At 40.8% G+C, this 131,698-nt stretch overlaps 2 protein-coding genes and 2 long non-coding RNA genes across 7 annotated transcripts; 1 reads left to right on the top strand and 3 right to left on the bottom strand.

Annotated features, from left to right (window-relative positions):
- The first annotated feature begins 1,151 nt into the window (after positions 1-1,151).
- Positions 1,152-10,874, top strand: naga (N-acetylgalactosaminidase, alpha). Its single transcript, XM_034162450.1, has 9 exons — positions 1,152-1,261; positions 2,428-2,584; positions 4,748-4,888; positions 7,251-7,462; positions 7,535-7,629; positions 7,721-7,882; positions 8,489-8,686; positions 8,768-8,908; positions 10,412-10,874. Exons 2-9 carry the CDS (start codon positions 2,430-2,432, stop codon positions 10,601-10,603), a joined length of 1,296 nt encoding a protein of 431 aa, XP_034018341.1. The 5' UTR covers positions 1,152-1,261; positions 2,428-2,429; the 3' UTR covers positions 10,604-10,874.
- Positions 10,875-37,407: 26,533 nt separating this feature from the next.
- LOC117502679 lies at positions 37,408-58,088 on the bottom strand. Its single transcript, XR_004558382.1, has 3 exons — positions 58,006-58,088; positions 50,990-50,995; positions 37,408-37,417 (listed from the first exon to the last, which is right to left on the bottom strand). It is a non-coding gene; the product is annotated as an uncharacterized LOC117502679 (long non-coding RNA).
- Positions 58,089-65,767: 7,679 nt separating this feature from the next.
- Positions 65,768-67,145, bottom strand: LOC117502678. Its single transcript, XR_004558381.1, has 2 exons — positions 66,731-67,145; positions 65,768-66,579 (listed from the first exon to the last, which is right to left on the bottom strand). It is a non-coding gene; the product is annotated as an uncharacterized LOC117502678 (long non-coding RNA).
- Positions 67,146-67,857: 712 nt separating this feature from the next.
- vegfab (vascular endothelial growth factor Ab) lies at positions 67,858-110,193 on the bottom strand. Of its 4 annotated transcripts, none has more exons than XM_034161750.1 (8): positions 109,580-110,193; positions 105,884-105,926; positions 105,166-105,362; positions 96,137-96,213; positions 90,025-90,057; positions 78,793-78,861; positions 72,486-72,629; positions 67,858-68,574 (listed from the first exon to the last, which is right to left on the bottom strand). In XM_034161750.1, exons 1-8 carry the CDS (start codon positions 109,631-109,633, stop codon positions 68,472-68,474), a joined length of 720 nt encoding a protein of 239 aa, XP_034017641.1. In that variant the 5' UTR covers positions 109,634-110,193; the 3' UTR covers positions 67,858-68,471. The 4 variants fall into 4 exon arrangements, with proteins under 4 accessions (XP_034017641.1, XP_034017644.1, XP_034017643.1 ...); XM_034161753.1 differs by having other exon boundaries at positions 67,858-68,563; positions 109,580-110,187; XM_034161752.1 differs by lacking the exon at positions 78,793-78,861 and having other exon boundaries at positions 109,580-110,189.
- Between the last annotated feature and the right edge of the window lie 21,505 nt (positions 110,194-131,698).

Here is a 131,698-nt window from a genome sequence, read left to right as displayed (position 1 = left end):
GGACATGATCCGGCCTTCCTGTTTCTCCTTTTCGCTTTCTGGGAGGTCGACTTTTGTGACTTTTTTTTATAATCAGCAATCAACATCATATTCTTGTCCCTTCTTTTGATGGACACCTCAGACTAAATCCAGCATCTCGGTGAGATGTTGGACCACTACGAGTCCTCCACTCACCTCCAGAGTGTCCATGTTCCTCAACACACATTTTAAAAGTGTACCCCACCTCTCGCCCAGTGAGTGTTGGATAAGATCCAGCCCCCTGACCCTTAAATGGAATCAGGTGGTTCAGATAATAGATCAATGGATGAGCATTAGAATGACTTTTTTCATCTTTTTCATTTGTTTTTGCAAAATATGTGTATTTAATACAAGAAATTAATAATATATCTGGAAATAAATAATTCTGTGTGGACACTTTGTGTGACTCATACAACATAGTCAGAATATGCAATTACAGAAATGTTGCAGTAATTCAATATAATCAAATCCATAATTTAAAATACAACTGAATTAATTTGTTTGAAAACAAATCAACAAAATCAGACAATGTAGCGTAAATATTTTAATGCTGTAAAATCATTAATAAGTCATAACACTAGACTACAGTAATATACTATCGAATTAAATATCCGTGTAACTAATATTATTCAAATTAATAAATTATTTATTTAAAGCAACAACAACAACAACAGCAAAAACAAAAATCAACTAAGAATTATATAGCAAAATGTATGAGTAATATGAGAAATAAATTATTGATTGGTTCATTCATTGAGTGAGCGTTCAAAACACTGAAGCTAATATAATGTTTCATTATTACAGTAAATGTTTCAAGTGATTCCAGGGACCATGTATGAAGTGAATCAGTTTTTTATACAATAAATATGGGAAGTTGCTATGTCTTACAGTAACAATAACACTAATAATAATAATATGTATTGATATAATAATGATAATTTGTATTGTTAGTGCTACTATTGCTACTACAAATTAATCAAACGTGAAAATATCATTGCTGTAATAACACAAGTATTCACAAGAAGATTGGAATAGACGAAAGAATAGAACGTAGGAAGGAACAAAAGCTTGTGAAAGCATAATGGTACGCGGCCTTTCTCTGATCAGCTGATCAGGTGACGTAGCCGCTCAATCACGTGACTGTTGCTAACCATGAAAGGAGGAAACCAGTTCAGCGTGATTTTATCGATCTGAAGGATCTTTGAACAGCACTTTTTCCTTCATCTCTACAAAACCGGCTTCAGTGAGTTTTTAAGAATGAAAATAGATTAATTATCAATGATTCATTACAAGCGCCATTTATATTTTCTGTAACTGCGCTGTTGTTATTGCAACAACACCAGATTTACAAGTTACAGTGTAATAAAAACAGTAATTACAGATATTAAATGGATGGATTATAGTTCATGCCTGAAAATTTATACAGATTTTAGTATTCGTGTTGAAATCACATTGAGGTATTTTGTATTTCATATTTAATTACAATATAATTTAGTTGTATCCGGGAGCCTGTAGCTACACACAGTCACGTGACTCCCGCCTGGATATTCTGGATAAACCTGTATGGCACATGATCTGTCTGGAGAAGGAAGTTTTCCAAAACTGAGTGATTGTGCAAGAAGGAGACGAGTGAGGGAAGCCACCAGGACACTTACTACAAGTTTGTAGGAGTTATATCTTTCTATGGTTTCTGTGACTGTAGGAACCACATGGTGCAATTTTTGTCTGTTGCACTTCTTCATCAGTGGAGAAGGATTTTCTTACAAAGAACATGTGAAATTTCAGCTGCAGTTTGCCAGAGGTTAATCAAGCATAATTTTGATCTTTCCACTTCATCATGATGAAGCTGTGGTGGGTAATGCAACAGAAAAGAAAGTTGCACAAACCAGTATCACAATTTCTAACCACAGAATCTAAAAATATCTTCAGATCTGTCATGGGTGTCTTGGTGGCTTCCCTCACTAGTCTCTGTGCATGGTTTGGTCACTGGTTTTTGGACAACTGCCTACTCCAAACAGATTTTGTTGGCTTACCTCACTAAAGTAGTTTTTATTTTAGAGAAATACAATGAATATTTACACTGATTAATTTTTACTCTATGCAGTGTGAATAATTATAAATAGTTTCCAAGGTCTCTCAGAGTTGAAGGTGACATCGTAAAACAGCTTGTTGTATGTGAACAACAGCCCCAAACCCCAAATTATTCAATTTGTAATGATACTGAACTGGCAAAGTAACAAACTGTCATTACTGAGGTAGATTGCATGATAAATTAAATAGATGTTGATTACTTCATCAACAGTCAGGAACAAATACTTTTACAGGAACAAATACCAGAAAACCTTATCTTGTAATGTTCTGACTGACTGACTGAACTTTTTTATTAACTTCTTTTTTCTTCATCTGAAGGAATGTTTTTTGCCGGGCTTTTGCTGATGTCAGCGCTCTCTAGCACCACCTTTGCCCATGATAATGGGCTGATGAGGACTCCGCCCATGGGCTGGTTGGCATGGGAGCGATATCGCTGCAACACAGACTGTGAAAATGACCCCAAGAACTGCATCAGGCAAGTAAAAAAAGTACCAAATGGTTTTTAAGCCTCACAGATGGCTCACGATTTTGTGCAAAGTACTGACCTGCACACTAGGAGAAATTTTGGGCTTCAGTGTCTTGTGGAAGGAAACTGGATACAAGCCAGCGTAAACACAAAATTAAACAATTGTGTCAGAAACTGATTCACCTTTTTGAAACATCTAAAACAAATGAACCACTTTAGAAAGTGAATCAGTGTTTCAAAAATTCTCAAAATACTAATTGAACCAATTATGTGGAAAACTATTCACTGATTTGAAATGCTCAACACATTAAGTGAGCCAGTTATTCAGGAAAATTATTCACTGTTTCAAAATGGTGAAACACTGAATGAAACAGTTGCTTTCAAAAGTGATTCAGTTTTGCAAAATGTTCACAACAATAAATTAAATGATTTCCTCAGAAAAAGATTCACTGTTTTGAAACATTTGAAACAACTGAAACAGTTTGTAAATTGATTCAGTGTTCCTAATTCTCAAAACACTAACTGGAACAGCATGTCAAAAAATTATTCACTGTTTTGAAACGCTCAAAAATGAACCAATTCTTTAAGAAATTATTCACTGTTTCAGAATAGTTGCATCACTGAGTGAAACAATTGATTCGTGTCTTGAAATGCTCAAACACAGATACAGTGTTTTGAAACGCTCAAAACACTAACCACCACTGCCACTGTGTTGAGAAAGTGGTTTGCCATTTAGATACACTAAAAAAAAACAATAAACAAACAACCCAAACAAATCAATTAATTAATTGCTTCATAACATTATATACAGATCCAAAATACTTAAATGAAATGCTCATGACACTAAGTGAGCCACTTATTCAGGAAATTATTCACTGTTTCAAAATGGTGAAACACTGAATGAAACAGTTGCTTTCAAAAGTGATTCAGTGTTGCAAAATGTTCACAACAATAAATTAAAGGATTGATTCAGTGTTGCAAATACTCAAAACATGAAATGGAACAACACGTCAAAATTTTTTTTCACTGTTTTGAAATGCACGATACATGGAATGAGCCAGTTCTTAAAAAAAATAAAATTCACTGTTTTGAAATGCTCAAAACACGAAATTAACAAATTCTTCAAATTTCTTTAATTTCTGAAATTTAAAATAGTAAATTAGTCAATCTGTCAGAAAAGTATTCACTCTTGAAATGCTCAAAACACAAAGTGAACCAGTTCTTTAAGAAATTACTCACTGTTTCAGAATGGTTGTATCACTGAATGAAACAATTGATTCAGTGTTTTGAAATGCTCAAAACACTAACCACCACTGCCACTGACAATCAAAAACAACATAAAATAAATGAAGCAGTTGCTTCACATCATTATATATGGTTCCAAGATACTTAAATGAAATGCTCAACACACTAAGTGAGCCAGTTATTCAGGAAATTATTCACTGTTTCAAAATGGTGAAATACCGAATGAAACAGTTGCTTTCAAAAGTGATTCAGTGTTGCAAAATGTTCACAACAATAAATTAAAGGATTTCTTAAGAAAAAGATTCACTGTTTTGAAGCATTTGAAACAATTGAACCAGTTTGGAAATTGATTCAGTGTTCCAAATACTCAAAAATGCACAAAACATGAAATGAGCCAGTTCTTTAAAAAAAAATATATTCACTGTTTTGAAATGCTCAAAACACAAAATGAACAAATTCTTCAGATTTCTTAAATTTCTTAAATCTAAAATAGTAAATTAATCAATCCTTCAGAAAATTATTCACTCTTTTGAAATGCTCAAAACACAAAGTGAACCAATTCTTGAAACAACTGATTCAGTGTTTTGAAATGCTCAAAACATGGATCCAGTATTTTGACATGCTCAAAACACTAACCACCACTGCCACTGACAATCAAAAACAACATAAAACAAATGAAGCAATTGCTTCACATCATTATATATGGTTCCAAAATACTTAAATAAAATACAAGAACAAGTTCTGAATGTCTGAAACAGTGTGATGGTAACTTTTAGTCTACACTGGGCTGTGCACCTCAACTACAACCAAAGAAATACGGTACTTTGAGCTGCCAAAATCTAACACCAATCTTGTCTGGACTGTGTTTGATTGCCGCTGTGACACTGATTGACAAACAGATCGAATCTTTGCTCTGTTTTCTCCCAGTGAGAAACTGTTCATGGACATGGCAGACAGACTATCAGAGGACGGCTGGAGAGAACTCGGCTATGTCTACATCAACATCGACGACTGCTGGTCCTCCATGGAAAGAGACAGTCAGGGACGGCTGCAGCCCGACCCAAAGAGGTGTAGTAGCTACTGTATTCTAACTTTAAATTCCTGAAGCTTAAAAGTCAATAAACCTGCTGAGTCAGGTGACAACAGTGTGACAGGATTCACTGCATGTGATGTGTCTGGGCGCTGCATCAGCATGGTGGAAAGCCACACAGTAAAAATGAAAATCATGTGCTTGCTTTTAAGTTTGAGAGTAGGTGTTTTCAACCTGAGGGTTGGGACCCCAGTCAGGGGCCATGAGATGAATCTAAAGAGTTGTGAGTTAATCACTTGCAGCAGTGGCATCACCTTGCTTCATAAAGTTGTATTTGTTTTGTTTTTTAAGGCCCCTCTTAAAAGGAGGGTGCTCCGTGGGTGGCCCCAGCACCCTGTAAAAAGGCCTTTCAGACAAAACCCAATTTGCGTTACACTGGTGGCTAGGTAGGCGGAGTTTTAAAACCTTTAGCGTGACTATCTACTGACAACAGTCAGCTCTTAAAACATACCAGACATGCCGACTTGAGTTCAAATCTCTGTCCAACAAACTGCTTGCCTCCTGATGTCGTCATATGAAAGCGAATTTGTATTATATATTTCAGGGATTTTGGAAATTTTGCCTTTGTTATGAATGTACCAAATATCTGATATTATAAATACTAGGTAATAGTATCTGTGGGCATGAAGACAGTCAGGGCTACACCAATCTGACATTTGACCCCACTATCCTTGAGCTTCATCCACCAATTATACCAATTATATTAGTTGAACCTATAGGGCAATTCAGGAAACCACCTAAATGTGTGCCAGATTTGGTCTAAATTGGGTTGAAAATCAAATTCCTTTGCCAAAATTAATTCTTTAAGAGTCATTTTGTCTACAGACATGCATCATGTCTGTAGCATGGCCCAAGCAGAGGGTCACCCCTTTGAATCTGGTCTGCTTGAGGTTTCTTCCTCAGAGGGTTTTTTCCTTACCACTGTTGCTGTGTGGGTTAGTAAGGTTAGACCTTACTTGTGTGACATGCCTTGAGGCAACTCTGTTGTGATTTGGCACATGGATGCATGGCCCAGAAAGTGGGTGGACATAAAATGCAGACTCTCAGACAAGGCATTGGAGTAAAAAAGGACTTTATCTTTAGAGTAGGCTGAGGTTCGGTACACAGGAAGACAGTCAACGAGGCAGAGGTAACGGGCAGGTGCAAGGCAAAGGCGTGGTCAAAAACAAGCAGGGTTCAGAAGCACAGAGAGACAATGTTACAAGGGCTGAGATCAGAAAAAACAAAGCAAGGGCAACATGACTTGTCAAAACAGGACTACAACAAAAGGTTGGAATGAAGAAACACGGTTCAACGAACTGGCAGTGGAAGATAACACACACAAGGCTAAAATACATGGTAGCTAATCAAGGAGTAATGTGACACAGGTGCGAGAAAGCATTCAGGAAAGGGGCTTTGGCAGATGAGAGAAAGATGAGAAACAACTGGTGAGAGACAAGAGAGTGCAGTGAGGAATGGGGCGTGACCATGACATACCTAAAACCTACAATGAACAAACTAACATACCTAAACATAGACAACAAAAGCAAAAGTCAAATAAAACATTCACACAAAAAGAACAAAGGAACAAAAAAAATAAAAAATACAATACAACAACAAAGGCTGAACAAAAACTAGAACAGCACTCAACACATGGCTAAAGAATGATAAACAGAAAATAAAATCAGTGACTAAAGTAACACGAACTGATGATCAAAAAATGGGCCAAAAGGGATCAATGAAAGGAAGACGGACACAGGCAGGGGACAAAGGAACAAAACAGGCCCAAACAGGGGCAAACCATGACAGTGATGTTGTACAAAGTGTTAGAACAGTTTTGGCAGACGCCCAGTCATGAAGGTGAAGGGATACATGGAACTCGAATCCTGCCGTTGGAAGAAGGCAGGGCTAGAGCCTACCCCTGGCATCAGAAAGGGGCAGTGGGTTGGGGAAGGTAGCGTTTCAGGTGAACGAATGCAGGCAGCAGGCAAGTTAGTTAAAACTAACATTTGTAAACCTATTGGTTTGTGAGTTGTTGACAAATTGGGGACCAGCTGCTTCCTATTAGAGAGAGAGAGAGAGAGAGAGAGAGAGAGAGAGAGAGAGAGAGAGAGAGAGAGAGAGAGAGAGAGAGAGAGAGAGAGCTGTTACTGATTATGTGACTCTGAATGAAAGCTTTGAAATCTGAGTCATCCTTGGCAGAATTGACATGATACTACATTTCCAGAACCCAATTCCATAAGTGTGTCAATGTTTGGACAAATCAGAGTAAAATAATTACATTTTCAACAGTGTGTTTCTTTGTACGACTGAATGTACTTGAACAAAATGTGCAACTCTCCTTTATTTATTTTACATCAGATTCCCAGGAGGCATCCCAAAGCTGGCACGATACGTGCACGCCAGGGGCCTCAAGATTGGGATCTACGCTGACATGGGCACGCACACCTGTGCGGGCTACCCCGGAACCCTGCCCAACATGACCGAAATAGACGCTCAGACGTTTGCAGAATGGGAGGTGGACATGTTAAAATTGGATAGCTGTTATTCTAATCCCGTTGAGCAAGCCGAAGGTAAGAAAATGATTATTGGTTTTCTGCATTTATTGATTTACTCGTGTTTAATTTAGTTGTCTTTTTTGTAAGGTTACCCTCGCATGTCCAAGGCTTTAAATGCAACAGGTCGGCCCATCGCTTACTCCTGCAGTTGGCCTGCCTACCAAGGTGGACTTCCACCGATGGTCAGTCGACTTAAAACTGATACATTGCAGGTTTTCGTCTATTATAATCCATAGTTTTCTATAATTTTTGATTGTGAAATTTATTTTTTAGGTAAATTACACCCAGTTGGACCAAATCTGTAACCTGTGGCGTAACTATGGTGACATCCAGGACTCTTGGGACAGTGTTTTGAGAATTGTGGATTGGTTCTTCAACAACCAGGATGTTTTGGTACCTGCAGCAGGACCTGGAAGATGGAATGACCCTGATATGGTTTGTGTGTCCCATCTCGGTGTTTTAATTCATGTATTTGCCGTATATGTTACACATTGCTGGCAGCTTCATGTGTTTAACTGTAGTTGGCACAATACACCGTTGTTGACTATGTTTGGAATGGAACTCACATGCTCACCAATTTACATATAATGCAATGTAGTACTACCCCTGACCATGAAGGGCTACAGCAATCTGACCTCAGTGACCTTGACCCTGACCTAAATGTTTGACCTCTCGCTGACCTTGCCTAACCATTTCTTTGACTTTTGCCAAAATTAATCATGTAAGGGCAATTTCGGGGTCAATGTTCATTGACATACCAACTGTAGTAGAATTCAGCAAAATGACCTGGGAGGAGTAGGCCAACAAACAATCAGATAAACTAAAAGTTTGATCTTTGAGCTCACTGACCTTGACGTTTGACAAAAACAAACCCTTTAAGGGAAATTCCAGGTGTCCTTCATCCACATACCAAGTTTAGTTTTAATCCACCAAAGTACCTCAGACAAATAGGAGAACAACCTGCTGTAGAACATACTAAATCTTTGCAGTGTTGTAGATGTGATATTTTAGGACTTCGCTGTGTGATCTCGCTCTTCACAGTTGATTATCGGGGACTTTGGTCTGAGCATGGAGCAGTCCCGTTCTCAGATGGCGCTTTGGACAATCATGGCTGCACCTCTCTTTATGTCCAATGACCTACGGACTATCAGCAGTGGGGCACGCGCTATCCTGCAGAACCCGATGGTCATCAGCATCAACCAGGACCCCTTGGGCTTTCAGGGACGACGGCTTTTACATGTGAGGTCTATTTCGTTAAACCCTAACCTGATGTTTTTCTTGTCAGTCTTCCTGGTTTACATTTTTGTATCCATTTTGCAGGAGAAGAGTAACATTGAGGTGTTTTGGCGCTTCCTGTCAAAAAACTGCAGTGCACTGGTGTTCTTCAGTCGTCGCACGGACATGCCATATCGCTATCAGACATCCCTCAGCAAGCTCAACTACACCACCGGCATCTACAAGGTTCGTTTGCGGCAACGCTACAACCAACAGCTTTTTACACCCTCCACCTGGCCCATCTTGTTGTAGAGTCAAGGTCATTACACATTTGTCAGTGTTTCAAAATCTGAATGATCTTGTGATGGATAGATGCCAAAATGTTAAAAATGGCCTAAGGGTAGAATATCATATAAAAATTGTAGAAGCAGGATCCATCTGATCTTGGAAGTGTACTTAGCAGTGGTGACAAAAGGCTTTTGGTGCAATCCAGTGGTGGGTCCAGTTCCATTAATCTGCTAACCACTAATTAGTGGAGCTGACTTTTTTGTTAGCTGATTAGCTTTTCAGCTAACTTTGAAAACCATCAGCGGACCAATTTACTTCCGCTAAATTTAGTTCCAATAACTTTTAGACCGCTGATATCTTTTTGCAGGCATAGTGAATAAAGCTTAACAGTTAAAAGCATTTGTAAAGCCTGAAATCATACATTTTAGTTCCTGCCTGTTATGTGTTTTGTAGCAGATAGACAGCTATGAGAGGTAGAGCTCAATCCTCCACCAGCAGAGGAGGACTGAAAGAAAGGAAGAGAAGAAAAAAAGACCATTTATTTTCACAGCCATATGGGCTTGCAGACGTGTCAGAGGAGTCATGCACAGCAAGGCCATTTTGACTTATGGTTAAAATTTTAAACAAATTCCGGACATCGTTATCGAAATTAATGTCACCTCTGCCGTTTTTACAAAGTGAAAATATCAGCTATGTGTTTTAGTTTTAAAGTAATGCGCTAATTTTGAAGGTTTGAGCGTTTCACATGCCAAAAGGCATTATGGGAAAATGGAGCTTCCTGTCATCAGTGGTTGGTCAGTTTATAAAAACCAACACATAAGTTACTGTAATGTCTGTGTTGGTTTTTACAAATAAATCTGTATTTAAATAAATAAATATGTAATTTGTTTTTTCACTTGTAAAAAAGGCAATTTGAAAACTGAAAATTTTGTTTAAGTGTGATTCAGCACGTATAGCAAATGTGTGGCAGTTGGTATTCACACTCCACATCCAGTAGATGACAGTGTTCATGGCAGCTGTGAAATAAATGATCTTTTTTTCTCTCTCTCTCTCTCCTTCCATCCTTCCTTTCTTTCTGGTCACCAGGTCTCTTTTGCTGAGAGAAGGCTGATCTTAGACAGAAGCGCTGGCTCGTTGTTGTTTGTGATTGCCTTTTAATGTACTCAGTTTAGCTAGTTTAGCTTTTAGCTGTAGCTTCCGCTAACTTTTTTAGGGGCTTATCGGTTTAGCATACTAAAAGTTAACTTTTCAGTTAGCGGATGAACAGTTATCAGAGCTAACTTTTTGGTTAGCTGTGTCCATCACTGGCACAATCCTTCTTGAGTCAGGCAAAGGGAACACAGACACAACAAATTGCTGACTTTACCTTTTCTTCAACCTGTGTTTGGATGAGCGTTAAAATGCTAAATGAGAGAATTGCTAACATTTGCTTTGTTTTTGTTCACCTTTAATCTTCTTCAGATCATTGATGTCTTCACTGGGAAGACCATGACACTGAAGGACTCCACTGATTTTGTCGTGTCAGTCAATCCCTCCGGCGTGGTCATGTGGTACATCTCGGCACCTGGTAAACTGGGTTTTAGACAATTCTACAGCAGAGGCAAATCCGCCTACAATCACAACGACAGCAACATCCCTGCTGCGTTCCTTTAACAGCTCAGGAACTTAGAATTGACCAAATGATCACAGATCAGCTTAGCTATTGAAAAATTCACATCTTAATTTCACTGAAGATCAATTCTCTTACTGATCTTTGCATTGTTAAATTTTTTTTGTTAAGATTCAAATGTTTAATCCTGCTTTAGAGAAGTGTTTTAAATGTGTAGTTTAAATATTTATATGACAAATTTCTTACTTTTAGATCTTTATAAGAAATTTCAATGTGAATTTTAAAAAAATGAATTAAACATGGCTTTATTCGGTATGTACTGTGTGATCAAAGTTTTATTTTTTTTTAAATAATAAAGCTTATTTGTGGAGCAAACCTTCATACCAGAAATGCAGACTAAAGTGTTTTACTTGATAGTAGTTAATTTGTGACAAGAATGAACACAAACAAATAATGAAATATTAAAAAATTTAGAAAGGAATAAAAATAAAAATAAATACTATTGTACTACTTAGATTGACCATTTTGGACTAAAAGCAGTGGTGGGATAAAGTCACCATCAAGTCACTCTCAAGTCATGAATCAGCAAGTCCCAAGTCATAAAGACCACCAATTGTTTGCAAACTGACTTGAGACTCGACTTGACTTCCCACAAGCCAATGGGAACCATGATGAAAATTCAAGAAGATCAGCTACAACCAGATATTGAGATGCCATTGAGATGCCAGCTCAATAGTAGGAATAAGATCTGAGCCATCAATATATACACCCTACCAGTCATCAGATACCCAGCTGGGATACTAAGTTGGCCACAGGAGGATATGGATGCCACTGATGTCAAGGCATGACAACTGCACAGAAGCTTCCACTCAAAGTCCAGCACCCTGAGGCTGTATGAGGGAGGACGAGGATTAGAGTGTGTCAGAGCCACGACTGAGGATGAGACGAGGAGCAGCCATGAATACATCAGAAATATGGCTCCCCCAAGATCAGCTCCTACAAGAATGCCTCAGACAGCTGAAGACGTGGTGATAAGGAGCAGGAAGAGATGGAAGACCAAGCCCTCATGGGATGTACCACTGACAGATAGAGGACGTGACTGACATCACAAAGACCTACCAAACCCTAAGCACCAGATCCATAGAGGTGGGAGTCTACCACAGCCGGGGAGAGAGGGAGATTTCTATATATAAACACAGGTGCACCTCCCCATTGAGCCAGTAGAGGTCAGTGTTGCTCTTCAGGCTTGATAGGCTTCCAGTCCAAGCTGTTGCCAAAAACTGCACCTGCTAAGATCTTGAGGACAGACAGTCCGTTTGACCCGACCCGTTATCTCTCTGTTATCAGTTTATTTCCTTTGCCATCACTCCCTCACATTTTCACACACGCACAACGCTGCATAACTTAAAAAAAAACAAAAAAACAATAAAAATATAATAATACTGTGCATCGACTCGCCTTCCGTCAGTCATGTTGTTCACAGACAGACAGTCTGACCTTCATCCTGCTTCCATTTCACTTCCCCCTCCTCACCTCTGACCTTGGCCTTAAAAAAAAAAAAACCCCACTGTGTTTGTATGTTTTCTTAAGATAATGGACTAGTCATATGAGCGTGTGCACTTACAGGCAGGTTGCTGCGCGTGCACACACACACACATATAACCAGGGGTAAACTTATATATCCGCTGTAGGTCATTCCAGGCCGCTGTGCGGATGTCTGTGTGGGAAAGAGGATCTTTGTCTTCTTTTGCTTTTTCTTTCAGCTGTCTCAGATATCCGTTTGGCTGGCTGGAGTGAGACTCATCTCTCTCTTTCAAGGTCCCTGCAGTTTGGAACATGTAGTGGGAGAGAAATGAGGGAGTTTTCGAGAGAGCGGGAATAAGAGGAGAGCTGTTTCAAAGCCTGTCAGAAGGTGCAAAAGAGAAGGGCAATGTGAGAGACGAGAGGGCGAGGGAGGGGCTGCGTTCCTGCCGATGCTCACGTAGGCCCTCAGCTGCAGAGGCGCAGATGCCACTGGTCTTTGTAACCCCCCCCCCCCCCCCAGCATCAACTCCAACCCCCACCTTCTGTAGATTCAACCTCCCCCCTGCCTCAGCAAACACACCCAGTATTGTCACGCGGTTGGTCACACTTTCTGCTTCACACGGCGAAGCTCCTCACTAAAATCCGGCACAGACAGGTCGGAGGAAGTTCATCATCTGACTGTGCAAGGATGCAGACAGGTACGGTGGCACTGAAGGGCAAAACAACACAGGAGGAAATGGTGTAAATGGTAAATGGACTGCATTTATATAGCGCTTTTCCATCTACATCAGAAGCTCAAAGCACTTTACAATAACGCCTCACATTCACCCATTCACACTCTCACAATGATGTCAGGGTGCTGCCATGCACGGCGCTCACTACACACCAGGAGCAACTAGGGGATTAAGGACCTTGCCCAAAGGCCCTTAGTGATTTTCCAGTCTGACTGGGTTTTGAACCAAGGATCCTCTGGTTTGAAGCCCAACGCTCAACCACTAGACCATCAGGTGTATTATCAGAATGCCATTGATCCATATTTTGATATGACAGATACCACATCATATTTCTCCATTTACATGAATCCACCAAGCTGTTGCCTGAGATCTAACTCCAGACAGACGGAATAACAGACATAATCACAAATCTGGATTGGAAAGCTGTTCCAGAGTGTCCTGGAGTGTCTTCAAAGGAGCATCTGGTTCACCTGACAGGGGATGATCTTCATGTGATGTCTACCACTGAGTGTGAGAAGGGTGGAGGTCATGTTCCAAAGCAAGAAATGCTACTCACAGAACTGTGGTTACATGAGTAACCTAACATTTACTCATGTAAACCCCCAAAGTGGGTTTGCATGAGTAACATAAAGTTTTGCCAGTGGGTTTACTAAAAAGTCTTTTACATAAGTCTTTTGTATTTTTGGAAATGTACATGTATCCATCCCCTTTTCTGAAGAAAACTGGCAATAAAACAAATTATTTACAGGTATTATACCAAAGGAGCCCATAACCTATGCAACCCATCATCTTGGCTTTTGTATTTTTAATTAATTTATATCAAGTTGTAGCGATTTGCTTTGAGTTTGGGTTTAAGGAAAATTATTTTAGAAATTTTTATATAGAGAAACCTGATTTACTTTTTGTATTTGACATGGCATAAACAAATTAAAATGCGTGAAATACCAAGGAGTCTAATATTTTTGCAAACAACTGTAAATGTCCGAATGCATGCAGTGGTGATGTGCAACACACTTTTACAAACCCGTAATATGCTTGTACAGAACAACAACACAAAAAAGATAACAAAGCTGTGCCTGTTTTATGTTGGCCAGGTTCAGTTTAGATTGGTCTTTATGTTTTGCAGGTTTGCGCAGTTTTTTTTTCTGATCTTTCATGCAAACTTACGAGAGTCTGCAGGGGATGACAGCATGTTAGTGTCACAATTTCTTAACACCCACATGCACAGACACACAAACACAGTAACTACAGACTGCACTACAGTCACTGGAACTGTCAATATTGGTTGCCCAAAATAAACAGACTTCAACCACACACAGTTGCTTTGCCTCTGAGGCTGGTGCCAGGGCAGTCGGGAAAATGCAAAATCACCGGTCTGGAACGAAAAAAAACCCTCTCCAAGTCCCATCTTGATTATCATTTTTTTGTTTCTTCCCCCAGCATCAGAAACTTGCTGCTTTGGCAAGAAACAACAGTAGCGTTGTGGTTTTTGGGAAGAGGCGCCATCATTGTTGTTTGTGTGAACTGCTTCCAGACAACCATCAGCAGGGACTCACAGGATTTTGCTCTCAAATTGGGGCAAGAATCTTTCACTGTAGAGAAACCGAGAATAATCCCAAAAGTTGCAATGGAAATGAAACACATCGGATAAATGATATAAGCTTGGGATCTCTCTCACGTTATTGGTCAGCTCTAGGAGCGTGATTCATTCCAGTGGTACCCAAAGAGACCTAATACCAAAGATATCCAGTCATTGCCTGAATTCACTTGTTTGCATCCAAGTTTCACAACCAGCCACTAAGACAGGAAGCACCAGGAACCTAAAGACTTGGACCTTCGTTCTCTTGCAAAGGCATTGCCATCGCCACACCCCTCTGTCCAGGGACCTCATGACTCCATCTGGACAATGATGACATCATTTCACGTGATGTTAAAGTGCATCTAGTGAGGGTGGAGGCAGCAGGAGTTCTGACGGTGGTCTGGGGCATGTGGTGAACCAAGAATGCTGGTCAATGTATGGGACCACCAGACCAGTTAATCCACGAAGACTCTTCCTAGAGCTGGCTGCCCCTCTAAACTGAGTGATTGGGGGAAAAGGGCCTTAGCCAAGGAGATGACCAAGAACCTGCTGGTCACTCTGTGAGAGCTCCATCAAATCCGTTGCCCTCCTGTGCACCACTTGAGACTGGGTTTGGAAGTCTAGAGAGGCTGTCAGTGGGGAACTATGCCATGTGTCTTATCCTTCGTGCAAGACATGTTGAGGGAAGACTTTTTTTGAAAGCGATGTGGACGACATAGTCGATTAAAAACAGGCCTTGCGGTGTGTAAACATGGTTACCAAAGATGGGCTCAAGAACACAGTCAACATCGAAAACGATGGACTGCCGACGTAAGTACTGTCTCTCTAGCACACACACACACACACAGACACACGGGTGATTACAATACCCTGCCCTACCATTGGTGTGCAGGGTAAAACGTTTTAAAGAAATCTGACAGAGGTGAACATGAACAACTTTTGAATGCACATTTTTGCACGCCGCAGCAATCAAAGGAACAATATTCTTCACCAGATTGTCGCCATCTGCAAGCCTTTGCAGTAAAACATCATCACATGACTATCCTTCATCACCACTAATGTAAAAGGAAATGTTGGATGACCGATATTGACTAGCATTGCAACTGCGCGCCTGTAAATCCAGCTTCTCTCCTACCTCTGTCAGTACAGTTTGGATGTCTTCCCTTCTTCTTTTAGCCAACTAACCATCAGCCACAGACCAGGCACTCCTCCTTTTGAAGATAGCGGTTAAGCCTTCGTGGCTTTACTGCTCTCTTTGACACACTCCTCTTTCACTTCGTGTCCCAGAAAGCAGAAGACAGTGTGCTTCAGACAGACTGCTCTATTCTTTGCTTTAATCCAAGTGTGATGGGACACGACAAAGACTGAAGACACTTACTTTTGCTGGAGTGAGAACATCTGACAATACCTGCTGTTACCAATGCACGTACGGAGTTTGGAAATAATTTGAGATGTCTGCATCTGTGACATCTGGTTTAAGGTGACAAAGCTGATGGTTTAAAGTTTTGCATTGGAGAAAGTTCTCCGTCTTCATTAATCCATCCCCCTTTTTGCAGTGCATTAGCAAACCAGACCTGGATTATGGTGCTACCATCATCGTGCTTAACAGTTGGTTCAGTGTTTGTAGGGTGGCCAAACACCTCGGTCTTTGCCTGACTAGACCTTCCATCAGAAGGTTTGTGACATGCATAGGACTAATGCAAGTTAAAGAGTCTGGAAAGTACTGCTGAACCTCCTAGTTTGGTCCATGTTAGCATCTTCTAACATCCAAAATAACGTAAAGACAGACAGGTCTACCAAGTTGCTTGTGAAGCTCTGGTGCTAATCACAGGGTTCTGTTGACCACTGGAGGGCACTGTTGGTTGTTCCTTTGTCCATGTGTTCAGCGGCCAACTTCAACTGACCTTGATCATATTGATTTCCCCTGTGATTATCAGGGAAAGCATCAAATTAATGGAGTCAGTGAAGGGGTGGGTCCACAATATTTCCAGCAGTAACTCCATAAAAACGTCAACATATTCAGCTGTGAAATTTTGGGTTCTGATAGATACAGATGAGGACTTATGAACCTCCTATTTCGGGCCAAGTTTGCATCTTTTAACATGCATAACAACCATAAATAAATAAATACATGCCTATCATGTTGTTTGTGTACCCTTGCTAATTGCAGGGTCTTGGTGGCCAGTGTGGCTTGTCAGAACAGGTGCTTCTTTCTTGGACAGCAGCCTCTTGGTCCAGGGCAATGTAAAATTTGGTTGAACTGAGACAGTCACACTGGTGTTCCAGTATAAGGCAGGCCCGTACCTCGCTGGATCATGAGTTGTTCTTGACCATGTGAACCAATTTCCTTTCAAGTTACGATGGCAGTTTAAGTCTTCTTTCAGATTTGGGTAAAGAAGCTACACCTCCTAGTAACTTGTACATGCATACAGTTGTTTGAACTGATGATCTTGGACTCTGTGGTTGCTCAGAAAGAGACATTCCTGACTTGTATTTCTCAGATTTCCACTGTGCTTTTTGGAATTTCCCACTGTAGTGTGTGTTGGTTAATCCAGTGAGTGCTGTCAAACAAACAAACAAACCCATTTTTATGGTGGCTCAAAGAAGACCACTGGTAGTCAGTCATGAATACAAACAGTAAGTAAAGGCCCCTTGCAAATTAAGATATTTTGGAACTTCCAGCACCACTGGCTTGGAAAACTAAAGGTGCATATACAGTCCATCCAGAAAGTATTCACAGCACTTCACTTTTTACACATTTTGTTGTGTTACAGCCTTGTTCCAAAATGGATGAAATTCATTTTTCCTCAGAATACTACACACAATACCCCATAATGACAATGTGAATTTTTTTTTTTTAGATTTTTGCAAATTTCTAAAAAACAAACAAACAAACAAACAAACAAAAACACCTAAGAAATCACATGCACATAAGTATTCACAGCCTTTGCCATGAAGTCCATCTGGGGTAAATTCAGTTGAATGGACATGATTTGGAAAGGCACAAACCTGTCTACATATAAAGTCTCATAGATGACAGTGAGCACAAACCAAGCATGAAGTCAAAAGAATTGTCTGTAGAGCTCCGAGACAGGATCATCTCGAGGCACAAATCTGAGGAAGGGTACAGAAACATTTCTGCTGCTTTGAAGGTCCCAATAAGTACAGTGGCCTCCATCATCTGAAAATGGAAGATGTTCAGCTCCACCACGACTCTTCCTAGAGCTGGCTGCCCCTCTAAACTGAGTGATTGGAGGAGAAGGGCCTTAGTCAAGGAGGTGGCCAAGAACCTGATGGTCACTCTGTCAGATCTCCAGCATTCCTCTGTAACGAGAGGAGAACCATCTCTGCAGCAATCCCCAATTAGACCTCTATAGTAGAGTGGCCAGATGGAAGCCACTCCTTCGTAAAAGGCACATGGCAAGCCCGCCAGGGAAAGATGAATGCAGCAATGTACAGAGACATCCTGGATGAAAACCTGCTCCAGAGCGCTCTGACCTCAGACTGGGGTGACGGTTCATCTTTCAGAAGGACAATGACCCTGAGCACACAGCCAAGATATCAAAGGAGTGTCTTCAGGACAAACTCTGTGAATGTCCTTGAGTGGCCCAGCCAAAGCCCAGACCTGAATCCGACTGAACATCTCTGTAGAGAGCTGAAAATGTCTGTGCACTGACGCCTATCCAACCTGATGGAGCTTGAGAGGTTCTGCAAAGAGGAATGGACAAAACTCCCCAAAGATAGGTGTACCAAGCTTGTGGTATCATATTCAAGAAGACTTGAGGCTGTAATTGCTGCCAAAGGTGCATCAACAAACTATTGAGCAAAGGCTGTGAATACTTACATACGCATGATCTGAACAAAACGCTATTAGCTCATATGCGCCAGAATGCCTTGGAATATGCACAAAGTCTGGCACTGAAAGCGTGTTTTGCTTATGATCATAATCCTGTAGGTCTGTCTGCCACCTGATGGACATGTCGGAAGAGCTGCAGGAGTATTCTTAGAATCAGATACATGATGGAAATTAGGAGCAAGTGTAGTTGCATGTAGCTTGACATGAGTTTATTTTTCAGTTTCGTTCCTTTCCAAAACTTTGATCAACCAAAAAGGCCACAGCTGCTTTTTAGGAATATCCTGCCTCGGAAAAAAGAACAGATTAGGAGATTTATTGATCATCCATCCCTTCCATACATATGTTGCCACTCACACCTGTCTTTCCACTTTAACAAAGTAACACGTACAGGAGAATATACAGTATATACGTGATATTGTGACAATGAATTATGGCTCGCGCGTCGGCTGACTCGGCTGACTCATGCGTGAGTCATCGCTGAATAAAACCTCCGTCTTGCCTCAGGAAAAGATTTTTTCAAATGTCGGTTTACGCTTGCACGTGTTGCACGTCAGCGTAGAGCGATGTGCATTTCTAGCAAATTTCATATGCTTGTGCGGTCAGATCCTGCAGTAATCTTTATGAATGAATGTGTGCATTTGTGCACGGAGCAGCTGCTATTGACTGAGTAAAACAGACGTGCCTGGTAACAGTTTCCACGACGCTGCATTGTCTGCACTGTGTACGAGGAGAGTTGCACGTTGCCGAGGCGTTGGGTTCACATGGCGACTGGCCAGGCTGTCAGCTGCCTGCTTACTGGCAGCCTGTGTGGGTCAAAGTCAGACGCTACAGCTAAGACTGCTCTCTGTTTCGACTGCTCTCACACTGTTGTGACCTCATTCTCTCTTTTTATCTCGGCTTCTTGTCTTTGCACTCGGATTCACACGTGAACTCAGGCTCATTTTCTTGCTCTCCTTTGTAAAAAAAAAAAAAAAAAAAAAAATGTTCTCTGCAGATAAATCCCAGTAGGGCAGGGCGGTCACATTTGAGAAAAGCGTATTACTCAACTCAGCACTCAGCTTTTTGGATAAAGAACTCATGCCTTCTCTTGCGTTATATCTGGCAAAATCAGAAAGTAAAACACAATGCAGCTGTGCATGGTACAATACTTCATGCTCTTGTTGCAAAGACACTAAAGTTTAAAAAACAAAATGTTATGATGCTGTAAACTTGTCTTTAGGCCAGCTTGAGGTTTCGGCATCAAATCCCACAGCTGTTCTGGGAAACGAAACAAAATCTTCTTTTTCATTAGCTGAAGCAGAACACGGCTACACAGCAGCAGCAGGAGCCGGCCTGGATCGACTTTGAGGAGAATGTCTGGAAACAAGGGTGAAATCCTTGGGTGTGTGTGTGTGTGTGTGTGGAGCATTTTGTGGTGCATAATAGGAAATGTAGCGGCAGCTGAATACCAAACTTTGACATTCAATCATAACCGAATAGTTGCTGTTCAAATCGAAATAGTGTCTATTCAAGGCAAATGTTTTACTTTGAAAATTGCAATTTTGTTTTGACACAGATGTGTCTGTCGTGGTTAGTGGGATGGTTAGTGAATGCTTGATTCTTGATGGAAATTAGGAGCAGGTGTGGCTGTTAATGAGAGATACAGACTGTTTCTGCACAAAAAATGTATTAAAACAGAAAAGTAAATTGTTGCTTTCTGATTGTTTCACTTTGGTTACATTCAAAAACTCACATAAGCACAGTCAAAACTCCACACAACCCTGCAGAAAGGATTTTTTTTAGGAATTTAGCTGAGAGAGATAGAGAAAGAGAGACAGAATTTCTGAACAGAAAAGTACTAGATCAGAGAATTAAATCATACAGACATTAAATTTTAAACTGAAATAACATGGTCACATGTCCACACAACCCAGCGGGAAGGATTTTGTAGGAATTTAACTCTGAAAGAAAAAGAGTGAAAAAGATGATCGAGTGATGAACACACAGTGAATTGGGTCATCAACGAAAAAGTAGGTTTTTTTTCCACAGAAATTCCGTAAATTAGAGGAATATTACTAAATTTAAATATGGTTACAAGTCCACACAACCCTGCAGGAAAGATTTTTTTTTCGGAGTGGCTATACGCCCAGTCGTTGGTTCAATAAAGTAAATACGCAAGCATATACTCCCAACCACAACCGACCAATGAGCGCACTTGTAAGCTCACTTCCGGTTTCAACGCGGGAGGGAAAAAAGGCGGATATTTTTTCGTAGGCTGCAGGAGGGTTCGCAGCCCGCGGAGGAGCTGTGATGTAAAGCGGTCCTGTTTGGCTCATCACACCCAGGGAACTGTGTCAAACTAACACCATCTTACAGCCAACAAGCAGCATTTTGTTTAAAAACTGTTTCGTCATTGTTAACAGGCTTCCATTCAAAATGCTTATGAAGTTTGTCTGTTTTGATCCATTACGGTGTTTTTGCAGTAGCTAAAGACGGCGCCGTTAAATGTGTCAAACATACGCCACAATAGAGTCTTAAAACGTGGTGTAAAAAACGTAGTTTAGATGCACAAAATGCGTTAAATACATGATCACGGTTCGGCGAATAAGGTAAGACATTATATTTATCTGCCCAACGGTTGGGCGTGTAATGTTCAATGTATGACTTATCTGCCCAACGGTTGGGCGAATAAGGTAAGACATTATATTTATCTGCCCAACGGTTGGGCGTGTAATGTTCAATGTATGACTTATCTGCCCAACCGTTGGGCGAATAAGGTAAGACATTATATTTATCTGCCCAACGGTTGGGCGTGTAATGTTCAATGTATGACTTATCTGCCCAACCGTTGGGCGAATAAGGTAAGACATTATATTTATCTGCCCAACGGTTGGGCGTGTAATGTTCAATGTATGACTTATCTGCCCAACCGTTGGGCGAATAAGGTAAGACATTATATTTATCTGCCCAACGGTTGGGCGTGTAATGTTCAATGTATGACTTATCTGCCCAACCGTTGGGCGAATAAGGTAAGACATTATATTTATCTGCCCAACGGTTGGGCGTGTAATGTTCAATGTATGACTTATCTGCCAATGGTTGGGCGAATAAGGTAAGACATTATATTTATCTGCCCAACGGTTGGGCGTGTAATGTTCAATGTATGACTTATCTGCCCAACCGTTGGGCGAATAAGGTAAGACATTATATTTATCTGCCCAACGGTTGGGCGTGTAATGTTCAATGTATGACTTATCTGCCAATGGTTGGGCGAATAAGGTAAGACATTATATTTATCTGCCCAACGGTTGGGCGTGTAATGTTCAATGTATGACTTATCTGCCCAACGGTTGGGCGAATAAGGTAAGACATTATATTTATCTGCCCAACGGTTGGGCGTGTAATGTTCAATGTATGACTTATATGCCCAACGGTTGGGCGAATAAGGTAAGACATTATATTTATCTGCCCAACGGTTGGGCGTGTAATGTTCAATGTATGACTTATATGCCCAACGGTTGGGCGAATAAGGTAAGACATTATATTTATCTGCCCAACGGTTGGGCGTGTAATGTTCAATGTATGACTTATCTGCCCAACGGTTGGGCGAATAGCCTTTGCCTTTTTTATTTAGCTGAAGCAGACACTTCTTCTTTCTATCTCTGTCTCTTCCAAGATATGTGTGATTTTAAAGTTACAACGTAAAATGAGCTTGGAGGTCAGTTTCTTTCATTTCCACAACCCAGGCTTGGTGAACATCAAGACCTCAACTATAGGTTATAGGGGTTATAAAGAACAGCTAGTTAAAATGTTACATTAGTGGTTACAAATGCACCTACTGCTCCTCTTAAACATTAAAAAGAAGTCCCATCACCTTTCTTTTGGTCACATCGTCTTAACCCTTGGGTGACTTTGAAAAGTCAACTTCAAGTTAATAGCCATTTGGAGCCATTATGGATTGGACATGGTGGAAGAGTTGTGTATCTGTCAAGGATAATGTCATTCAGTTTTGGGTGGAATTAATCAAATGCCAACGTCAAACAGAGCCACATATCATGGCATCACTGAAAATTATAAGGTGCAGGCGTTACACTCCAGGAGTGCCCCTACTTGTTTCCACTATGATACAATACTAGGAATGTTTAGTACTAATAAGTCAATACTGCCTCCACCCAAACAAGTGGAATTATAGACAGAATGGGCAATGATACGGTGCAGTTTCTTGAACTTGAAGTTGTACTGAGTCAGCAGAGTGACATACAGTACTTCCCTCTTTGACATTACACGTGGGTGGGCGGAGATGTGTCCCCAGGTACCCCATGATAATTATGCGCATAGTTGGAAAGGACTGACGGTAGGACGTGAAGTTCTTTGGCCAGTCTCTCTGTGTGTATTCATGCATGTGCAGATATCCAATCGGCATTCACACCACAACCATTTGGTAGCTAACCTGATGCTATTTGAACTGCGGCTCTACAATGCATCTATTTTTGGCCAGATGCTGTAGAAAGTGCACTGACAAGATCAGTTTGCTGAAAGGAGGTCATATGCATGACCGGCCAATAAAAATAGAGATGTGATCGGTCAACAATGCCTCTTGTAGCCTTTGGTTTGGTCTTGGGACAGTTATTTCTATTCGTGCCCAACAGAGGTTGTCTTTGTTTTTCTATACGATTATGATGATTGGCCACCATGTCAGTCATCTTGTCAATCTGTCTGTCATCCCTACGACTGGCTCCCGTCTGTCTGTCAAGATGTCATCTGTCCCTGCAAACACAGGTGTCCTGTTATGGTGTGCTCCTGATGAATTCATTCTTGGCTTGATTGCATCCAGCTACCGGCGAGCAAACCATGAAAACTTGGGTCTAGTCCCAGACCTGGATAAATAGAGAGATTTAGTGTCCAGCTTTTCCAAAACCTTCACTGATGCGTTTATAAAAATATTCATGGCTTTGTTACCACCTTGGATGGTGCAAGTCCACCACAGAAGGTTATTGTAGAAGCCCTGCTTGTTTATTCATGAAACACATGCATGTGATAATTCAGATCATGAAATAAATATATTTCATCTTTCACCTTGACTTTCATAAACTGATTAACTTACATCCATAACTTGGGGTTTAATCAAGTGCCAGAGTAAAAGATGAAACTTTGGAAGGTGACCTACTCTCTTCAAAAGTAAAAGATCAACGCCATCAGCCGCCATGACATCTGAAATGCCACTGTCATGGAATCAAAAGCACATGGCTGACTGAGCCTCTGGCACCAAAAAACAAAACAAAACCCAGAGAGTTTACCTGTGACCTTGATGTAGACTCGCAAAAAATGGCTGAAACCCGGGATCTAATTGATGTGCCTTCAAAAAAAAAAAAGAAAAAAAAAAAAGGTGTGTTCCAAATTCATGGACTACAAATTACTGGCAGTTTCAGGCGGCTCTCCTTCCTGGCCAGGGGCCAAACTCTCGTAACCTCAGCCAACTGACAGAGGAGGGAGAAGGGGGTCTGTCTCCAATTAAGACATCTCAAATGGTGATGGATGGGTTTCGACTTCATTTTGACGAGAAGTGATGTGTAAATCATTGAATCGTCTGGAGTTAACCTGATCCCCTCAAACTTTGGCCCGTTAGCTTTTGTCTTTAACATTATGACTGAAGGTTCCCTTTATTCTCATTTGACATTCTTGCCTCATGATCCAGATCATAAAGCCTTTGGATCTAATGGAGCACAAAGAATATTAACTGTGTTCTATCAGAAAGTGAAAGGAATACTGACTGATCAGTGATTAGTGCCCCAGGAAATGTATGCTAGATGTTTTTTTTTTTTGAGAGCAACATACACAATGTAAATGTAAGTATTTGTTGGATCAACAGCAGAAACGCAGTGGTTCTGGTGGTGCGGGAGGGTTTAGATGGTTGCAACCCTGTCTTGAGCTGCTGACTGAAGGTATTATATTTATGTAGCGGGATGAAGGTCCCAGGTCCTGATTGAAAAGATGTTCCTGTTAGCTTGGCTAACGGGGAATTCCCATTTGGCTGACCTGGTAGAGTTCTGGTCTTTAGTGCGAGCCATCCGGGTTCGATCCCACTGCCGTCCCGGCCACAAAGGTCCTACAGTCACATTTAAATATGGGACAAGTCTTGCACAAGCAAAGTCTGATTGATGAACCCTGCTGGATGCAGAATTGGAAGGTTTCCAGTATTTAAAATAAAATTAGTGTGTTAAAAGTGACAACTAGAGAGTCAGTATTTAGCTTCCCAGTTTGCCTTAGAATGCAGGAAAAAGGCTATAGATTTTAACATATTCAGGTGTAGGGGTGGGACCATACCCTCAGACCCCCACCTAGTAGGAGCTAATATGGGCTAAACACAGTGGAAGGGTTGTGCGTTTGTCATGGGTAAATTGGTTTAGGTTTAGGTTTAGACAGAATAGAATAGACCAAATGTCAGTGCCACACAGAACCATTACGAATGAGTGGCCCTTCTAATTTCCCCCGTGGTACAACAGAGTAACATGAATTAAACCAGTCATCTGTCAATTGTGGCTGACTTTAAGCGTGTGCATTTCAACCTGGCACCTTGCTATTTAGATGGCGGACGTAGTAGGTTACAGATGTAAGAGGTTGCCTGGTGAGGCGTTGCAGCAATCATCCACCAAGGTTCCCTGAGGTGAAGCAGGCATGGTGGTGAAAATGTCCTTGTGTTCTGGAGTGACCAAAATGGCAGCGCAAGGCCAAAAGTGGAACATAAGTGTCAGGAAAGGAGGAAACAAAAGCTTGCTGGCACAAGGGCAAGGACCATCTGTTCCTTGAATTCCAGCAGGTCAGATTCCACGGGCTGAAGAGGAAACTGGGTGGTTTCAGACCACCAGGATATCCGAGGGCCCAGTTTGCTGGAGCAGTTGAGCACCCTGTTCCTGCAATGCCTTTTCAGACCACCTGATCTCCTGAATATCCTGTCAAGGGCAAACATATCCCATGTTGCTGGTGGATCTTCCTCTTTCCACAGCCAGCCCTGTCTTGGTTCTCCTGACCTTCAAATAGATTTATTGATTTTATTTCATTTAAAACTTTAATGCTTGTACAAGCAGCATGCACATACATCATGAATCCACCTGTTTGAATAGTGCAACATAAAAATAGCAGGAAAACTGGGTAGGAAAGTGACAACTGAGTTGGCTGTAAGCTACCAATGACACTTGTGCCACTTTTGCCACATGTAAAATAGCGATTTGTTTTATATTTTAGCCCTTGTGGCAGTTATGTAGTTTGACTGCCCATCTAGTTCAGACTTGAATTTTGTGTTTTTTTTTCCCATTGATTATCAGTTGGCTGTCATTACTGGGTGCAGTGAGAAAGGGGAGCGTCTCTAAGGACTCTTCTGGCATTGGCGCTCATGTTTCACAGCCAGCAAAGGCCGTATTTCATACTTATGTGGGTTAGACTTTGGGGGTTTGGGCAGAGAATCAACACCTGACAAGTCCTTGGAGAGTATCTGGTGAAACATGTTGCACAGTGAGGAACAATCGAGAACAGATTGTATTATAATCCTCCTTTGCAGAGTAGAAAGTTAATGTACCTTCTGACTAAAGTTCATATTATTCCACAGCCAGGTCATTGTTTAATTCCATTTCAGTGAATTTGTTAAACACTATACGGCCTCGCTGCTTTCTTTATTTGCTTCGGATGACTTGTTTTCCTACTTTTTAGACGGGAGTTTCTCTATTTCAACCTCTATCTCTCATCGACCTACTTTTTGCCGAGGGGATCGTGTCTCTTTGCGTAAGAACGCTGACTTTGTGTCAGGGTGTAGGTCAGTCAGACCATGTGAAAAGGGCACCTACACCCCCTCCGTGCTTGAATCCATGTCATTTGGTTCGCTTGCTGGCTGGAAAAGATCAAACAGCACATGTAGGCCTGACCTTCAGCCTGTGTGTGTATCTCAGCAGACTTAGTGCGTCTAAACATTAACTCCAGGATGGTGCACAGTTTGCCTAATGGAACTACTCTGCAAGTGTGCATGCAGCCAGTGTGTGGTCTCAGCTGTCTGTTGTGTTACGAAGAGAAATAACTTTAAATTGCAATAATTTGTACCAGCAGGAGAACAGAAGTATACAAAGCATATGTGTCAAATAAAACAAATGAGGCAGAAGCCCCCCTTTGCCCCGAGATATACAATCTGTGCCATAATCCCCTTTCTGGACCTTCCGAGAGAAGAAACACATTTCAGATGTCACCATCTCATCCGCTGTGTTTATTTTGGACATTTTCTCTCTGCTACTCTTCAACTCCTCAGTTTACTCCTTATTGGATTCTCGTAATTTCATTCTGTTTTTGATCTCATTAGCCAGTTTTGCCCCAGGAGATTTTGTTATAGATGTTACAAGCCTTTTGTAAAAATATACACGTTTAAATGACACATTACATCTTCCCACATTTAGCCATAATTACAGCAAAAAATTAATCTTAAAGGGTTTAGATCAGTTTTTATTATATTTAAGTTGAAAACTAGCCAGTATTTACGCTTACAATATTTACGACTTCAGTTTCAAAATATTGTTGTCCACTGTTTATATTGTATCTACATATTAGATTAGATATTTAGATAAATATTTCACTAAATATGTAGCACGTAGATAAATATTAAATTTATGCAAATTATTTCAGTAAATACTAAATAGATGTTTAACTAAATACTTAGATACACACACAACTAATGTACAACTACATATTCAGTCAAATGTTTCGATAATTATTAAATATTTAGATAAATGTTTAGCAAAAATATTTAGCTAAACATTTCATTTAGCTAAATATTTCATTTAGCTAAATATTTAGCTAAACATTTCGTAATTCTTTTGAGTAGTGAACAAAGTTTCTTATAATAAAAGCACAAAAAATTACATTTTTCAACATAAATGCAATGAAAAAGTGAGACAGAATCATATGACCTATTTAGCAAATTATGTGTTAAATCTTAACATACACCAATCTAAAGATTTATCTGCAGGTTTATACTAGTCTCTAATTACAGTTACTCAAATTTGACAATATTATTGAATATTTCAGTAAATGTGTTACTAAAGATTTTCAGTTATTTTGAGTAGTAAACAATACGTGTTCTTATAATAAATATTTTAGCATTAAAGATGATAGTTTTCAGCCTAAATTTAATGAAAAAGTGAGTTGAACTCATATGAGCTAAATATGTATATATTTAGTGAAATACTTAGCTAAATATTCAGATGCAACCTAAAATTTCTATAAATGTGAAACTACATATTTAGTTAAATATTTAGACAAGTACGAGTTAGTACGAGTTATTTCGTATTAAATATTTACGGAGATGTTTAATGAGTTAAGCAATTTTTTAAAATGCAAGTCGTAAATGTTAACTTTCCTCAATGACAAAGTGATCTTAAAACACATAAGCTGGATATTGTGCTATAATTATGGCCAAATGTGGAAATTTATGGTGGAAATCTGAACATGTGTGACTTTTATGCAATAAAGTTTTTGTTTGTTTCAAAAACCATCACTGATCATACAGAAAAGCATATTGCTTTGCTAATTGCGTGGTTGCTTGTTAGCTTAATGTGTCAGAATTTATAATGTCCACAATCGGCTAACAATGTTATCCCATGCTTTTGTATATTCCCTACACTGTAACCAGTGCAAGGTTTTTATAGTAAAAACATAGATGATTAAGCTAGCAATCGCGGGTAGGAAGATGACGCCCACTATGTTGTCAAATATCGGACGTATATACATACATGCACACAACAGAACTGGAGAGTAAAACCAGTATTAAATGATGGGTAGAACATATCAATGGGGATGATAACAAAACTTTTCAACTCGCAATACTATTGTGAACCTTAAATTTGGAACCTTTGGAACACAGTGTACTATGCTGCCAGCTGCTAAAGAGTTGGGTGGTTTAGGAATGTGACACCTGCAACAATACAACACAAACTTGGCTTAACTACCACTACTATAAAACTGTACTGCACTGCAATGACATTACAACACCAATGCTAATGTTAGCATGTGACTACACCCATGTTTGCATCTGAGAATGATTGCCATCAAGTTCCTGTTTGCCTTACTCAGTGCCTAAGAAGTAGAAGGATTAAAATAATAAATGCCAAGATAACAGTAATAAAAAAATAAACACCAGCATTACATTTTTAAGCAGTAGCATGGGTTTTGCTAATGCTTGGAACTAGCTCTGTCGCTAGATTCCTCTTTGCCAAATGGATTCTTTGACAACTCTTTCAAAGGATGCTGTGTATATGAAGTTTTCAGAAACAGTTTCTGTTTTTGTGTCCACATAAAAATACATTAATTTAACCATAATGATTTATTTTTACACTGCCAAATCATAACAGAAGTCACCTCGAGGTGCTACACAAGAGTAAGGTCTAGACATTCCCACCCCATGACCAAGCACGTTGAGGACAGTGGTGAAGAAGGTTTCCCGCAGTATTTTATGATTATAGGAAGAAACCTCAAGCAGACCAGAGTCAGTGACTCAGTCGCTCAATTATATGACTTCACTGGACTGCCCTTTAGATTGATGCAACCCAAATTTCCATAAAGCCAACGTTTCTAACATTTCGGCACCACAAAACCCAATGTATTCAACATGGCACTCAACTAAAGTTAACTTTGAAACCATTCATTTCCCAATCTTCTTGCTTCATAGAGTTTGGATTTCTGTAACAACTGTTTCATGGGCATTTTCAGCCAGATGATTGGCTTTAAAATTTTCCAATGCATCCTCTAAGGACTTGAAATAGAGGCTACGTAGCAAGGCGGAAAATATTTTTCCACCTAGCGTAAAGGGTAACATGTAGCATACATCTGTTAGCAATTCGCATGCTTATATTTTGTTTACATGTTCACATTAACATGCTGCAGCTGTATCTAAAGTTGATAATTAAAAAGTTGATGTTGGAACAGTTCATGGCTGTAAAATGTTAGCGTTTTAAATATTCAGTTTAAAGCATACTTTCAAAGTTCCTCCATCGCCTTTCCTTGACAGCTGTTCTGCTGAACTTAAAGTTGAGATCATGCGCTGGTGTGACTATCTACCACCTCACAAACAACCACCCAGGTAGATGTGGTCCATCCTTATCTCCTGAAAGTAATAATCTACAATATCTGCCATTGCTAGATGTTACCCCTTGGAAACATTTTACTGATACCCAAGGACACTATAGTCAGGTCGGGTCTGGTACTTCCCAACTTCCCAAAAGTAGCTATATATCCATCATAGGCAGGTGATATGTGGGTGTCTTCATGGCGTTTTTCAGATATTGGGGTCCTCAACATTGAGGCACCTGCATCTGGATGAATTAGTTTTTTTTAAAATTTATTTATTTATTTAGATTTTTGCAAATTTATATAAAAATACAAAGAAATCACATGTATGTAAGTATTCACAGCCTTTGTTATGAAGCTCAACATTGAGTTCAGGTACATCCTGTTTCCACTGATCATCTTTAGATGTTTCTACACCTTAATTGGAGTTCACCTGGGGTAAATTCAGTTAATTGAACATGATTTGGAAAGACACACACCTGTCTACATATAAGGTCAGCGCACAAACCAACTGTAGACCTCAAAGACAGGTTTGCCTCAAGGCACAAATCTGGGGAAGGGTATAGAAACATTTCTGCTGCTTTGAAGGTCCCAATGAGCACAGTGGCCTCCATCATCCATAAATTGAAGAAGTTTGATCACTGAGTGATCGGTGGAGTATAGGGCCTTAGTCAGAGAGGTGCCAATGACCCAGTGGTCTTTCTGTCAGAGCTCCATCATTCCTCTGTGGAGAAAGAAGAAACTTCCAGAAGGACAACCACCTCTGCAGCAATCCACCAATCAGGCCTGTATGGTAGAGTTTCCAGATAGAAGCCACTCTTTAGTAAAAGGTACATGGTAGCCTGCCTGGAGTTTGCCAAAAGGCACCTGAATGACTCTCAGACCATGAGAAACAAAATTCTCTGGTCTGATGAGACAAAGATTGAACTCTTTGATGTGAATAGAAAGCATCATGTTTGGAGGAAACCAGACACCATCCCTACAGTGAAGCATGGTGGTGGCAGCATCATGCTGTGGGGATGTTTTTCAGGGGCAGGAACTGGGAGACTCGTCAGGATTGAGGGAAAGATTAATGTAGCAATGTACAGAGAAATCCTGGATGAAAACCTGCTCTAGAGCACTCTTGACCTCAGACTGGGGCAATGGTTCATCTTTCAGAAGGACAATGACCCTAAGCACACAGCCAAGATATCAAAGGAGTGGATACAGGACAATACTGTGAATGTCCTTGAGTTGTTGTGTGGGCCGCTGAAGAGGAGGTACTGCTGGCCCACCACCACCAGAGGGCGCCCTGCCTGGAGTGCGGGCTCCAGGCACCAGAGGGCGCTGCCGCATCATGGGAGTAGCCTGGGTGACAGCTGTCACCCATCACCAGACACAGCTGTTCCACTCAGCACAGAGGTATATCAGGAGGACGGCGTCTCCACCTCAGTGCCGAGATATCGCCTAAGACTAAGGTAGTATTCTCTGCATTTATATATCGCATAACCAGCTAAACCCGTTAAACCTTTTCAGGACTGGTGACTACAGATAGCTTCATTGTTTGGATAAGTACTCACCTCCTGCTGTTCTTTGACAAGAGGTGGAGGCGGCTTCTCCCCTCTCCGTTACTGGGTGCGGTCATCCACGCCTGTGTGTTGTTGCTCTCTCCTGCCAGCAGTACCGGATCCGACGAGCGGAGGCAGTGGCCACCTGGGAATTCGGGACTTGGCGGTTCCAGTATTTCCAGGGTTCGGTGGCAGAGGAGATCTGGGTGGTTCCGGTTCGACTGAGACGGACGTCTCCTACCATTCGAGCCTGCCCACACGACACCAGCGGATTCGACCCCAAATTGTGTTTGTTATATTAATTGTGCTTGTTTCACAGAAGTAAATCTTGTTATTTACCTTCTCCATTGTCCGTTCATTGCGCCCCCTGTTGTGGGTCCGTGTTCCTACACTTTCACAACATGAGTGGCCCAACCAGAGCCAAGACCTAAATCTGATTTAACATCTCAAAGAGGAATGGGCAAACTGCCCAAAGATAGGTGCGCCAAGCTTGTGGCATCATATTCAAGAAGACTTGAGGCTGTAATTGTCGCCAACAGTGCAGCAACAAAATATTGAGAAAAGGCTGTGAATATTTATGTACATGTGATTTCATCTTTATTTTTAATAAATTTGCAAAAATAAAAACGTTCTCATGTTGTCATTATGGGGTGTTGTGAGTATAATTTTAAGGGAAAATGAATTTGCTCTATTTTGGAACAAGGCTGTAACAAAAAAACAGTGGAAAAGCTGAAGTGTTGTGAATACTTTCTGGATGCACTGTACATCTCAAAGCTGTACCTGGATCTTCATACACCATCTTGGTCCTTCATGCCCAACCCTACTCTATAAGCTGTTTCCAGATATTGGTGGACCTCTCAGGCTGCCGTCCTGCAGATATAAACATCACTAAGCAAAGTAACTGAATCTCATCATCAATATTTCTACTACATTTACATGAATTAACACTCTGGCTCTGGAGGAACCTGCTATACTGGTGTAGCCTGTCGTGGGTCTGGCGCTACTGGAACACCAATGTGCACCTGCACCAGGGAGCCCACCTGCAGCACAGGAACCTTTTTCAGCAAGGAGGATGTCTCACAGTCATGGAGCTGACATGTGAGCAGCTGTTCTTTCAGTCTGAAGTGAGCACAGTTGGCGCTTTGTGTCCGGTGAAGAAAAGAGCTACTTGTCAAAGTGTGTGACGGAAATATCTCCTCTGAGGCACAGCATTGCAGTAAATGTAATTAGGCGTGAAAGTTGTCACGTACACTGAACTGTAAGTGAAATTAAAAGTGACACAAAGTCAGATTCTGCTTTATCTGGTTCCCGTGCGTCACTTGATTGCTGTGCGCTCGACTGATAAATTATTTGCCAGGTTGTAACATGTTCTCAAGGGAGTTGTACTGTGGTACACTGTTTTCACGTTCATTAATTTCCTCACACGCTCTGATCAAGATTACAGTATGAATACCCATAAGTGGAAGTTTCAATTCAATCATCTTGAGGGTATAAAAGTTGCCATCATATGACAACCAAGGCCATTTGCCCCATGACCACCTGGGGGCAGTAGGATATAGCCTGACCCAGGCTGATAGGAGATCTGATCCCACATAACTCATGTGGTTTCCCTGGAGCCCACAGAGCTGTCCCATGCCTTCCTGCATAATTGGCCGAACCGCTTCAGGAAACACAAATCGTTAAAGTTTACAACACCAAGACTTTTGTTAAGACTGTTTGGTGTTTTTTTTCCTTCTTCTCCATGTATGCGATTACAAGCTTTGGTGATCAAAAGGGTATGATGGCACATAAAATGATTCCTGGACAGTTAGATTTGCAGGTCTGATGCTATACTAGGTCTAACACACACTGGGAAGAAAGCAAGAGTGGGCAGAAAATGGACACCAAAATAAGAGACTGGGAGAACCATATTCATTTGTTGACCCTCTGACCTTGCTGTCATACGGTGCCACCTCCACTTCCTGTGGTTACTGTTCCGCCAGAAAAGGTCTTGCCTCCCCCCTCAAAACACCTCTGATAAAACCTAATCTCTCTCTTTTGGTATTTGTCCAACAAATAGCACATTCCCACCCTGCCCTCTGATCTCCTGAAAAGCATCAATTGTTGGATTGGGTTGGGTTGGGGGGGGGGGGGGGGGGGGGGAGTTCAAGGGGAGGTGTGGCTTGGGGGGGGGGGGGGGCAGGAGAAAGTCGGGTGATTGGCCACTTACATGAATATGGAAATTTAGGAGATGGGAATTTGAGTGTGTTGCACTTTGATGAATATGATTTGCTGCCGTATGAATAGAAATATTGTTGTGCTCATGCAGTTGTCCTGATAGCGAGCGTGAACCGACAAAAATGCACATATCAGCGTGCAGTCGTCATGTGGCCAGACAGACAGAAAGCTCGGTGATAAACACCTATGGAAAATATGACCAGCATAAAGTCGCGACCTTTTCAATTAGGCGGCGTCAAATATTTGACGGAGTCATTGCGGCCACCTGTCGCTTCCAGACTCTTGCGCACACAGTGGTGCCTCATGAATTTCAACATTCCCTCGGCTTTTCCTTTGAACTGATGCCTCGCTGTGTTTGATGTGTTTGCCTTCCTCCTGGGAGCGGTCAGTTTGGATTTCCCTCGTTGGTTTGTTGGCTCTCTCTGGTGGGTTTGTTTAGGTGTCTTTGGCATGGCAAAGTCTTGGTTGGTCATTTTGGATTCAACATTGCCAGTTTCTCAGACACAGGCGTGACCCTTTGAAGCAACCATGGAAAAATGTGGTTGGAACTGCTGGTCCTAGATGCTATGCAGTGTTAAGCAGTAGGAGAACACTGAGCATCACCATTGTAGTGTTTGAGGAATTGTGAAACACTGTTATTTGTCAAAGCTATTGATTCATTTAGTGTTTCAACTTTCTGAAACAAGTGTTTTATGACACTAAATGAAACACCTGCATATCTAACCAACTTAGATTAGATTAGATAGAACTTTGATCCTTTGGGAAGACCCCCTCAGGGAAATTGAGGTTCCAGCAGGATTGTATAGCAGCATACAATTTAAGAAGCACACAGAATATGAAAAGTGAAAGCCAAAAATGGCATATCTTTGTGGCTCCCAGTGGAATTCAATCCCCAGATTCCTTGCTCATGAGGTCAATGTGCCAACAACACCAATCTGTAACCAAGTGGCAAGTGGGATTCAATTTAATTTATTTTTATAGCACCAAATCACAACATAAATCACCCCAATGAGCACATTGACAATTGTGGTAAGGAAAACCTCCCTCAGGTGTTTTTTTTTTCCATTATAGGACGAAACCTCAAGCAGACCAGACTCAGAAGGGTGACCATCTGCTTTGGCCATACTACCGGTAACAAATAAAACAAAGCACAACAAAGACTTGGCAAATATGCAAAGATACAGAATGTACATTTTCCCAGGAATATGAATATAAACTCAAGTAAATGTTGAAGGATGTGAGCAGACCTATTCTTCAACCATTGCTTGCCAACCCAGCTTGCAATCCAGCTAGGTTATTATTAAACTCATTTCTTTTGTCACCTTTTAGTGTCATGTCATGTATATTCAGATGTTGATCTACTTCATTTGTAGACATAGTCAATGTTATGCTGTTTGCTTTGCCTTAAAAAAAATTGGAACAGGATAACACAAAGGTACCTTGTAAGAATAACATCTAGGTGAACAAAATCCTTGTGAGGCGACATGATGATGTTACATGATGATGACCGCTGATCTTTACTGGCCGAGCGCACTCCTGGTGTGTATTTTAGCCGGCAGCTCTCACCGCTGTAGAATGTAGATAAACACATACCATTTAGGTTCCCTGTCATAATCCCACAGTCAGCAAACCTAGCCTGGCAACACTGCCCCACCAGTTTACAATTCTAAGGCACAATTACAGCAACCCAAATTGCCAGGTTACCTCTGTATGTGTACACGTGTTCATGTGCAAGGCTTTGCGCCTGGCCGTGCCAGCGTCTCCAGGAGAAAGCGGGTGGACACATGGGTGGGCATAGATGCTGTTCCTCCAATGGTTCCTAGTTGAGCCATAAAAAGCACTTTACATACAGTGTCATAATGCATAATATACACTGCTCCATAATAGGCAGCCATTAGCATTCATACCTCACTACATCTCACAACACCTTGTTTAGTTAGATCTACCTTCAAATTAAAGGTAGCTAGTACACAAGACCCAAACATCTTACAACTGTACATAAACAAGGTTCATAATTTCATAATCAAGCTGAGACATACAAAGAACAAATAGGAAAAACGAGAACTTGAGATGGAAACATGTTCGCAGAGTTTGAAAAATCAATGGAAGGCAATAATTTGACACAAGCGAAAGAGGGGGTAGACTAGTCATTTTAAAAATGGTCGGTAGTGTAAACACACTTTCTAAGAATGGGCTTTCTTGTATGCTTTCCTTTACCAAGTCAAAGTTATATTTGGCCTTTGCTTACTGGAACAGGCTCTTTTCCTTGTTTATTGTCTCAGATGGAGACAGAAAAAGTGCACTGCACCCTGATAGAGAAGGAATTATTAATTAGGTTTGTGAGTCTATGTGCATAAATAATCATGATAATTAAAAAAGTTACATTTAATGTTGAACTGTGTGCCTTTGAGGATGTTTAACACAAAATTACAACCATATTTTACTGTAAACTTTGGGTACAAGCCAATTAGCCAAAAACTGAGCACTGGGAATTGCATCTAGCAAGTAACTGCTAACATTAGCAAGCTGTTTAAAAGCTAGCTTTATGCTAGCCGCGGTGTCATTATGGTCAGGCCACTCCACTAAGATTATCCAAATTCTACTTCTACATTTTAAGAGGTCGTGCTGTACACAGTTTCACAGATATACTATAGAACTGTGTGTCTTTAAAGATGTTTAATGTAAAACAACAGCCATATTTAACTGTAAAAAGTAGGTAAAAGCCTACAGGGCAGCGCAGTCTTGTTTGGGGGCTAAAGGAGTAAAATATGACGCATATGACGGAATTTCTCTACTTTTGGGGTACAAATCACGGCATTTTCAATGGAGTTTTTGGCAAATTACTTGCAAACAAAGTGAAAATGCAAAGAAAAAGTGACGATGCAGCGACATGTGTTGTGATTTGTTTATGATCCGGAGCACAAGTATGTCGAGGTGGTTTTGTAGGCGAGAGAACGCAGCTACTCTGGTTAGCTGTGTAGGCTAACACTTATGACACGATGTCTCCCACCTCCTCGCCTTTTCTTTTCCACCGGGAACCGAAAAAAAAAAGTTTTCGTGACTGCTTCAGTGATTGCAGCCAAAAACAAAACCATACACCATTTATCTGTGTGAAGTGTGTATATACTGTGTATATATTAAATGTAGGTTCCTGGAAGTGGTCAAATCCCACGATATCATGGAGGGTTCAAACAAGACTACGGTCTCCTATTAGCCAAAAATTGAGGACTGGGAATTGTATCTAGCAAGCAGCTGCTAACATTAGCAAACTATTTAAAAGCCATGCTAAGCCATGCTATGCTACCCGTGGTGTCAATATGATCAGACCACTCCACTAAATTCCACAATTTAAAGGGTTGTACTAGACACAGTTTAACAAACATACTATACGTAGAAATGTGTGCCTTTAGACGCGTTTAACACAAAACTCCAACCATATTTAACTGTAAAAGGTAGATAAAAGCCAATTAGCCAAAAAACTGAGGACTGGGAATTGTACTGTAGCTAGCAAACAACAAGCTAACATTAACAACTTGATGGGGAGCAACACAAATAATAATGAATTTTGAGAAAGGTGACAGGGTTGGTGTGTTTTAAACAAATACTATACTGGATTGCAGAATTGCCCCGACAAAGTCAGCCAGAGTTCAGTCATTTGGAGTCACTGGGGTGAAATATCAGATTTCCACAACCCTTATGGGTTACTGTGTTCACGTTATATTACCAAGTTGTTGCAAATCTCAAACTCATTCAAATGCGTAAGCAAGGATTACATTAATGAAAAAATTTAGCAAGGACAGAAAAAGCGTGAGCGTGATGGAGAAATTCATTCGGTCAGCAGGGAAACAACACTTTATGATTCATGAAAGTATGAAAGCAGAAGTGAATACTTGAGAAAACAACAGTCAAAACAAAACATTATATTCACAAATGCGAATGAGGTCAAAATGTGGAATGGCAAAAGAATGGCTTTTCCAAAGCCCCGGAATAAAATAAAATTTAATTGAACAGTTAGCTAATATTCGTTTAACTAATTTTTGTTCTCCCATTTTTCATGCATTGGAACATCTTAAGTCTTGTGAGAAGGAATGGCAACGTGATGAAGTGGCAAATGCTTTCAAATGTCCCAGTTTTTTTTTTTAACATATTATGGGCCATACATGCAGGAATAGATGCATATTACAGGTATTATTATTATTATTATTATTATTATTATTATTATTATTATTATTATTATTATTATTATTATTATTATTAACAAATGGAATGAAGCTGACCACAAAAGACAAAAAATATCTTTATGCCCACTATGTCACCAAATACTGGGCAAAATATATGCCAGAACAGGACATCCAGACAGAATTAAAGAACAGATAGAATGCGTGACTGGGAATGATAACACATCATTTTGTCAGGAATGCAAATTACTCATGGCAAACGTGAAACACTATTCCGTAACCTTTTGAAGACTTTGAAACACCTGTGCTTCAGGCATTGTTCCAAAGTTGGCATAAAAAACAACGCATCACATGAACACTGGCATCCACTGAATGTTTTAGGAATGCACATCTATATCAGATTGGTGCAAAACAGAACACCTCTGCAGGTCATTTATTGCAGCTGCAGTCACACTGTATAATACCTCAAAATGTTTTTAGCACCATAACCACCTGCTGATTTTCCGCTATTAACTACATTTACCACCACCTTTTGTGCTTTATTATCTGTGTAATTTATCCTGTACAATAAATTTACCATATCTATCCATACTTATACTCACTTATATTCTATTTTCACGTAATCTGTTCACATCAGTATTTATCCACCCAGCAGCCGTATACTTTAGTCACCTTTCTTTAATGTAAATATATTTTTTTATTTACTACTGTACGACTCTTGCTGTTGCAACAAGTGATTTTTCTTGGTGTGGGATCAATAAGTTTATCTTATCTTAAGAAATTTATATTTAAACAATACCATCAGCGCAGGATCTGTGCATGCACTTTGTTAAGCAGCATTCTAAAAATCAAATAACAATCAGAATTGCAATCAACCCCATGAGAATAGTAGAGAAGCTTGACTCTTCGACTGGACTGGGTTGATTCAAGATTCAAGATTCAAGATTCAAGATTCTCTACTCCGGAAATCACCTGGACAACTGAGAGCCTTCACAGAAACCCGATGAGAAGGATATATGAATGTAACCAAAGCAGACATTATTTCTTCAATTCAAGCTGTATGAAGTTAGATGCTGCTTGAAATGAGCTTGTTTAAGTGACCTTCTGCTGTAAGACTACATGCAGCCAAAACAATATGTTATCCATGCATCCTGACCTTTTCAAGCCTTTTGTGCCCATTAAAATATATCTTTAAAAAAAAAAAAAAAAAAAAAAAATATATATATATATATATATATATATATATATATATATATATATATATATATTAAAATATATCTTCAAGGAAAAATGCTAGTGAAAATGTGTGCATTGCAAAATAATCACCTGTGCCCACCTGTTTCACATTCAGTACATCTATGTGCCGGTTCTGTGCAGCCAACACATCCTTATGTTACATTTGGTTCCAGGATATGAGCTGTACGATCTTCTTAGCTCGGATGCAAATATTGATTAGAGCCCACAATTCAACAGGCTGGCCAGTGTCTATCAGGTTTTACAAGTGTCAAATCACAGGTCATTCAGTACAAAGCGGGAATGCCGCACCTGCTGCGTCACAGAGCAGTGGGTCCAATACCTCAGCGACCGCTGCACCGCCGCACAAAATACTTTCAATTCACCAAGTCAAGCCTCTCAAGTCAATAAGGTTAACACCAAGAAATTACATCTACAATTCATTCTAGACATAACACATAAAGTACTCACTAGGCTTTTTTTCCTCCTTTTTTTCCTTCCTACTTTTATGCCCTTTTTAAAAAATATAAAACACATGTTCAACATAGTCGTGCTGGAAAAGATTATTGGGCCTCACGCAAATTTGTGCAAAAGTGGCTCATATGAATGATTTAAGAGCACCTCCCACATTCACCAATTCATTTCAGATTGAGTTTTTTTTTTTTTTTTTTTAATATGTATGAACATTATTTACCTATAGTCAGAGTCATGTGCAGTTCATCTGGTGCCATTATTACTTTTATATTTCAGTACTTTGAAGCAGTTTTTGGTTTGAAAATCCTACGTGTTGTCATAATTACAGTGATGTTACCATTTGAAGGTACACTTTTAAAATGTAGCATTATTCTAAATGTGTTCATGTAGACGAGATGAGACAAAATATGAGATTCCAGTATGCAAGAATCCCAAAGCTCACATTAACTCTGCTCAACCTTGATATGTAAATGAACATTAACCCAAGAATTACCCTTAAAGGGTTTGTTTTGGCAAAGGCCAAAATCATTGGGGCCAGTGGTTCAAATTTTAGTTTTTCACTCAGATATCGATCAAACAAGGCACACATATGTAGGCAGGTTCTGGAATTGGCCAGATGTGGTTACGTTTACCAAAAGTCAATCATTAGGGTCAAGGTCATTGGGGTTTTTCCATTCCAATTTACACCAAACGTTGCACATGTATGAAAATTGGCCCTGGAATTTCCCCACAAAGTTGCCAAAGTTCAATCATCAAGGTCAAGGTCAAGTCTGCCCGTATGTTTGTTAGCCTATCCTCCCTGGTCCTTTTTGCTGATTTCTACCAAATGTGGTATATCAATGAAGGTTGACACCAACATTACACTAACAGAATTCATGGGATTTCCATTCAGAATTGGACCAAATATGGCTTCCGGAATTTCCCTGGCAAGGCCAGTCAGATATTATACAACCCCTGGCAAAAATTATGGAATCACCGGCCTTGGAGGATGTTCATTCAGTTGTTTAATTTTGTAGAAAAAAAGCAGATCACAGACATGACACAAAACTAAAGTCATTTCAAATGGCAACTTTCTGGCTTTAAGCAACACTATAAGAAATCAAGAAAAAAAGATTGTGGCAGTCAGTAACAGTTACTTTTTTAGACAAAGCAGAGGAAAAAAATATGGAATCACTCAATTCTGAGGAAAAAATTATGGAATCACCCTGTAAATTTTCATCCCCCAAATTAACACCTGCATCAAATCAGATCTGCTCATTGACATTGACCCTATGCCATGACATTGACCCTATGTGTCTTTTTGCAAGGAATGTTTTTGCAGTTTTTGCTCTATGGCAAGATGCATTATCTTCTTGAAAAATGATTTCCTCATCCTCAAACATCAGAAAAGTGTCCAAAATATCAACGTAAACTTGTGCATTTATTGATGATGTAATGACAGCCATCTCCCCAGTGCCTTTACCTGACATGCAGCCCCATATCATCAATGACTGTGGAAATTTACATGTTCTCTTCAGGCAGTCATCTTTATAAATCTCATTGGAAAGGCACCAAACAAAAGTTCCAGCATCATCACCTTGCCCAATGCAGATTCGAGATTCATCACTGAATATGACTTTCATCCAGTCATCCACAGTCCACAATTGCTTTTCCTTAGCCCATTGTAACCTTGTTTGTTTCTCTTTAGGTGTTAATGATGCCTTTTGTTTAGCTTTTCTGTATGTAAATCCCATTTCCTTTAGGCGGTTTCTTACAGTTCGGTCACAGACGTTGACTCCAGTTTCCTCCCATTCGTTCCTCATTTGTTTTGTTGTACATTTTTCGATTTTTGAGACATATTGCTTTAAGTTTTCTGTCTTGACGCTTTGATGTCTTCCTTGGTCTACCAGTATGTTTGCCTTTAACAACCTTCCCATGTTGTTTGTATTTGGTCCAGAGTTTAGACACAGCTGACTGTGAACAACCAACATCTTTTGCAACATTGCATGATGATTTACTCTCTTTTAAGAGTTTGATAATCCTCTCCTTTGTTTCAATTGACATCTCTCGTGTTGGAGCCATGATTCATGTCAGTCCACTTGGTGCAACAGCTCTCCAAGGTGTGTTCACTCCTTTTTAGATGCAGACTAACGAGCAGATCTGATATGATGCAGGTGTTAGTTTTGGGGATGAAAATTTATAGGGTGATTCCATAATTTTTTCCTCAGAATTGAGTGATTCCATATTTTTTTCCTCTGCTTGGTCTAAAAAAGTAACCGTTACTGACTGCCACAATCTTTTTTTCTTGATTTCTTATAGTGTTTCTTAAAGCCAGAAAGTTGCCATTTGAAATGACTTTAGTTTTGTGTCATGTCTGTGATCTGCTTTTTTTCTACAAAATTAAACAACTGAATGAACATCCTCTGAGGCCGGTGATTCCATAATTTTTGCCAGGGGTTGTACATTTGGGTGAAGGTCAAATGTCATATTGCTGTAATCATTATAGTCGACATAGACATGGGTTGTATTTGCCTGCTAATAATAAAATTATATCTATAAAGCTTAACGCACAACCTTGACATTGAATGGCATCCTAATTTTTTGTAATTTTGTTTTTAAAAGATAGGGCAGTAGTGCTGATGAGAAGGTGGATGTCACAAGCTGCAGCAATAAAAAAATGTATGGGCACTTTAACAGTTTAAAATTTTGCTTATAAGAAGCTTGTGCCAAATGTAGACACAAAGTAGTAAAATGCAAATGTGTATTGTATCGCCCATAATCTCAATAGAATATAAACGTTAGATAATCTAGTCTAGATATTTAAGGTGGGATACTTTTATGTCAACCTTAAAGTCATTTATGAGTCAGTATGTATATTTCTGAGTTGTAACCTGTTACTTGGATGACCCCAGACATTTTTTAATAAAACTGCACACTGACTGGCTTTACCTTTGGCACCTCTACGAGTGACCACTGTAACCTGTGGCTCAGCTCACCTTGGCCTTCAGAAAGTCCCTGGTTAGTCGGGTGGTCAGCTTCTGTCGAGCCGCCAGTTGGGAACACATGCCATTCCCTAGAATTCTGCCGGACTGGTGAGGAGGATCTGGTGACAGCGGCTCTTGGCTTACAGATACTTGATGCTAAAATGAGATACACTTAGAGCAGGCAAGTGGAGGAGGGGGAGAGAAGTGTGGAGAAACAGGAGCCCCAGTGCGAGTGGTCAAAGGAAACAGTAATGGAATACATGGCTGTAACATGTCACGTGTCAGTAAGGGCATGCATAGCAAAGAGAGACCTCTTACTTCACTGACAGAGAGGAGTGAACACATTTTAAAGGGGTCATGTCATCTACATTATCAGCAAACTGATATGGGCCATCAAGTGTCTTATACTGAGCAGTGCCTAGACTTTGCATGGAGCCGGTCTGCAATGGAGCAGTGAGGTGCCTCCACTAACCTTGGGTGCGCACCTTGGGCAAGTGCTAGTGCGCCCCTAACCTCCCTTGCTAGGGTTATGGTGTTTCCATGCTGCCTTGCAGGTTAGCTCCAGGAGGGGTAAAGGCTACAGGAGTAAACCCTGTCAGAAAATGTACATGCTGTTGGACCTGATGGACATCCTCGTTTCCTTGCCTCCTCAGAATTTCTGCAGGACTAAAGAAGGGTGTTCATCCTAGGGTGTTCATCCTAGGGCAAGCGTGTGCCCTTTTATTTCTGCCCAGCTCAAGAGCTGAAGGTATGGTTGTGACGGTCATTGTCATTCCGAAATCTGGTGTCAAGGGATACTTCGGCAGCTGACTATATGACCACGCAGCCCAAAGCGTCTTAAAGATAAATATTAAAGTTTGTTGCAAAAAGTCAGTTTTTCCACAGGAACAACTCCAGAAATGCCTCAAAAACCTGGATCTTATTCTTGATCCATGACTATCACCATCAGGGCGTCTATTAAGTCCACAACAACCACAGCATCATCCACAAAGTCATGTTCAGTAAGTCTTTCCTCACCTGCTCCATCAATGCACAGAACAGTGAAGGAGTGAGAATACATCCCTGAGGTATGTCAATTTTAAGTGGGGAAAAACCTAGAAAGTTACAGTTCAACAAGCAGTTTTTTATCTCCACTTGATAACACAGTATTTAATGAGTCTTGTGTGCAGAGGGTGTCGGAAGTGAAGTTCCATTAGATCTTGCTTGATTGTTGCTGCTTGTTACACTCAGAGTCCTGACAGGCGTTTTCAACAGAAGGTTGTTATCACAAAAAAGCCTCGCGGAGGTCATAGAACACAGGTTTAGATTGTAATTTAGTTAGATTTTAAGAGTTCCACAGGGTAAACCGATTCAATATAAATACCACATGTACCAACAACACAATTTAACTTCTCAACAACAGCTTATGAACTTGATACATTTTTAATTTTGTCTAGGTTCTGCCAACGTCTGTGTCTGCGTGCATGTTGTATGAATGCTCAGAGAGTGTGTGTTTGTATCCCACCTTATCTGTTTGTCCTTGAACTTGCGCCTGCCAGACAAACTTAGTTCAGTCTGCAAATAGTGCAGTGAAAATGTTTGTGCTTTTGGAAAGTTGGAGAGATTTCTGGATATGTATTTACCTGTGGAAGAGTAATATGTATCCAGACACTGGTTTTGCTAGGCTCAGAGGGTCACGTGATGAACATAAGGTAGGTGTCCTCAGTTGCTAGTATGGGATCAGAGGTTATGCTATGCATGTCTGTACCCCCACTGAGCCCATGATCAGAGTATCCAGCATGACCACCCTCAGTATCCTATGCAATGGGGTATAGGGTGATTAGTAGGGGCTCGGTCAGTAGTTGCAGGTTGAAGGGTTCTACTCCTATGCATGTCCAAGGGGGAATAGGTGCCAGAAAGCTGACTACAGACCTTTGGGCATACATCTGTAGGTCTCTGCCCTTAGCCCTTGGGTACCCCCTGGTGGTGCTGAGCAGTGACTCATGGTGTGACCTCCCACAAGAGTGTCATTAGGTGGTCCTGCTGTTGGCCTGGGGTTGGCTGTGGGGGGTGGTGAGCTAGGGGCTGTATGGTGCAACAGGGGTCATATTCTGGGCAGTTAGAGTTTGTGCAGTTGGCTTCAGTGTGGAGTCCTCACCCTCGGGGGGTGTTGCAATGTTTGTTGGACTTGCTTCAGTGGGTGGTCTCATATTGGGGACTGGCCCACTCTCTCAGTGGGGTTTTGCAACCTGTCTATTATTAAGACAGGAGGTCCTGTCGCTTGCTCGCGAGGCTGGTTTGCTCCCGTGTGCAGGATGATTGGATGCACCTAAAATACAAGTGAATGAATGCCAACAGTGAGCGCAGGGTGTGTTCATGCACCATTGCATACATACGCACTGAACCAAAAAACAATACCCCCTCTTGCACAAAGGCAGCACACAGGTGTTACTTTTCTGTCAAGTAACTTTGTGACAAGTGACAACGGATGGGTGAATGCACATGCATGCACTTGCACACGCTTATAGGAGATAGCTCCTGCACTGCATTTCAAAGTAATAATACATGCACATGAGAGAAGAGTGAATTATGGCTTACTGTTTATCACCTGTGCTTTATTATTTCCACTTGGCAGAAGATGAAGAAAATGCAAGAAAATGGCAATATAGCAAACATCGACTTACAACTGAAATACTTTTATTTTGGTAATATCTTAGTAAACCTAATTTTTCATATTTCATAATGCAACTGTTTGTTATATAAAGAAGCAGTTCATGACACAATGCAGCAGGGGGCCTTCTGATGCGGCGTTCAGCTTTTAGGGCTATTGTGCGAGAAGGATTATGCTGCTCCTATCGATCCATCTACGTGAAAATTTTTAAATGTGGCACAGTAACAATATTACACACAATCCACTTACGCTTTAACGTGATCACCTCAGAGTATTCGCGATCACACCGTTAGACATAATGCAGTTGTCCAACACTGACCTGGCGATTGCACAGAGACACAAAGAGGCATCAAATATCCCAGGGTCGTGTTAAAAATAGAGTTGTAGATGGTATTTAAAATCATACAACATTGTCATCAAGTGAAAACAATTTAACACACAAAACAGCTTTTAGCAGCCGCTTTACACTGCTAATCTCTACATTACCAACATGTAATCAGGCGCTCGTCACATAAAACAGTCAGGCATTGCTGCCTTGTCGCGGTAAAGCACATTACGATGTCTCTCTTTGTTTTAAAGCGCATGCGTAACACAAAATTTAGTTTCGTCTTCCATTGATAGACGGTTTTAGACTCATATGCCATATGTCACGGAAGTCCATATGTAGAATCCACCAATGAATAGGTGTTCTCTCCTGGAAGATAGGGGGCATGGCCAACAGCCAATCCTTTGCATTTAAGTAACATGCACCGATATTGTCCGTTTGATAGACAAATGTGTGTGTGCGTGTTCAAAAACATGTTTGTTTTTTTTTTAAAGGATGGGTCACCTCAGTGTTTGTGACATTAAATTAGATAGAAATTTGTTGATCCCTTGGGAAGACTCCCTCAGGGAAACTGAGGTTCCAGCAGCATTGTATAGCAGCACACAGGGTAAGAAGCACACCGGGTATCAACCTAATTTCAAGCAACATGCAATTTCAACTACACCTACTCCTAATTTTCATCATGCATGTGATGACATGATTATTCCCTTCAACAAGCTAAAAACATGTCCGTGTAGCAGACAGATATAGGTATGCACATAGTAAATTACTACCACTCCAAACAACATCATAAAAACAGTCAGCACAAAAAAAAGAATGCTCCACTGGAACAATAACAAAACAAAAATGGCACAAAAGATGCAAAATATGGGAAATATGTGAACAAAGAATAACTGTACTTGACCATTTTGGCTTATTCTAAAATGGATGGAATTCATTTTTTCTCAAAATCCTACACACAATACCCCATAATGACAATGTGAAACAGTTTTTTTTATTTTTCCAAATTTATTAAAATAATAATAAAAAAAAACCTAAGAAAAAACTAAGAAATCACCTGTACATAAGTATTCACAGCCTTTGCCATGAAGCTCACAATTAAGCTCAGGTGCATCCTGTTTTCACTGATCATCCTTGAGATGTTTCTATAGCTTAAATGAAGCCCACCTGGGGTAAATTCAGTTAATTGGACATGATATGAAAAGGCACACACCTGTCTACATATAAGGTCCAACAGTTGACAGTGCATGTCAGAACTGGGGAAGGGTACGGAAACATTTCTGCTGCTTTAAAGGTCCCAATGAGCACAGTGGCTGCCATCATCCATGAATGGAAGAACTTTGGATCCACTAGGACTCTTCCTAGAACTGACCGCCAGTCTAAACTGAGCGATCGGGGAGAAAGGTCTTAGTCAGGGAGGTGACCAAGAACCCGGTGGTCACTCTGTCAGAGCTCCAGCATTCCTCTGTGGAAAGATGAGAACCTTCCAGAAGGACAACCATCTCTGCAGCAATCCACCAGTCAGGCCTGTATGGTGGATTGGCCAGATGGAAGCCACTCCTTAGTAAAAGGTACATGGCAGCCCACCTGGAGTTTGCCAAAAGACACCTGAATGACTCTCAGACCATGAGAAACAAAATTCTCTGGTCTGATGCTGTAGTGGGGATGTTTTTCAGCAGCAGGAACTGGGAGACTAGTCAGGATTGAAGGTAAAAAGAAAAATGCAGCAATGTACAGACACATCCTGGATGAAAACCTGCTCCAGAGCGCTCTTGACCTCAGACTGAGGCAACAGTTCATCTTTCAGCAGGACAATGACCCTGAGCACACAGCCAAGATATCAAAGGAGTGCCTTCAGGACAACTCTGTGAATGTCCTTGAGTGGCCTTGAGTCCAGACCTAAATCTGATTGAACATCTCTAGAATGATCTGAAAATGTCTGCACCAACACTCTCTATCCAACCTGATGGCTAAATGGACCTGTTGAACTCCTACACACATACACACACATGTACGTACGCAGGCACACAGAACTATTATTTTTTGTGCAATATCACAGTGTTACTCATCACTTGATTACCAAATCACTTCATCATTATTCAGCGGAGTCAAGTTCAAATTTCTTTTTTATTGTGCAATCCCAGCAACTGCTGTGGAAACAACATGCTTTTTTTTTTAAATGATCAAAACTTGTCCACAGGTGTTATTTATTATTTCCCCACTTACACAGAGAAATGCTGTTTTTTTCTGCTGTACACTTCTGGCTGTAGAGTCTGAGTGACAATAAAGTTCACTTTGACTTTGTCTTTATTATCATTTGTTTATGGCATAATTTGGTTTGTGTAGCACAAAAGCACAACCCTGTTGTTTTTAAAGTGAGACATTGGGTATGATTCTAAAATTATTAGGTTTTCCAAGGAAACACTGCTCGGAAACCCTTGCAAAATACTGAATTTTGAGACCCTGGCAAATTGATGCTCTCAAATGAGTGCAATTATAGTTTAACATGTTCTCACGAACATATAAATGGTAAATGAACTGCATTTATATAGAGCTTTTCCATCTGCATCAGACGCTCAAAGTGCTTTACAATAATGCCTCACATTCACCCTGATGTGAGGGTGCTGCCATACAAGGTACTCACTACACACCAGGAGCAACTAGACGATTAAGGACCTTGCCCAAGGGCCTATAGTGATTTTCCAGTCAGGCTGGGAATTGAACAGAGGATCATCTGGTCTCAAGCCCAACGCTTAACCACTAGACCATCACCTCTCCTAAATATCCTCCCCTAAATATCGCATTTAACATATGAAAAGTTAAATGCGAAACTTTGCCTATATTCCTACAAATTTCCACACTCTTGCACAACACGCATTTCACATTTCGCATTCAAAACATGCATTGGGGTTTGGCTTAGAATAACAGAAATATGACAAATTTTTAAAATTCACATTTTATTTCCAGTGATGTCATCACAGCATTCCAGCTGACGAAGAAAGATTCCATAGCACTGTTCCATGTACAATACAATATAAATAATGGAGTAATGCCGTGGAGTAATGCAATACAAATAATGGAGTAGTGCCGTGGAGTAATGCAATACAAATAATGGAGTAGTGCCGTGGAGTAATACAATACAAATAATGGAGTAGTGCTGTGGAGTAATGCAATACAAATAATGGAGTAGTGCCGTGGAGTAATGCAATACAAATAATGGAGTAGTGCCGTGGAGTAATGCAATACAAATAATGGAGTAGTGCCGTGGAGTAATGCAATGCAAATAATGGAGTAGTGCCGTGGGGTAATGCAATACAAATAATGGAGTAGTGCCGTGGAGTAATACAATACAAATAATGGAGTAGTGCCGTGGAGTAATACAATACAAATAATGGAGTAGTGCCGTGGAGTAATACAATACAAATAATGGAGTAATGCCGTGGAGTAATACAATACAAATAATGGAGTAGTGCCGTGGAGTAATACAATACAAATAATGGGGTAGTGCCGTGGAGTAATACAATACAAATAATGGAGTAGTGCCGTGGAGTAATACAATACAAATAATGGTGTAGTGCCGTGGAGTAATACAATACAAATAATGGAGTAGTGCCGTGGGGTAATGCAATACAAATAATGGAGTAGTGCCGTGGAGTAATACAATACAAATAATGGAGTAGTGCCGTGGAGTAATACAATACAAATAATGGAGTAGTGCCGTGGAGTAATACAATACAAATAATGGAGTAGTGCCGTGGAGTAATGCAATACAAATAATGGAGTAGTGCCGTGGAGTAATGCAATACAAATAATGGAGTAGTGCCGTGGAGTAATACAATACAAATAATGGAGTAGTGCTGTGGAGTAATGCAATACAAATAATGGAGTAGTGCCGTGGAGTAATGCAATACAAATAATGGAGTAGTGCCGTGGAGTAATGCAATACAAATAATGGAGTAGTGCCGTGGAGTAATGCAATGCAAATAATGGAGTAGTGCCGTGGGGTAATGCAATACAAATAATGGAGTAGTGCCGTGGAGTAATACAATACAAATAATGGAGTAGTGCCGTGGAGTAATACAATACAAATAATGGAGTAGTGCCGTGGAGTAATACAATACAAATAATGGAGTAATGCCGTGGAGTAATACAATACAAATAATGGAGTAGTGCCGTGGAGTAATACAATACAAATAATGGGGTAGTGCCGTGGAGTAATACAATACAAATAATGGAGTAGTGCCGTGGAGTAATACAATACAAATAATGGTGTAGTGCCGTGGAGTAATACAATACAAATAATGGAGTAGTGCCGTGGGGTAATGCAATACAAATAATGGAGTAGTGCCGTGGAGTAATACAATACAAATAATGGAGTAGTGCCGTGGAGTAATACAATACAAATAATGGAGTAGTGCCGTGGAGTAATACAATACAAATAATGGAGTAGTGCCGTGGAGTAATACAATACAAATAATGGAGTAGTGCCGTGGAGTAATACAATACAAATAATGGAGTAGTGCCGTGGAGTAATACAATACAAATAATGGAGTAATGCCGTGGAGTAATACAATACAAATAATGGAGTAGTGCCGTGGAGTAATACAATACAAATAATGGGGTAGTGCCGTGGAGTAATACAATACAAATAATGGAGTAGTGCCGTGGAGTAATACAATACAAATAATGGAGTAGTGCCGTGGAGTAATACAATACAAATAATGGAGTAGTGCCGTGGAGTAATACAATACAAATAATGGAGTAATGCCGTGGAGTAATACAATACAAATAATGGAGTAGTGCCGTGGAGTAATACAATACAAATAATGGAGTAGTGCCGTGGAGTAATACAATACAAATAATGGAGTAGTGCCGTGGAGTAATACAATACAAATAATGGAGTAGTGCCGTGGAGTAATACAATACAAATAATGGAGTAGTGCCGTGGAGTAATACAATACAAATAATGGAGTAATGCCGTGGAGTAATACAATACAAATAATGGAGTAGTGCCGTGGAGTAATACAATACAAATAATGGAGTAGTGCCGTGGAGTAATACAATACAAATAATGGAGTAGTGCCGTGGAGTAATACAATACAAATAATGGAGCAGTGCCGTGGAGTAATACAATACAAATAATGGAGTAGTGCCGTGGAGTAATACAATACAAATAATGGAGTAGTGCCGTGGAGTAATACAATACAAATAATGGAGTAGTGCCGTGGAGTAATACAATACAAATAATGGAGTAACACAGTGTCCTCTGATACAATGCCAATCCAATACTTTTTCCTGTGTCTTAAAAATAACAAATCTTTTTTATAAATACCTTTTCCTAACCAACAAAACATCAACTGAAACTATGAAACAAATATGAATATATTTTTTTATTTTTAAAATTTCCAGGATCTGATTCAATAATTTGTCAATATCAGATCAATACCATTGCAAAATACCAGATTGACACATCCCTAGTTCACACCAACAAAATTCATGCTGTTTAAACATTTCTTCCTGTGTGTGCGCATCATATGAGCCACATCGAAAGCATTTTTTAAGTGCAAATCCAGATGAACTCTGGCAGTTCTTTATTTCATTAAAAGACACTTTACACAATGTTTCCCAGAAAATATTTTAACTATTTGAGTAGAAACAGGCAAAAACAGAAACACCATGGTGGAGGAGCATGATGTACAGGTGAAGTGTCAAAATGGTACAAGAGGGACACAAGTTTGGTTCATACTGGGGAATGTCAAAGAGGCACAGCTTGTTTATTGTCACGGACAGCTGATGCCAGTAAAAAAAAGTCTGGTCAAAGGTTTGGTCATTGAAAAGACGAAAAGCAATAAAGTCATCCCTGCTGTCTTTCCTGGAGGAGTGAGATCAGAGAGGACAGAGCGAAAACAAGAAGTGGACTGAAATAAATATGAAAGGAGGCAAAGGTTGCAAAAAACAAGACCTCAACTTTGCCCAAATGACTTTGGCAAAACTCTCGGCACAGAGTGCTTCTATAACATGGCAACACCGCCGTCTATTAAACGCTCAAACGCATCAGGAAATGTGGAAACGATGACCTCTTTTTGAGATATCGCTTTAAAGGGGTCTTGCTGTGTATGTATAAGATGCCCAGTGTTAGTAATCAGGTGTCTCAGAAACTGCGACATACGAGGTCTGTCAATAAAGTTACGGTCCTTTTTATTTTTTTCAAAAACTATATGGATTTCATTCATATGTTTTTACGTCAGACATGCTTGAACCCTTGTGCGCATGCGTGAGTTTTTCCACGCCTGTCGGTGACGTCATTCGCCTGTGAGCACTCCTTGTGGGAGGAGTCGTCCAGCCCCTCGTCGGAATTCCTTTGTCTGAGAAGTTGCTGAGAGACTGGCGCGTTGTTTGATCAAAATTTTTTCTAAACCTGTGAGACACATCGAAGTGGACACGGTTCGAAAAATTAAGCTGGTTTTCAGTGAAAATTTTAACGGCTGATGAGAGATTTTGAGGTGATACTGTCGCTTTAAGGACTTCCCACGGTGCGAGACGTCGCGCAGTGCTCTCAGCCGCCGTCGTCAGCCTGTTTCAAGCTGAAAACCTCCACATTTCAGGCTCTATTGATCCAGGACGTCGTGAGAGAACAGAGACGTTTCAGAAGAAGTCGGTTTCAGCATTTTATTCGGATATTCCACTGTTAAAGGAGATTTTTTTAATGAAAGACGTGCGGACGGGTCCGCGCGTCGCTCCCCCACAGGAAAAACACCTCTGTTGGAAGCCTTAAGGACAAGTTGGAACATGTCCTGCTGTTAAACAATTTCTCATATACTCACTCCACTGAAAGCCATCAAAAGCCGCCTGGATTTTACAAATGGTTATCAACACGGAGGTGTTTTTCCTGTGCCGCCGCACCGCGTCGGCTGCGTCCCGACGCGCGGACCCGTCCGCACGTCTTTCATTAAAAAAATCTCCTTTAACAGTGGAATATCCGGATAAAATGCTGAAACCGACTTCTTCTGAAACTTCTCTGTTCTCTCACGACGTCCTGGATCAATAGAGCCTGAAATGTGGAGGTTTTCAGCTTGAACAGGCTGACGACGGCGGCTGAGAGCGCTGAGCGACGTCTCGCACCGTGGGAAGTCCTTAAAGCGACAGAATCACCTCAAAATCTCTCATCAGCCGTTAAAATTTTCACCGAAAACCAGCTTAATTTTTCGAACTGTGTCCACTTTGATGTGTCTCACAGGTTTAGAAAAAATTTTGATCAAACAACGCGCCAGTCTCTCAGCAACTTCTCAGACAAAGGAATTCCGATGAGGGGCTGGACGACTCCTCCCACAAGGAGTGCTCACAGGCGAATGACGTCACCGACAGGCATGGAAAAACTCACGCATGCGCACAAGGGTTCAAGCATGTCTGACGTAAAAACATATGAATGAAATCCATATAGTTTTTGAAAAAAATAAAAAGGACCGTTGCTTTATTGACAGACCTCGTATGTCACAGTTGTGTAAAATGAGCCATTTCATACTAAAATTGGAGTAGGGGAGTTTCAAAATGCACAAGCATTGAATTGTCTTTAACTATGGGATGTTTAAAATGAAACCCCAGTTATATTTAAAAAAGTAAGCAGATAAATCCTCTCTGCAGCTTCTCTCCCCCTGCCATCCCCTCATTACCCCATCCCCGTAGAGGCGGTGCCTGCTCCCAGACCACCAATAACCAGCAAAAATCTATGTAAGCATAAAATTCAAAAAGAAAAAATAATATAGCGCCTTCAACTGCACCACAGACTAAAACAGTTAAATGTGGTCTATTAAACATTAGGTCTCTCTCTTCTAAGTCCCTGTTAGTAAATGATATAATAATTGATCAACATATTGATTTATTCTGCCTTACAGAAACCTGGTTACAGCAGGATGAATATGTTAGTTTAAATGAGTCAACACCCCGAGTCACACTAACTGCCAGAATGCTCGTAGCACGGGCCGAGGCGGAGGATTAGCAGCAATCTTCCATTCCAGCTTATTAATTAATCAAAAACCCAGACAGAGCTTTAATTCATTTGAAAGCTTGACTCTTAGTCTTGTCCATCCAAATTGGAAGTCCCAAAAACCAGTTTTATTTGTTATTATCTATCGTCCTCCTGGTCGTTACTGTGAGTTTCTCTGTGAATTTTCAGACCTTTTGTCTGACTTAGTGCTTAGCTCAGATAAGATAATTATAGTGGGCGATTTTAACATCCACACAGATGCTGAGAATGACAGCCTCAACACTGCATTTAATCTATTATTAGACTCAATTGGCTTTGCTCAAAATGTAAATGAGTCCACCCACCACTTTAATCATACCTTAGATCTTGTTCTGACTTATGGTATGGAAATTGAAGACTTAACAGTATTCCCTGAAAACTCCCTTCTGTCTGATCATTTCTTAATAACATTTACATTTACTCTGATGGACTACCCAGCAGTGGGGAATAAGTTTCATTACACTAGAAGTCTTTCAGAAAGCGCTGTAACTAGGTTTAAGGATATGATTCCTTCTTTATGTTCTCTAATGCCATATACCAACACAGTGCAGAGTAGCTACCTAAACTCTGTAAGTGAGATAGAGTATCTCGTCAATAGTTTTACATCCTCATTGAAGACAACTTTGGATGCTGTAGCTCCTCTGAAAAAGAGAGCTTTAAATCAGAAGTGCCTGACTCCATGGTATAACTCACAAACTCGCAGTTTAAAGCAGATAACCCGTAAGTTGGAGAGGAAATGGTGTCTCACTAATTTAGAAGATCTTCACTTAGCCTGGAAAAAGAGTCTGTTGCTCTATAAAAAAGCCCTCCGTAAAGCTAGGACATCTTACTACTCATCACTAATTGAAGAAAATAAGAACAACCCCAGGTTTTTTTTCAGCACTGTAGCCAGGCTGACAAAGAGTCAGAGCTCTATTGAGCCGAGTATTCCTTTAACTTTAACTAGTAATGACTTCATGACTTTCTTTGCTAATAAAATTTTAACTATTAGAGAAAAAATTACTCATAACCATCCCAAAGACATATCGTTATCTTTGGCTGCTTTCAGTGATGCCGGTATTTGGTTAGACTCTTTCTCTCAGATTGTTCTGTCTGAGTTATTTTCATTAGTTACTTCATCCAAACCATCAACATGTCTATTAGACCCCATTCCTACAAGGCTGCTCAAGGAAGCCCTACCATTATTTAATGCTTCGATCTTAAATATGATCAATCTATCTTTATTAGTTGGCTATGTACCACAGGCTTTTAAGGTGGCAGTAATTAAACCATTACTTAAAAAGCCATCACTTGACCCAGCTATCTTAGCTAATTATAGGCCAATCTCCAACCTTCGTTTTCTCTCAAAAATTCTTGAAAGGGTAGTTGTAAAACAGCTAACTGATCATCTGCAGAGGAATGGTCTATTTGAAGAGTTTCAGTCAGGTTTTAGAATTCATCATAGTACAGAAACAGCATTAGTGAAGGTTACAAATGATCTTCTTATGGCCTCAGACAGTGGACTCATCTCTGTGCTTGTTCTGTTAGACCTCAGTGCTGCTTTTGATACTGTTGACCATAAAATGTTATTACAGAGATTAGAGCATGCCATAGGTATTAAAGGCACTGCGCTGCGGTGGTTTGAATCATATTTATCTAATAGATTACAATTTGTTCATGTAAATGGGGAATCTTCTTCACAGACTAAGGTTAATTATGGAGTTCCACAAGGTTCTGTGCTAGGACCAATTTTATTCACTTTATACATGCTTCCCTTAGGCAGTATTATTAGACGGCATTGCTTAAATTTTCATTGTTACGCAGATGATACCCAGCTTTATCTATCCATGAAGCCAGAGGACACACACCAATTAGCTAAACTGCAGGATTGTCTTACAGACATAAAGACATGGATGACCTCTAATTTCCTGCTTTTAAACTCAGATAAAACTGAAGTTATTGTACTTGGCCCCACAAGTCTTAGAAACATGGTGTCTAACCAGATCCTTACTCTGGATGGCATTACCCTGACCTCTAGTAATACTGTGAGAAATCTTGGAGTCATTTTTGATCAGGATATGTCATTCAATGCGCATATTAAACAAATATGTAGGACTGCTTTTTTGCATTTACGCAATATCTCTAAAATTAGAAAGGTCTTGTCTCAGAGTGATGCTGAAAAACTAATTCATGCATTTATTTCCTCTAGGCTGGACTATTGTAATTCATTATTATCAGGTTGTCCTAAAAGTTCCCTGAAAAGCCTTCAGTTAATTCAAAATGCTGCAGCTAGAGTACTGACGGGGACTAGAAGGAGAGAGCATATCTCACCCATATTGGCCTCTCTTCATTGGCTTCCTGTTAATTCTAGAATAGAATTTAAAATTCTTCTTCTTACTTATAAGGTTTTGAATAATCAGGTCCCATCTTATCTTAGGGACCTCGTAGTACCATATCACCCCAATAGAGCGCTTCGCTCTCAGACTGCAGGCTTACTTGTAGTTCCTAGGGTTTGTAAGAGTAGAATGGGAGGCAGAGCCTTCAGCTTTCAGGCTCCTCTCCTGTGGAACCAGCTCCCAATTCAGATCAGGGAGACAGACACCCTCTCTACTTTTAAGATTAGGCTTAAAACTTTCCTTTTTGCTAAAGCTTATAGTTAGGGCTGGATCAGGTGACCCTGAACCATCCCTTAGTTATGCTGCTATAGACTTAGACTGCTGGGGGGTTCCCATGATGCACTGAGTGTTTCTTTCTCTTTTTGCTCTGTATGCACCACTCTGCATTTAATCATTAGTGATTGATCTCTGCTCCCCTCCACAGCATGTCTTTTTCCTGGTTCTCTCCCTCAGCCCCAACCAGTCCCAGCAGAAGACTGCCCCTCCCTGAGCCTGGTTCTGCTGGAGGTTTCTTTCTGTTAAAAGGGAGTTTTTCCTTCCCACTGTCGCCAAGTGCTTGCTCACAGGGGGTCGTTTTGACCGTTGGGGTTTTTACGTAATTATTGTATGGCTTTGACTTACAATATAAAGCGCCTTGGGGCAACTGTTTGTTGTGATTTGGCGCTATATAAATAAAATTGATTGATTGATTGATAAATGATTTTGGACAGTATGACCCCTTTAAGACACACACATGCATATATATATATATATATAGGACAAGATGCTGCATTACATATTATTTTTTTATATATACAATATTGTAAAAGCGTCAACATTCAGGTCAAAAGAGACGGCGGGTAGAAATATTTGGTTTATATGTGGTACAAACAGCAACGTGTTTACATTGGGGGGAGTCTGCAGTACAGAGTGGGGGGTATATTTATGCAGTGCTTTTATGTGCAATTTCAAACACACTGATTTATAGTAGAATGTTCATGATTCTTCATATGAAAATGGTCAATTTGCACTGAAGACTCTGAGAAAAAGTATACAGCCCATTTATTCCTGAATTTCCTGAATTTGTAGTCGAAACTAAAGCAGCACTCAGAGTGCATCCTTCCCCATACGGCAAGGAACCCATCAGATCTGACCACAGAAGAAAATCCAAAGTGCAGCACTCAGTTTTGCCATCTGTTTTTGAAGTTTTGACAAAAAATATTAAAAACAAGACTTAGCTTGGAAATGTGAAGAAATAGGCATTGCCAATTGAAGCATTGCCAATACCCTTTGTATCTAAATGTCTAAAAATATTTTACCATTTCTAATGAATGCCAGGCGTATTCTTTCAACAAAGTTTGGTAAAAACAACAACAACAACAACAACAACAACAAAAAAACAGGTTCTTTTGTTTTTGAATATTCCTCCTCAAAATCAGAGTGATAGATAGAGACAAAACACAGATAAGCATTTCTGATTGTCTTAAAATTTGTTTTCTGTATCATCAGAGACAGCATACAGTGCACTCAGTACATACTGACGCAATTTAAAATGTACTCTATCTTGTATGCTTTATGACATCATAAAGCAGGTTGATATTAAAAGGCCAAATTCACAGTGCCATTATATATATTAGGGATGGGATGACTAGTTGTAATAGGTGACCACGACTAGCCAACATCCGACTAGTCGACTCGAAAGCCATTTATTAAGTTCCTTTGAAAGAACAGACCTGCTGGAGCTGCTACCACTCCCTTCACTCAGTTAAGAAAGTGTGTGAACCTTGGCAGGTGAATTAGTCAGCTCAAACAGGTAGTCCATCCCTAGTAAATGAATGCAGGTATTGTCTGTGGGCCATAGAGCTTTCTCTTATCGTGCTCATGTTTTGTGGAATGAGCTCCCTGTGTCAATAAAACAGTCAGATTCTGTACTGACTTTCAAGTCCAGACTTAAGATGCATTTCTTCTCCCTTTTGTATGGCTAGCATACTACCATAGTATGATACTATGCTTCTTACCCTTTTAAATTAATTTAATTAGTAAAACGTTGGTCTCAGCCTCAACATTATCTAAAGTCTGGGTCTGTTAGTGAAGCTTAGGGCTAGCGGCTGGCAATCACTTCAGTATTTCATCTGCTTTCCTGTTGCTCAATGCCAGCAAATTATACCTTAATTGTAGTTTTTCTGGCCAACTGTTTCTGTTTTCTTTTTCTCTCTGTCTGAGATGCAGCTGGATCCACATGCTGGATTGGACTCCACTGTAGGAACAGATCCAACCAGTGGCTCGATGACCCCCCACTTCTGACAGTGGACTGGACACCTACACGGACTCTTGTCAGTTGTTGTGTTGTGTTCTGTATTGTGAACCTTTTTGGTAGAATGGCCTAAGCAGTGGATCACCCCTTTGAGTCTGGCCTGCTTGAGGTTTCTTCCTCAATATCATCAGAGGGAGTTTTTCTTTACCGCTGTTGCCTGTGTGCTTGCTCTAGGGGTTGGTAAGGTTAGACCTTACTTGTGTGAAGCGCCTTGAGGCAGCTTTGTTGTGATATGGCGCTATATAAACTAAATAAATTGAATTGTCTTCATGTTAATGCTGTCTTTTGTATTTAAGATTTTGTGCTTATATTTGTTAAAATAAACGGCACATTTGAGTTTCACCATGACAATTCAAAACTGGCTTCATTCATTCAATGTCAATTTTAGTCGAAAACAAGTCAGTGACAAATGGTAGCCGACTAGTTGACTAATGATTTCATTCGTCGTCCCAACCCTATATACGTATATATATATATATATATATATATATACACTCAACAAAAATATAAACGCAACACTTTTGGTTTTGCTCCCATTTTGTACGAGATGAACTCAAAGTTCTAAAACTTTTTCCACATACACAATATCACCATTTCCCTCAAATATTGTTCACAAACCAGTCTAAATCTGTGATAGTGAGCAATTTTCCTTTGCTGAGATAATCCATCCCACCTCACAGGTGTGCCATATCAAGATGCTGATTAGACACCACGATTAGTGCACAGGTGTGCCTTAGACTGCCCACAATAAAAGGCCACTCTGAAAGGTGCAGTTTTATCACACAGCACAATGCCACAGATGTCGCAAGATTTGAGGGAGCGTGCAATTGGCATGCTGACAGCAGGAATGTCAACCAGAGCTGTTGCTCGTGTATTGAATGTTCATTTCTCTACCATAAGCCGTCTCCAAAGGTGTTTCAGAGAATTTGGCAGTACATCCAACCAGCCTCACAACCACAGACCACGTGTAACCACACCAGCCCAGGACCTCCACATCCAGCATGTTCACCTCCAAGATCGTCTGAGACCAGCCACTTGGACAGCTGCTGAAACAATCGGTTTGCATAACCAAAGAATTTCTGCACAAACTGTCAGAAACCGTCTCAGGGAAGCTCATCTGCATGCTCGTCGTCCTCATCGGGGTCTCGACCTGACTCCAGTTCGTCGTCGTAACCGACTTGAGTGGGCAAATGCTCACATTCGCTGGCATTTGGCACGTTGGAGAGGTGTTCTCTTCACGGATGAATCCCGGTTCACACTGTCCAGGGCAGATGGCAGACAGCGTGTGTGGCGTCGTGTGGGTGAGCGGTTTTCTGATGTCAATGTTGTGGATCGAGTGGCCCATGGTGGCGGTGGGGTTATGGTATGGGCAGGCGTCTGTTATGGACGAAGAACACAGGTGCATTTTATTGATGGCATTTTGAATGCACAGAGATACCGTGATGAGATCCTGAGGCCCATTGTTGTGCCATACATCCAAGAACATCACCTCATGTTGCAGCAGGATAATGCACGGCCCCATGTTGCAAGGATCTGTACACAATTCTTGGAAGCTGAAAATGTCCCAGTTCTTGCATGGCCGGCATACTCACCGGACATGTCACCCATTGAGCATGTTTGGGATGCTCTGGACCGGCGTATACGACAGCGTGTACCAATTCCTGCCAATATCCAGCAACTTCGCACAGCCATTGAAGAGGAGTGGACCAACATTCCACAGGCCACAATTGACAACCTGATCAACTCTATGCGAAGGAGATGTGTTGCACTGCATGAGGCAAATGGTGGTCACACCAGATACTGACTGGTATCCCCCCCAATAAAACAAAACTGCACCTTTCAGAGTGGCCTTTATTGTGGGCAGTCTAAGGCACACCTGTGCACTAATCATGGTGTCTAATCAGCATCTTGGTATGGCACACCTGTGAGGTGGGATGGATTATCTCAGCAAAGGAGAAGTGCTCACTATCACAGATTTAGACTGGTTTGTGAACAATATTTGAGGGAAATGGTGATATTGTGTATGTGGAAAAAGTTTTAGATCTTTGAGTTCATCTCATACAAAATGGGAGCAAAACCAAAAGTGTTGCATTTATATTTTTGTTGAGTGTATATAGTAGGTAATAGTACCCGTGGACATGAAGACAGTAAGGGTTGACTGCAATGATCTCAACCTTCACCCAAATAAGTCACCTGTGGTTGACCTTGCCAAAGCAGTTCTTGAATCGACCATACCATGTGCCATATTTGGTCCAAATTGGGTTGAAAATCAAATTCCTTTACTTTTAGAGGGAATTTCGGGGGTCAACATACATCCACATACCAAGTCTGGTTGAAATTGAGCCAAAAATCTGAAAAAAAGACTATGGGAACAAATGGACAAACCCAAAGATGTGGTGCTCTGTTAAAATACTCAAGCAAGACTGCAAGTCCCATTTCCCAATGCGAACACAGGTACGATAATTGTTGTGAATGGAGAAGCTGTCGTAATGACTGTAGGCTGGATTCAGAGGGGTGAGCGGGTGCAAACCACATCTGGATAGACCGTTCACATAAATGGAAAAATGCAATTAATATAGGACCCTGCCAATGACATAACATGTAAATCTGCTGGCAGATTGTTTGCTGCTGTCTCTGGTTTCAGAGCAAAATTCAAAAGGATGGGAATGATTATAATAACATTATGATGACTAAACAAATGCCTTAAATCATTGTTTCAGCGTTCCAAATTGGAAAGTGATCCAATTACTTCTCAGCTCTCTACCTTTCTCCAGCCCACCCACTTAATTCTTTTCTATAATACTCAGCACCTCCTTTCTGGTTTTATCCTCTTTTCTTCTCCCACTTCGGCTCAATTAGACTCTTTTCCACCCCGGGCCACTTATCCCTCTTTAAAGAGATTTTAGGATTATTTGCTTTGGCACCTCCTTCTGTTTCCTGCCTCATGACTCATGGTCGGCATTTTTCAGTGTCACAATCGGCTGTAAATATAGTTCGTACGTCTTAACATGTGGTACGTGTGAGTGAGCACATAACCCGAAACATCTCGGGAAGGGCTAACCTGCCTCGCTGCACGTCGGTTGCAAGTTCAAAATTTATGACCGAGGTTCCTTATCGTTTTCGCGCCTTTGCAGTTTGGACCTTTGATCTTCAGCATCTTCAGCAATGATCATAAATAAATGTCACTTTTACGAAGGTATCAGTTTTGCTTTTTTGATTTACTGTTAAAAAGGACATAAAAAAGCCCTGTCTGGCAATCTTCTCATAAAGATTAAGAGGGTCATATTCAGTGAAATTGGTTTTACTGAACACAGTGTGACAGAAAACTAAATAATAAGCCTGAGAGCAATACAAGTCCATCCCATAGTGGGAAATTAATTGGTACTGTAAGATTGAAACCAGTTCATATATATGTAACAGTTAAATCTACAGTGTGTAGGATTCATTGTAGCCATGGTGGAAGACAGTTCAGCATTGTTACATTGAGCCGACTAGTCTGAGCAATTGTCTAATGCTCATCCTCCTTCTAGGATGTTAGACATCTCCGGTGTTGATGAGATCTCAAAGGCTGTGAAACAGCTGAGGGCAAGAAAAGGTTCAGGTATCTGCAGCATCGGAGCTGAGCTCCTCCAGGTAGATAGAGATGATATTCTCCTTGTGTTGTCATACAGACTAGAAGAAAGGACTTACTGTCCCAGCCTGGAAAAGAAATAGTGATCGTATGGGTTGTACCAACTCTAGACATATCGCACTGCTCTGTGTGCTAGGGAAGGTACTTGCAAGGATTATTTCTCATAGGATTCATTTCCAGCTACTTGCTGCTCAGCAACCAGAACAGTCTGGTTTCATGCACAAGAAGTCAACCATCAACCGCATTCCAGCCCTGCGTGAACTCACAGAATGCAAACCTAAACACTGACAGTGCTTCTTCACAGACTATGTTGATTTTCATAGTATTTGATCTAGTTGATCAGACTGCTCTCTGGGACAACCTAGGAATTAGTGGAGTCCTCAAGAAGTTACTGGACATCCTCGCCAGCTTATACGCAGATACTGTGAGTGCTGTAAGGGGCAGAGACAGAGACTTTAAACCCCAGTTAAAACTGGTGTTGGTCAGCGGCATGTTTTAGCTCGTTCCTCAAGGATCTGTTCTGGGTCCTATACTGTTCAATGCTTGTGTGGACTCAGTGTTGGGTAGGGTTGTGTAAATCAGTGACTTGGGTTTTGTATGAAAGGAGAGCTATACTGACCTTGATTTAGAGAACAATGCTGTGATCTTTGTGAGTGAGGAATCAGAGTGTCTGGGTTTGTGATTGTCTTCAATTAAAATGATCGAGGCTTTTAACGACTTTCTTGACTCAGTTAGACATGTATCTATATGTGGTGAAAGTGTTGACATTGTAGAGGTATTCACTCATCTCGGCAATGCATTCATACCTCTGGGTCCTCGGTCTTTGAGATTAAGAAGTGCCTGGAAAAACGTTATGGAGTCACAAAGTCACTAGACAGAGGTGTTTGGCAATTCCGATATCTTTGCAGGAGAACGAAGGTCCAAATGGTCCTACTTGTCTTACTGTATGGTTGTGAGACTTGGATGTTAACCAGTGACCTAAGGTGATGACTGGATGTCCCTCCCAAGGACCATTAAGTACTGCTGGAATGACTTTGTATCAAACAAATAGTTACTTAGAGAGATTAAGATAAAAAGTATCACTTGCATAGATAAAAAGTATCACTTGCACTGTGAGGGAGTGTCCGATTCAAAATTTTCTGTGCCAAGACCTTATGGAATCATGAACTCACTAGACAGAGGTGTTTGGGATTGCCAATATCTTTGCAGGAGAACAAAGGTCCATGTGATCCTACTTGTCTTACTGTATGGTTGTGAGACTTGGATGTTAACCAGTAACCTAAGGTGACGACTGGATGTCCCTCCCAAAGGACTGCTGGAATGACTTTGTATCAAACAAATGGTTACTTAGGTAGACTAACATGAAAAGTATCACTTGCATAGATGAAAAGTATCACTTGCACTGTGAGGGATTGTCAGCTTCAACATTTTCTGTGCATGATCCAGCACATAGGTGTCTTAGTGTTGAGAACCCCAATGACTGGAGAAGGCCAAGAGGACACCCATGCTTCACCTGGCTGTGGAGGACAAATGGTTACTTCAGAGATGTGGGGATGGATTGGTTGTCTGCCTGGGTGGTTGTAATCCAGGACCCAAGGCGGTTCTGTGGTGTCATGGATATGGCGAAGCCCGGTACCAGTGGTACCAGTGCTCCCAGTGTTCCCAGACTTGATTTCAGTACAAATCATATAGAGCATTTCTTTGTAAGTAATAATGAATCCAGTACTGTTCACTCATGATACCTTTCTAACAGGATAGCTCTCAGTGTTTGTCGCAAATCTCAGATTAGTAGGTTTATAGCATTCCTCGAGGTGTTTTACCAAGTGAAAGGGGCCCCTAGAATTTACAAGGATTATGGTACGCCATACAATTAGGCATGCACATAAAGGGCATGAGTCAGTGAAGGAGCACAGAAGAGAAGAGCTTTAGCATGGCAGCATTAGTGCCAAGTAGTAGCTAATCCATTGGGAAGCTGCTAGCAATGAGTTGAATAGGGAGGTAGTTTCAAAACAACCAATGCCTTCTCCAATCACAAGGGTTCAGTTCGGTCTATAGGGTTCGAGAGATGAGCACCTGCTAAGTGACACTATGCAAGTCATAAATGTCTTCCTCAGTTGCTGAAACTGTTCTTTGCTTTCATGCCCCAAAGACGGACACACGAAATGCTAATCTGATAAAACGGAACTCAGACAAACTATTAGTTTGATAGTTTTAACTGGGTATCATGATACTATTATTTGCTGTTGTCTATGCAAATGGAGAATTTGTTTGCATGGAGCCAATCATATTTAAATTTCAGTTTGCTTAACTGTAACCATGTTCTATCATTGGTTGTCAATGATTAGTAGCAACACAGATAAAAATACCCAATAAATTTAAATTAGAACCAAAACTTGCCTTTACCGGAGACTTTTATTTCTGAATAAACATGGACCGTTGAGTTATTCTCTGGCTTGCTGAACTGATAACAAGGTTTCAGACATAATTTGAATCTACATTTTTGCTCTACACGAGACCTTGGAACATTTTTGGTCTGGTCCTACACATTCGCACATTGATCATTGTGAAATATAGCATCATAAATAATATCACAGACATCAAGCAAATCATTCAAGCAAAACTGAACAGGTCTTACACCTGGGTCTTCTTTGGTCCAGCACCATTTTTTGTACAATTGATACATTTTTGCCAGTACGCTTTACTGACATTGGTGTTTGGCAATGCCAGTATCACTACTTGAGAATAAATGTCCAGTTGTTTAGCATTTGGGTGCTTCCATTCTTACTTCATAGTTGTGAGATCAGGATGATAACGTAAGGCAAGAACTGGGTAACTGGGGTACTAGGGCTAACTGAAGGATCCTTGGATTTTGAGGGAACATCTGTTATGATTTTATGGACATGTGGTGGGCTCCTTTGACTGTAATCATTGTGGGCAGTGGCCTCAGTACTGAGAACCCTGGCAGCTGGAACAGGCAACGTTAATGCTCATGTGTCACTTGTCTTAAAGACATTTTGCCATAATGTAGGCCAACTATCTTTTAACTAGGGATAGACCGATAATCGGCTCGGCCGATATTGGCTAAGTATCAGCCAAGCCAATTATCTGCATCGACCAATATTCGGTCTATCTCTACAGAGTACCCAGAGGGATTATCAGCGGATGCAGATTATCGGCCCAATCGATTATTGGTCTATTCCTACTTTTAACTGAATGCATACTGAAAACCCTACTGAGGGAGGTGTGAAACTAGGTCCTTTGAATGTAAAGAACCAGTGTTATACTCTGAGCTCCTTCTGGCTGTGAGAACTCTTCATTTTGTCTCTGAAGGTGAGCCAAGCCACCCAGTTTGAAACACATAACAGGCAGTTGTATCCATGATCTCATTCTTTTGGGCATTACCCAGAGTTGATGGCCATAGCTTAGTTGATGAATTTCAAGCTGTGCCTTCTGGTTCTGCTTCTTCACTACAACAGTTGTGCCACAGGACTGCCTCATGCTTACTCCAGTTTTCCATCACTCATTAACAAGACCTTAAGATACTTGATTGCAATTGTATCTCATTGTGGCTAACTCAATAAACACTTATGTAGGACTACTTTACTGAAATGCATTTGTTGTTCCACTCATGGCTGTTAGCTTTACATATGGAGATTCTTCTTCAAATGTGAAACGGGCCTAATCCTTTGTACTGGTGAAATGTGTATTTATTCCTACTTTACTCTCTGGGAGTGAATTCCAGAATGTTGTGTGGACTGGGGTACAGAGCCTCTGACTTCTTGCCTATGAATTCTGCCATTTGTAAGGATGTGTTGTGGCTCCTACTCTGTTCAGTGTTTGCATGGACTGGGTGGTGGGTTTGGAATTACTGACCTTGACTTCACGGACGATGCGGCCATCTTTGTGGAATCCATAGATGCCATGATTAGAGTCCATGAGAACCTGAGTGGGCTTACAATTGTCCTGAATCAAGACTAAAATCCAGGCATTCAATGACATCCTAAATTCAGCCATCAGATGTATCTGTATGCGGTGAAGGTGTCAGATTTAGAGAGATTCACTTAGCTTGACCGTCACATTCATCTCTCTGGGTCCGTTGAGATTGAGAGATGCCTGGGAAGAACCTATGGAGTCATGAGGTGACGGGACAGAGGTGTTTGGTGATGCCAATACCTTTGTTGGAGAATGACATTCCAAGTCTTTAGGGTTCTAGTGCTTCCTATCTTACACTATGTTTGTGAGACCTTGATGGTAACAATTTTGGACATGTGCAACGCTTGTCTGGGTGTGATCCACCATCTGGGTGTCTCAGTGTTAGGGATCCCACTAACTGGAAAACAGCTGGCTACTCAATAAGGTTGGGGACGGACCGGCTGTCTGTCTGGGAGGTTACCATCCAGTACCGAAACCAGTTCTGTAATGGGATGGATGTGGCTACGTGTGGAAACACCTCGTGCACCCTGACTCGACTCGACTCTGTTGGCATCTGCAGCTGTATACGCTAAAAGATGGTGCACCGCACACTGCTTCCTTCAAAGTGCAATTTTATTCACGAGGCTGGGTTTCTTCCTGCCTCTCATAAAAACCCTCAGGAATCTCTTGCTTCTAGTTACTTCCTGAGTACATTCTTCAGGGGTTCTTGCTCAATGAGAATCACCTTGCTGTACACACACGGAAAACTCACGTAGCCTCAATTAAATAGCTTGAAAACACAGCATTCACAACACAGCAACCTTTTGCTTATTTTATATAAAAACAATATAATTTGAAAATAAATATATGCGTACCACTTTACACAGACACAGAAACACATGTTAATGAGGAAGAAGAGACAAAATAATTCAATGAAAACGATGGTAGCGGTGTGGTTGTGTCACGCCGAACTGTTAGCAGGAGTTCATTCTTATTTGCATCTTGCATGACTGAGAAATACAACTAATACCAACTGTCTGTGAGTGGTCCTGCAAGCCACAATTATTTTTTTTATTACTCTCACATACAGAAATGTATTCTCACTTATTCATACACACATGTATATGAGAGAATGCACAAGATAAAGTCTATATGTGTCTGTACGTGAGAGAAAACGTATGCAAGATTTAGGAGATATGTATTAGATATGGAGAAGATAAATATGTATGTACGTGAGACACACAAGCTATGTACGTGAGATGCACAAGCGTATTTGCTCTCACATGTACATATATGAGAAAATGCATGATAAAGTCTATGCGTATGTGTGAGAGAGAACACGTACACAAGATTTAGAAGATAGATATGCAAGATGGAGAAACTACATACACCTGACACATAAGCTATGTATGCGAGATGCACAAGCTCTGTACTTATCCATACATATGTATTTACTCCAACATATATGTATATGAGAGTATGCATGAAATAAAGTCTGTGTGTATGTGAGAGAGAGAGAACATGAACACAAGATTTCGAAGATATATATGCAAGATGGAGAAGCTACGTATGTGACACACAAGCTATGTACTTATCCATATATATGTATTTACTCTCACATATATGTATTTGAGAGAATGCATGAAATAAAGTCTATGTGTACGTGAGAGAGAACACATGTACACAAGAGTCCGAAGATGTGTATGAGACATGGAGAAGATATATATATGCAAGATGGAGAAGCTACACACGTGACACGCACAAGCTATGTACTTATCCATAAAATATGTATTTACTCTCACATATACGTATATGATAGAATGCTTGAAATAAAGTCTATGTGTACGTGAGAGAGAGAACACATGTATACAACATTGAGAAGATATGTATGAGAGATGGAGAAGATACATATGCAAGATGGAGAAGCTATATACGCAGATGTACAACATACGTACGTGAGATGTACAAGATACGTACGCAAGGTAGAGAAGTACACATACGTGAGATGACCAATTAATGTGTACATGGTGGAGAATATATATATATGAGAGTCGAAGAAGTAATTATGGCTTGCATGGTCCCTCATAGACAAAACAAAGATGTACAGTTATGTCTAAATTTCATACCTACACAAACAGACACACGTACAAAATTCTACACAGAACCCACAATGTTAAACAAGAGGGGCTGACTCAATCAGTACAAATCATCCATTTAGGGAATGTTAACACACTTGATTCTTTTTCTTGATTTTTGCTTCTTACAAAAGCAGAATGTTGCCACACCAAGCATCCATCAGTGACCTTACACACCAGAGATTGGACAGTAGATAACACTGCATATATAAATTAAATATGGGAAGCAGACCGAATACTGAGAAATACTAAATAACATTATAAATTACCTCAAATGGACTATTGTAGAGATATTAAGTATTTACAAGTTAAAAAAGTGTGTATATATATATATATATATATATATATATATATATATATATATATATATATATATATATATATATATATATATATCAACATGTTTTATATTTGACTGCTAGCAATACTACTTTAACAATCCCCTCTCCCGCAAAATAAAACAAAAATAATTTAAAAAGCACTCAAAGGATCGCCTGATACCTTGTTGTGAGGCACCGTTTTTCAAATGGAATCAAACTACTCATACAGTATATAGGATGTCTTCAGTGGTTTTCAGCTCACACATACAATACAGTTTAATATAATGATAACCAGTATCCCTTTAAAAGTATGTGGCACTGCAAAGTTTCCTGCACGCTGAGCTCAATATTTGCGAATGTTGTCTGGATCAGTCCTGCACCTTCCTCAGAGGTAAGGTATCACAAAATCCCGGTGCTGCTTTTCCAGGAGCAGACACCGCCTGATGAAAATCCATCCGTTATGTCAGGGAGAACGCTTCAATGTCCTCTTCAGGCTCACCCAATGCTTTACCAGATAAATATGTCATCGATTGAGAGGTTTCGTAATTTATGATTGACACACAACCACAGTAGACTCATATCCAGTGAAGAAATTGCATACATCAAGACTACACCTGCATCGTAAGCCGGTTAGAAGTAAAATGCAAAAACCACGTGGTGGATGCTTGCTTTTCTGTCAAATGATGGGTTTAGTTTTTCTTGTTTCTGTAGCAGCATAACAATTCTGTTTTTTTTTTAAATTGTGATCTATATACACACAGAGACATACAGTGGGAGGAAATCTCTTCCGTCATTTTTTTTTAAAAGTTCTTTCTCAGTTCCGTCCGAGGGGAATGCTTTCCACAGAAAAGAAGAGCTCGCCATTCAAAAGTCAAAGTGCTGTGAAGTATCTCCAGATAAGTCCTTCATAGAGTCCATCTGGTGCACCCCCCTCTCATCTTCTTGGCTTGTCACATCTAAGAAAGTCCAACAAAATAAATAAATAAATAAAGTGATTGGAAGAAGAACAACCTTCGCTTATGGTGCATAAAAGTAATGATCTGCATTTCTGTTGCATTTTAGAGCCTCGAACTGAGCGTGAACACTGGCACAGTGGTGGCTCAGAAAATCATCTCACAGCTAATCAGCATAGCTAACTGTTTCGTTAGCGGATTAGCAAGCCAATTAGCTTCCATAAAATTTCATTTGGCTAACTTTACGTTAGCTAACAATTTATTTAGATATTTATTTTTTTAATTCAAGTTCAACAACCCAAAACATTTGCAAACCTGAAAAATCACACATATTTGTTCCTGTTGTAGCTTACATGCTAATCCAATAATTTCTTCATTTAATTATTTATATATGTCTTGGTGATGGCAGGCTAAATATTTTGGGAAAAGTCCATGTATATGCTTCAAAATATTAAAGTTTCACTTGTTTAAGTTTGTTTTTCAAGGTTTTACAACCAAAAAAAATCTAAGCCAAAGCCAAATTCATATCATTAAAGTTAATGGTTAGCATTATCTTCAGCTAAATGCATATGCTTCAAAATATTAAAGTTTCAGTTGTTTGAGTTTGTTTTTCAAGGTTTTAGAATTAAAAAAAATCTAAGCCAAAGCCAAATTCATATATTAAAGTTAATGGTTAGCATTATCTTCAGCTAAATGTTGTAGCAGTTAATCGGTTTAGCGTTAACATAGTTATTTGTTCAGTTGGTGGATTAGTGGATACCAAAGTTAACTTTTAGGTTATCTGTACCCACCACTGCCACCAACCATGTCATAATGTATACATTAATACTGTACAAGTGTAAAATAATGGTCATTCTATGGTACACAGTTACATCACAGTGTTTTATGGCACAGTTTTGCATACACAATATTCAAATGCCAATTATATATCAACAAAACCAAAAAAATAGTCTCTGCTCTTGGGCTGCTACGGGTTTAATTGCTTTAACATCAAATTTAATTTGTTTAGACAAAAAAAGTTGTACTTAATTTCAAAATGAAACTATCTGTCCATAATACAAACTGATTTAAACAGAAAACAATGCAATGGATTGCATGCTTTTTTTTGCCACACACAACTGAAAATCATCACTTTTACAAGGCACTAAGGCTTAGAATTCACAAACATTGTGAAAAACAATGTTTTATACAGGCCCCGTGGCTCATTGGTGCCTATTCACAGATTATGTAGTGTGAAGCAAATGAGAGTGTAAGACTTGAATGGGTCGCCATCCATCATTGGTTTCTTGATTATTATTATTATTATTATTATTATTATTATTATTATTGCTAGGCTACTTTTTCATTGAAATTCTGGCTTTCCGTTAGCCACTAACCTTTACTATGTAAACACAGTTGAAGAAATGGAAATACACACATGCACCAATGGCAAGTTGTAAAAAGCAAACAATCCTCAAAACTTCAATAATCCCACATGAAGGAGAGTCTTGACGGGAGGGACTGAGACACCCGTAACAACTCGTTTGGAGTTCCACACTTCAGTGGCTGTGATTGCACTGCCTATGCAATCAGCTTTAACCTGTTTCACCACTATTTATACACTGAAAAAAGAGCATGTTTGAACCAACTTAAAAAGTGTTAAAATTTGTAAAAACTTGAATGAATTAAGTGGTTTGAATTTAAGTGTGTAAGTTTGAGTTTATTTAACTTTCAAACTTAAGTTCAAACAACTTAATTCATTCAGGTTTTTTTTTAAGTTGGTTCTAACATGCTCTTTTTTCAGTGTACACCCCCCCCCCCCTCCCATAACAACAACTAGGGTTGGGATGACAAAGTCACAATAGTTGACTATGACTAACTGGTACCAGGCTACTCAACTAATTTTCTTCTAGTCGACCAGTCAGGTAATTCATATGATTTTTTTATTTTATTTTATTTTATTTTTTCAGGGAAAATAACAAAAATAACTGTATAAGTAATATACATTTATAACTTCAATGTTCAGACGATTACAGTGCATCCAGAAAGTATTCACAGTGCCACACTTTTTCCACATTTTATGTTACAACCTTATTCCAAAATGGAGAAATTCATTTTTTTTCCTAAAAATTCCACTCACAACACCCCATAATGACAACATGAAAAAGGTTTTGTTTTAATTTTTGCGAATTTATTAAATTAAAAAACTAAGAAATCACCTGTTCGTAAGTATTCACACCCTTTGCTCAATACTTTGTTTATGCAACTTTTACTGCAATTACAGTCGCAGATCTTCTTGAATATGATGCCGCAAGCTTGGTGCACATATCTTTGGGCAGTTTTACCCATTCCTCTTTGCAGCACCTCTCAAGCTCCATCAGGTTGGATAGTGAGCGTCGGTGCACAGCCATTTTCAGATCTCTCCAGAGATATTCAATCAGACTCAGGTCTGGACTCTAGCTGGACCACTCAAGGACTCCTTTGATATCTTGGCTGTGTGCTTAGGGTCATGTACTATTGGAAGATGAACCGTTGCCCCAGTCTGAGGTCAAGAGTGCTCTGGAGCAGGTTTTCATACAGGATGTCTGTGTACATTGCTGCATTTATCTTTCCCTCAATCCTGACTAGTCTCCCAGTTCCTGCTGCTGAAAAACATCCCAACAGCATGATGCTGCTGCCACCATACTTCACTGTAGGGATGGTGCCTGGGTTCCTCCAAACATGATGCCTGGCATTCACGCCAAAGACTTCAATCTTTGTCTCAGTGTACCAGAGAATTTTGTTTCTCGTGGTCTGAGAGGCCTTCAGGTGCCTTTTGGCAAACTCCAGGTGGGCTGCCATGTGCCTTTTACTAAGGAGTGGCTTCCATCTGGCCACTCCACCATACAGGCCTGATTAGTGAATTGCTGCAGAGATGTTTGTCCTTCTGGAAGGTTCTCCCCTCTCCACAGAGGAATGGCGGAGCTCTGATAGAGTGACCATAGGGTTCTTGGTCACCTCCCTGACTTTTCCCTGATCACTCAGTTTAAACGGGTGGCCAACTCTAGGAAGAGTCCTGCTGGATCTGAACTTCTATTTACGGATGATAGAGGCTCATTGGGACCTTCAAAGCAGCAGAAATGTTTCTGTACCCTTACCCAGGTTTGTGCCTTGACAATCCTGTCTCAGAGGTCTACAGAGAATTCTTTTGATGTCATGCTTGGTTTGTGCTCTGACATGCACTGTCAACTGTGGAACCTTATATGCAGACAGATGTGTGCCTTTTCAAATCATGTCCAATCAACTGAATTTACCCCAGGGTGACTCCAGTTAAGCTATAGAAACATCTCAAGGATGTTCAGTGGAAACAGAATGCATCTGTGCTCAGTTTTGAGCTTCACGGCAAAGGTTGTGAATACTTATGACGTGTGATTTCTTAGTTTTTTATTTTAATAAATTTACAAAAATCTACAAAAAACCAAAAACTTTTTTCTCGTTGTCATTATGGGGTGTTGTGTGTAGAATTTTGAGAGGAAAAATGAATGTCATCCATTTCGGAATAAGGCTGTAACATAACCAAATGTGGAAAAAGTGAATCACTGTGAATACTTTCCGGTTACACTGCACACTGTATTTGTTGACTGTCGCTGAGTTGCAATGACTCGAACAATAACTCTATTAGAAAGATTCAGGAAATTTCCAAGACTCTTCTGTTTCAGTTTGTTTCCAGGAAGGAATCTATTGAGGAGACAAAGGAACAATTTTGCTTTCTGGGAAAAGTGACAGAGAGGTTTTAGCACAGGTATGAGGACTCAAAAGTCACTTTCTGGAAACAAGCCTGTAGCTGAAGACTTGAGCACCATGCTGTCGTTTAACTTGCAGTTGTATAGTATTAGATTTGACTTGTCATGATGATAGTACCTGACTCAAGCAACCCTGCGGGACGAACAAAAAGCAGTATACTTACTTGCAGGTCCTCTCGTTGAGCTCTAGTTGGCGTTCTTTACAGTATTCGCCTGTATGTTTGCAGGAACATTGACACGTCACGGGGTCCTGCACGAACAAACGCTTCCTCCTCGGGGAGCAGTGATCACAACATGGGTCACACACACTTGACAGAGATGGAGACAGAGAGAAGAGGGAGGTAGATTATCACGGTGTAATATTACCAATCGTAAGAAAGGTCGAGCTTGGGTCAACCTTTTCATATGCTCCACATTTGCTTTGCCCGACCCGTCATACTGCATGTGACACCCGGGCAGTGTGGCACACAGCTTCCCCCAGAGCAGGCAAATACCCAAGCAGGAAATTAACCCGTCCTCACGACCCCACCAAACACATCCTTGTTGATTGGACAGTTTGTAAATGCCTTGTATGTGTTAAGACATGCAATGAGCAAGCGTCATGCGTCACGTTGACCTCTTGCTCTGACAAAGAAGACTCGAGGATCTGCTTGGGTACTCCGGAGTGAAACGTGCCATTTTATTGAGTGAAAGTTTAAGACGACAGTAACAGAAACACAAAGGGGTTCGAGTGACAATGAAAATATTAAACACAGATAATGTGGGGGCTCGGGTAAAAACACATATTTCACATTGAGAGCAGCAAGGAAACGGGAGTCATACATGAGTGCTTTTTGTAGTTTCAGCTGACTAAAAAAAGCAAGAGAACAACATCATCAGCAAATAAAGACACAAAACCACTACTTGCAAAAGAAAATCCATAAAGCAAAAAAAGCAAGATGGCCATCTCACCTATCTTCATGTTACATAAAAAGTACCAGCATTATGTACAGAACAGCAAAACCTTTTCATGTTTGGAGGAAGACGAAAAGAACAAAGTAGGGGAGTGGGGGGAAAAGGAGACACAGCAAAGCGACGCAGACTCAACACCGAACACAAGGACTGTGATTAGAGTCCCCGCGATTCCAACGCAGATAGCAGAATAGTGTGAGCTGGTCTGCAGGGCCATGCTGGTGGATCTCTGTTGTGTTTCTGAAGAAGGTTCAAGTTACAAACAAGAGCCAATCTAACATCTGTTTTCATCCAGTGTCTTTGAACACATCATTATCAATCATCTGACGGGACATTAGGGGCTACTTGTGCCTAGTAATGCGCGTGATAACAGCTAGCTTGTGAAGTTGGGAGTGGATTAGATCAGGAACTGGAGGGAAGGAGATGGGTTAAGTTCTCATGTGAGGTGGGGGACGGATGATAATCTTGACTTTGCCGCACTTCTCTGGTTTAATAACATTACATAAAGCATTGCTCAAGCTGCATTAGCAAAAAAAAAAGTTAGTAAAAAGGGAAGCTTAAGAAATAACATTGTCCATGAGCTAAGCAGGTTTTTGGTACCACCTATGGTGACGAAACAACACGGTATACCATAGCCTACACAAAAATGTAGGAGAATCATCCAGACGTGGTAGTTATAGTCAGTTAGGTATCAGTGAAAGGCTATGCAACGGAGGCCAGCAGGAATCGCTGTGCATATGTAGTTAGTAATCTTCACTCCCAACAGCTCAAAAGGATTTTCTGGTCACAAGGCCAGAGCCCTGGGTTTTAGCCCTCTGGTTAGACAGTCCACCTCCCATGGCATGGATCGTGAGTTCGTGTCCCAGGCGGAGCGGATGGGTGGACTCAAAACAACACAGCACAGAGTGTAGCTGCAACAGTGGTGCCGTGATCTGGATGGTAGTGAGTTTAAGGGGGTGAGTATAACGGAGGCCAGCAGGAGTCGCTGTGCGTATGTAGTTAGTAAACCTCACTCCCAACAGCTCAAAAGGATTCTCTGGTCACAAGGCCAGAGCCCTGGGTTTTAGCCTTCTGGTTAGAGAGTCCGCCTCCCATGCCAGGGATCATAAGCTCGCTTCCCAAGGGGAGCAAATGTGCAAAGTCAAAACAACACAATGCAGAGTGCGGCCACTACAGCTACACAGAGGTCAAAATATAAAAATATTCCAGTCATACTGGAAATTACGAGGGCTGTCCGTAAAGTATAGGTCCTTTTTATTTTTTTCAAAAACTATATGGATTTCATTCATATGTTTTTACGTCAGACATGCTTGAACCCTCGTGCGCATGCGTGAGTTTTTCCATGCCTGTCGGTGACGTCATTCGCCTGTGAGCACTCCTTGTGGGAGTCGTCCAGCCCCTCGTCGGAATTCCTTTGTCTGAGAAGTTGCTGAGAGACTGGCGCGTTGTTTGATCAAAATTTTTTCTAAACCTGTGAGACACATCGAAGTGGACATGGTTCGAAAAATTAAGCTGGTTTTCAGTGAAAAGTTTAACAGCTGATGAGAGATTTTGAGGTGATTCTGTCGCTTTAAGGACTTCCCACGGTGCGAGACGTCGTGCTGCGCTCTCAGCCGCCGTCGTCAGCCTGTTCAAGCTGAAAACCTCCACATTTCAGGCTCTATTGATCCAGGACGTCGTGAGAGAACAGAGAAGTTTCAGAAGAAGTCGGTTTCAGCATTTTATCCGGATATTCCACTGTTAAAGGAGATTTTTTTAATGAAAGACGTGCGGACGGGTCCGCGCGTCGGGACGCAGCCGACGCGGCGCGGCGGCACAGGAAAAACACCTCCGCATTGATAACCATTTGTTAAAATCCAGTTGGCTTTTGATGGCTTTCAGTGGAGTGAGTATATGAGAAATTGTTTATCAGCTGGAGATGTTCCAACTTGTCCTCAAGGCTTCCAACAGAGGTGTTTTTCCTGTGGCGGAGCGTCGCGGCGGCTGCGAGCCGACACTGCAATCCGCCCGCACGTCTTTCATTAAAAAAATCTCCTTTAACAGTGGAATATCCGGATAATAAATGCTGAAAACTGACTTCTCTGAAACTTCTCGTTTCTCTCACGACGTCCTGGATTCAACAGAGCCTGAATGTGGAGGTTTTAAGCTTGAAACAGGCTGATGACGCCGCCTGAGAGCGCTGCGCGACGTCTCGCACCGTGAAAAAGTCTTAAAGCGACAGAATCACCTCAAAATCTCTCATCAGCTGTTAAAATTTTCACTGAAGACCAGCTTAATTTTTCGACCATGTTCCACTTCGATGTGTCTCACAGGTTAGAAAAATTTTGATCAAACAAAGCGCCAGTCTCTCAGCAACTTCTCAGACAAAGGAATTCCGACGAGGGGCTAGACGACTCCTCCCACAAGGAGTGCTCACAGGCGAATGACGTCACCGACAGGCGTGGAAAAACTCACGCATGCGCCACGGGTTCAAGCATGTCTGACGTAAAACATATGAATGAAATCCATATAGTTTTTGAAAAAAATAAAAAGGACCTATACTTTACGGACAGACCTCGTATACCATATTTTGGTGATCATAAAAATGTATAGTTTGCAATGCCTATGACTGAAAGTTATGAGGTCATGGATAAATCAATAAAAACAGTGACAAAGCCCAACTTTAGTTGTACAGGGGTGAAAACTTAAAGTTGTAAAACGGTGATGCAAATTAATGATTGCACTAATAATGGAATAGACTGCACTGTCTGTTATTTTTACTTATTGAATTTTGTTGGATTATGCGTGATAAAATCCAATGGATGTAGACCTTATTTGCCCATAACTTTTGAAACCAAACAGTCAAAACTATTCAGTTTTTCAATCGTGTGAGCTCAATAATTTGCATCACCTTTTTTCCAAAGCCATAGTAGAGAAGCTTGAATCTTCGACTGGACTGGGTTGCTTGATGCGAGGACGTTTCGATTCAAATCGCAGAAGCTTCCTCAGCTAAAATTCTTGCTCTGGAAGTCTGACTTCTGTCTGACTCTTGTAGAGACGAATGAACAGAAGCCAACAAAAGCTGGAGTGTTAAACCTAACCAGAACCCTCCTACTGAGAGGAAGACTGCTATAGGCTAGTGACTAAACAATAGCTGTAATTAGCAACTATTGTGCTCTAGTTAGCACTCTCCTAATGACAGGGCAGCTGTCCCTCCTAATGAAGGATGGATGCCTTCCTGATGGCTCCCTTGATGACTTTCCTGATGACGTGACTGACTCATTACCATGAACAAAAGACTGAAACTCCTTTGACCTGAGTACCCCATTGTAAACAGGGGACAAAGCGTGTCTCAGACCCCCTTCCCGGTTAAGGCTGGGTTTCAATCTTTTCACAAAGAATGCCTCCTGGACCCCTCTCTCAAACCATTTCTTCTCTCTGGCTAATATTTTAACTTCCTTGTCCTCAAACGTGTGGTTAGTGTCTTTAAGGTGGAGATGAACTGCAGACTGAGGTCCACTGGTGCCCTCTCTGCGGTGCTGGTATAGTCTTTTGTGTAAAGGTTGCTTAGTCTCACCTATGTAGTGTTCGTTACAGTTTTCCTGACATCTGATAGAATACACTACATTGCTCTGTTTGTAACTAGAGATCATGTCCTTAGGGTGAACTAATTTCTGTCTGAAGGTGTTAATCAGTTTAAAGTAAACTGGGATTTTGTGCTGTCTGAAGATCCTCTGTAGTTTTTCCCCTACTCCTGCTAAATAAGGGAGAGACACTCTTCTTCTTGTCTCCATCTCCTGTCTATCTGGTCTCTTTGAACTTTGGGACTTCTGCACTTTGTCCAGGGACCATCGTGGGTACCCACATACTGTGAGGGCTTTCCGGACACGTTGTTGTTCTTTAGCCCTTCCCTCTGCAGTTGTGGGCACCTGTAGGCTCTGTGTTGAAGCGTCCTGATCACCCCGAGCTTGTGTTCAAGGGGGTGGTTTGAGCCAAAGAGCAGATATTGGTCAGTGTGAGTTGGTTTTCTGTAAACCCCTGTCTGGAGCTGCCTGTTCTCTCCAATTGTAACATCACAGTCCAAGAAGGCTAAATGGTTGTTTCTGGCAACCTTCATGTGTGACACTTGATGTTGGCGTTCCACTGAGTTGATGTGTTCTGTAAATGTCTTCAACTTCTCCTTGTAAGTTGAAGACTTTACGTTGAAGTTGTGATGTGTTCTGTACAGTTTTTCCCCTACTCCGGCAATAAGGGAGTGTCTCCCCTTATTAGCAGGAGTAGTGGGAAAAACACTACAGAGGATCTTCAGACAGCACAAAATCCCAGTTACTTTAAAAGACGATAACACCTTGAGACAGAAATTAGTTCACCCTAAGGACATGATCCCTAGTTACAACAGAGCAATGTAGTGTATTCTATCAGATGTCAGGAAACCGTAACGAACACTACATAGGTGAGACTAAGCAACCTTTACACAAAAGACTATACCCGCACCGCAGAGAGGGCGCCAGTGGACCTCAGTCTGCAGTTCATCTCCACCTTAAAGACACTAACCACACGTTTGAGGACAAGGAAGTTAAAATATTAGCCAGAGAGAAGAAATGGTTTGAGAGAGGGGTCAAGGAGGCATTCTTTGTGAAACGTTTGAAACCCAGCCTTAACCGGGGAGGGAGTCTGAGACACGCTTTGTCCCCTGTTTACAATGGGGTACTCAGGTCAAAGGAGTTTCAGTCTTTTGTTCATGGTAATGAGTCAGTCACGTCATCAGGAAAGTCATCAAGGGAGCCATCAGGAAAGGCATCTATCCCTTCATTAGGAGGGACAGCTGCCCTGTCATTAGGAGAGTGCTAACTAGAGCACAATAGTTGCCTAATTAGAGCTATGTTAGTCACTAGCCTATCGCAGTCTGCCTCTCAGTAGGAGGGGTCTGGTTAGGTTTAAAACTCCAGCTTTTGTTGGCTTCTGTTCATTCGTCTCTACAAGAGTCAGACAGAAGTCAGACTTCCAGAGCAAGAATTTTAGCTGAGGAAGCTTCTGCGATTTGAAGTGAAACGTCCTCGCGTCAAGCAACCCAGTCCAGTCGAAGATTCAAGCTTCTCTACTATGGAAACCACCTGGACAACTGAGAGCCTTCACAGAAACATTCCAAAGCCATAGCAACTTCATATTTATACCTCTTTACAAACTGAAATTGGCCTTTATCATTTGTTGCTGTTTTTACAACATAACATACCCCTTCAATGACCCCTACCTTGTTATAGCTGCCACTATTGAAAGGTTATAACACGCACACTTATGTGTTGGCTATGGTATGCTGTGATTGTTTGTGAGTGTTGTTTCATTCTTTTAGGTGGTACAGATTAGGTCAAAATTGGCTATGGGCTCAAGGACTAACAATAATCTGAGCATGAAGCAATTACAGTCAGTTACAATGATTGCAAATTATGTTAAAACCCACAAATGACTTCCTCCCAAATGAGCTTAATCATGAGAAGCGCGACACTCAGGTGCAGGTAAGTGGAGAAAGCAGAGCTGACATACGCATCGTGATATGTTTTGTCACTGTTTTTCTTTCGTTTTCTCTTTTGGCTCTTGATCTTCCGGGATTTTCTGGAAGAGAAGAAGCACAACAATGCAGAGAGATGCCTGAGAGACTGAGGAGAGAAATGCACTGTTGGGTTCTGGTATAAATTCATAGACTGTTGATTGCTAAAAACGTCATTTTTATTCAAACTAATGTGAAACACTGATCGACTTGTTGAGATTGATAATTTGTCATATTATAAGATACACAATGACCATGAGATTTTCCAAGATTTTGATTATTATTGAATAGACTATGTGGAAATTCCCTAAACTCTTTCTCTGGCACTGCTTCCACCATTGAATCGGTTCCACTTCAACAACTGCACAATATGAAACTACAAGTTTCTTCAGAAAAAAACACAAAACTACAATTGGTGTAAGTTGGACTCTGATGTAATTAATACATTTCATTGATTATGATGTCATTGCTGAGTGTTTTGTGCTAATAAAAACTACACAAGGATTGGTATTATCTTCCTCCACCTTTCTCGTAATAATGCTAGGTTAACAGTAACTAATAGAAAGATAATATATGACTTAATATTGGTGTTTATAAGTAGCCGTAGGTGAATCTTTAACCAATTCTTCAAAATAGCTAAATATTCCAATAATTAAGCATTGGGCCCAAATGTTGACCTTGGCCTATGACATTGATTTTTAACCCCTTAACGCCTGAATTTATATAGCTGTATATAAAAAAATGTTTTGTGTGTGTTTTTGCCTTTAACTAGATGGTAAATAATGTTGAGATTATTAATTTCACTTCTGCACAAAAAAATAAATAGTAATTTTGGTATTTTGGTAATGACTTTATGTTATAATGTTATAATAATAATAATGGTATGTTGCAAATTTGCGACAACAGGCATACTGGTCAATTTGGTATGTTACATATTTGAGTCATATATTGTAGCATATATGTGACAATAGGCGTTAAGGGGTTAAAGTTTTTTCCTCAAAATCAAAACACTTTGTCCTAGTTTGAGCCTCAATCATTCCACCAATTTTGGTCCAAATTGTATCAAAACCGAAGTCCCTCTCACACAGGAGTGATATTTAGAGGCGCATGTAGCACTTGCCAGCCAACTCATCAGTATCCTCCACAAACATCCCAATAATTAAGCATTTGGCCCAAATGTTGACCTTGGCCTATGATATTGATTTTTAAACAGCTTTTCTTCAAAATCAAAACACTTTGTCCTAGTTTGAGCCTCAATCATTCCACCAATTCTGGTCCAAATTGTAGCAAAACCGAAGTCCCTCTCGCACAGAAAGAGTGATATTTCAAGGCGCATGTAGCATATGCCATCCAACTCATCAGTATCTGCCACAAACACGTCACTGCTCACCACAAAGATCACACAATACCACACGGTTGTAAACATTTGTCAGGGCGTGGTGAGTGTTTAAGTCATGCTCAAAACACTCACCACTCAACTTCAATCATCTCCCGGTTTTCCCTTACACGCCACTAACCCGCCAGACACACCCTGTCTGGAAAGTACCACGTTGTTCAGAAACTCAAAATCCATAATGAAATGAAACAAAGCAGACAAAGTTGATGATGGCCAGGAAGCAGCTGATGATGTACTACATTAAGCCATGCCATGCACACACAGCGGTAGCTTGAGTTAAACCACCTTGACACTTGCATGAATTTGATCCCCGCACTGCTGCATAATTCATTGTGCCAATGCGACCCACTTTGTCCCGCTGGATGCCACACTTTGTCCCGTTTGATGACACGGTATATGAAATAATAATTTCGCAGCCGATGATGCATTTGCTCTCAGAACTTGATTGATGAAACCATCTCTCGTCACTCCCAGAATCACAGAGAAAATAACTGCAGCTGCAGCTTCTCTTGTGCATATCGTGCAGGGGAGAACGCATTTGGAATAGTCTCAAAGGTAATTGTTTATAATATATATATTGTAATGGATCAACAGTTGCATTTTCATTTCTTCTTATGAGTTTGATAATGTATCTGCTGCTGCAATGAGATGCAGTGACACAGTGTTTTCGAATAGGGGGCCTTGTTCATGACTAGTTCATAAAATTAATGCGTGCCAGAAGTTTTGAACATTTCAAAATTTTCTTTTCGCACTGCCTTACAGCCTCACACAGTTCACACATAGTTTACAACTATCTCTCAAATATGATTTTCTCATTTTGCTGCAGCTAAATATACATCCTTTTCTGACATTCTGTCCTGAGATGTGCCTCAAGGTTCTGTTCTGGAACCTATTTTATTTGTATTGTATTTGCTACCTCTCGGACACATTTTGAGTAGTTTTGATGATGTCTTATATCATTGTTATGCAGATGACATACAGCTGTACATCTCCTTTACTCCAGAAAATCGTACTAAGGTATCTGTTCTGCAAAACTGTATTAATGTCATGAAAAACTGGATGGCTGCTAACTATCTGTCACTGAAGTTCTTCTTTGTACCTCTGAACAGTTTGTTCCTCAGTGATTATGAACCTTGGCTCTCTGTCCTCTTGTGTTCACTCAGCAGTCAGAAATCTGGACATTACATTTGACCAGGCCCTCAATTTTGACACATGTTATTCATCTCGTGCAATCATGCTTCTTCCATTTATGGAACATTGCCCGCCTTAGAAACATTATGTCTCAAGCTAAGCTGGAAATGATCATTCATGCTTTTATTTCTACGTGTCTTGACTAGTATAATTTGCTGTTCCCTAGCCTAGCCAGTCTTCACTGGACTGCCTACAAATGGTCCAGAATGCAGCTGCAAGGCTTCTTACATCTAAGAGGTCTCATGTAACACCTATTCTGACCTCTTTGCATGGGCTCCCAGTTCCGTTCAGACTGCAAATTAAAATATTCGTGATGACTTTTAGAGCTCTGCATGGTCAAATACCACTTTACATCCGTGAACTCTTGCACCCTTATGTGACAAGCAGATCTCTGAGGTCCTCGGACCAGAACCTGTTGGTTCTACAAAGATCAAGGCTGAAGACCAAAGGGGACTGTGCATTTGAGGTTGTGGCTCCCAAACTGTGGAAGGCACTGCCACTGCATCTACGTTCTGTGGACTCTGTTGGAACTTTTAAGGAGAAGCTCAAGACCCATTTGTACAGGCTTGCTTTTAACTAGTTTTCTGTTACGCCTGTTTTTAATTTCCGTGCATCACAAATTACTGTGAAGAACTTCGTGATTTTATTTTGAAAGGTGTTATATAAATAAACTTTACTTGCTTACTTACTTGTTTTGGTCTCGGACGCTGGGGACTTGGGATTTTATTTCAAGATTGGTCAAGACCACATCAATAGGGATAACACTAACATCGTTCAAACGAACGTTTGTTTAAAAAAAATAAAAAAGGATGGAAAATTAAAGCATTTAGTATTGAATAATTGTGAAATATAGCCAATTGGTCCATTCCAAGTCTTGACTTGGTTTCATCCTACATAGGTCTTGTTCTCGGCTTTGTTTCAACTTCTTAAAATCTTGGTTTTGTCTCACTGTCTGTTTGGTCTCAGTTCAGGTGGTCTTGACTATAACACCATTAGCAACTAACTCGTGGGAAACCGCTTTAAGAGTCCCACACAAATTGAGGATAATGAATTTGGACTTCACCAAAACTACATCATTTCGCCTATGTGGGTCAACACTTTTTGGCTGATTCAGAGCACAGCACAATGACATCAGACTGGTCTTTGCTTAGAAAGCACATTTCACAGCTGCAGGGTGGATTAAAATATCTGCTTACATGATGAGATGTAAGCTGAGCAGAGATGCTTTTACTCAATATGTGCACTGTAGGTTGTGAAATAAACAAAGAGAAACAATGCTGGCATCTGCACACTCAAGACCCATAGGTTTTGGAGATGAACTAAAACCAACCCATAGAATGTCTGGGTCAGCGTTTTTAATAATAATAATAATTTTCACCAAAGTTGGGATAGTTGTTGGAAAGGTCAAGGTTATTGGTGCCAACTGTCAAAATCTAGATTTTTTTTTTTACTGATTTGCATCAACCTTGGCACACATATGGAGGTGGATTCTGGAAATCCAGGCGAAGTCAAATTTGCTGGAGGTCAATCAATGGGGTCAAGGTCCTATCTGCCTGTCTGTTGGCCAACTCCTCCGAGATCCATTTCCAACAAATTTAGTGTGTCAATGAAGGCTGACCCCCAAAATTTCCCTTAATTAATTAATTTTGGCAAAGGTCAAAGTCAAGAAATTCAATTTTCAATGCCATTCAGACCAAATGAGGGGCACACCCCTAGCTGGACTCCGGAAATGAACCGGTAAACTCAGCCAGAGGTCAACCATCTGGGTGACAGCCAAGGCCACGGAGGACAAATGTCAGATTGCCCTCACCCTTATTGTCTTCATGCCCATGTGTAGTATTATCTAGTAAAAGTAAGGACCACAAAAGGAAAAATAGCATGATTAGACCTGACCCAAAATAGGGCCGACCTTAAAAGATCCATTCAGTGGGAAGACATCAGTGTGTAGCACCCAAAGCAAATTAAAAATGCACCATGATTGTTTTGGAACATCTCAAGTTTTCACACAGTTCACCTCAGCGCACCTTTTTCACTGAACCACAAGATCTGAACTGCACAAGTCTCTCAGGTCCACTGTGTTCCACTCAGGTGCTTAACATATTGACTCAGATCTAAGACTGATCTGAAATTAAATCTGAGATCAATCATTAGTGATTGATCTCTGCTCCCCTCCACAGCATGTCTTTTCCTGGTTCTCTCCCTCAGCCCCAACCAGTCCCAGCAGAAGACTGCCCCTCCCTGAGCCTGGTTCTGCTGGAAGTTTCTTCCTGTTAAAAGGGAGTTTTTCCTTCCCACTGTTGCCAAGTGCTTGCTCACAGGTGGTCGTTTTGACTGTTGGGGTTTTTCTGTAATTATTGTATGGCTTTTGCCTTACAATATAAAGCGCCTTGGGGCAACTGTTTGTTGTGATTTGGCGCTATATAAATAAAATTGATTTGATTTGATTTGATTTAAATCTGCATCTGACCCGACTAGACAACTGGGACGGGCTGTACTCGGAGGACCAGAAGGATTCTGTGATGACCTGCTGAATTTTAAAACCACAAGAGGCTTTCCTCATCACGCCACACCACAAAATGCCCCATGCCCCAATAAATTTTAAAGGGTTTTTTCCCCCAATCAAAATGGTCTAATTAATAAAACACTAAATCTTTCACTGTTCAAAATGTATTAATAATCTTCAGGATTCGGCTTAAATGTCACATCTTGAGCCAAACTCAACATTTTCAGCAGGTTTTGTGAGAATCTGGTTTTAGTAATGCAGGATTTCACTCACAAAACAAATGTGCTACTTTACAAAGTAAATGTTTTAATAACGTCTTGGCTCTGCTTGTTTGTCTTGACGTGAAAATGTAATGAAATCTACATGACTTCATGAATATTTGTGGGAGTAACATAGCATATATTATTTCAATTCATTTGTTTTAGACTAATCCTTAAAAACAAACTAACAAATGTAGCTTTAAAAAAAACTATTGTCACTACTTACATACTTATTTTCTGTTGTTTAAAACTAGTGGATAGATTCTCACGTTAATGATATTTGTCAGTTTGTATAACGTTTTTATTCGGTTTTTGATTTTGATATTTAGATATTCTATTTATTGTTATGTTTTGTCTGTGGAGAGCACTTTGAAAATCTCTGATAGCTCAATTTAACTACAGCTGTAAGCTAGCAATAGCGGGTATAGAAAACAGATGGATGGATGGTGTTAACCTGTAGCCTAGTGCAGTTAGTTGCTATTTTAATGTTGGCTGATTGTCATTACAACACTAGGCTAGCTGTTCCTGGTTAAGAAATTATTTAACCACACAAGTTGGCTTTGTTTGGGACAGTCGTTTATTGAAAGTGGCTTGTTTGCTAGTTGTCGTGTGTTTGTGGTTTGCTACTGAAAGCTTGCCAGCTAATGTTAGCTGATCAAAAAGGCAGAGTGTAGAACTGAAAAAAAAACCAAACTTGCAAATTAAAAAAAAAAATGCAAGCGATAAAGTGCACGGGGTTAGAATCTCATACACTAGACTGTTTTTCTTTCTTTTCATAAAGAAAGTTTATTGTAATTGTTGTGATGCCTTACGGTGCGAAGAAAAACAGTCTTTTTGCTGCCAGTTTGGCGGGGCCAAAATAGACCAGAAGTCTATTTCATACAAATGCTGAGCGACGTGACACAGCGACTGCCAATCAGAGTGAAGACGCCATGTGACTTCAGCTGGTTGTTTGCCTGAACAAATTAATCCAAGATGGTGCAACACACTCCGAAAGAATTGCATTTCTGTGTAAATCCAATATGTTTCCCGTATATTTTATAAAGGTTATCGAGAAATAAACATTGAAATCTAAAAATACTGTATTTTGTAACCAAATAACACATTTGAAGTAATTTACAAGACATCTTACGGTGATGTAGCATCTATGTGAACACCACAGGAATGCCCATCAAGCGACAGCCTGTCGCCGTCATTTGTAGCTAATGTGACTGTAGGGTTAAGTGAATAAGTTGATATAGAAAATGTAGGAATGAGTGATACCTTTTATGAAACACCATTTAAAATCATCTTATTAACAGGCTTTTGTCTTGCCTTTTTTTGTATGTAGCACAAAAGTAACGAAAATTAATCAGATTACTTTACACTGATATTGCAATAAACGGATTAGGTTACCGACTGCTTTTTCAGCAGATATTCAGTAATTGTGTCACAACACATTTTTTGAAAGTAACCCTCTGGACTCTGTAAATAAAGATTACGCGTTATAGTGTCGTAGCATTCTGGCACTGGGTGAAAAATGCTGACATTCACAATCACTCATGCGAACAAAGTGGAGCCAGAGACCAAGGATAAAACTGATATTAAAGTGAGGAAGCATCAGGAACAGGTGTTAAATGACCCTCAGATGATCACTTTGTAGAAGTGAGGCACCAATGTCAGACTCATAAAGCACTAACGTGATAGGGGAGATCTCAGAACTTGCCCTTATCTATATGACAACCGACCCAACATAAAATCAAATCACAACCAACAATGATGAAACAGAAACATTAACAACCTTCAGCACACAGACTTCTACTGCAGGGGTCACTTAAGCAAATATAGCCAACACGGTTTAACAGGTCTTCAAAAACACTGTTACCTAGAAAAGGTAACGAATACATACGAGGTCTATTAGAAAAGAATCCTACCTTTTTATTTTTTTAAAAACTATATGGATTTGATTCATATGTTTTTACGTCAACCAAGCTTGAACCTTCGTGCGCATGCGTGAGTTTTTCCACGCCTGCCTCTCGCAAACTCTCGCATGCCCACGAGGGTTCAAGCTTGGCTGATGTAATCACACGTGATTCAAATCCATATGGTTTTTTAAAAGAATAATAAGGTCGGATACTTTTCTAATAGACCTCGTAGAATATGGAGGAATGTTGTAACGGAGGTAGAGAGGGCAATAACCTTATGAAGTAGAACTCATTCACCTGTATGGATGTTATTACCTACATTTATGCCATCTACACCACAATCACACATATAATTCTCTTTGAAGTGCTATCTAATATAATTGCATCCTCATTATACTCTATATTGTACTTTGTACAGCACTTCTTCCTTTTTCTGTTGCTCACCTTAAGGCTCCTATTTTAATTTTTATGTTAAACACTTCTAATGTATCCTTCTTGACATTTTAAGAACACTAGCCATTGTATGTTGTATAGACGGTAAAGCCTACGGAGGCGTTTCCTTTTATTTTCAGTTATATATCAAATTATATCATCTGAGAGCTACATATTAATCTATAATCACCATGTTAAGAATAAACCTAACATGTACAAGGTGTTTAAGATATCTTAATTTTAGATGGTAATCATCTTGTGTAACTACATTTGTATGTTTGTTAGCAGTATATCTTAACAATGCCTAATCTAATTTGGATTATTTTGAGTTCGGTTCAGACAGGTCCACAATCAATGTCAGAGGCCAATGTCAAATTTCCGTACTCATGCTAATATGTAGGTAAATTTAAGCAAATTAATTCAGCTATTTTATTGTTTGTGAACCTGACTGTTTAAAAAACGTTTTTTTCATGAGTGCAGTTCTAGCCTGTTCTCTGTTGTTTGAGTTTTATCGTATGATCTTTATTACGATTTGCACAGAGTTTGTTCTTGATTAAGGAACAAACTGATAAAATCTCAAGAATGATCCAGATTTTCCTCACAATTTTACATGATCTCTGTCTCAAAAAGGGTCAAATTGTGCTAAATAAATCTTTTACACATATATTGTTATGGTTTGCACATTTCAAAACTATGCTGTTGTTATTATAGGACTTATCACCTCCGTATCTTTCTGTTTTGCCTATAAATGTATATCTGCTATGGTACTTTAGTTGTAAATGGTGCAAAACATGATCACTTTAACCTTGTGAAATAGGTTATTTTCCCAGTAGACTGCCTTGTGATGTCATAAAGATCTATAGATGCCTTGCTAATAAACAAAGACACCATTGGGCCTTTGCCAAGGCGTTGCCCCCTTCTGAAAGCCTATTACAGAATGTAAATCATGCATTCATTTACCCCTTCATTGACTCCATTGCTACCTCTGCCAAAAGAGGTCATGCATTTTAATTTGCCTGTTGTTTACATGATTGTTAGCGGAATTACTCAAACAGATTTCAGCCAACGTCTGTGAAACTTGGAGGAAAGATCAATCATGGGAAGATGACCAATCCATTATATTGAGAGATAATCTGTCTTTAATTATACTTATTCTGCCAGATTTTGGCTCAATTACAGAGCTCTGCAGGCACAGCTGAAAGCAGCTACTTTTGAGTTTTATTCCTCTACAATGCATTGCCATTGTAGCGCTTTTGGTTAAAGCTGCATTTAAACATGAAGGTTTCATTCGTACACCAGGGTTTTTTTTTAACTAGAAAACCAATTTGTCAAACGTCCATGAAGTCTAAAGTGGAGGGATTAATCGCGGAAATCACCTCCTGAGCTAAGGGGCTTGAATTAAAACTGGCAGGCTTTCGATGTCGTGATTGGCATAAATTCAGTGTTATTGTCAATGAAGGTGCAATATTATGGGACGCTTACATAAGACTCTTATTTACTGCACGCAAATCAACCCCATGTGTATAACAAGCGGTCCCTCTAAAGGTCCACTCACATCATACAATTACATCGATTGAACGAAAAATGGCCCAGTCTCAATTTCTAGCCTAGGCCTGCTCGATGAGTTAAAATGACAGTAACTCATATGTGGACGTGATGACCCACATCGGACATCCATGTTCACATCTCTTTACAACACTGTCCAGCATCCAAAACCATACCCCACCATCGCTAGATAATAGGCCAAAATATCTGATGTCGGTAGAATTCTGAGCATACAACCAACAAAGATACTCTTAGTTACTCGAGCCATGAGCATTCTGTGTTAATTTCAAACATATATGATGCCCATCTTCCAAAATTAAAGCGACACAGCAGTAAAATGATACAGCCAGGCAGCAGTTTTTGGTGATGAAAAATAAAGCTAATGCGGAAGTGACAAATTCTGCAGTTAATGGCCACTTGAGGGTTGCTGCAAAAGTGAGTCAATCCCTATAGAACTCCATGTTAAAGTGTCCACCTTTGCAGCAGAAATAAACTATAAAAAATAGGTCTCCATAGCTAGGACCCCAACTGTATGAAGAGTATTTATATAAGTCATTGTTTAAGCCATTTTTAGCCATAAAGTTATGAATTACTGAGGCATGCTTGCTTTGAGTGGCAGCGCATGTGCGATCCAGGAACCCAACCGCTAACATTTACCGCTAGCTGCTGTGGACTTGACCACTTCTGCCTTTCTGAGTATTTTATTACAAATATCTGAGATAATATGGTTTACTTATAGTTAACTGTACTAACAGACCATCTTACTTCCACTAAGTGAAATTTTAGTATTTAATATTTATGTTAACACTGCTAGCACTAATTAGCATGTATTGATAGCTTGGTAATTTTGCCTACATTGATGCTGCCATATTAATAAGGCTACATACTGGTCATAGTTTTTTAAGACTTGTTCACAAATAACCCGTTATAAATACAACTAGCCAGTCCACAAAAATGTGTTCATCAAACACCTAAACTGAAGATTACCTAGCATGTTAGCCTTAGCTACCTTGGTAACTTTGAACTAGGTGGACCATGCTGGTCTTTGCCCATTTATTGGTTTGCCAGGAGTTTGGTGGACTCAGGTGCTGCCCAGATGGTGACACCCAGACTAGTTTCATGGTATTAGATCATGATACGTCATGAAATGACATAGATTTGTGTGATGGTGCAGTCTAACCCTAACGTTAACACGTTAACCCAAGGCGGGTCTGAAAAACATGCTAGTCTAATGGCAGTTCGTGATCCATTAGGTTGTGATACCATCACGAAAATCTACTACGTTTCATGAGGGTATCATGATTTGATAATTTAGATCACTTTATGTAATGCCATTATGAACCGTGATGCCTTTTTATAAAGACACCCCATTTGAGCTTCAAAGCAGCTGTTCAGAAAACATATGGGTGATGTCACAGAGGGTTTGTCCCTTATATATACACAATATACGGATAAAATATCAAATATGGGGGGTGGGAGGGGGCAGTATAGGCATAGGACCAACCCAAAGAAGAATACTTGACTTGGACAATAACAAAATGAAAATGTCTGATGAAACTGTGTGAGTTTGTTCTCAGTTCTGTTAACATGTGGATTTAACTTGACAAATATTTCAGAAAAATGACAAGAAAGATGTCAACCAGAGACAATGCAACACTAATCTGCCCCCTAGTGGATAAAGCAGTTTCATTTAGCACAACTAAAGTGATCACTGTTTGTTTTGACCGGACTTTCTGACATTTTCTAAACGTATCCAACTTTTCAAACTGGTTTACATACAGGAAACAATCTCGTAAGTTATTTATAAGTTGCTAACAAAAATTAAGCGTGCATGCTCTTTACAGAGTCGAGAAGCAGATGCATGGTTGAAAAAAAGAGGAGACAATATTGAGCAGCAAGTTTGTTTGCAAAGCAAAAAGGGATAAAGATCAGATCAAACCTTAAGCCCTCATTGATGCCTAAAAAAATATAGCATGCAGAAAAAGCACTGGACTCACTTTTCTTTCTGTTCTTTCACTTCTTTCTTTGACCTGAAACACAGCAACAAACGAACACGACATTAGATCACAGCGTACTGTTTGCTGGTAATTGGAGACACACCATCGGGATCAGGAGTGACATCACCTGCCGTCAAACCGCGATTAAAACCGGCTTTCGCTTTCTAGTCCCTCATGCAGTAACAGTGAAAGAGTCATTGGGAAAGACACACACACACATACGCAAATAAAAGTACAATAGCAGGTCGTCAGTGTGTTTCACTTCTCGTCCGTGTGACGACCGTGCTGCTGATAGCAGAACGTGGAGCAATAAATCCGCCAGCACGCTCGGTGTTAGGCAACAGACTTTCAGTCAGAGGTCACGGACGAAACCTTCTGTTCAACACGTTGCTTCAGAACGTGCAGCTGAATAAATGTGTGCGCACACGCTGCAACAAAACCTTTCCATCTAACAACCAAGCATTTACTTTAAAAATAACCGGCCATTAAATGTAACGCCAATTTCAAAATCCAAACTCCAAATCTGTGATACAATAAAGGTGAGAAAAAGCACCAAATTCTAACATTTGTGCGGCTGAAGCAGAAGAATGTTTAACTGCTTCATGCACTAAGTATGAATATTCAACAGGTGGTTCCAAAATATTTTCTTGCGACACCTCTGCCTACGATGCCCGTCACACCCTCGTCAATGATGCGCACCCTTTTTTGTGATCCTCCCCTTTAGCATTTGTTGTAACCTTATAAAGTGTGTACAAAATTATCAAGAGCACAAACGGTATGTACCTTCTCACCTTCGACTGTTACTCTTAAAAAGCAGTTTTTAACAACAAAATCCTTCATGCACTTATAGAGAGTACAAAAGATTACTTTTTTCCATTTTAGTGCCCAATCTAATCCCCTCCCTTCTCCCTACCACTTCACCCTTTCACTCATTTTGCACTGTCACGAGAAAGTAGGCGAAAGGAGAGTAGTGGGATTGAGCTTTAGACTTTTTCTGGGTTTTACATAATCTCACTTGCTCAGCAGAGTTTGTACATTTTGTACATGAAATGTCATTTTGCTCTGGAAATATTACCAAAACCAAACCTGGAAAGCTTTCTCGTCTATATTAAATTATAATGCCCATGTAAATCAGATTAAATCCAATTTTCTTCTAGTCATCCGTCTGTGTATGCAGGCAGAGATATCAGAACAGGACAGTGTATCATTTCAAGTTGAGCAAAGCCTATTGTTTTATTTTGTATATGGCCGACAATGAAGGTTATTCTGTTATCGGCTAAAAATTACAAAATTGCTTTTGTTCCCTTGTGGGCTGGGCCATCCTATCTGATGCCTGGATAAGATTTGTGGTGAGATATAACTACAATAAAACAACCCAAAATATAAAAGTCTGGCTCTGGTGTAGGTGTGTTGTAATCTGCAAGAACATTAATAATTATACGAGGTCTATTAGATAAGAAACCGACACTTTTATTTATTTTTTTACCTATATGGATTTGAATGACATGCGATTCCACCAATCATGCTTGAACCCCTCGTGCGCATGCGTGAGTTTTTTCACGCGTGTCGGTGACGTCATTCCCTGTGGGCAGCCTTGAGTGAGATGTGGTCCCGCCCTCATCGGCTGAATTCCTTTGTTTCACACGCTGCTCGAGACGGTGCACGTTGCTTATCAAAATTTGTCTGGACCTGTGATGAATATCCAGTGGACACTATTCGAGAAATTAAGCTGGTTTTCGGTGAAAAGTTTAAACGGCTGAGGAGAGATTATGGGTGTTTCTGTCGGTGGTAAGGACTTCCCACAGAGCAGGACGTCCTGCAGCGCTTCCAGGCGCCGTCGTCGCCTGTTTCGACCTGAAAAACATCCTAATTTTAAGGCTTAATTCACCCAGGACGTCGTGAGAGAACAGAGAAGATTCAAAAGAGGCCATCATGAGGACTTTATGCGGACATTCCACTGTTTAAGGACATTGTTTAATGAAAGACGTGCGCTCAAATTCGCCGAGTCATTCCGTGACGACTCGGCGAATCTGTGTGCACCGCGACAGAAAACACCTCCGTGTTGAAAACCATTTGTAAAAATTCAGGCGGCTTTTGATGGCGGTCAACAAGTGAGTAACTGGAAAATTGTTTAACAGCTTGGGGCATGTTCCAACTTGCCCGTTAAGGTTTCCAACGGAGGGTGTGTTCCTGTCGCGACCCCCCGCGGTCGGGGTCCGGCCCGACATGCGACTCTGCCCGCACGGTCTTTCATTACAAAATGTCCGTTAACAAGGGAATGTCCGAATAAACTCCTCATGCCGACTTCTCTGAAAGTTCTCTGTTCTCTGACGACTTCCTGGGTCAACAGAGCCTGAAATGTGGAAGTTTTCAACTTGAAACGGCGAGACACTGCCGCCTCGAAGCGCAGATCGCCGTTAGGCGCCGTGGGCCGTCCTTAAAGCGACACTACCAGACCAAAATCTCTCATCAGCCGTTAAAATTTTTACCGAAAACCAGCTGAATTTATCGAATGGTGTCCACTCAGTTGTGCCTTACAGTTTTGAAAAAAATTGATCAAACAAGCAGCAGTCTCTGAGCCATTCCTAAACAATGAAAAATCGACGAGAGGGTGGGCGACTCCTCACTTAAAGACTGCCCACAGGCGAATGACGTAACCGACAGGCGTGAAAAAACTCTTGCATGCCCACGAGGGTTCAAGCATGTTTGATGTAATCACACGTGATTCAAATCCATATGGTTTTTGAAAAAAATAATAAGGTTGGATACTTTTCTAACAGACCTCGTTTATTATAACACTTTTATGACTTGTGCATTGTGGCTACATGCACTTTGTGTAGATTTGTTGAATTGTGTTTGCATTCATCAAGTGTCAATGCCCAATCACTAGCTCCCCTGCTATGCTACTGCTAACTTTTGAGGAGACAGGAGTAGCCAATATCCAAAATGGAGATGCTAGCATGTCATTTACTGTAACTTCATTTAAAAATGCTCTGTCCTACCAAAATATAAACACTTCCAAAACAAGCATTTTTCATTGAGTTTGTTCAGTCTGGATAGTACAAATATGTCCAATTCATGTAAATAAATCATAAACAATAACAACAAACCATGCTAGTGTGGGCCTGCTGGCTAATGTCTATGTTAGCTTGGCAACTTAACATGTAACTAGCTCCAAACTGATTTTTTTTAAACTTGTTTAAAGTGAATGAATTATTCAGCTTATGCATGTTTATCAGATAACAGGCTGTTGCTATTTTGCTCATTTTTACCATACTTTGTGATATAGAGTTGCACATGATTAGCTAAGAACGACAGCCTCGGCAGGTCTGACAGAAAGCTGCTATTTCACCAATAATCCAACCAAAACCATTCTGCCAGCATGAAGCTGTTATAGTTACAGTAGCTATCATTACAGGTAAGTGTTAAAATATTTTTTTCAAAGTATTGTATGGGTTCCGAACACTATATCAGTAGACATGTTAAACTCGTTTTTTATCATCAGTGCATCTCTCATTTGTTAAATACTTACAGCTGCATCTATTCACTTTACTACTAACTGTTAAGTTTAAAGATATATAAAAACATAAAACAACTGAAAAGATTATTAATGTGTTTCAGTAATTAATTTCACACAAAAAATTTGGTCCAGGTATTTGAATTTACAGTAAATTATATTAGGAAACGACATATCTGCCATTGTATTCTGGTACTGTAAATCTCACATGTACATCATTAAGTATATCTCTGTAAGAAAGTAAACTAATTGATATATTGTGAACATAAAAGTGGACTCTTAAAACTTATTTAGAATAAATTTACCCACTGTTTATGGTCCTGTATTTTCACTGGTCTACTCAGTTCTTAGGAAATACCACAAAACCAAAAGTATACCTGTACTGTAACTATTGTTGTGTAACTATAGACTAATATACACAACTACATTATTTTAGTAGAAATAATATAGCTGTTGTAGAATTGCAGATATAATTGATATAGTTGCTTGATAGACAGACAAATTGGTAGATTGATCATTACTTTCAACTTAAGCTACAAAACGTTAAAGCAATCACAAACTCAGATAATGAAATAAGCATACAGTACTTATCTATTGTATATCTTAGAGCAGTTGTGTAGCTCTCACAGTGACCTCATCATACCACATGGGGGAAAAAAGATTAGCTGTTACTCACTGTACCCACACAAATGTATCTTTACTTTACTTAAGAAAACTGATATAAATTGTATCAACTGAAGAATTTTTTATGGGACACTGTTGAACCTGTTGCACTCACGAAAATAGACACACCCTTTTTGTTAAATGGGTCATGTTATAAAAGAAGCAGAGTTTGATGAAAGTTCAACACAAAACAACAATGTTGCTGCTGCTTTTGTACTAATTGTTAGTATTATAATAATTGTTGCAGTAGCAGGTGCAAACGCACAGCTATAAACAACCGCTATTACAATAAATGTTAGTAATGCCATTAATATCCCTTTGCATGAACATAAGAGTCTGTAAATGAAGTGTTAGTCAGATAATCTACCAATAATAATAATAATGATATAATGTCACAAATATTATTACAATTGCAGATGAAATTATCTAGGGAATTCAATTACTGTTGTAACAATTACTACAATCACAGTCGAGTTTAGCATGCATTTGCACATTTATGAGTTTCATAGGCAATTTTGAAGCACTTTAGTAATTATTACAAGTTGTTAGGTTTGATGAACAAGTTTTTGAACAAGTTGTTAAGTTTCATGTGAAATTTCTTCCGCTCTTAAGATTTAACAATGGTGGTCGAGTTTGTCCTGCATTTGTGCATTTGTGAGTTTCATGCACAATTGTTGTAATAATTAGCCCAATATTAGTGAAACTTTTTGTCCAATTTCTCTTGCTGTTGTAATATTTATGACAACACTGATTGAGTTTGTAATGCATTAGTGTATTTGTGAGATTCTTGCACAATTGTTGCAATAATGATCCCAATACTGGTGAAACGTCTGTCCAGTTTCTCTTGTTATTGTAATGTTTGTTACAACACTGGATGGGTTCGCCATGCATTAGTGCATTTGTGAGTTTCATGCACAATTGTTGTAATAATGATCCTAATATTGGTGAAATGTCCTGTCCAGTTTCTCTTGCTATTGTAATATTTTTTTTATAACATTTGGTTGGGTTTGCCATGCATTTGTGAATTTCATGCACAAATCTGCCTATTGTAATGATTATCCCAATATTGGTGAAACTTCCTGTCCAATTTCTCTTGCTATTGTAATATTTGTTACAACACTGGTTGGGTTTGCCATGCATTTGTGAGTTTGTGAGTTTCATGCACAAGTTTGTCCACTGTTGCAATATTTATCCCAATTTTGGTAAAATGTCTTGTCCAATTTCTCTTGCTATTGTAATTTTTTGTTACAACACTGATTGAGTTTTCCATACATTTGTGCATTTGTGAGTTTCATGCACAGTTTTGCCCATTGTTGTAATAATTATCTCAATATTGGTGAAACTTTCTGTCAAATTTCTCTTGTTAGTGTAAAATTTGTTACAACACTAGTTGGGTTTGCCATGCATTTGTACATTTGTGCATTTCATGCACATTTTTGCCATTTGTTGAAATAATTATACCAAAATTGGTGAAACTTCTTGTCCAGTTTCTCTTTCTGTTGTAATATTTGTTACAACACTGGTTGAGTTTGTCCTTCATTTGTGCACTTGTGAGTTTCATGCACAATTCTGCCCAATGATGTAATAATTATCACAATGTTTGTGTTTCATGTACAACTTCTCCTGCTGTTGTAACATTTGTTCCAATAATGGGCAAGTTTACTGTGCATTTGTAAGTTTCATGTGCAATTTCTCCCACCCACTGCAATATTTATTACAATAGTGGTCAAATTATACATGCATTTGTACGTTTCTCGTGTATTTCCACCACCTATTGTAATAATTTACAGGAAAGTGATCATCTCATTATGAACAGATTTTTAAAAATGTGGGTCAAACGTTACACGATGTGGTTGACTGATCTTTGAGCCATCATGTGTGTGCAGAGCTGCATTGTGTTGTTGAATGTGTGTGTTTTTGTGGGTTTCTTACCTACACTCACATGCGCTGTGTTCAGTAAAAGACATGAATATATCATTTTGTTGTCGTAGGAGATTTATTCTTTTAATCTGTGGGGGAAAAGAAGCAAGAGAGAGAGAGAGAGAATTAGTTTTAAAGAGAAATTTTGAATGTTTTACAGATTTCTTAGTGTCACAACTTTTGGGCCAGATGGACAGAAATCCACAAAAGGTCAAACACACACAAATTGAAGTTTAGAAAAGAATTCTGCTTTTTTTTTGCATGAGTTCAAGATCATCTTACAGCAATTCATTAATGTTTAAGCATAAAAAAAAAAAAAAAATCTCAAAATGTTGATTGAAATCTGAATGCTGAGATTATGAGAGAAAATGAAACTTGCAACAAGACTTTATAGTGATGTTAAAAAAAAAAAGTATAACAAGCAAACAGGTATAAAAGTCAGATCTCATTCCATGTTTTTTTTTCTCTCTGCCAAAATCTGATAATGGTTCAAGATGCAGGCTTTGGTTTTGTACAATGATCCAGACAATCAAGATTTTGCTAGTTTTGATTGCACAGCATCAAATAAAATAATCTGAGATGACACTGTGCGGGTCAATCATGGAACAACAGGGAGAAAAAAAAATTATTTTGTGTTCATTGTTAAACTAAAGTCACACCAGAGGGGCATTTGGTCGAACCACAGGAGTCCTTAAGAGTCAGATCAAAACTGAAACTGGATTCAGTACGACACTTTGTGCAATATAATGATTTGATTTGACTGATAACTTAATGTTTTACAAGAATTGCAATGACTCAGAGCTGGAGAAGCGCTGATGTTAAAATTAACAGAATACTACCCCCGCCCCCTCCCCTTCTACCCAGATGTGACACTCACCTCCTTGAAACTAAAATCCTGCCTTCCTTATGTAACTGCAACACTTTGGCAGAAATAATGTCCTTTTTTGGTTTTCGGCCTGGAACCAAATGCACATTTGCAACTGGTGCTATTGAGACACTCCCGACTCTAACTCACAATCTAATTAAGTCGAGTGCATCTTAATATCATGGGAAATGCATGCAGATTACCCAAAATCACATTTGACTGAATTAAAGTAATGTGACCAGAGTGCAGGAAGAGTCATCAAAAGTGTCATGTTAACAGTCATAGCTGGAGCACCAAGAGGGACCATGGACACAGGGCATGACCTGCTACATCAGATTCACCATACCCCCCCATTGTTGTCCCAGATGGTATCAGAGCATTTCCCGCTTGGTCATCCCACTCCTCCCCCAAGTCATTTCTTCCCTGTCTTCCATCTGCCCTTTTTACCTCCGGTCCTTTTCCCCATAGGTCATTTTCCCCCGTAGGCCATTTCCTCTCTCTCCTTTTCCCCGTAGGCCATTCCCCCCAGCCCTTGTTTCCTCCCGTCATTTCTCCCCAGATCATTTTCCTCCATAGATCATCCCCCCGGTCCTTTTCCCATGTAGGTCATTTCCCCCAGCCCTTTTCCCCCCGGTCATTCCCCCATAGGCCATTTCCCCCGGTCCTTTTTCCCCGTAAGTCATTTCCCCCCTAGCCCATTTCCCTCTGGTCCTTTCGCCCCATAGGTCATTTCCCATGGCCCTTTTTTCCTCCGGTCATTCCCCTTGGTCCTTTTCCTCTGTAGATCATTTCCCTCTGGTCCTTTTCCCCTGTAAGTCATTTCCCCCCAGGCCATTTCCCCCTGGTTCTTTTCCTCCGTAGATCATTTCTCTCCAGTCCTTTCCCCCCATAGGTCATTTCCCATGGCCCTTTTTTCCTCCGGTCATTCCCCTTGGTCCTTTTCCTCTGTAGATCATTTCCCTCTGGTCCTTTTTCCCTGTAAGTCATTTCCCCCCAGGCCATTTCCCCCTGGTTCTTTTCCTCCATAGATCATTTCATCTGGTCCTTTTCCCCTGTAGGTCATTTCCCATGGCCGGTTTTTCCTCTGGTCACTACCCAAGAGCCCCCCCCCCAGAGGTCATTTCCCCCCGGTCCTTTTCCCCTCTAGGGCTCCCTGTGCTAACCTAATTAAAGCGATCACAATCAGCACTGAACTGCTGCAATGTAACATTGGGAATGTAGATGTTGCATCATAAATGAAGTATACTAACACTTTTGAAAGCAACACTGAAAGTTTTATAAAAGGTCATATCCTTGTTAGTTGATTGTTAGACTAATTGTAAAATCATATAAAACGTGCGTTTACTGACATATTCACCATTTCTCTGGTTGTCTCACCATGGATAATAAGGTTACTTCCACGTGAGGAAATTCCAAGCTAATTCATGAGGGGTACACTTATGTAAAGCAAAAAAAAAAAAAAAAAAAAAAAAAAAAAACCTTAGCAAATGATGTGATAAGTTAAAAAGTGAATATAGAAAAAGGCAACAGCAACCAATGCGGAGCTAAAAAGACCGGGGACATGACCGGGGGAAATGTCCTAGAACTTTCAGACGGTTGTATAGTCAAATGATTCCCACATACAAAACCATTTCCCCTCTGTATTAGTTTCAACCAGAATGTTGTGTGGGCCGCTGAAGAGGAGGTACTGCTGGCCCACCACCACCAGAGGGCGCCCTGTCTGAAGTGCGGGCTCCAGGCACCAGAGGGCGCTGCCGCCTCACAGGAGCAGCCGGGGTGACAGCTGTCACTTATCGCCTACGACAGCTGTCACCAATCATCTGATCAGCAGTGGTATATCAGCAAGACGACATCTCCACCTCTTTGCTGAGATATCGCTCTACCTAGGAGGTACAGTACTCAGCCGAATGTGTTGTCTTTTTGACATTAACACTTTGTTACTTTTGTGCGTTAAATAGCAGACATTCTTCCGACGAGAGGTGGAGGTGGTTTTCCCCGCCATACGGGTTGCTGGGTGCAAACGCACCCACATTTAACTGTTTTTGTTCCTCGCAAGCAGTACCAGATCCGACTGCGGAGGCCAGTGGCCACCTGGGAGTTCGGGCTTGGCGGCTCCAGTATTCCCGGGGTTCAGTGGCGGAGGAAATCGTGTGGTTCCGGTTCTGCTTTGGAAGACGTCCTCTTATCTTCGAGCTGCCCACGTGACACATTTTGTGAATTGACTTCTTTGTCTATTGTTTGTAATCTGTTGTGTTTGTGTGGCTATTCACAACAGTAAAGTGTTGTTATTTGACTTCCTCCATTGTCCGTTCATTTGCGCCCCCTGTTGTGGGTCCGTGTTCCTACACTTTCCCAACAGGATATTTCGGCCAGCGTCATGGACTCCGAGGGGCGTCACCCGGCTGTTGAACGACCAATGGGAGAGCAGGGAGCACAGGCGTCTGCAGGAGACGTGATTGGTGAGCTGCAGCACATTCTCACCGCCTTTACGGCTCGGTTGGATCAAATGACTGAGCAAAACATCCTCCTGAACCGCAGGGTGGAGGCTCTCTCCGCACAGATGGCGGCGAGCGCTCAGGGCGCTGCTGCAGCTCGTCCTCCTGCCGACCCTGTGCAGGATATAAACGTTCCAGTGGTGGTTCAACAACCCCTCCCACCATCCCCTGAAGCATACATAAGCCCTCCTGAGCCGTACGGAGGTTGTGTGGAGACGTGTGCGGATTTTCTTATGCAGTGTTCGCTCGTCTTCGCACAACATCCCGTCATGTACGCGTCAGAGCTAGTAAAAATAGCTTATGTGATTGCTCTGCTTCGGGGTAAAGCACGGGCCTGGGCTACGGCGCTCTGGGAACAGAACTCACCGGTTGTTATCCAGCATACACTGGGTTTTGTGGGGGAGTTCAGAACAGTGTTTGATCACCCTAACAGAGGAGAGACCGCTTCAAACCGTGCTGCTGTCAATGGAGACCGGGACGCGAGAGCGCAGCCCGCTTATGCAGTCAACTTCCGAATCGCGGCTGGCGAGGTCCGGCTGGAATAACGTTGCGCTCCGCGCCCCTTCATAAACGGACTGTCATTGGTTCTGAAGGCAGAGCTGGTAGCTAAGGAGGAACCGCGGGAGTTAGATGGGCTTATCGATCCGTTATAACGGTTAGACAATCGGTTGGAGGAACGCCGTCGGGAGCGAGGCGAAGGACATGACCGGATACGCGCCGCCCCTCTCCTTCCGGGTTCGAAAGGGGCCACCCTCCCCACGCTCCACAGTTGCGCGCTTTGTGGGGCAACAGCTCCCCCTGCTGACGTTGTTAGGGAAACGCACAGGCCAAAATGGGGAAGCTGATCCATGAGAGGTTTTTCCTCTGCAGCTCAACTGAGCACACAACAGAGAAACTGCCCCAAACGGCCAAAACGACAACACTCGCCCTTAGAGACTGGGCTCAGGGGGGGTCAACACATTCAAGTGAGACACACACAAATTGCCACACGACTCCCAGTCACAATCCTGAGCGGGTGATTAAAACCTTCAGCCCGAGCACTGGTGGACACGGGGTCAGAAGGGAATCTGCTAGACAGCAGATGGGCAAGGGAGGTAGGGCTCCCTCTGGTGGCGCTTCCTTCGCCGTTACAGGTGCGGGCACTAGATGGCACCCTCCTCCCTTTACTCACACACAAGACACAACCAGTAACTCTGGTGGTGTCTCGAAACCACCGGGAGGAGATTGAGTTTTTTGTAACTCCTTCTACCTCCCGCGTGATTTTGGGCATCCCATGGATGTTGAAGCACAATCCCCGGATTGATTGGCCGTCTGGGGTGGTGGTTCAGTGGAGCGAAACCTGCCATCTGGGGTGTTTAGGATCCTCGGTTCCTCCCGGTTCACAGGCTAAGGAGGAGGTCAAAGTCCCTCCCAATCTGACGGCAGTGCCGGTTGAGTACCACGATCTTGCTGACGTCTTCAGTAAGGATCTGGCACTCACCCTTCCCCCGCACCGTCCGTACGATTGTGCCATTGATTTGGTTCCAGGCGCTGAGTTCCCATCCAGCAGGCTGTACAACCTCTCACGACCTGAGCGCGAATCAATGGAGACCTACATCCGGGACTCATTAGCTGCCGGGCTGATCCGGAACTCCACCTCCCCGATGGGGGCAGGTTTCTTTTTTGTGGGCAAGAAAGATGGTGGACTTCGTCCATGTATTGATTACAGGGGACTGAATGAGATTACGGTTCGCAACCGATACCCGTTGCCATTGTTAGATTCCGTGTTCACCCCCCTGCATGGAGCCAAAATCTTTACTAAGCTGGATCTTAGAAATGCGTATCACCTGGTTCGGATCCGGAAGGGAGACGAATGGAAGACGGCATTTAACACCCCATTAGGTCACTTTGAGTACCTGGTCATGCCGTTCGGCCTCACCAACGCCCCCGCGACGTTCCAAGCCTTGGTTAACGATGTCTTGCGGGACTTCCTGCACCGATTCGTCTTCGTATATCTGGACGATATTCTCATCTTTTCTCCGGATCCTGAGACCCATGTCCAGCATGTACGTCAGGTCCTGCAGCGGTTGTTAGAGAACCGACTGTTTGTGAAGGGCGAGAAGTGCGAGTTTCACCGCACGTCTTTGTCCTTCCTGGGGTTTATCATCTCCTCTAACTCCGTCGCCCCTGATCCGGCCAAGGTTGCGGCGGTGAGAGATTGGCCCCAACCAACAAGCCGTAGGAAGCTGCAACAGTTCCTCGGCTTCGCTAATTTCTATAGGAGGTTCATTAAGGGCTACAGTCAGGTAGTTAGCCCCCTGACAGCCCTGACCTCTCCAAAAGTCCCCTTCACCTGGTCGGATCGGTGCGATGCCGCGTTCAAGGAGTTGAAACGACGGTTCTCTACTGCGCCAGTTTTGGTGCAGCCCGACCCTAGCCGCCAGTTCATGGTTGAAGTGGACGCCTCTGACTCAGGGATAGGAGCCGTGCTGTCCCAGAGCGGAGAGACCGATAAGGTACTTCACCCGTGTGCCTACTTTCACGCAGGTTGACCCCGGCTGAACGGAACTATGACGTCGGCAATCGAGAACTCCTTGCGGTGAAAGAGGCTCTTGAAGAGTGGAGACATCTGTTGGAGGGAACGTCCGTGCCATTCACGGTTTTCACTGACCACCGGAACCTGGAGTATATCAGGACTGCCAAGCGGCTGAACCCCAGGCAAGCCCGCTGGTCACTGTTCTTCGGCCGTTTTGAATTCCGGATCACCTACCGCCCCGGGACCAAAAACCAGAGATCGGATGCCTTGTCCCGGGTGCATGAAGACGAAGTCAAAACGGAGTTGTCGGATCCACCGGAACCTATCATCCCGGAGTCCGCTATCGTGGCCACCCTCACCTGGGACGTAGAGAAAACCGTTCGGGAGGCCCTGGCACGGAGCCTGGATCCCGGAACTGGGCCGAAGAACAAACTTTACGTCCCACCAGAGGCCAGGGCTGCAGTCCTGGACTTATGTCACGGCTCCAAGTTCTCCTGTCATCCAGGGGTGCGTAGGACCGTGGCAGTTGTCCGGCAGCGCTTCTGGTGGGCGTCCCTGGAGGCCGACGTCCGGGACTATATCCAGGCCTGCACCACCTGCGCCAGGGGCAAGGCTGACCACCGCAGGGCATCGGGACTGTTCCAGCCGCTGCCTGTGCCTCATCGCCCCTGGTCCCACATCGGCCTGGATTTTGTCACAGGCCTCCCGCCGTCCCAGGGCAACACCACCATCCTCACGATAGTGGACCGATTCTCCAAGGCGGCCCACTTCGTGGCCCTCCCGAAGCTCCCGACTGCTCAGGAGACAGCGGACCTCCTGGTCCACCACGTCGTCCGGCTGCATGGGATTCCAACAGACATCGTCTCCGACCGTGGTCCCCAGTTCTCCTCACAAGTCTGGAGGAGTTTCTGCCGGGAACTGGGGGCCACGGTGAGTCTCTCGTCCGGGTATCATCCTCAGACCAACGGGCAAGCAGAACGGGTCAATCAGGAGGTGGAACAGGGCCCTGCGCTGCGTGACGGCCGCGCACCCGGCGGCCTGGAGTACCCATTTGGCCTGGATCGAGTATGCCCATAACAGTCAGGTGTCATCAGCCACCGGCCTCTCCCCTTTTGAGGTGTGTCTGGGGTATCAGCCCCCGTTGTTTCCGGTGGTTGAGGAGAGAGGTCGGTGGTGCCCGAGTCCCAGGCCCCACCTGCGGAAGTGCCGTCGGGTGTGGCGCGCCACCCGTTCTGCTTTGCTAAAGGCCCGGACGAGGGCAAAAGCCCATGCAGACCGTCGGCGGACCCCGGCCCCTGCGTATCGGCCAGGGCAGGAGGTGTGGTTGTCCACAAAGGACATTCCCTGAAAGTGGACTCCCCTAAACTACAGGACCATTACATCGGTCCCTTCAGAATCCTTAAGGTCATCAGTCCAGCCGCAGTGAGGCTTCAGCTTCCGGCCTCACTGCGGATCCAGTATTTGGTGGACTGGGAGGGGTACGGACCCGAAGAACGCTCCTGGGTGAAGAGGAGCTTCATCCTGGACCCGGCCCTCCTGGCCGATTTCTACCGCCGCCACCCGGACAAGCCTGGTCGGGCGCCAGGAGGCGCCCGTTGAGGGGGGGGCCTGTTGTGGGGCCGCTGAAGAGGAGGTACTGCTGGCCCACCACCACCAGAGGGGCCCTGTCTGGAGTGCGGGCTCCAGGCACAAGAGGGCGCTGCCGCCTCACAGGAGCAGCCGGGGTGGACAGCTGTCACTTATCGCCTACGGACAGCTGTCACCAATCATCTGATCAGCAGTGGTATATCAGCAAGACGACATCTCCACCTCTTTGCCGAGATATCGCTCTACCTAGGAGGTACAGTACTCAGCCGACTGTGTTGTCTTTTGACATTAACACTTTGTTACTTTTGTGCATTAAATAGCAGACATTCTTCCAACGAGAAGTGGAGGGTGGTTTTCCTGCCATACGGGTTGCTGGGTGCAAACGCACCCACATTTAACTGTTTTTGTTCCTCGCCAGCAGTACCAGATCCGACATGCGGAGGCAGTGGCCACCTGGGAGTTCGGGACTTGGCGGCTCAGTATTCCCGGGGTTCGGTGGCGGAGGAAATCGTGTGGTTCCGGTTTCTGCTTTGGACAGACGTCTCTTATCTTCGAGCCTGCCCACGTGACACATTTTGTGAATTGACTTCTTTGTCTATTGTTGTAATCTGTTGTGTTTGTTGTGCTTATTCACAACAGTAAAGTGTTGTTATTTGACTTCCTCCCATTGTCCGTTCATTTGCGCCCCTGTTGTGGGTCCGTGTTCCTACACTTTCCAACACAGAAGTTGAGAGGTGGATAATCAACTGTCAACAAGTGTGCATTTGATCTTAAGTGAACTTATTGAATTGCTGATTTGGTGCAGAGATACAGAAAGGGCAGATTTCATTGGGGTCAGCGGTCAAAAGTGCACTGATGGTCATTTTCTGGACAAAAATAAAAGTTCAGCTAGAGGAAATAGGTACAACAAGGGGCCAAAGATCAAAAACAGTTTCTTGTCATTCTTGAGTAATTTAAACACAAAATCTGTTTTCTAGTCTCAGTGGTTACTGAGATATAGCGTAAGGAGTGAGTTAATTGGGGTCAAATGTCAAAAAAAAAAAATGCACTGACAGTCATTTTCGGTGAAAAGAAGTCAAATCGAAGCAATTAGAAACAAGCAGTGGTGGCCTTGGAGGCCGTCATAAGCAGTCTATTACAATGAAAGAAACTAACAAAAAAGATTGCGTAACTTCAACCACACCTGCTCCTAATTTCCATCATCCAACAGATCATGAGGTTATTCCCAGGTGGCTGACAAGTAAATTCAGCACACCTCCTGGCATGGCAACTTTAACTTGACCAGAAGGACATTTGACAAGCAACCCAAACTTGGAGGACACTTGAGCTTTAAGGAGTAATTATGGGGTATTTGGACTGACAAGAAGGGCACTCATGCTGACTGCAGGGGTGATGGTACAGACCTGACACTGCTCTGGTGTGACATTCAGGTGCCGTGACGGCTCAGACGCATTCCTGTTTCAATAATGGTTTTAAAGAAAAAGGAAGCTCAGCACTAAGAGCAGGAAAAAATACAAGCTCCGCCCCCATGCACGCCACTGCAAAACCCCAACAAAAGTATTACAACAACACAGCTGACCTCCATTGTTACGTTACGGCTGGACGTCGGCGTGCACTGCAGCAGCTCGTCGTTACAGCAGCCGGCGCAGCGTGTCAGCACCACGCAGGACGGGATGAAGATGTGCTCCACCTCTTCTGGATACTCCTGCAGAATCTCCACCAGAAGCTCACGCGGCTGACACCGACTCTTGTTGTACACCTCCATTAAAGGGATGACTGAAAGAAACACACATACACACACACACAGTGCACGGGGGTTAGAAGACTGCAGCAGAAGTCTGTTCGTTCACCTTCACCCTACTCGCCTGTTGCTAAATGATTGCAGGAGGCCTGCTGTTGAGAAAGATGTTGGAACATAGACAGGCAACACGTCTAAAATATCACTGGTGACTACGGATCAACTCCTGCATGAGACCTGATGCAAAGCCAAAACAAACACACAAAACTCTGAACAAATTTAGCTCTTGATTATCCAACTTGGGCTATGGTGAAATTGCGCAAAATGGATGTGTAGGCCGACAGAGTGACATTCCATTCTAAAAAAGAATCCAGTTGAAGAAGCGGTTTAGCTGTGAAATTGTTTCGGATAAAACATGCTGGTCTATCATCCACCAGGAGGTGAAAACAGCCCCGTAAAGTCAAGGTGAACCCTGAGATGGGCACTTTTGTAATTTGGCAGGCTGCCTGCCAGGAAGCAGTGGATGTAAAATTCCCACGGTGCCCTGCGGAACACCTACCGTCATTTGGACCTCTCTCTGCTTCCTTCGGTATGTGGGCACTCTGCATGGGAAGAAGGGAGAAAAGAAAACAAGTCAGAAAGTCAGTTACTGATTGTGCAGCAGCTTGAGACAGAGCTGTCCAAACCAACTCCGTCTCCAGAGTTGCACAAAAAAAAAAAAAGCTGGCATTTTGATGTGATCACATAATCAAGGAGTCTTTAAAGAAAAACATTTCCAAAACAAGACAGGCACACGGTAAAGAGCATTCCTCTACCAAAGCACAACAAGCCCAAAGATGGTTAAAATTGTAAAATTGGCTAAAAATGCTGGTTACTTAAAGCTACAGTGTGTAGGATTTAGTGTCATCTAGTGGCAAGGTTGCAAACTGCATTATGCCATTGCCACTCACATTTTTCTTTCTTTTCACGTTTATTTTGATACTTTGACAATGAGGATTCATATTCCCTTACCTTGCGTTGTGGTACGCAATATGCATGATACCCTATTTCACAAAAATGAGGGTTCTCTAATTGTTAGCCTGAGCTAGCAACTAGTTAAATGGTGTATCAGAGAGCAACCAGTGATTTTGCTTCTTTTTTCTTCAGTCTTCAGGCTGTGCTATTAAATGCTTAATGTGTAGTGAGTATGCTTCTTTTGGGGGACAGTATCAACATAGTGGTGCAACATGGCGGCCTCCATGAGGGGGCGCACTCCCACATAGATATTAAGGTCTCATTCTAAGCTCATGAAAACACATTGATTTGTTGTTATAGGCTAACGCTAATGAACAGGGTTAAGAGTGCTATATCATGCTAAAACGCTCCTAAATCCTCCATACTGTAGCTTTAGCGTTGTCAAAAGTTAGGAAAAAAAAACTTCTACATCTATACTGAAATGTAATAAATTTGTATGTTTCACATAAATCTGTCAGTAAACCATTGACAAACAAAATAAAAACACAAACAAATAGAAGCAAGTGAAAACTTTCACTCCCTGGTAGAGATAAATAAAATATTTCTTATCACACATTCTAAATATCCTCATGACTATTAAGTCAGGAATTCTGCTGCTTTTCTTACACTTACCTGGCAACCACATAGAAAACACAAACGATCACTTTTAACTCTTTAATTATAACATTCAACTCAACTGAGAATTTCTATCATTATATAACTATTTCAGTGCTTGTAATTGCAAGTTCTTCTTGTGTCTTCTGTCTTTAAATGAGTCAGCTAAACCCAAATGAAGCCGCCGCAGTTAGCATGTTAGCACGTCCTAGCATGCATTCAACACAAGGCTAATCTTTCTACAAAAAGTTTGTCTACTTTGAATAAAAGGTTTTCTGCAGTGCTGAACTTTTTGAAACGTAACTTTGATTAAACGACAAACGTCTTAAGCTGCATTCAGACAATTTGCTTTAGTATTTTTGATTAATTTTAAATAAGCATTGCACTTTTTTAGCATTTCGTTATTTTTAAATGGAACAGCTTGAAGGCACAAACATGCTTAAATGACAACCAAAATTTTTGCGTGCATTTGTTCACATATGCGTGTGACTTGAGCTCAAGGAATTAAATGGTTAACCACCAGGGGGCAGATTAGATCTGAATAATCTCTAAATAATGGCAAAATGTCCATCTACGCTGTAGGTTAGCTCAGTCCAACTCCACTAATATATTTTTCACAAATTATAGTGTAATTGAAGGTAAACTAGGTTTCAAAAATTCTATTGATTTGTTGTTATTCTAGTCAATTAGTTAAATCTAGTTAATTAAGAAATTAGATTAACACATGTTAATCTACTTTATTAACTTAATTTCAAAGAACTTAATTTGGGTGATATCACTCAAAAAACTGACTCATTGGATTGGATTCCACCTAATAAATATATGTAGTTCCAACTAAATTAAATTATATTATCTTGCATGGATGTGATTTTTTGAGTTGGGGCTACAAATATTTATTAGATGGAAATCTTGCACATAACTGAATTGAGTTCATCCAATGAGTGATATTAAGATATAAGATATTTTTCAGTGCAGAATTCAACTAAACTGGTTCAAGTATTTTTCAGTGTGGAAGGTGAAGTGTTTGCACTGAGGACAACATGACGCAACTCAGTCACTGTAACAGGCACAAACCATTGCATCACTATTCGGTTCCATTTTGGCAACTTAACAGTGCTCCTGTAAATGACTGTAAAAATAAATAAATAAATAAATTTAAAAAAAGGAGATATTTCAACAGAAAATAAACTGACACTGAAAATTTTGGAGGAAATGTTTAACAGTGAACTCCAAAAGCATTTGCCTTCTTTTATTGACTTATCTTAACTGTAAGTGTTTTACAGTGGACTTACAAATTAAAATCACCTTTCAAGTGTGTGTGGTTTTTTTTTATATATAATTTTCACGTGTGACGTGATGCCAAACACCGGTAACAAACCGATTTTAAAATTCTACCACATGGCTGACACATTCTGCGGATAAACTGCTGAATTAATACGTCACTTTTGTCTCATTTACCAATCAGTTTACGAGGCGCTTCTAGGCAACGTGGATTAATGTGGCCATTAAAACCGGTAAGAATGTCAGCCTGTGGGGGGGGCAAGCTGTCACCACCACCAGTCGGACCACAAAGGATTTTTTTTGTTCTTTTGGCACGTATCCACCGGTGCGCGCACATTACGCACCACTTTATCTCGCTTCTCTCCCCCTATGCGTAATAGCTCGCCAAAATTGCACGAGCCTATTCGTGCGTTTTCATGATTGCTGTCTCGGAAATGCCTCCCCCCCACCCCTAATTTCTGGTTCCTGGGTGCCGCTGTCTCCGCCCCCATTTTGGTGGCGTGAGCGAGAGAGGGGCCACCCGTGTGGGCTGACGGACCCCGGCGCTCGGAAACAGTCGCTGCATTATTAAAGCAGTGGGGGTGTCAAGCTGCTAACACCGATGACGATCGGCGCGCCGATGAGCGCGTGGATGGCTCAGCTGGCATTAGCACGTATTTAATGCATTTCAGAGAAACGTTGGGGTCCACGTTTAGGAGACTCCTCAGCCTAAAACATCTTTGCTTCTTCCGAGGTGGCAAACTCCATAAATAATCCCCCCTCCTCCCCCAAAAAAGTCCAATCACGTTGCTGCAAACGCAGCCTCCTCCCGCGGTGCGTCCCCCCCGTCTTTCTTTTTTTTTTTTCACCTTGAAACCTTTGCTCAAAGCCTCGCTGGACAAACTCTGGCCGATTAATGATTAGATGGGGGGGAAAAAGTATTTCCAATGTCTCCCCTCAAACGTACTTCACATTTCTCCTGCGTGATTCATCCGTAAAGTGTCTCCGAGGAGTGAACCTGCTCACAAGGAGGCTGCGCCTTTCATGCGTAAAAGCGCTTTTACGCGGTGGCCTGCGATCGCGCAAACTTTCAGAGCAGAATTATAAACCTCTTCCAGAAAACGCGCATGTGTTCGGTTTGAGGCGCAGAATACGGCGCGGCACCACCTCCCCCTCCAAACGCGCGTGGATCGCTTTGTGTTGCGCCAGCTATGCATAATGGCTTTTGAAAAAAACAAAAAACAAAAAACGTGAAATCCGCCTGAAGAACTTCCACTTCTTTAAAAGCACGAGGTGACCTACAGGAAAGGCAAGGACAAGCTGCGCGTCAGTGACCAGTGACCATTACCAAATAGAGGTCGGGCCACACACACTGTGGAACACTCACCTTGACAGCTGACAGCGTCAAAAATAATAATGTCAAACTGTCAATAAAGTTCATCGTGGTGCAAATCCAATCCAAAAGGCAGGAGACGTTTTCAAATCCAAGCGGCCAATGAGGCGATTTCTCCTTCACAACAGTAAAAGCAGACCTGCTGAAACTTCTCTCAATAAGCCAAAGTGCCGCGGTGCCAAATTCATGTTTGGTCCTTTTGCGCCTGATTTCTTCTTTTTCAGCTGTTGCCAACGACTTTCAGGATATCCAGAAACACGAGGATCCACGACGCGCGTCGTGTCACATTGTTCCGCAGCAGATCTTGATTTTCTTTCAAGGCAATAGCAATCCACATTACAAGATTAATCCCATGATCGTTGCGCCAACCTTCTCCAACAATCTGTCCATTGGAAACTTGGAGTTTAGTTCTCCTCGAGGAAAAGCGCAAAAGAAAAACCACGTTCGGTGAAAGTTGGCCAGTTATCTGATGTCTCTTTTTGTTCACGTCCGTCTGTCAGTGCGCACAGCAGGTTGAAGCCGACAGCGTCCACCCCTGTCTCTGCTTTCTGTCTGACTGTGTTGTGACTAGCAGCACTCGAACCGGAGACGTAGAGCGCAGGAGGTGTGTCCTCTTGCTCCTGTCAAGTGTTTAAAAAAAAAAAAAAAAAAAAAATCAGAGAAGGCGCTTGATGACATCACCAAACTTAAAATTCTAGAATGGGAGCAACTCCCCCCTTTTTTTGTGTCTTTTTTATTTGCTACAAAATGCAAAATGACTGCAAGATTCCTCTGTTTGAGATCACTGTAAAAACGGTCAAAGTGCTATAACAATCAAAGATAAATCGATAGATTACGTTTTGTTAATTTAAAAAGAAACAATAAAAGCAAATACCAGGTTATAAATGAAAAAAAATGTAATTCCCAGTGATCCTGTGTTAACAATGGAATCTATAGACCTCTGCAATGTCATAAAGAGGCTTTCCTTTATGATGTCATGAACTACACCCAAGCAGTCTGGGTGGGTAAGACATGGTACGTTATTGTGGTGGTTATTTTGTGCATTTCCACATTCAGATTTAGGGACAAGTACCACAAATAACCGACCCATTCCGTCCGACTTTTTCGCACCCTTGGGTACCAAAATAATCTAATGATAATAAATCGGAGGAGCTATCCCACTGGTGTCCTTTGATTAGCTCATAGCAACATACGGACTTGGTATACAGAATAACTGTCGAAAATATATACACACATTTTAAATATCCACACAGTGAAGAATGAGATCCTTTCGACTTTCTTTTGTGACGTCATGAAGCAAGATATTTTAGATTTTCCTTTGTGATATCATGAGATACAAATGCCAAGATGCCCTTTGTGATTCAGGAGGCAAGAATAGAAAGTTGGCTTTATTTTGTGATGTCATTAGGTGAGAATGTTGCCTTCCTTTGTAACGTTTGAGTTAAAAATGTTGTTTTGTTTTTGAAACATCATGGCAAGATCATTAAGCTTTCCTTTGTGATGTCATGAGACAACACAATCCCAATACAAGGTTTCTTTTATCATATCCATGAGTCAGAAACATTTGATTTTCCTTTGTGATGCTGTGATGTGAGAACATAGGGTTTCCTTTATCATGTCATCAGCCAAGAATGTCTGGGTTTCCTGTCGCAAGACTATGATTTCCTTTGTGATGTCATGAAACAACAGGCAGTAAGTAGGATTTCCACTGGTTTCCTTTGTGATGTCATGAAACAACAGGCAGTAAGTAGGATTTCCACTGGTTTCCTTTGTGATGTCATGAAACAACAGACAGTAAGTAGGATTTTCACTGGTTTCCTTTGTGATGTCATGAAATAACAGACAGTAGGTAGGATTTCTACTGGTTTCCTTTGTGATTTCATAAAACAACAGACAGTAAGTAGGATTTCTACTGGTTTCCTTTGTGATTTCATAAAACAACAGACAGTAAGTAGGATTTCTACTGGTTTCCTTTGTGATGTCATGAAACAACAGGCAGTAAGTAGGAATTCTACTGGTTTCCTTTGTGATGTCATGAAACAACAGACAGTAAGTAGGAATTCTACTGGTTTCCTTTGTGATGTCATGAAACAACAGACAGTAAGTAGGATTTCTACTGGTTTCCTTTGTGATTTCATAAAACAACAGACAGTAAGTAGGATTTCTACTGGTTTCCTTTGTGATGTCATGAAACAACAGACAGTAAGTAGGAATTCTACTGGTTTCCTTTGTGATGTCATGAAACAACAGACAGTAAGTAGGATTTCTACTGGTTTCCTTTGTGATGTCATGAAACAACAGACAGTAAGTAGGAATTCTACTGGTTTCCTTTGTGATGTCATGAAATAACAGGCAGTAAGTAGGAATTCTACTGGTTTCCTTTGTGATGTCATGAAACAACAGACAGTAAGTAGGAATTCTACTGGTTTCCTTTGTGATGTCATGAAACAACAGACAGTAGTTAGGATTTCTACTGGTTTCCTTTGTGATTTCATGAAACAACAGGCAGTAAGTAGGATTTCCACTGGTTTCCTTTGTGATGTCATGAGACAATGACATTCTTTATAATGTTATAGGCAAGAAGAGTTGATGAAGGGGAAAATAATTCCTGAGTAAATCTCTAAAAGTAGAAAGATACCCATTTTTAGGGATGCTCCAAACAAAGAAACAAAAAGGAATAAACAATAAACATAATTTAAATACAAGGTTGGGTAAGATTACTTTGAAAGAATACATGTGGATTACATGTATGTATGTACATACATTTGGATTACTTGTAATCGGATTACTTTTGGATTACAATTCAAAGTAATCCTACCCAACCTTGTTTAAATATATGCATCGTTGCACACGCATGATCAGAATGTGTCCAAATAACAAGAAAATTCTGTTATTTGGACACATTTTGACTAGGTGCAACCCATGTACATATTTAAATCGTGTAAATCTAACAAACTTTTTTCCATGTTGGCAGAACACTAATATAATATAATATATCTTTTCAGGTGTTGAGTTTGAGTTGTCAGGACGGGATTCAAACCCTAACCTTCCATTACATATATGTTTTTTGCATGGTTTTGACCACTGACACTATCATTGGAACGAAGGTCATTCAGCTCATGTATGGTGTGCGCGCGCCATACCTGCGCACGGACGTGTCCTCTGGTGTGAGTTGGACGCACATGGGCAGTCTTGTGACTCCTGCTGTGTGTCTCTTTTTCCGTCAGGAGAGATCAGCGTGTGCGTCCGGGCACGTAGCCGGTAGGTCCGTGCGTATTGGCGCATTGATGTTACAGCGTTGCGCGCGCACACACACAGAGAAGGCGGCCGGATGAGATCGTGACTTCCTGTGTGTCAGTCTGGGGTGGAGAGCCTGTGACGATCGGCTCCCCGGCGGTCAGCAGCGGCTGTGACGTCACGTCGCGCCAGCGGATGACGTGAGACACGAGAGAGAGAGAGCGAGACGGTCATCAAAGGGAGGGTTTCATTAAGTGACGCATCAAAGTGCAGCTGAGGAGTTCAGGTCGGCAACGTCACAGACGTAAATCGCTCTCCAGCCACGAACTGCATCCAGAAAACGATTCATTGCGCTTTATTCTCCACAATATACATGTAATCATGGTGGAATCTGTGATGGTGGCGACGACGTTTGACAGCTCTGGACGGGCAGTGCAGGAAGTGCATACCAATAAGATCCAGTTCAGATTGCTTTAACCCTGACCCAGAACTTTGATCCCAACCACCTATCTTTGATCCCAACTGTAGATCTTTGGTCCCAACCACTGATCTTTGATTCTGATTAATGATCCCAATCACTGATCTTTGTTCTTGATTGCTCCTCTTTGATCCTGACGTAGCTGCACCTTTGAGAGACAATCCCGGTACAGCTATCGGCCTCATAGGTTTTTAAAGTTATATTGCATTGTAATGTTAAGTGACCTTGAGTGGCTATGTAAATAATCTGCGGTGAACAATGTAACAACCAACCGTGCTCAGCATAAATCCAGTTTAATTACCGCGAGTCTTCAAATTCACAGGGAACATTCTTGGGACACAAACCTTGGACAAGTTCAAAGATGGCTAACCTTGACCTAATTTAAGAGATATTTTTTAGCGTTAAAAATTAAGCTTAAGGTTAAAAATTCACATTCTGTTTCAGTCTGTTCCATTTTTTGTTTTGAATGGCAAAGGTGACAGCGATTCAGAGTAGAGCGGCACCGTAGCACCAGTGTCAGGTCTCTCTAAAAACACTTTATGTTTTTATATAACATGTTTCTCATATATTCTGTAAAAGCTAATGAGAAATAAACATTTGTAAAGCTGAAAATGCTATGTTTGGAACCTAATAACACCTCTGAAGTCATTTACAAGACATTTAGTGGACGTTAGCGTGGTGACGTCATAGGCTGGTCTAGCTAGCTGCAAACTCTGTTTCGTTTGTGTGTAAATATAACCTCTTTGTCATATATTATGAAAAAGCTAGCAACAAACAATTTTAAAACTGAAAATGCTGTTTTTGTAACCTGATAACACCATTGGAGTCATTTAAATAACATTTTGTGGATGTCGGCGTGCAGGCTAACTTCCGCTAAATCAAAGCTAACTTCCACTTTTGTCAAAAGCTCATAACCACAAATATTGTTCATGATTGATTGATAGAGGGGCTTTATTGAACATGTACAAATTGTACGTAAGACAATAGGATTTTAATATTATGTAAATAACAATAATGTCATATATATATACACACACACACACACACACACACACACACACACACACACTTTGCACTGGGATGCTAATTAAATGACTGCAAATTATAAAGAAGACAATGCTCATACAGCCAAGGGTATTTTAGTGTTGTGTTATATTTTTTAGATTTCTGATATTTGAACCAACGGCATATCTGTAACAGAATTACAGTCACAGCAAATCTTTAATGATGGGCTAAAATATGGCTAGATTTGGCTCATTGTAATTTTGTGAGCACAGAATTGCTGATATGTGATAATGCTGCTCTTTTTTTAAAACTATAAATTATATTCAGTTACCTTTTAAATTAAGTGCTTTGCATCTGTTGACTAAACAAAATTAAATGCACATACATCAGATGTCCAGATTATGTGTGCCAACAATTCACACATTCATATATCTTGCAGATGCATTAGTTATGCAATAGTTTAAAGTTATCACATAGTTGTGATGCCCTCTGCTGGAGTAACCTCTTACTGTGGAAGCCCAGTGTCTGCACGCCTGAGGAGGCAGCTGATAAGTGTGTAATGACACAAGCTGGCAGTTACGTTTTGGACATTAAGTTTGCTGCTACTAATACCGTGCCGTGACACAGCGAGACGCCACAACAGAGAGGCATGATGGGACAAGAAAGCAGAGGGGCAGAACGGGCAGCAGATAAGGAGAAAGCGAGCTTTTAGGAAGACAAGGCTTTGGTTGTAACCTGAGGAGTCCAGCGAGGAGTCAGTTGGCTCGGCAAACTTCCATAGTTTAATTGAAGAATAACAGTCGGGTTCATTAGTGGTGTCACTAGGCTCCCGTTTCTGCTGACTCAGCGTGTGCACTCTGGCGTTCTTTCTTGTGCACTCAAGTAGACATGCAGTGTATTTGTTTGTGTGTGCGACCCCAGTTCCTGTTGACTACGGGGACATGTTAAACACACGCAGTTTAATGAGACGTCCCCTTTCTACAAGTACAGCAAACAGCCTGCTCTGCGCCGTAGACACTGACGCATATTTGTTGATGACATGACGGATCTTTGGCTGTTGCATTACAGAGATGTACGGTACGTCCGGAAAGTATTCACAGTGCTTGACTTTTTCCACATTTTGTTATGTTATAGCCTTATTCCAAAATGGAGTAAATTCACTTCCTCCTAAAAATTCTACCTACAACACCCCATAATGACAACATAAACAGTAATGCCCAGAGAAATGTGGCGCATGGCCAAAATGCTGTCGCTGATATTCCCTTGCAATGCGAGTAGTCCATGTGGAATTAAGTCAGCAAGTTGCACATAAACAGAAAGAACAATCATTCATCAAAGATGTGATGTATTATTTCTCTTTTACCCTCTTTAGATGTCTTCCGAGATCTGATTTGCATCTGGTCTGTTGTTCTTAGTACATTGACACAAAACTAGGGCACACCATCAGTGAGGTTACCTTGGGTTACTGGGCAGTTAAACTCTTTTTGAACCTCATATACCCTCATCCAGGTGACTGGTTTGTGCCCTATTGCAGCAGGCCATGGATATGAAGTGTAGCGTCAGTTCTACTAGAAGACTCACTATTCAGTGTCTCTCACAATCAGCTAATTGTTGCCAGCTGCACAAATAATCATAGACGCCACCGCTAACCACCACCAGAAAGCAATAGCACACAGGTATGACCTTTAAATGCTTCCTCGTCTCGTCGTCTTTCAGTTGCCCGCTTGACGCTTCCTCCACCACCCTGCCACCACCAGCTGGCCCCTGTTTGTCAAAGGGGGATGGGCTCTGCCCCCTGATTGTCCTATCGGCACAATTCAAGATCATCTCGGCTCATCCCACTGCCGAGACAGGGACTGACACCAAATCAAAATTACAACTACGTATCCACCTCTGTAATTAATATTTTCCTTAGTCTTCTGTTTTAATTGCTTTGTTCAACCATCTTCATGCTTTCTTAACCATCTCCATTAAGTTTCTATCTCCTGTAAAGCCGAGTGCAGTAAATATTTTACAGTGAGACCTTCTTGCAAACCCCCAACACCCTCCGACCACAGGCCAGCACTTCACTTTCCAGCCTGTGGACTGGCAGTTGTTGATGAGGTCTTCAAACTTTGTCCCTTTTCACTCTGAGGCCTCTTCCATGTGTTCTTCTGATGGTAGTGCGAGTTCTCCCATGAAAGTATGCCTTGTTGATTCTGACCCAAGCACCTGAACCCATCCTCAGGGATGTCTCACAAATGTTTAAGGGAACTTTAGTTGTTATGAGTTGTGAGGCAACCCAGCTGTTCTCTGTTGTTTTTGTAATCATTCGTCTTTCTTCCTCTCTCACAAAACACGTTGTGTTCTTCCCAGGCTTTCTGGCAGATGGTCTCAAGTAAAACCTGGAGCACCTGGTCATGCCACAAACTTCTGCAAGAGCGCTTGAGTAGCAACCGAGGATGAACTTTAGTGCAGTGTTCTCCAGACAGAGGGGGCAGTCTGGTTTCTCCACTAGTCCCCAGCACTGGGATGGGACCGGCAGAGCAGATAGTTAGGGGGACCATCTGCCTGGAAGAGGAACCTTACATGACATGGACTTCTTACTTGCCCTCTCTGCATTACTTTGTTCTTGAATTTCACCTTGTAATTGATTACATATTATTTTTGGGTAACTGTTGAATAATTTGCAGGTTATTCACATTAAAATATGCTTTAACATGTATTTCAGTTCCACATTTCAAAGTACGATTTACAGAAAATGTATAATTACGTATTTATTAAGAATTTTTTCACATGATTTTATGTCTATATTTTGTCAATTGCAATTTTGAGATGTCACTGAAGTCTGGCAGCCTGTTTTAAGCAGCACTGTAATAATGGTTCGATGCTTTTTCTGTTGCCAAAAAGTAGATATTTGCCTGTATTTGGGTTTACACAAACTGCAATTACTAAATTTAAAATTAGCCACCCACATAGCTGTGAAGTAACTGAAGAATATAAGTATGATATGTGATACAGTATTTGCGTGGAATGAATATGGTTTGTACTGTTGCGCTACTGCAAGGCGGCATCACTTCTGGGTGATGCAGTAATTAAAGAACAGAGGCTTTTAGATGCACTAACATGCACACACCAAGTTGTAACAGTGCAGGAAAGGCTTGAAACCCAACAAAATAAAAGAGTATCAAGGAGGTTGACACAATAAACCCAGAAAGTTTTAGTATAGACATCAGATGCTAATACTACACTTCTTCTATAGTGTTACTTTCTGGAATTGTATGAACACTGCTCCTACTGGCAAATTATAGAGGCAAGCAGACATGCAACAGCCTATGCACATTAGTATTTCACTTGACAACCATATTTTCTGGAGTACACGTCACAGGTTTTATTTTATTACGTCCGCCAAGGATGTAATAAAATCATTGGCGTTTATTTATTTGTCTGTCTCTTAGCAGGATTACGTCAAAACAACATGGATTTTGATAAAATTTTCACCACATACTGATATTAGGCCATGAAAGACAATAACATTTTGGAGGTGATCTGGATCTGGATTCTGAATCAAGATTTCACTTTATATAGGTTTTGAAGGATTACATTAGAAAAAAAACTACTTCATTGATTCTAACCAAATTTGCACCACAGATAGATATTAGAGCATGGAAGAACTCGCTGAAATTTGGAGATGATCTGGATCTGGATCCAGATTCTGGATCAAGATTTCAGTTTATATAGGCTATGAAGGATTACGTCAAAACTACTTCACGTGTATGACATTACGATGTAAAACCAAGATCAGGAAGAAACTATTTTGTTTGAGCTTGTGAATTACATATCAGATTGCAACATCATGATCAGTCGGACCATTCTGGATCAGGATGCAATTATATATACGAGGGCTGTCAATAAAGTAACGGTCCTTTTTATTTTTTTCAAAAACTATATGGATTTCATTCATATGTTTTTACGTCAGACATGCTTGAACCCTCGTGCGCATGCGTGAGTTTTTCCACGCCTGTCGGTGACGTCATTCGCCTGTGAGCACTCCTTGTGGGAGGAGTCATCCAGCCCCTCGTCGGAATTCCTTTGTCTGAGAAGTTGCTGAGAGACTGGCGCGTTGTTTGATCAAAATTTTTTCTAAACCTGTGAGACACATCGAAGTGGACATGGTTCGAAAAATTAAGCTGGTTTTCAGTGAAAACTTTAACAGCTGATGAGAGATTTTGAGGTGATTCTGTCGCTTTAAGGACTTTTCATGGTGCGAGACGTCGCTCAGCGCTCTCAGCCGCTGTCGTCAGCCTGTTCAAGCTGAAAACCTCCACATTTCAGGCTCTGTTGATCCAGGACGTCGTGAGAGAACAGAGAAGTTTCAGAAGAAGTCGGTTTCAGCATTTTATCCGGATATTCCACTGTTAAAGGAGATTTTTTTAATGAAAGACGTGCGGACGGATCCACGCGTCGGGACGCAGCCGACGCGGTGCGGCGGTACAGGAAAAACACCTCCGTGTTGATAACCATTTGTAAAATCCAGGCGGCTTTTGATGGCTTTCAGTGGAGTGAGTATATGAGAAATTGTTTAACAGGCAGGACATGTTCCAACTTGTCCTTAAGGCTTTCAACAGAGGTGTTTTTCCTGTGGCGGAGCGTCGCGGCGGCTGCGTCCCGACGCGCGGACCCGTCCGCACGTCTTTCATTAAAAAAATCTCCTTTAACAGTGGAATATCCGGATAAAATGCTGAAACCAACTTCTTCTGAAACTTCTCTGTTCTCTCACGACGTCCTGGATCAATAGAGCCTGAAATGTGGAGGTTTCAGCTTGAACAGGCTGATGACGCCGCCTGAGAGCGCTGCGCGACGTCTCGCACCGTGAAAAGTCCTTAAAGCGACAGTCTCACCTCAAAATCTCTCATCAGCCGTTAAAATTTTCACTGAAAACCAGCTTAATTTTTCGAACCGTGTCCACTTCGATGTGTCTCACAGGTTTAGAAAAAATTTTGATCAAACAACGCGCCAGTCTCTCAGCAACTTCTCAGACAAAGGAATTCCGACGAGGGGCTGGACGACTCCTCCCACAAGGAGTGCTCACAGGCGAATGACGTCACCGACAGGCGTGGAAAAACTCACGCATGCGCACGAGGGTTCAAGCATGTCTGACGTAAAAACATATGAATGAAATCCATATAGTTTTTGAAAAAAATAAAAAGGACCGTTACTTTATTGACAGCCCTCGTATATATATTATGGGGTGGGGGGGGGGGTGCTAATTTGGGAGGCATTTTTGACAGGTACAATTTATAATCCAGAAAATATAGTACAACCCCAATTCCAATGAAGTTGGGACATTGTGTAAAATGTAAATAAAAACAGAATACAATGATTTGCAAATCCTATATTCAATTGAATACACCACAAAGACAAGATATTTAATGTTCAAACTGATAAACTTTATTGTTTTTGTACAAATATTTGCTAATTTTGAAATGGATGCCTGCAACACGTTTCAAAAAAAGCTGGGGCAGTCGTATGTTTACCACTGTGTTACATCACCTTTCCTTCTAACAACACTCAATAAGCGTTTGGGAACTGAGGACACTAATTGTGAGTGTCATGACTGAGTATAAAAGGAGCATCCCCAAACAGCTCAGCCATTTACAAGCAAGGATGGGGTGAGGATCACCACTTTGTGAACAACTGCGTGAAAAATAGACCAACAGTTTAAGAACAATGTTTCTCAACATTCAATTGCAAGGAGTTTAGGAATTCCATCATCTACAGTCCATAATATAATCAGATTATATTATGTTTTGCAAATCATTGTATTCTGTTTTTATTTGTATTCCAGTTGTATTTGCATTTTACACAACGTCCCAACTTCATTGCAACTGGGGTTGTATTTTAAAGCTACGGCACAGGATTTACTCACTCGGGAGGAGCTCGGAGTCGAGCCGCTGCTCCTCCACGTCGAAAGGAGTCAATTGAGGTGGCTTGGGCATCTTTTCCAGATGCCCCCTGGACGCCTCGCTGGAGAGGTGTTCCGAGCACGTCCCATTGGGAGGAGGCCCCGGGGAAGACCCAGGACACCCTGGAGGGACTACGTCTCTCAGCTGGCTTGGGAACGCCTTGGGGTTCCCCCGGAGGAGCTGGGGGAGGTGTGTGTGGATCTGGAGGTCTGGGCGGCTTTGCTTGAGCTGCTGCCCCCGCGACCTGACTCCGGATAAAGCGGAAGAAAATGGATGGATGGATGGATAGATGGCATAGGATTTATTGTCAACTTGTGGTGAGGTTGCAGATTACATTATACCGTGTATGCAGTGTATCGAGGAGCGACGACTGATTCCTCTTTTTTTTTCAGTCTTCTAGCCTTGCTCCAAAATTTAAAAGGCAGGGTAGGTATGCATTTTTTGGGCCCTTGTGTCAACATGGCGGTGCAACATGGCGGCCTCCATAAGGAGGCCCATGTCCATGTAGACATGAAGGGCTTATTCTAAGCTTATGAAAACACATAGATTCATACCTGCAGGTAATTATACACTAATGAAGTTAGTTATGAGGGCTACACTCTATTTTTGCTTATAAACTTTGTGTCTTAATTGTGTAACATCATTGCATGCATTTCATTACAATCCTGCATACAGTACCCATTCTCAACGAATGGTTTCAGATTACAGAATTAAATGTGTGTGTGCATGCTGGTGCATGTGAGAATGAAAGTCACTTTGTCTGAATGTACTATAATGTAACAGAGCTATTCCATTACCAGAAACGTATAGCTTCCACACTGTATTATCACCTGGAACCAAACCCCACATTCCTCCCCTTTTTTCCTGCTCCTCCTTTCAACCTTATACAATTTTTTTCTTTTTTCTTTTTACAAGACGTGACTCTTCACCTCTTGGCACGTCTGTGAGATAATGTGATAAGTATGTAGAAGGGAGTAATCAGCACGGCAACACGTGTCTGACCGAGTTATCGAGGTAAACCTCTGCACCAAGTCATATAAATCATCCCTGAATTAACCTCTTGCTGCCTGATAATTTGGCCTGATAACATTCACAGCTAAACACCGCGTGGCCCGTCTGCATACATGCGCAGTGAGAGAGCCTCCAGTGAAATTAGTGTTTTTAGATGCTCATTGCCAAATGTCCATCCGGTCGGTACAGAATATGTCCGATAGTTATTTCCACTAAATGCAGCACAGATGATTTCACTCACCGCTCATAGCAGCGGTATGAATCATAGACCAATCTGCCCACTGACCCCAACCAGCTGCAAGGAAGTACGCCGCATGGACGCAACGCACGTCCACCCGACCTCCATTACCCCGCGAGAGCATCCTTCCCATCACGACCTCCATCCCGCCCTTATTAGGTTGAGCAGATAAGATGAACCTTTTAGATAAAGTAAGGGCTAAAGTTCAAGTGCTTTAACAAGCAAGACAAATGGTTTCCCTTGTTCCGCTCTTGTCTGTTATGATTGTTGTCTTTGGAGAGCGGTAGATTCCATCCGCTCGCTTTCCCTCTTGTCCCTCCAGTATTTTTCCTTCAGTTCCAGTGTGTCGCTTGGTTTTTGTGTGCTCTTGGTTCAAAGGTCTCAGCGGTCTATTTGGTCAGCAAGGAAGAAAAATGAGAGAGTGCAAGCGAGAGAACTGTACTTTAACCCGATCAAAGGCTAATCCACAACATCAATCATATTACAGTTGGGGCTAACACTGGAGGCGAAGCCGAAACAAACTCTGGGAACCTCCTTAAATACTTTTTCCATTCCTGCCAAGCTAGATTTTAATGTGCAGTCTTGCAGTAGTTACCAAGCAGAGGTGGTGGACAAGCGGTTTGTGCACTTGGTTTCAGTGCTGAAGGTTCCTGGTTCAAACCCCACCCCTGCCACATTCCTCCATGCAATGTGGAGTTGCATCAGGAAGGGCGTTCGGTTGGGCTGTTATATAGTGAAAAAATAAAAGTTGTGAGCAACTTCAGGCCACATGTTTTTATTCCACTTGGGATTTTATAGGTGCAGACCAGATCTGAACTCAATCAGATAAGATTTAGAGGTCCCCCAAATGACACTTGTTCCTCTCCCTCCACTGGCAAGGCAACGTCACCCTAACAGGAGAAGACTCTGATGCCATTATTTTTCTTTTACAGGTACATGTGATGGCTTCTAATCGCAAAAAGTGGTGCCTGATTGGTCACCCAGAGGAGAACATGACTGGAAGTCATCTGCCCTTTTTGCTTGTTTAGGGAAAATTGTTGCTTTGTGGGGGACCACTAAACAATGTGCGATTACAATAAAATTTAAGATAAGATAAACTTTACTGATCTCACAGAAGAGAAATTCACATGTTACGTCAGCTCTTAAAAACACACAAGATGGGTGCAAATAGAGGAAAATGTTCATCAAACAGTGTGTGCAAGGATAAGCAATAATAATAATACTTGTAACAGTACAATAAAATAAGAAAATGAGGTATAAATGGAATATATATATATATATATATATATATATATATATATATATATATATATATATATATATATATATATATATATATATATATATATATATATATATACACACACATACCTATATACACATACCCATATACATATGCATACATATAAACATGATTGGGATTAAAAAAGAGATAGGAGCATCTTCTTTACAATTTGGCACAGATCTTTTATTTTATTAGTGGAACCAGAACATATTCAAAAAATGATTCATTGGATGAACTCAATTCAATTATGTGCAGGATTTCCATCTAATAAATATATGTAGGCCCAACAACAACAACAACAAAAAACCGCACATACATCCAGTTGGGGCTACATATATTTATTAGATGGAAATCCAATCCACTGAGTCAGTTTTTTGAGTGGAAACACATGGTCCCATAAATTCAAATATTTGAATCACGTCTTGGGATCCGATTGATGCACATTTAAGTTTATTACAGTCACACTCACATGTGCAGATTAAAGCTCCAACAAGGCAACGTGATCGCCATCACTTCCCTGGATTCATCCCAGCCTCAAGTCTTGAATCCGTCTTGGAAATCCTTTAATCTAACCCTATTTTAAAGGGGTTTAGCTCACTTTGGGCTGGGCTTTTCACAAGACTGTGAAGCAATTTACCTTTAGCTGGTGGTTTGTTGTGCTATGTGTTTGGCCCACTGGACCACTGCAGACAGGTAACCAGGATCCATTTGTGTCCAAGCTTTCAGAACGTGCCACACCAATTCAACCATTGCAACATTTCAACAGTGGTCTAGAAACAAGTATACCTCCAAACATCAAAAGTGCAAAGTGATCTTACAGGAGCACTGAGCCACAATCTGCAAAAAGTTAAAATCAACTGTGTGTATACGCAACAAAAACGTAAATGCAACACTTTTGTTTTTGTTCCAGTTTTTCATGTATTGAAGTAAAAGGTTCAATACTTCTTCTATGCGCACAAATGCTTATATCCCCAATTTGTTTTTACTAATTTGCTCAAATCTGTGACAGAGACCCTCACCCAAGATTAGATGGCCACGTTTGTTAAATAGACCTCACAATGTCCTGATCCACCTGGGGTCAGAGGTTTGTGTTCTTAAGAGTGCGAGCTGATCTTTAGTGCTCACAAGGATGCTCTTTGCTTGTGTGGTCGCCAACAAACCGGGATGGGAGAGACGTGACGGGCTCACAATGAAAGGTACACACTGATAAGTCGGTGTTTGTGTGTAAGGAAAGTGACTTAGCAACTGAGACATCCCAAACACAGCTGGCTTATACACAGAGATGTTCTCATGAGAGATAAAAGCCCAGAAACATGTCCTCTGCAAATACCATATATCTAGTGGCGTGACAGGAATTTACCTCACATTAGTTGGAACAGTAGTTTTGTCATTTATACAAATTTATATTAATTTATGGGTGGGCTCTGAGCCAAAATAAAAAAAGGGGGGGGGGGGGACTGTATTAAATGTATTTACAACAATCTTCTAATGTAAATACACGGGATGCAATGAGATACTGATGGCACTACAACTTGAAAAATGCATGATTTATAACAATCCCAACCATACCAACCAACCATACCAACAGTTTTTGGTATGGTTGGTTCTGGTAACATAATGTTTTCAGTGGCTTAAATAGATTTTATGAAAGGAATTATTGAATGAATGATTTTCAAGCGAAGTGCTTTTTCAATTTCCGACAATAATTTGTGTTTGATATATGCATGTCATTGGAAAGCCTAGATTCTCCACAACTAAACGAGCCTGTGCACGACAATTATGAATGCTGAAAAGCCAATAAAAATCACAGGAATACCTCCAAGCGAAAGCATAGCTTTCTTACTTCTGATGACGTCACTGCTGAGAAGGATTTAAATTTTAAAGTCCTTCACTGTCGTTTTATGTGAGGTTGTGGTGTGTAAGTGGTTAGTGCACTTGATTTCAGTGCAGAAGGTTCCCAGTTCAAACACCACACCCGCCACCTTTTCTCCATGTAATGTGATGTTTTCAGGAAGGTCATCTGGTGTAAAACTTGTGCCAAATCAACATGTACAGTGAAAAAAGAGAATAGTTGAACCAACTTAAAAAGCATTACAATTGGTAAAAACTGAATGAATTAAGTTGTTTGAACTTAAGTTTGTAAGTTAGAGTTGATCTAACTTGCTTTTTTACTTGAATTAAGTTGTTTGAACTTAAGTTTGTAAGTTAGAGTTGATCTAACTTCCTTTTTCACTTGAATTAAGTTGTTTGAACTTAAGTTTGTAAGTTAGAGTTGATCTAACTTGCTAAGTTAAGTTCAAACAACTTAATTTATTCAGGTTTTACCAATTGTAATGCTTTAAGTTGGTTTTTTTTCAGTGTAGATCTACCTTGGGTCTGCTGTGGTGAACCTAAGTAACAAACAAGGGAGCAGCTGAATGGACTCACATTTTCTGTGTCTGAGACCTCGACTTTTGAGGTAGAATGATCCCTGGGTAAAATTTATGGACTCATGAGGTCAATGAACAGATGTGTTTGGAGATTTGGAGGAGAACAAAGGTCCAAATCTTTAGAGTCCTGATGATCCAGTCTTATGGGTTTAAGGCTTATATGGATAGATGTCTTTGGTGCCAGGTCTCTCTGGAGAACTTTTGAGTCTCGATTGATTGATTTTGTATGAAACAAATGGTTACTTATGGAGGCACAAATTAGGTGTACTACTTGCATTGGCTGTAATTCCACAGTAGGCAAGTCGAGGTGGACGTATCAGGCATGATTTCTCAATGACAAAAAAGAAAAAAAAATTTTATTGTAATGTGTGGAAAATGGCGTTAATTTGCTTTATCATGTAGTTCAAGATTACTGTCAGTGCGTAATATAGAAATTGAAATTCAATGCACTTCCTAAAGCAAAGCTCAATGTATCCATTGGTATGAAAAAACAAACTTGTCAATCACACACTGACCAACAAACATGTTCAACACACGCAGTTCCAAACATACATAACTGCCAACATGTGCTGTAAAATATAAACATAACCAGTTTAAAAGTTTCGCATTTGTATAATATTTTGTGATTAACAAATAAAAACTTACAAAACACACAGATGGTAACAAATAAATACAATGGGTAATATACTATACTAATGGAATTACAATCGGAGCACATTTTTAATGGTAATCTTAAATTTGTTGTCACTGCAATGCTGTAACTGTATAATTTCCTATATTATTTTTGATTAACGATTTCCAGGAGTTGCAGCATGAGTGGTTCCAAATTTGGCTGCACGTAATCCAGGTTGCCCAAGGGGGAAAATGACTTTTTAGGAAACTGGTAATTACTGCATGTCAAAATCTCCAAAGCTACTGGTGTCAACCAACAGCCAATGAAAATACGAGTTGGAAACATGACAAGAAGTATTGATTCTATTTAACGATCTTTGTAAATATTTTTATTATATTCATGTACAGTCCTGTCTATATGCACTTATTCCAGTTATGGGGTCACAGGGGAGCTGAGAGTCTATTGCAGGGCCACATACAAACAAACCCTTCACACACTCACTCACTCACTCACACCTACAGTCAATTTTTTTAATATTTACAGTTCACCTATTGTGTTGCGCCAGCTTGTCATGCAGCTGTCAAGGTTGCCGGGCAACAAGAAGGTAGAGCTGGGAAAAGGTAATGATGCAATACCAAAATTCTCATTTTGGAACGGTTGGTTTAACCTCCGCGGGTCTGATTTTAGTAGGACACGGCTTTAGAAGGATGCAGCCTTCTAAGGCTGTGACACAGCCAATGGCAATTTTATAAAACAGTTTTTTTTTTATTCTTATGGAAATTGAATGTCTTCACCAAAAGAATTGTATCAGATTCCGTCATATCACACCAACTCAAGATCCTCCAGAATTAAAAGGTATCATCCTAGAATCATATTGTATCTAGATACATGTTGTATTGTTTTATAATGAAGAGATGGACACCACGAATGCCAACACAGTTAGGCATATCAGATATTGACTTTGAAGCAATTCCTTTAGTATATATTAAGGAAATACTTGTTCTGGTGCGTTTCCCAGTGCGTTTCCTGGCATTTTGCACTTTTGGGCCAATATTTTAAAAATGTGTTGCAACACGAGTGTAAAGATCACAGTTGAGTGGTGTTCAGTGCATATGTGCAAAAAAGATTGAATAGTCTTTAGCTCCACCCTCAATTCAGTTTTTTATGGTCATTCCCAACTAAAGAAATCTTGTATTCTGCCTCTTATTTGAGTTGAATGAACTGAAGTAGGTCAGCTACAGCTGATCTGGTGCCAGCCATACCGCCTCTAAACCACATTAGTCCAACCAAGGGGGAAATTACTGCATCTGGTATGCCTTTCAAAATAAAAGGATTACATTTGTAATATTTTTAGCTATTTTATTACACTGTTGCCTTTTTTAAATTTAGGATTTTTTATTTTTTTATTTCCAGCATTCCTGAATAAGTGGTGAACTGATCAGTGGGAATGCAATCTACAACCTCAGACGGCTTTTGTTGCAGTTACAGATTCCTTCAGTTCCTAATCATACCCTCAATGTGAAGCTATGAAATGCACTGGGTGCTCAAACCACATGCCGAGCGCGGCATGGCCTCAATGAACTCATTCCGCAAATATTTACTCCTTCGTCATCAAAAGAGCCTGAACCATAAAGCGCAACACGGTCCAACCTCCATTCATAAAGTGGCTCTGTAAACTTAGGTGTTTTGGTGGCTCACCCAGACGTGTTATGACTATGTTGATTGTTAACCGATTGTGGGTATAATTTGGCATTAATGTTCAGTATAAAGCGCATGCTGTTATAACACGTTTTGTGCTTTGATTTCAGGTCCTACGCTTTGCCACGCCGCGCCTGGTGGAATTCCAGGTAATCAAAAGTGTGGAACTTAACATGCAAGGTAAGGAGGTGGGTGTCCCACTCCTGCTCCTAGTTCCTCCTCCTCCTACTCCAAGGACTACCACTACACTCAAAAAATGGCTCTTTGGATGAACTCAATTCAATTATGTGCAGGATTTCCATCTAATAAATATGTGTAGCCCCAACTCAAATAAAACACATCCATGCAAGATAATGTAATTTAATTGAGTTTGGTTTACATATATTTATTAGATGGAATCCAATCCAATGAATTTTTTGAGTGTATCATACAAACAAATGACTCACTGGATGAACTCAAATCAATTATGGGCAAAATTTCCATCTAATAAATATATGTAGCCCCAACTAAATTAAATTAAATGATCTTTCATGGATGTGCTTCATTTGAGTTGGGGCTACATATATTTATTAGATGGAATCCAATCCAGTGAGTTAGTTTTTTGAGTGTATCATACAAATAAATGACTCACTACATGAACTCAATGCAATTATGGGCAAGATTTCCATCTACAACACATCTATGCAAGATAATGTAATTTAATTGAGTTGGGGCTCCATATATTTATTAGATGGAATCCAATCCAGTGAGTTAGTTTTTTGAGTGTATCACACAAACAAATGACTCACTGGATGAACTCAATGCAATTATGGGCAAGATTTCCATCAAAAACACATCCATGCAAGATAATGTAATTTAATTGAGTTGGGGCTGCATATATTTATTAGATGAAATCCAATCCAGTGAGTTAGTTTTTCTGAGTGTATCACACAAACAAATGACTCACTGCATGAACTCAATTCAATTATGTACAGGATTTCCCTCTAATAAATACATGTAGCCCCAACTCAAAACACATACATGCAAGATAATTTAATTTAGTTGGGGCTACATATATTTATTAGATGGAAATCTTGCCCATAATTGAATTGAATTCATCCATTGCATCAGTATTTTGAGTGTACTTACCCCCCCATCCTCTCAAGAACAACAATGCTGCTCAATGCGTTCCTGAGCACAAGAGTAGGAGATTAAAAAGATGCATATTTTCGATGTAAAGACAGACACACCCCCACATGGACGCGTGAATTTACGCGGGCTCCAATTCAAAGGCCCAAAGAGCACAGCTGAGCGTGATCCGCTGACACGCACCATTGTACTTTAGATACTGAGTGCATTATTAGTCAAGTGGTTTCCAGACTTGGGGAGATGAGGTGGGCCTCTTGTGGTGCACAAGGCCCTTGTGGTGGTGGTGCAAACAACTTGTGCAACAAGAATCCCTCAGCTTTGAAAAAGCATAGGTATGCACCCTGTAAAACGCAATGAGTGACTGGACGGATTGTTAATCCTGTGCCTCAAGGACAGGATGCTTGTTTCAATGCTTGGTTTTCCTTGTAACCTCCAATAAACATGGCTCAAACCTGCTGCTGCGTTAATCAGTGGTGGATTGATGATGGATTAGGAGCAGGTGGGGCTGTCAGATAGTGGGGGAGGGGCATTTCCACACAGAAATTAATTAAAATTGGAGAAGTAGTCTTTGTAATTGTTTTGCAGTGGCTACATTCAGTCAGACATCTGCACAACCCTGCTGAAAGGCTGTTGCATGAATTCAGCCACTAAAGAAAAAATGAGGCAGATGACTGAGTGAATTGGATCCATGAAGTTTCAACAACTGTGCAACTGTTTCTAATGTTTATAAATCTCAATTTTTAGTTTATATTTTATATACATACATACATACACACACACACATATATATATATGTGTGTGTGTGTGTGTGTGTGTGTAAGCAGGCACTTCTTCATTCACTCTCTCTCTCTCTCTCTCTCTCTCTCTCTCTCTCTCTTCTCTCTCTCTCTCTCTCTCTCTCTCAGAATTGATGTGGTTCTGAAGTCACATAAAGCTTGAAATAAACTCCAGGTTTGGTGGCCACCAAGGCCACTGCTGTTTATCAGAAATAGCTCTGCCCTTTTAAGGCTCTGCTGTTCTAAAGAGCTCTCCAAAAATCTAAACAACCGATCTACCCAATGACCTAATCCCCAACATTTAGTTCAGCAACATGAACAGAATCTCTCCTTCAAATTACTACACCAAAGCTTGGATTACACAAAGAGGATGTTGGGGAAGTGCACGTTTCCCCACTGTGTGATTGCAGAACTTGACACCGGTAGTAAGTGTAAACATTAACTGAAGCACATTGAATTTTTATATGAATGGACGTATTCATGATATAAGTAAATGAATAAAGTAATTACAGGGGCTGATATTTCAAACACATACTCAAAGTTGAGCAATCATTCATTTTGATTGAAAGAATATCGCTCCCTTTGCAATAATTTTATGTGACGCATGAATTGTGGTTTGGAAGAGTGAGATTTATACAGATTTAAACAACAACAAAAACAACAACAACAAAAAACTCAAAAAGAAAAAAAGATTTTTACATATTTAAAAAAAGGGTGGGTGGGTAAGTAAAGTCTGGCTTAGTTTTTTTTTTTTTTTTTTGTGCTTATTTTATTTTATTTTTTATTTATTTATTTGGCAATACCAACCTGTTTGGCCAAACTGCAATTGTGTTAATTTGTTTCACCAAAACATGCAAAAATGAGAAGAAAAATCTTCAGCATGTTTAAAGTTGTTAACTTCCCTCAAGAAAATTGAACTTATCTCCACCCAGTAAATGTCCAACTTTAATTAAATGTTGATTAAAAATTAAACAGTCTTATCAGAGATGTTGTGCTGGGTGGAGATCCTGACCTTTTTGTCATTATTTTTGGCTTTCATATGGAGGTTTGACAGAAAACTGACCCGCCTCTCCCTCCCTGCAGCACTCAACAGAATTACACTTTTGGATTTTTTATTTTTCCCCCAAAAGCTAAGTAGGGTCACACAGATAACCAATATGAGAATTTCTCTCTCTCTCTCACACACACATGCATATATATATATATATATATATATATATATATATATATATATATATATATATATATATATATATATATATATATATATATATATATATATATATATATATATATATATATATATATATATATATATATATATATATATATATAATATATATATATATATATATATATATATATATATATATATAAACTGCTCATATAAGGTAAGTTTTTTCTGGAATTTGTCATATTTTTAATGGATCTTTAATGCAAAAGTTAAACTATCCCTAAAGCAGCCACTCTTAGTGGGTGGGACTGTCTGCAGCCATTTCTGTGTCATTGTTGCCAAGAGCATTTTTTAAAAAGGTGTTCATCTCGTGATCATAATCTGTCTGGAAATTTTCCCAGAGAAAAGTTAAGAAAGGAGCAACCCACTTTTAGTATGCACACTGTGTTTATCTCCACGGTAACCTCATCCCACTGACATAATTAAAGGCAGAAAAAAAAAATAAAAATGATCAGACACATTAAATCCAGCACAAGGCTGATCATATTTAAGTCATTTTTACACATTCTTTCAAAAAATATGGAATAAAATATGTTAAATTGCTGAACACAATATCAATGCTGAGAATAATAATAAATCAAAAATAATGATCAAAAAAATGAAGGTATGTCTTTGAAAAAATAAAAAATAAACAGGCATAATTTATTCATTTTAAGATTTACTCAACCAAAAACCACGCTTTTTGTAATGTTAGTTTCAGATTAATGGTTTTCTCTTTGGCAGACAAGCTTTTTTTTCGATCACCATCATTGTGTGTGCGCTTAAATTAACAAAAGGTGTATAATATCACATTTTTATCTGATGCCAGCCTCCTGGCTGACAATTGTGTAGGTAATATACAAAATTCCGTGCATTATTCTTCATATGTTTTACTACAAATGCATTGTGAGGATAACTTTCCCAAAATAACCATAAGCCACTTTGCCATAAAGACTCCTTTTTAAAGTAAATTTCACAATTTCCCGACTCCTACACGCGGTTAAAAGAGGTGGTCGTCTTGGTCAAAACTTTTATTTTGACATAACTTTTTCACGGA

The sequence above is a fragment of the Thalassophryne amazonica genome, chromosome 21 (assembly GCF_902500255.1).
Source record: "Thalassophryne amazonica chromosome 21, fThaAma1.1, whole genome shotgun sequence".
Classification (NCBI taxonomy): Eukaryota; Metazoa; Chordata; class Actinopteri; order Batrachoidiformes; family Batrachoididae; genus Thalassophryne; species Thalassophryne amazonica.
The sequence above is the reverse complement of the archived record's forward strand: the minus strand, read 5'-3'. Positions and strand labels throughout refer to the sequence as shown.

Bases quoted from the DNA above. Each gene is read 5' to 3' on its own strand.
- vegfab (XM_034161750.1), bottom strand. From the start codon at position 109,633: ATGAACTTTATTGACAGTTTGACATTATTATTTTTGACGCTGTCAGCT. The intron at 105,927-109,579 runs GTGAGTGTTCCA...CTTCCCATGCAG, and splicing joins TGACGCTGTCAGCTGTCAAG to AGTGCCCACATACCGAAGGA. The intron at 90,058-96,136 runs GTAAGAAACCCA...GCTGTGTTTCAG, and splicing joins CACAGCGCATGTGAGTGTAG to GTCAAAGAAAGAAGTGAAAG.
- naga (XM_034162450.1), top strand. From the start codon at position 2,430: ATGTTTTTTGCCGGGCTTTTGCTGATGTCAGCGCTCTCTAGCACCACC. The intron at 8,687-8,767 runs GTGAGGTCTATT...TCCATTTTGCAG, and splicing joins AGGGACGACGGCTTTTACAT to GAGAAGAGTAACATTGAGGT. The intron at 8,909-10,411 runs GTTCGTTTGCGG...AATCTTCTTCAG, and splicing joins ACACCACCGGCATCTACAAG to ATCATTGATGTCTTCACTGG.